Here is a 104,310-nt window from a genome sequence, read left to right on the forward strand (position 1 = left end):
ACATAATGCTTGAGAATGTTCCAAACTAGGGAGGCTAGGAAGCTTTCTAAGATGTAATGGAGGGTGAAGGGGAAGTAAGAGTAAAAACATGATTGTAAAGAAGAGAGGGATGGGGTGGGGGGCATCAAGGGAATGAGGGAATGGTTACAAGGGGTAAGGAGGAAGGCTGGAAGTAGGAATCCTCAGAAATGCACATTTTTATCCTACGAATTGGGATGATGAGGTGAGGGCAAATAAAAGGGTAAAGATAAAGTAAGCAGTATATTTGTATACTCATTCAACAAATGTGTATTAAATGCCTACTGGGTGCCAAGCACTTGTAGTTAAAAAGTAATTTAAAACTACAGTTGCTGCCTGTGTGAAGCTTACAATCAATGGGAGGGCAATCATTCAACACAAATTTGTTGAACACTTCCTATGTCCACCACACTGTTGTGGGCACTGATAATAAAACAGTTATTGAAAGGGATAAAAATCCCGGCCCTCATGGGGGTAAGACAATTTACAAAAAGGAATACATAGAGTGAATAATAAGATAGACACTAACACAGTCATCAAACAAACAAGTGTAAAACTGTAACTGGGCCAAGCAGGAATACAAGGTGGAGTGAGAGACAGCGATGGGGACAGGGATAGGGTGTGAGGAGGGTAAAGGGAGTGAGTGCAGAGGGCAAGTCTGCATGCAGAGCCACGATCTGGGCAGGAGGGTGTCATCCAGTGCGGGGAGCCAGGCTTGTGGGGCAGAGGGCCTATGGTTGGAGAACTGGGTGACCTTCCTAGCCTCTGTTTGCCTTTACCTCTTCTGACCTGAGGAAGGCTTACGTCTTCGGGAGATGTTAGTGAATTACCGTCTGTGCAGTACACTTGTGCATTACTGTATGTTCAGAACACGAGGCCGGGCACCAAATAGGCCCTCGATCAGGAATAGTAAAACCTCGGAGAGAGTAGGAGCGTTGGCGTACAGGTACCGAGGTTTACCAAGTACTGGCTCAGGTATGAGGAGGGCGGCCCATATACCCCTTTCCTGGCTCCCCAGCCCAGCTGTTCATGCTCTCCTTCCTCGTCCCCTCCCCCACTCTCATCTCCTGCCCACTCGGAACGCCGGCGGGATCGGCCGCAACGGTTCGGGAACCGCCGGTGTCCGCGTCCTCAGCGCCGCCAGCTAGGCGGGAGCCGTGTGGGACCCCAGCGCCCCACTCCCGCCCCCGCAAAGGAGCCAGGTGAGCCGCTACTGGGAGACGCCCGGGTGCCGGGAACTGAAGGCAGTGAGCGGCGAGGCCGAGGCAGGTCCCCAGGCAGGGGCTGCGTCCGTCACCAGCAAGTACCCAGGTGTGCCGCAGGGCCAGGCACGTCGCGGGCGCTCAGTCAATATCTGTGGAATGAATGAATGAATGCCGGTCGTCCCTGGGAGCTTGTCTCTCAAGTATTGTCTCTACTTTCAAAGGCCGCGTGGATGGCAATGACAAGAGACCGTGTGCGCGTTTTGCAAGCTGAGTCCTTTCAAATTCGCCTGTCTATATTGTCAAAAGCCCCAGAACTGATGTGCTGCCTGCACCCCACCGCCTACCCCATCCATTTCCTCCCAAGGCCTGACTGCCCAGCCGTTCCTCCTCCTTTCAGTCCTCCCTGCTTTTGTTCATTTTATTCCCTGCGACTGAATCCCCACCCCCACCTCCTTGCCCCTTTCTTTTCCTGTCAAATGCCATTTATGTGTCAGGGGCCCCTTCTGAAGCAGGTGCCTTCTCCAGCACCCCCACCCCAATAATGAGCATCTCTCCAACACACCCTGTTACTCTCTCCACATCGCATGGAAGGTGATTGTCCAATGTTTATGTGTCCAGTGGTCTCCGCTTAAGGACTGTCATCTTATTAGTCATCCCCAGCCACTAGCCAGAGTGACTGAAGGATCTAAAGGCCAGGCTCTTTGCTCATACCTTTTCTGTACTCCCAATACATTCTCCATAAAAACCTAGGTAGTAACGGGCTTAGGGTTGTTTCTGATGGAATTACAAATGATTATTTTGAAATTTTCGAAGTGAATTTCACCTTTCCATGATTATAGAAAACATAAGAAGGCCGAGCGCAGTGGCTCACGCCTGTAATCCCAGCACTTTGGGAGGCTGAGGCAGGCGGATCACCTGAGTTCAGGAGTTCAAGACCAGCCTGGCCAACATAGTAAAACCCCGTCTCTACTAAAAATACAAAAAAAATTAGCTGGGCATGGTGGTGGGCGCCTGTAATCCCAGCTACTTCTGGAGGATGAGGCAGGAGAAGCCCTTGAACCCGAGAGGCAGAGGTTGCAGTTAGCTGAGTTTGCGCCATTGCACTCCAGCCTGGGCGACAAGAGCTAAACTCTGTCTCAGAGAAAAAGAAAAAGTAAAAGAGAGAGAGAGAAAAAGAAAACATAAGAAAGTTAACAATATCGAGGCACGGGGTGGGGAAGATATTCCTGCAACTAAACTAGTTTTCAGGATTTCATATCATTTGGGTCAATAGCCAAAAAATTGGATTGTATTTAAACTTTTTATTCTTGACTTTTTTTTTTTTTTTTTTTTTAGACAGAGTCTTACTCTGTTACCCAGGCTGGAATGCAGTGGTGCGATTTCAGTTCACTGCAACCTCTGCTTCCCGGGTTCAAGTGATTCTCCTGTCTTAGCTTCCCAAGTAGCCAGGACTACCAGCACGCCACTGCGCCCAGCTAATTTTTGTATTTTTAGTAGAGAGGGGATTTTGCCATGTTAGCCAGGCTGGTCTCGAACTCCTGACCTCAGGTGATTCAACCACCTCAGCCTTCCTAAGTTCTGGGATTACAGGCATGAACCAATGAGCCATGCCCGGCCTATTTTTTACTTTTAAAACACTCTGAACACAGATAATGTAAATTAATAAATGGATGGATGGATGGATGGATGGATGAATGGATAGATGGATGGATGGATCGATAAGGGTAATATGGAAGGTGAAAGAGCTAGACCAAAAGTGCTTGTATTTTAACAATGCCCCCAAACTTAGCACTGAAAGGCTGACTAAAGATAATCCACTATGTTTATAGTGGTATTCATACTTTAATTCTTATCAGAATCACCTGGATAGCTTTTCTTTTTTTCTACCTAGCAAGACCTACTGAATCAGAATCTCAGGGAGCCCAGCAGTCTGGACAGCTTCTTAAAATAGATTGATGGGCCCCCAGAGTTTCTGATTCAGTAGGTCTTGCTAAGCGGAGCCTACTCAACAGTAGGAGTTTCTGGTCGTTGCATCTTGTTGGGAAGGGTCTTGCTAGTACATGAAAATGAGTCACTAGGGTTTCTATGAAATCAGGAAAGACATAATGGAGCTGGAGAAATTCCAAAGAAGATTACTAAAAATAATAATAATAACAAGGAAACCATGTGTTTTCCCTTGCTGCTGTTAGCCAGACATTTGATGGAGTTCCTTAAAGACAACTTTCCACCTGCCCCTCCTAGCCGTCCTCACTGTGGCCATAGGAGTTTATGACTTGATAACCTCTCCTAGACTATTATAATATTAATGCTCTCCAACTGGCCATTTTGCCTCACTCTCTCCTATCTCCAGCACTGTCCAGTAAAATTTTTTGTGATGATGGAAGGTAACATGCACCGTCCAGTAAGGTAACCACTAGCCATATGTGGCTGTTGAGCACTTGAAATCTAGCTAGTGTCACTGAGGAACTGAATTTTTAATTTTATTTTAAGTTTAAATAGCCACATATAGCCAGTGGCTACCACACTGGACAACTCAGCTCTAGAACATCGTACTGGCACATTTCATCTTCCCAGAGTGCATCTCTGTGTGTATTACTACTCCTGCTCAAAGATTTTAAATAAGCTGGGCATGGTGGCTCAAACCTGTAATCCCGGCACTTTGGGAGGACAACGCATGTGGATCACCTGAGGTGGGGAGGTCAAGACCAGCTTGGCCAACATGGCGAAATCCCCGTCTCTACCAAAAATATAAAAGTTAGCTGGGAGTGGTGGCAGGCACCTGTAATTCCAGCTACTCAGGAGGCTGAGTAAGGAGAATCACTTGAACCTGGGAGGCGGAGGTTGCAGTGAGTCAAGATTGGGCTGCTGCACTCCAGCCTGGGTGACAACGCCAGATTCCATCTCCAAAAATAAAAATAAAAAATATACATATACATATACATATACATATACATATACATATACATATACATATGTAAAGTAACTCACCATATTTTAAAGCCAGAAAATTCCACATAAAAATCTGGCATTATGGCTTCCCCTGGAAAAGATCAGATATAAGCCATTCTGGGCCCCACATTGACCAATGGCAAGAATGGCTGGAGCTAAGCAGCTTCTGCTGCCTTTGCCAGCCCCACTGTTCCCACTACTCCTTGATGGTCATAGTTTGCCTATTTTACACCAATCCTGCTTTAATGTCAAAAGTAAAAGGTAAAGGGATAATGATGTCCATTAACGAAGGGATTATAGGCACCTGCCACCACGCCTGGCTAGTGTTTTTAATAGAGACAGGGTTTCACTATCTTGGCCAGGCTGGTCTTGAACTCTTAACCTTGTGATCCACCCGCCTTCGCCTCCCAAAGTGCTGGGATTACAGGCGTGAGCTACCAACCTGGCTGAGTTTATGGTTTTTTTTATTGTTCAAAGTACTGAATATTAAGAATGGTTATACTTTCTGGGTTTTTTTGTTTTTTTTTTTGAGAGGGAGTTTTGCTCTTGTTGCCCAGGCCGGAGTGCATGGCGTGATCTCAGCTCACTGCAGCTTTTGGGTTCAAGCCATTCTCTTGCCTCAGCCTCCCGAGTAGCTGGGATTACAGGCATGCACCACCACGCCTGGCTAATTTTGTATTTTTAGTAGAGACAGGGTTTCTCCATGTTGGTCAGGCTGGTCTCGTACTCCCGACCTCAGGTGATCTGCCTGCCTCAGCCTCCCAAAGTGCTAGGATTACAGGCATGAGCCACAGCGCCTGGCCAAGAATGGTTATACTTTCTCACAGAGATGGATCCCTATCCATCCTCATTTACTCTACCTTTCCAATCTTTTAGAAGAGTAGGATAATATAGGACTTTTTTTTCTTTTCAAGACAGGGTCTTGCTCTGACACCCAGGCTAGAGTACAGTGGTACTACTATCCTGGTTCACTGCAACCTCTACCTCCTGGGCTCAGATGATCCTCCCACCCTCATCAGCCTCCTGAGCAGCTAGGACTACAGGCCCATGCCATCAAGCCCAGCTAATTTTGTTTCTGTTTTTAGTAGAGTCAGGGTTTCACCATGTTGTCCAGTCTAGTCTCAAACTTCTGTAGCTTTTTCTTCTAGACCATGAGGCCACTAACTATATACTTGGCAGCCATTCAAGAAATATTTGTTAAGGGCCTGCAAAGTGAAAGGCATTATTTTGGGTCCTGGGGCTGCCGCTGTGAACAGTCATAATCCTGCCTCCTGGCTTTACATTTTATGGGGGAACCAGACAATGGGCAAACAGACAAATAATGAATCTAGTGCTGGCAAGTGCTGTGAAGAAAAGTAAAAGGTGAAGGGTTAATGATGGCTGCTATTTTAGATAAAGGAGGAGTTAGAACAATTGTATTGAGCATTTAACCCTTCATATATGCTGGATAGCGAGCATTTTCAATGAAAATTGTTGATTGATACTGTCTACCTCTTGATCATTTTCCTGCAACATATCAACACAGTTGAATATAAAGAAAACTAGGCCTCCCAGCAGGACACCTGAGTTCTAGTCCTAGCTCTAATAAGTATCAGACAGCAAACGCTGTTTGAACTTCTGGGTTTTGTTGTCTCCATCTCAAAACTGAGAAGAATACACATAAAATTGTGCAACATTGAGAAAGAGTTTGGTACAACTGAAACATGCTAGGCAAGTGTAAAGCATTTTTACATAGAAATTTTATTTCCTCAAAACTGTGCTGAGGATCTGGATTACTTAAAATGCTTTTTTATTTGATCTCTTTCCACTCATCCAGGAATGGCACGACTAGAGAGGAGTGCCATCTCTGGCTTCAGCTCTGAGTCCAGGCAAAACCCGTTCGAATATGATGTTAAGCGCGAAGTGTACAATGAGGAGACCTTTCAACAGGAATACAAAAGGAAGGCCTCCTCTTCTGGGAACATGGACATCAACATCACCACCTTCAGACACCACGTCCAGTGCCGGTGAGTGTGTCCGATCGTTCAGCTGCCACTGAGCCGGGCAGGACTGAAACCTAACCTGACTCCTTTGGTGTCCACTTCTGTCTTTCTTGTCTGAGTTCTTGTAATCAGAATCCTGCAGTTTATCGTGTAATTTTTCTTTAGTCATTTTTGTGGTTTGTCTTGTAGCACCTTTTTGACTGTAAACTTCTTGGGCATAAAGACTGTGGGTGTCCCTACAGTATCTAAGGAGGATGTTTCATAATTCCATTGTTCAATCGACCACCACTACCAGACTCCTGACAAAAAGTAAGATAGCCGACTGGGAGCAGTGGCTCACGCCTATAATCTCAACACTTTGGGAGACTGAGGTGGGAGGATCACTTGAGGCCAGGAGTTTGAGACCAACCTGGGCAACACGGTAAAACTCTGTCTCTACTAAAAATACAAAAATTAGCTGGGCGCGGTGGCACATGCCTGTAATTCCAGCTGCTTGAGAGGCTGAGGCATGAGAATTGCTTGAACCTGGGACACGGAGGTTACAGTGAGCTGAGATTGCGCCACTGCACTCCAGCCTGGGCAACAGAGGAAGATTCCATCTCAAAAAATATTAATAATAATGGCTGAGCGCAGTGGCTCATGCCTGTAATCCCAGCACTTTGAGAGGGTGAGGTGGGTGGATCACCTGAGGTTGGGAGTTCAAGACCAGCCTGACCAACTCGGAGAAACCCCGTCTCTACTAAAAATACAAAATTATCCAGGCATGGTGGCACATGCCTGTAATCCCAGCTACTCGGGAGGCTGAGGCAGGAGAATTGCTTGAACCCAGGAGGTGGAGGTTGCAGTGAGCCGAGATTGCACCACTGCACTCCAGCCTGGGCAACAAGAGCAAAACTCCGTGTCAAATAATAAAAACAATAATAATAATAATAAGATAGCCATGGTGAACTGATTAATGGTAGGGGAATGAGATTCTTCTAGTCTCATATCCAATAGTGCCCTCATGGTGGTACTCATGATCATCAAGGCAGAATCTACCACCACCACCTCTGATACACCCTGTGACTAGCTAGGTCCTACAGTTCAGGGGCTCTTAACCTGAACCTTCTACCACTCTGATAAAGTTAGTCAACCTCTTTCAGAATAATTTTTTAATGCTTTTTATTGTGGTGAAATATGAATAACATAAAATTGGCTATTTTGACCATTTTAAAATGTACAATTTAGAGGCATGATTGACATTCGCAATGTTGCGCAACTGTCACCACTATTTCCAAAACTTTTTCATCACCTCAAACAGAAATTCTGTGAAGCAATAATTCCCTGTTTCCCCTACTCTCAGCCCAACTAACCTCTCTTCTGCTTTCTGTCTCTGTGAATTTGCCTATTCTAGCTATTTCATTTAAGTGGAATCGTACTATATGTTTGTCTTTTTGTGTCTGACTTATTTCACTTAGTATAATGTTTTCAAGTTTCATTCATATTGTAGCATGTATTAGAACTTTGTTTCATTTTATGGCTGAATAATACTCCGTTGTATTTATATACCACATTTTGTTCATTTCATTAATGGACATTTGAGTTGTTTCTACCTTTAGGCTACTGTAAATAATGCTGCCATGAACATTGGCACAGGAGATCTGTTTAGGGACATAACTAGGACTAGAATTGTTGAATCACATCATACATCTGTGATAAATTTAACTTTTTAAGGAGCTGCCAAACTGTTTTCCACAGTAGCCGCACCACTTTACATTTTCACTGGCAATATACAATTTCTTCATGTCCTCTCCAACATTTGTTATTTTCCATTTTTTAAATTATAGCCAACGTATTAGGTATGAAATGGTATCTCATTGTGGTTTTTTGTTTTTGCTTTTATCTTGCGTTTTCCTGATGACTAAAGACAATGGGCATCTTTTGGTGTGTTTATCAGTTAACTGTATATCTTCTTTGGAGAAATGTCTATTCATTTCCTTTTTCCTTTGTAAAATTAGGTTGTTTGTCTTTTTGTTGTTGAGTTATAGGAGTTCTTCATATATTCCGGATATTAAACTTTTATCAGATATATGTTTGTAAATCTAATAAATTTGTAAATATTGTCTCCCATTCTGTAGGTCATCTTTTCACTCTGTTGATAGTGTCCTTTGATGTAGAAAAGTTTTTTGTTTTGTTTTGTTTGCAAAGAAATTTCACTCTTGTTGCCCAGGCTAGCATGCAATGGCACGATCTCTGCTCACTGCAACCTCTGCCTCCAGTTCAAGCAATTCTCCTGACTCAGCCTCCTGAGTAGCAGGGACTACAGGCATGTGGCACCACACCTGGCTAACTTTTGCATTTTTAATAGAGATGGGTTTTTGTCATGTTGGCCAGGCTGTTCTCAAACTCCTGTCCTCAGATGATTCACCCGTCTAGGTCTTCCAAAGTGGTGGGATTACAGGTGTAAGCCACCGTGCCTGGCTGATGTAGAAAAGTTTTCAATTTTGATGAAATCCAATTCATCTGTATTTTCTTTTGTTGCCTGGACTTTTGGTGCCATATTGTCAAATTCAAGAGCATGTATATTTTCTTTTCTTTTTTTCTTTTTTTTTTTGAGGCAGAGTCTCAATCTGTCACCCAGTTTGCAGTACAGTGGTGCAATCTCTGATCACTGCAACCTCCACCTCCCAAGTTCAAACGATTCTCCTGCTTCATCTCCTGAGTAGCTGGGACTACAAGTGTGTACCACCATGCCCAGCTAATTTTTGTATTTTTAATAGAGATGGAGTTTCACCCTTTTGGCCAGGCTGGTTTCAAACTCCCGACATCAAGTGATCCACCCCACTTGGCCTCCCAAAGTGCTGGGATTACAGGCATGAACCACCACTCTCAGCTGAGATCATGCATATTTTCATCTATGGTTGCTTCTATGAATTTTACAGGCTGGGTGCAGTGGCTCACACCTGTAATCCTAGCATTTTGGGAGGCCAAGGTGGGTGGATCACCTGAGGTCAGGAGTTCAAGACCAGCCTGGCCTTCATGGTGAAACCTCATCTTAAAAAAAAAAAGAAAAAAAGAATTTTACAGTTTTAGCTTTTAAATTTAGGTCTTTGATCCTTTTTGAATTAATGTTTGTATATAGCGTAAGGTAAAGGTACAGCTTTATTCTTTTACATGTAGGTATTTATTTTCCCAGCATAATTTGTTGAAGAGATTGTCTTCTCCTAATCAATGACCTTGGCCAAATAATTTTTTAATGCATAAAATAAGCAGGATTATAAGGAAAACCAGTTACATTGAAATACAGTTATCTAAATATAAAAAATACCAAAATTGTGTTATTTAGTAATGTGGGTCTAATAACTACCATAATTTCAAAGTAGTGATGAATGTAATTAATATTTCAAGATCTCTGTAGCAATTGTAATGTAATATAGAAATGTTTGTGATTTTGGCCGGGCGCGGTGGCTCACGCCTGTAATCCCAGCACTTTGGGAGGCTGAGGCGGGTGGATCACGATGTCAAGAGATTGAGACCATCCTGGTCAACATAGTGAAACCCCGTCTCTACTAAAAATTACAAAAAATTAGCTGGGCATGGTGGCACATGCCTGTAATCCCAGCTACTCAGGAGGCTGAGGCAGGAGAATTGCCTGAACCCAGGAGGTGGAGGTTGCGGTGAGCCGAGATTGCGCCATTGCACTCCAGCCTGGGTAACAAGAGCGAAACTCCATCTCAAAAAAAAAAAAAAAAAAAAAGAAATGTTTGTGATTTCTACTGGTGAAAAAGTCAAGTTCTGCTGATACTACTGTGATTTGTTGCCAACATTCATAATTGAAGGAAATGCTAAAGAGGTTAGTGAAATAAAAATATAAGTTATCCTACATAATTTTACACATATCCCCAAATACTATCTAAAGACCGCTTGGGGATCCACAAACTTCAGGTTAAGAGTCCTTCATGACCTACATCATTATAGTAATCATAATTATTCAAGTTGTCCTCACTCATACTCTGAATTTATGAGTTCCTGTTATCCCCTGGTTTATCACCCACAATTGGCACATGTTGGTATGTTGACATGTTGGTGACAAGTGTGGAAGGTCCCTACACAGTCCTGCTCCAGACTGTCTCCTCCTTGAGGCATTCTCCTTTGCCCATATCCTGACTTTTGCAAGTCGTGGTCTTGGATATCCCTCCCTAGTCCTCTCACTTCCTCTGCTCCAGGATGGGTCAGATACATGTGCCAAAGAGGGCATTTGGGGACAACATTGGCTTTGTCTCTACAATATAATAGTCTTTTATTTTTTCTTTTGAGATGGAATCTGCTCTGTCACCCAGGCTGTAGTGCAATGGCACGATCTCAGCTCACTGCAACCTCTACCTCCCAGGTTCAAGCGATTCTCCTGCCTCAGCCTCCCAAGTAGCTGGGATTACAGGTGTGCACCACCACACCTGGCTAATTTTTTATATTTTTAGTAGAGACAAGGTTTCACCATGTTGGTCAGGCTGGTCTTGAACTCAGGTGTGAGCCACCGAGCCCGGCCGATAGTCTTTTTTCCTGACTTTACCCTCATTATAAATAAGTATTCCCAATGAAACTTCACCCTATCTTCTTTCTACCTTCCTTCCTTACTTAGCCTTGCCATCCAGACACTTAAATCTGACTCATTCTGCCTCCCATGAGCTTTATAGCAACTGCTACTCCCTGCTTCTAAAACACACAGTTCTCTCCACTCCTGAATTTTAACCAGAAATGTAGCACAGCACAGGGGTTAAGAGCACAATTCTGAAGCCAGACTGCCTGGTTTTGAATCCTAGTTCTGCTTCTCAGCTATGTGACCTTAGGTAAGCTATTCAACCCAACCCTGCTGTGCCTCAGTTTCCCCACCTGTAAGACCAACATGATAATAGCACCTGCCTCATAAAGCATGAGGATTGAAAGAGTATTTGTAAAGCACCTAGGAAATAGCACTAGATAAGTGAGTTTTTTTAATGTTAAATAAAATAATCTTTTAACCTCATCACTTCCTTTCTGCAGAAAACTTATCTCTTTCCCCATTTTCTTCCTCTTTTGCAACTGCAAATCTCCACTCTTATCAAAATCTCCCCTGTGCTTTCATTTTGATTCTTCCATTTCTCACTTTTAAGATGTCTTAACTAAAATCCAGATTCATGTCTAAATCCAGATTCAATTGCTAATACTGTTCCCTCATCAGTTTCAACTTCTGTTCCTCTAATTCCCTCCTTAGTTCCTGTCATTCTTAAAGCCTCATCTCTCCATGTCTATTGTATTTTTCACCTTGGGGAAGAGCTTTGATGACTCTGCCTTGGATGGCTGGTCTTACCCTGAGTGACTGACACACAGAAAAGAAGGGAGACTGAACCAGGTAACGGAACAAACTGTTCCAGTACCATGCTCTCCTCTCCTCCACAGAGGCTCATAATTAGAAAGAGCACACTTTGTACACCTGCCTCACACCCAAGGACTCTCCTAAGAACAGCAATGTGATGTTTCTTCCAAACCAATGTCTTGCTCATGGCTGTCGAGCAGCATTTCACAGCTGTCAATAGAAACTTTGGAGGTAGGAGAGTGGCTAGAACACTGATCTAGAAATCAAAGACTTGGTTTCTAGCCCCATGTCTGCTCACACTTATTCCTGTGACCTTGGTAAAGTCATGTTTATTTGGCATTAATTACCTTAGCAATAGTAATGCTCATAGTTGTGAGAGTAAAACAGGTTTTCTCAATCTCAGCATCATTGACATTTTGGATCAGAAAATTCTTTCTTGTGGAGAAATGTCCTATGCATTCTATAATGTTTAGCCTCTACCCTGTCAATTGCAAGAATAAAAAATGTCTCTTGATTGGGCACGGTGGCTCATGCCTGTAATTCTAGCACTTTGGGAGGCCGAGGCGAGAAGATCACCTGAGGTCAGGAGTTCAAGACCAGCCTGGCCAACATGGTGAAACCCATTCTCTACTAAAAATACAAAAATTAGCTGGGCATGATGGTGCATGCTGCAATCCTAGCTACTTGAGAGGCTGAAGCAGGAGGATCACTTGAACCTGGGAGTCAGAGGCTACAGTGAGCCAAGATCATGCCACTCACTGCACTCCAGCCTGAGTGACAGAGCAAGACTCCATCTCAAAAAAAAAAAAAAAAAAAACTCTCTGGACATTGCCAAATGTACACAGGGAAACAAAACTGCACCTAGCAGGGATCTACTGGGCTAAAGGACAATAAAGCCTTATTTTATAAAATTGTTTCTTTACATAACTAAGTCCTTAAGCACAGGACATCATATTCTCTATTTTCTGCTAATTTCTACATGTCATAGGTCAAAGTAAGACAGAGTAAATGTTTGGTAAAAATTGTGCAGGCTGGGTGTGGTGGCTCATGCCTGTAATTCCAGCACTTTGGGAGGCTGAGGTGGGCGGATCACCTGAGACCAGAAGTTTGAGACCAGCCTGGTTAACATGGTAAAACCCCATCTCTACTGAAAATACAAAAATTAGCCAGGCATGGTGGCGCATGCCTGTAATCCCAGCTACTTGGGAGGCTGAGGCAGGAGAATAGCTTGAACTCAGGAGAGAGAGGTTGCAGCAAGCTGAGATCACGCCACTGCACTCCAGCCTGCATGACAGAGCAAGACTTAGTCTTAAAAAAAAAAAAAAATTAGTGCAGTGCTCTACTCTCCTCCACAGAGGGTCATAATTAGAAAAAAACACTCTTTGTGCACCTGCCTTGTACTTGGGGACTCTCCTAATTGGGAATGATATGAACGTGTTAACTGCCCTTCCATCTATCAATGTCCCATCTCAAAACACTGTCCTTGTCAAGAGAAAACAACAGCAGTCCATTTTTCTATTGAAAATTTGGTAGATTTAATTCTTCCCAAATATCCTATAAAAACACAGAACTGATTATATGCTGGATGTATATGGCTTGGTTCTTGACATATACATAGCACTTGATTCTGAAGCTAAGGTGATTTAGTCCCCCAGGGAATATCTTGATGTCTGGAGACATTTTTAGCTGTCACAGCTGAAGGAGGGAGTTCTACGGATTTCGAATGGTTAGAGACAAGGGATGCTGCTAAACATCCTGTAATTCACAGGACAGCCCACCAACAAAGAATTATCTGGTCCAACATGTCAAACTGTCAGTAGTGCTGATAAGATTCTGCTATTTTTTGGCTATGTGGGCCAAATGCATTTTCTTGGCTATGCAGGCATTTTCTTTGGAGAAACTAACCAAGTCTCTTCTCTCTCACAGCTGCTCATGGCACAGGTTCCTACGATGCATGCTTACAATCTTTCCCTTCCTAGAATGGATGTGTATGTATCGATTCAAGGATTGGCTTCTTGGAGACTTACTTGCTGGTGTAAGTGTTGGCCTTGTGCAAGTTCCCCAAGGTAAGGAAGATCTAAAGCCTGTTCATCCAAAGGCAATAAATCAGACCTTGTCCATATGCCCAGGGTAAAAAATCACTTGTGCTAGATGAATAGAAAAAAAATTGAATTTTATTCACAGCATTACCATTTCTTCCCTTATCTGCCAGATTTCTAACCTCTCCAGAATGGTTCCAAAAGACTTGGTTTAGATTAAACCCCTGAATGCTTTTCAGAGTACTTGCAACACCCACTCTTGGTTATTTTTTCCCTTAACTAGCTATTTCATACTTAAAACTATAATACATCTCACTTGGCATTGGTTTTACCTAGAAAGGTGAAGGATGGGCCAGGCACAGTGGCTCATGTCTGTAATCCTAGCACTTTGGGAGGCCAAGGCAGGCAGATTGCTTGAGCTCAGGAGTTCCAGACCAGCCTGGCTAACATGGTGAAACCTTGTCTCTACAAAAAGTACAAAAATTAGTGGGGCATGGTTGCACGTGCCTGTGGTCCTAGTTACACTGGAGGCTGAGGGTGGGAGGATCACCTGAGTCCAGGAGGTTAAGGCTGTAGTAAGCAGTGATCATACCACTGTACTCCAGCTTGGGCAACAAAGCAAGACACTGTCTCAAAAAAAAAAAAAAAAAAAGTGAATAATAGGAAACATAGCATGCCAGTATCTCTCCAGCAAGTGACAAGCAATCCAGTGCCCACTCTATGGTCTTCCAAGTAGCAGTTCAGATGTAAGACAACAAGATCACACAGATAGGAGTGGGAGCTTATCTGGGTTTTACAAACCTAATTTCTCAAATAGGAATTAACAACTCTTGTAACAGTTCCATAAACATTGCTTCCAGAGTCCCACAAGGGACATGTCCAGTTACAAGAGTCCTATTCTCAGAGAATCCCAAAGGTAGGGCTTCCAACTGGATATTTATCTTTCATTCACAGTCTTCTTGGTCCAGATGGAGTATACTATTTGGGCTCATTTTTACCATAAGCAATTCTGCCTGGTAACACAGCTGACATGCTACCATTATAAGGTTTCCAGGGAAACAGAGCTAGAAAGTTAACCCAAGGTCAAATTCATCCTCAAAAAATAGAATGGATTTTATAAATCCTTTACTCACAATAGTTTATAGTTCCCCACATAGTCTTTAAACACCTCCATTTCTCCATTTTTCTGAGGCCCAGCAGGCAGGGGTGAAGCTTGTGATTGGGCAGGTTATAGATATCACAAAACAGGTCAACAAGATGGACAAGTTGTAGCTGAAATCCAACTCTAGCACAGCACTGTTAATTGGGGAAGACAGATAACTTTTTAAATATTTACTTGCTTATAAATTTCAAATAGTAAAATTGCTTTTTTCCCTTTTGGTGTATAGTCAGATTAATTTTAACACATATGGCTGGGACCAGGGGCTCACACCTGTAATCTCAGCACTTTGGGAGGCCTGGGCAGATAGATTGCTTGAGGTCAGGAGTTTAAGACCAGGCTGGGCAACATAGTGAAACCCCATCTCTACTAAAAATACAAAAATTAGCTGGGCATGGTGGTGTGTGCCTGTAATCCCAGCTACTTGGGAGGTGGAGGCAGGAGAATCACTTGAACCCAGGAGATGGAGGTTGCAGCGAGCCAAGATCACACCACTGCACTCCAACCTGGGTGACAGAGTGAGCCTCTGTCTCAAAAAAAAAAAAAAAAAATGAACACATATATAGATTTGTGTAACCACCACCACAATCTGGATGCAGAGCAGTTTCATCACTTCCAGAACTCTCTTGTGCCATACCTTTTGTCACATCCTCCTCCCTGATCTATAACCCCTAGCAACCACTGATCAACCACTTCAGCACCATAATTCTGTCTTTTTGAGCATATCATATAAATGGAATCGTATCATATAATCATATCACATAAATGGAATCATACAGTATGTAAATTTCAAAGGCTGGCTTCTTTCATTATGCATTATGCCTTTGAGATTCACACAAATTGTTGTGTGTATCAATAGTTCATTTTTTTTTTTTTTTTTTGAGATGGAGTTTTGCTCTTGTCACCCAGGCTGGAGTGCAATGGCGCGATCTCGGCTCACCGCAACCTCCGCCTCCTGGGTTCAAGCAATTCTCCTTCCTCAGCCTCCTGAGTAGCTGGGATTACAGGCATGTGCCACCATGCCCAGCTAATTTTTTATTTTTAGTAGAGACGGGGTTTCACTATGTTGACCAGGATGGTCTCGATCTCCTGACCTCGTGATCCACCCGCCTCGGCCTCCCAAAGTGCTGGGATTACAGGCGTGAGCCACCGCACCCGGCTCAATAGTTCATTTTTATTGCTGAGTAATATTCTATGATAGGGATATATCACAGCTTGTTTATCCATTCACTTGTTGATAGAGATTTTGTTTCCAGTTTTGGTCTGTCACAAATGAAGTTGCTATGAACATTCATATACAAGTTTTGTGTGAACATAGGTTTCATTTTATTAAGGTGGAGCTGGATTGCTGGTCATATGTAAGTGTATGTTTAACTTTATAAGAAACAACCAAACTGTTTTCCAGAGTGGTTTTTGCTACCATTTTACACTCCCACCAGGAAAGTGTAAGAATTTCATTTCCTCCACATCCTCATCAGCACTTAATATTGTCAATATTTTTTAAATTAAACTATTTTGAGATAATTATAGATTCACATGCATTTGTAAGAAACAACAGATAGAACCCATGTACCCTTTACCCAGTTCCCCAATGGTAATATCTTGCAAAACTATAATTCAATCTCACAACCAGGATATCAACATTGTTTCAAGTAAGATAAAGAACACTTCTACCACCACGAAAGATCCCTCAAGTTGTCTTCTTTTTTTTTTTTTTTTTTTTTAAGAGACGGGGTTTCGCCATGTTGGACAGGCTGGTTTCGAACTCCTGACCCCTCAAGTGATCCACCCGCCTCGACCTCCCAAAGTGCTGGGAATACAGGCGTGAGCGACTGCGCCCAGCCAAGTTGTCTTTTTATGGCCACCACTACCTGCCTCCTGTCCTTGTCTCCTCTTACTCCCTACCAATCATTAATATGTTCTTCACTTCTATAATTTTGACATTTCAAGGAAGTTATCTAAAAGGAATCATATAGCATTTAACCCTTTGTTATAGTTTTTTTTTTTTCACTCATCATAATTCTGTGGGGATTCATCCAGATTGTTGTATATATCAGTTGTTTATGCCAGGCACGGTGGCTCGCGCCTGTAATTCCAGCACTTTGAGAGGCTGAGGCAGGTGGATGACCTCAGGTCAGGAATTCAAGACCAACCTGGACAACATGGCAAAACCCTGTCTCTGCTAAAAATACGAAAATTAGCCAGGCATGGTGGCTAGTCACTGAAATTCCAGCTATTCTGGAGGCTGAGGCAGGAGAATCGCTTGAGCCCAGGAGGTGGAGGTTGCAGTGAGCCAAGATCACGCCACTGCACTCCAGCTTGGGTGGCAGAGTGAGATTCTGTCTCAAAAAAAAAATTGTTTATAACTTTTTATTTTTGAGTAATAGTCCACGATATATGTATCACAGTTCATTTAAACATTTACCCACTGAAAGATATCTGGGTTGCTTCCAGGTTTTGGTATTACACATATACATGATATGAACATTCATGTGCAGGTGTTTTTTGTTGTTGTTGTTTGTTTTGTTTTGTTTTTTGAGAGGGAGTCTCACTCTGTCACCCAGGCTGGAGTACAGTGGCACAAAGCCTCCTAAGTAGCTGGGATTACAGACACACACCAACATGCTTAGCTAATTTTTGTATCTTAGTAGAGACAGGTTTTCACCATGTTGGCCAGGCTGGTCGTGAACTCCTGACCTCAAGTGATCCACCTGCCTCAGTCTCCCAAAGTGCTGGGATTACAGGCGTGAGCCACAGCGCCCGACCTCATACACAGGTTTTTAAAATGAATGTTAAGTCTTCATTTATCTGGGATAAATGCTTAGGAATGTAGTTGCTGGAGTGTATAGGAGTTGCCTGTTGCCTTTTCCCACTAACCTGTTTTCCAGAGTGGCTTATCATATCACATTCCCACTAGCAATCTATGAGTGATCCAGTTGCTCTGTATCCTCACCAACATTTGCTGTTGTCACTATTTTTTATTTTAGCTATTCTGATAGTCATGCAGTGATACCCCACTGTGGTTTTAGTTTGCATTCTCTTAATGGCTAGTGATACTTAGCAGCTTTTCATATGCTAATTTCCATCTGTGTATTTTCATAAAATGGTTCTTCACTTCTTTTGCCCATGTTCTAGTTAAATTCTGTTTTTACTATTGAGTTCTGAGAATTCTTCGTATATTCTGGATACTAGTCCTTTTGTTTTTTGTGTTTTGCAAACATTTTCTCTTAGTCTGGAGCCTGCCTTTTCATACTCTTAACACAGTCTTTCAGAGCAAAATGTTTTGATTTTCATAGTCTCATTTTTATTATCTTTTGTTTTAGCCCTTCTAAGAAGTACGTAGTGGTATCTCATCATTGTTTTAATTCCATTTCCCTAATGGTTAATGAGGTTGATCATCTTTTCATGTGCCTAACTTGCTATCCTCATATCTTTTTTGAAGGGTCTGTTCAAGTATTTTGCCTATTTTTCCATTGAGGTTTTAATTTTTTCTTGTTGTTAATTTTTGAGCTTTTGTTTTGTTTTGTTTTTAGAGACAGGATCTTGCTCTGTCACCCAGGCTGGAGTGTAGTGGTGTGAACATAGCTCAATGCAGTCTGGAACTCCTGGCCTCAAGTATCCTCCTGCCTTGGCCTCCTAACATGCTGGGATTACAGGCATGAGCCACCATGCCTGGCCTCAACACCATTTTAAAGAATATCCTCCAGTAAACTGTTTTTGCTCCTTTGTCAGAGATCAAATAGGCATCTTTTGTGTGAGTCTCCTTCTAAATTCTCTTCACTATGTTACATTGACCTATATGTCTACCCATTTACCAATACCAGGTCTTGACAGTGAGTTTTAAGGTTGGGTGATGTGCTTCCTTCAGCAATTTTTTTTTTTTTCGAAATTGTTGTAGCAATTCTTCCATATTCATTTTATAATCAGCTTATTTAAATTTGCCAAAAAAAGATTTTGTTGAGATTTTGATAGCTATTCCATTAAATCTATAGATCATTTCAGGAAGAATTGGCATCTTTATGATGGTGCTTTCAATCCACAATTATGGTGTCTCTCCATTTATTTAGGTCCCTTGATTTCTTTCATCAGCCTTTTGTAGTTTTCAGCATACAGATCCTACATATTTTGTTAGATTTATGCGAAAGTATTTCATTTTGGGGGTTTCCATGATGGTTCAGTCCGCAATTATTCATTGTTTGCATATAAAATATAATTGATATTTGTGTGTTTTTCTTGTATGCTAAAACTCATTTATTAGTTCTAAGAATTTTTTGTAGATTTCCTGGAATTAACTACATTGACAATCATGTCATCTGCTAATAGGGACAGTTATATTTATGTCTTTTTCATGTGAATGGTCTTTATAACTTTTTATTGCTTCTTGTACCAGCTAAGACTTCCAATAATATGTTAAATAAGGGTGGTGAGCATAAACATTCTTGCCTTGTTCCTGAATTTAGAGGGAAAACATTTAGTCTTGCACCACTATGTTAGCTGTACAATTTTTGTTGATGCATTTTATTGGGAAGTTTTCATCTACTCTTTCATCAAACTCAAAATAAGTTTGCTTAGAAATTTATCATAAATGAATGTTGTATTTTGTCAAATGATTTTTCTGCATCTATTGATATGACCATGCAGTTTTTCTCTTAGATGGTTAATATGGCAGGTTACATTAATTGATTTTTTTGAATATTCAACCAGCCTTACATTCTCAGAATAAGAGAGTATTCACACTAAGTTACTATATGTGCTAGTTGCATTCCTATAAAAAGAAATTTTCATGTGGCAGCTACAACCAAAATGGCCCATTTGTATTAATATAGTCACTTTATTTCTATGAATAAAATTTCTAGCATATTCCTATCATGCTACAATGAGACAGCTGAACTGTGGAAATTGATGCTTTAACTATGAGCCCTCTATCAGTTTCTACTTATATTTAAATAAAGACCAAATTTGGAGGATACACACTGCTAAATTAACAAGCCATCTGTATCAAAATAAGAATGGCGTTAGAGTATACAAGTACATCTAGCATCTACCACAATACCTAGCACATAGTAGATACTCAAAAGATATTTGTTGAATAAAAATGATTACATAGCTGGGCGTGGTAGCTCACACTTGTAATCCCAGCACTTTGGGAGGCTGAGGAAGGTGAATCACTTGAGGTCAGGAGTTTGACACCAGGCTTGACAATATGGGGAAATCTGGTCTCTACTAAAAATATAAAACTCAGCCAGGCGTAGTGGTATGCACCTGTAATCCCAGCTACTCAGGAGGGTGAGGCAGGAGAATCACTTAAACCTGGGAGGCAGAGGCTGCAGTGAACTGAGATCACACCACTGCATTCCAGCCTAGGTGACAGAGCAAGGCTCCATCTCAAAAAAAAAAAAAAAAAAAAAGATTACATAGCTATATGAATGAATGAATCCAACCAGCTCTTAATACTTGGTTAAGGAATTATATATTAGTTTAATTGATGTGAATAATAAAATAATTTATAGTGTGAATAATTCAAAAGTTGTACTTACATTTGAATACTAATGACAATAATTTTATTGAAATGGCACAAAAATACAATGAAAACCTTATTAAAAAGGTTCTGGATCATGGCTGGGCACGGTGGCTCACGCTTGTAATTCCAGCACTTTGGGAGGCTGAGGCAGGTGGGTCACAAGGTCAAGAGATTGAGATCATCCTGGCCAACATGGTGAAACCCCGTATCTACTAAAAATACACAAATTAGCTGGGCATAGTGGCGCAAGCCTGTAGTCCCAGCTACTCAGGAGGCTGAGGCAGGAGAATCACTTGAACCCCAGAGGCAGAGGTTGCAGTAAGGCAAGATCGTGCCACTGCACTCAGCCTGGATGACAGAGCTAGACTCTGTGTCAGAAAAAAAAGGTGCTGGATCTTCTTTACGGTAGAATTCCAATTTATAAATGTAGAATTAAAGAAGAAAGTACAAAATCACCTTTAGGAAAACACTATGGTACTAATTGTACATAAGATCCACCCAGTGGATGCTAAAACTATGAAACAGGATTTGCATATTTTCAGAATATCTGCCTCAAGATATTTATTAACTACCCCACTACTTTACAATAGAAAACATAGGAGAAAACAGCTTAACTGAGTGATCAGTGTGAGCATCACCAGTAGTAAAATATATGGATATCATGAATCCTGTGATACAATGCATCAAGAAAGATACAACATCATTTCTGTAGTATTCTTGCCGCAAGTGTATAACCTTAGTATAATCATGAGAAAATATAAGACAAAGCAAATTTGAGGAGCATTTGACAAAATAACTGATCTATTAATACTCTTCTAAAGTGTGAAAGTCATGAAAGACAGGTAAAAATTGAGGAACTGTGAGAAATAAAAACTAAATAAAATGTGAGACTCTGGATAGAATCTGAGAACAAAACAAAAGACATTAGTGAAAAACCCGATGAGATTCAAATAAAGTTTTTAATTTCGAATGATAATTTTCTGGTTCTGATCAATATACGATGATTATATAAAATGTTAACATTAGGAGAAGCTGTGGAAGGATATACAGAAACTGCATTAATTTTCTAACTTTTCTGTAATTCTAAAATTAGTTTAAAATTTAAAAAAATTTTAAGATGTTGGGGCTGGGCGCAGTGGCTCACGCCTGTAATCCTAACACTTTGGGAGGCTGAGGCGGTCGGATCATGAGATCAGGAGTTCAAGACTAGCCTGACCAACATGGTGAATCCCTGTCTCTACTAAAAATACAAAACTTAGCCAGCCGTGGTGGTGTGCGCCTGTAATCCCAGCTACTCAGGAGGCTGAGGCAGGAGAATCGCTGTGATTATACCACTGCACTTCAGCCTGGGCAACAGAGCAAGATGCTGTCTCAAAAAAAAAAAAAAAAAGCAGCAGAAATAAAATTGTGTACAGTGTAACTATTAATATAAATTTCAAAATGAGGACAAATTAAACTATATTGTATAGGAATATGTACACAACTAGTAAAGAAAAGCAAAGAAATTATTACCATAAATGGCAAAATAATGAATCCTTCTGTGGGGAGAGGTGGAGTTATAATCAAAGACCTGGGTGGTGGTTATGTGAGTGTTTGTTTTATAAACATAAGTAAGCTTGACATCTATTAATCCATTTTAATGCATTTTCTACGAGTATGTTGTATTTCACAATAAAAATGGAGATTACTAATTACCAAAACTATTACTAAACTAATTAGAGCAATTAAGACAGTATGATATTGCAGAGATAGACAATTAGGCCAATGAAACAGAAAAAAAGAGACACATATATGAATCACATATTGTGTATCAGATATGTCACTACAGAGACAGGCTTCTTTTCTTTTCTTTGTTTTCTTTTTTTTTTTTTTTTTTTAAGACAGAGTCTTGCTCTGTCGCCAGGCTGGAGTGCAGTGGCGCAATCCTGGCTCACTGCAGCCTCCACCTCCTGGGTTCAAGCAATTCTTCCTTCTCAACCTCTCGAGTAGCTGGGACCACAGGCACATGCCACCATGCCCGGCTAATTTTTGTATTTTTAGTAGAGATGGGGTTTCACCATGTTGGCCAGGATGGTCTCCATTTCTTGACCTCGTGGCCTGCCCACCTTGGCCTCCCAAAGTGCTGGGATTACAGGTGTGAGCCACTGCGCCAGGCTCTTTTCTTTCTTTTTTTTTTTTGTATCTTTAGTAGAGACGGGGTTTCACTATGTTGGCCAGGCTGGTCTCGAACCCTGACCTTATGATCTACCCGCCTTGGCCTCCCAAAGTGCCAGGATTACAGATGTGAGCCACTGCCCGCCCCCTCCCCCGGCCCCAGAGACAGGCTTTTAATTACAAATGATGTAAAACAATAGGGTCTTTATATGTAAAAAACATTTCAGACCTCTACCTCACACCATACACAAAAATCTATTCCTGGTTGATTGAAGACCTAAATGTAAAAGTTAAAGCAAAAAAGACATTTTGGAATAACATAAGTGAATATCTTTATGATTTCAGGTAGAAAAAGATTTCTTAAACAAGACACAAAAAGCAAAAGGAAAAGTCCAAGGGAAAAGACTGATAAATTTGAATTAAGTACAATTTAAGAACTTCTATCTATTCAGAGACACTATAAAGTTTGAAAAGCAGCTGGGTGTGGTGGTTCATGACTGTAATCCCAGCACTTTGGGAGGCCAAGGTGGGTGGATTACTTGAGGTCAGAGGTTTGAGACCAGCCTGGCCAACACTGCGAAACACCATCTCTACTAAAAGTACAAAAATTAGCCAGTCATGTTGGTGTGGACCTATAGTCCCAGCTACTCAGGAGGCTAAGGCAGGAGAATCACTTGAACCAGAAGGTGGAGGTTGCAAGGAGCCAAGATCACACCACTATACTCCAGCCTGGGAGGCAGAGCAAGATGCCATCTCAAAAAAAAAAAAAAACAAAGATTGAAAAGCAAATCACAGAATGGGAGATATTTGCAACACAATACACAAAAAAGGATTTATTTATAATATGCATACTCTTATAAATCCATAAAAAATAACTAGACAATGGTGCTCAACATTATTAGTAATAAGTAAAGTGGAAAATGAAATTTAAATGAGTTACCACCATACACACTAATATTAAAAATCTGGCAGTATCATGTGCTAGCATAGATGTGGATAATGGGAACTGTCATACGTTGTTGGTAGGAGCATAAATTCCACAATCATGTGGAAAACAGTTTGGCATTATTCAGTAAATGCCCCAGAAGTTGTAATTCAAGCTATATATTCTCAAGAAACTTGTAAATCTGTGTACCAGATTTACAAGAATATTCATAGTGGCTGGGTGAGGTGGTCACACCTGTAATCCCAGCACTTTGGGAGGCCAAGGCAGGTGGATCTCGAGGTCAAGAGATCAAGACCATCCTGGCCAACATTATAAAGCCCTGTCTCTACTAAAAATACAAAAATATTAGCTGGGCATGATGGTGTGTGCCTCTAGTCTCAGCTACTTGGGAGGCTGAGGCAGGAAGATCGCTTGAACCCGGGAGGCAGAGGTTTCAGCGAGCTGAGATTGCACCATTGCACTCCAGCCTGGCGACAGAACAAGACTCCGTCTCAAAAAAACAAAACAAAAACAAAACAAACAAACAAAAAATACTCATAGCAATATTGTTCATAATAGCCCCAAACTGGTAACAAAGACAGGATACCATGAACCCTGGAGACAAAGAGAATGGGGAGGTAGAAACCTTGGTTTCTGATGGCTTTTGAATTCTGGTTCCAGTCTTTGTTGAGGTCTAACTGCCCTTTGTACCCTTTTAAATAAATTTCCTATTTTGCTTAAGCTAATTTGAGTAGGTTTTCTCTTTCTTCCAATCGGTAGAGCCTTGCCTAGAGAAAAAAAAATGTGGTGAAAAAATTGTACAGATTACAAGAGACTTAAGAGACATATTAACCAACATGAGGACCATATTTGGGTCCTGATTTAAACACACAGATTGTAAAACAAAGCACAACATGTAACAGCAAATAATTTTTTAAAGACCACTCCAAAACCCACCATACCTCTGGTTCAAGGTCTCTTGTGAGATGGCAGTTTATCTCAGAGCTCTGCTGAGGCTGGAGGATCTGCTTCCAGGCTCACTCATGTAGCTGTTGGCAGGCCTGAGTTCCTCCTCATTTTGGCTTCTCCATATTCATAACATGGCAGCTGGCAGGACTGACTATATATGTTGGGCCCAATACAAAATAAAAACACAGGGCCCTTAGTTCAAAAATTATTCAGAATTTCAAGACAGTGACAGCAAAGCATTAAACCAAGTGCAGAGTCCTTCTAAGCCCAGGACTCTGTCTTGACTATATAGATTACAAACCTTTGAAGCCACCTCTGGCAGGTAGTGACCTGAATGAGAGAAAAACCAAGATGGAAACCAAAGTCTTTTTGCAACCAAATCTCAGAAGTGTCATCCAGTCACTTTGTTATAGTCTACTCCTTAGAAACAAGTTAGTATACAACAAAGCCACAGCTCATATGAAGAAAAAAAGAAAGAAAGAAAGAAAGAAAGAAAGAAAGAAAGAAAGAAAGAAAGAAAGAAAGAAAGAAGTTAGTAAGTCGGTTCCACACTTAAGGGGGAGGAAGTTGTACAAGGGCAAGAATACCAATTGGCCATTGTGGATCATCTTAGAGACCCTCTACAACAACAATCGTTTGTGAGATAATCAGGGAAATTTGAACACTGAGTGGATAATGATGCTATTGCAGTTAAATTAGAAGAGTATTATCATTTAGAGACACATACCAAAATATCTACAGATTAAATAATCAAATGCCTTGGATTTGCTTCAAAGTAATATAGGGTGGGAGAGGAGTGGAGACATGGATTGGTTATGGGTTGACCATTGTTGAAGTGGATGATGGGTATTTATGGAATTCATTATAGCCTACTTTTGTATATGCTTGAAATGTCTTATAAAAAGGAGCCTTGCTTATCTAAGACAATAAATCGGCTCACTAAATTCATAACTGAATTTAGATGAGTATATTGGTATGATGTAAATTAAGGACAGACCCTTAGGGAAGGAAGTATGGGCTTGAAACATCAAAAGGGTGACACTATGCCTGTGAGTCCATTCACTTCAAAATTTCCAAAGTCACATGGTGCTTCCTAGAAAAGAAAGTAAGTAGTAAAGAAGGAGCTGAAGGAAGAGGTTGGAGTGATTGGGCTATAGAACAAAATGAACACAAACCAAATTCAAGTCAGTGAAGTGTGATGCTTGCCTTGCTCTCCAGTTTTATCTTCAGCCCTGGAGAATTCCCAGGGCCTTCATGTGCTCGACTAGGAATAAGGATGGTGCTGCTTTTGATCTGTTGGAATTAGCGGTCTTATTGCTCTGGTATTTGCTTCACATGTTTAACATTAAGACCCTGCAGTGAAAGATGTTTGAGCCTATGATATTGAATTGAAATGTAAAAGCATGTGGCAAAATAGGAAGATAAGCTAGGAATCAAAGAAGACAATAAAAAGTACTAATGAAAGACTCTATGTTTAGAAATACAATTACCACACTCAGTCAGCTATACACATGGATCGTTTTTATTTTAAATGTTCTTTACAGTTTTTATTTAAGGTGACTTTTAAAGCCAAGCTACTTTTTCTTAAATTATCTTGCTTTTCAGGCCTGACACTTAGTTTGCTGGCAAGGCAACTGATTCCTCCTCTCAACATCGCTTATGCAGCTTTCTGTTCTTCGGTAATTTATGTAATTTTGGGATCATGTCATCAAATGTCCATTGGTGAGTTCAACACTGAAATATACATGCGGTAAATGAAGTTTCTATCCTGATCATATACTTATTGCTAAGGAACCCAATGTAATGCTATCTTTAAGACAGAAAGAAAGGAAGCAGAAGATAGACATTCTATCCATACAGTTAGTGTTCAGATTATAGAAATAAATATTTCTAGTGTATCATTATTATTGTCACCACCAGAAAACAGGCCAGCAAAATGTTTCCCAAAGAAATTAAAGGGGGGCCAGGCACAGTGGCTCACACCTGTAATCCCAGCACTTTGGGAGGCCGAGGTGGGCAGATCAAGAGGTCAGGAGTTCGAGACCAGTCTGGCCAACATGGCAAAACTCCATCTCTACTAAAAATACAAAAATTAGCCGGATGTGGTGGCACACACTTGTAGTCCCAGCTACCTGGGAGGCCGAGGCAGGAGAATTGCTCGAACCCAGGAGGTAGAGGTTGTAGTGAGCCAAGATCACTCCACTGCACTCCAGCCTGGGCAGTAGAGCAAGACTCAGTCTAAAAAAAAAAACAAAGAAAAATAAATTAAAGGGCAGAGGTACCTTCCCTGAGAAATCACCACACATTGGAATCTGACTTCCCTCAACCCAGAAGATCCAGAAATGTTTGTGTCAATACTCCTAGAGTAGATGCTTCTTTCATCTGACTCATAATAACCAAACTCCATGGGCTGATTTGTTATACAGCATGCCAGCTTATCAATTTACAGTGAGAAAATGTTGTCACAGCAATGAAAACACTGACATCCACAGGATGAGTATTTCCCTTCTCTGAGTCAAAAGTCCATCTACTAATTTATAATTAGAAATAACTGGCCAGGCACAGTGGCTCATGCCTGTAATCCCAGCACTTTGGGAGACCAGTGCAGGTGGATCATGAGGTCAAGAGATCAAGACCATCCTGGCCAACATGGTGAATCCCTGTCTCTACTAAAAATATTATAAAAAATTAGCTGGGCATAGTAGTGCACACCTGTAATCCCATCTACTTGGGAAGCTGAGGCAGGAGAATCACTTGAACCTGGGAGGCAGAAGTTGCAGTGAGCTGAGATTGCACCACTGTACTCCAGCCTAGTGACAGAGTAAGACTCTGTCTCAAATTAAAAAAAAAAAAAAAAAAAAAGAGAGAAATAACTATTACAGAGGCCAGACTAGTTAAAGGTCATATAATCACCACATTTACCTCACCTAGGTGAGGCTGCATAGAAATCAAATCACAAAATTCCCCATAAGTTTAGAAGGTCATTGCCAACATTTACTCAGTGATGTGCCTTTTCCTGAATTTCCCCACTGAACAAATGACCAATCCACCAACATTTACTATTCTGATTGACACATTCTTCATACATGTTTATATGTTCGGTCTAATTAACATCCTGTCCTTCTAGATGTGAAGTGCTACTTTTCCTTTTTTTTTTTGTTTTGAGATGGAATCTTGCTCTGTCACCCAGGCTGAGCCACTGCGCCTGGCCAACCTATTCTTTTATAATTATTATTATTATCTCTAAGTGAGAAAGTGCTTGTGGAACAACCTATTCTTAAAAAAAGGAAAAGTATGCTGGGCACGGTGGTTCACGCCTGTAATCCCAGCACTTTGGGAGGACGAGGTGGGTGGATCATCTGAGGTCAGGAGTTCGAGATCAGCCTGGCCAACATGGTGAGACCCCCGTCTCTACTAAAAATACAAAACCTTAGCCAGGCGTGGTGGCAGGCACCAGTAGTCCCAGTTATTTAGGAGGCTGAGGCAGGAGAATCTCTTGAACCTGGGAGGCCGAGGTTGCAGTGAGACAAGATTGCGCCACTGCATTCCAGCCTGGGTGACAGAGCAAAACTCCGTCTCAAAAAAAAAAGAATAGCTCATGGCTGGGCACAGTGGCTCATGCCTGTAATCCCAGCACTTTGGGAAGCCGAGGCAGGTGGATCATCTGAGGTAAGGAGTTTGAGACCAGTCCAGCCAACATGGTGAAACCCTGTTGCTACTAAAAGCATAAAAAATTAGCCAGGCATAGTGGCGGGCACCTGTAATCCCAGCTACTCAGGAGGCTGAGGCAGGAGAATTGCTTGAACCCAGGAGACAGAGGTTGCAGTGAGCTGAGATCACGTCATTGCACTGCAGCTTGGGCAACAAGAGTGAAACTCCATCTCAAATAGTAAATGAACAAATAAATAAAAGCTCATGTCTTTACTCAAATTTGTTATGTGTTGATTTTACATTTGAACAACAAGAGAACAATTTTATTCCTACATTTCCAAGTTTCTGAGGAATCTCACAATCATTTCCAAGTATTTACAAGGGTTGTTAGAGATTTATTTCTGTTAGGTAAATTTTAAGTTAAGATTTGCCTTTGCTCCCATATGTGGTGTGTCAATATGCAGACTAAACAAAATAACGTTTGAAATAGGTTTAATTTAACTCAGTATCAGTATTATTTTTCTCCTATTGTTATTGATTGGTTTATTTATTTATTCATTTTTTTTATCTTTTGAGAGGCAATAGCACAATCTCGGCTCACCGAAACCCCTGCCTCCTGAGTTCAAGAAATTCTCCTGCCTCAGCCTCCCAAGTAGCTGGGATTACAGGCATGTGCCACGACACCCAGCTAATTTTGTATTTTTAGTAGAGACGGGGTTTCACCATGTTGGTCAGGCTGGTCTTGAACTCCTGACCTCAGGTGCTGCACCCGCCTTGACCTCCCAAAGTGCTAGGATTACAGGCGTGAGCCACCACGTCCTGCTTGATTGGTTTGTTTTCTAGTATTTTCTCTACCATCTCATTTTTAACCTTCTCTAAGAGCAGACACAGCAGCTGAGCCTGACACCCATTTCAGTCAACTTCTCTATTCCACTTAACATGCCCACAATATGAGGAGACTAAATACCTAGACCACCATCATCTAAATTCCATGAGTTGGTCACGATATGTGGAGCCACAGTTCTCTTTCCTGATCTTTCTTATTTCTCAAGAGCCACCTTCAAATGAGAACAGTTATTCAAAGGAAGGACAATATGGAATTCAACACACCTTGCTTTTGTCAGTATCGTTTACCCGGACTAGAAACTTCACATTCTGCCTAACATCTTCTTCCACAGGTTCCTTCTTCCTGGTGAGTGCTCTGCTGACCAATGTTCTGAAAGTGAGCCCATTCAACAATGGTCACCTTGTCACAGGATCGTTCATCAAGGATGATGTTTCTACCCACTCCTACCTTGTGGGCTATAATAAATCCTTGAGTGTGGTGGCAACCACAACTTTTCTGACTGGGATTATCCAGGTAGGATCTGAGTCTTCAAATCCCTGAAAAGAAACTGAATAATGGGCTATAAACAGACCCCTTCCTTGTATTGCTCCTGCGATCCATTGTGATATACCTGGACCTTCAGTGATCTGTTTTTTGAAAAATCAGAGGCTGTATGAATAGGCTGTCTCCTTAGTGACAAAGCTTCTCCCTCCTCCAAAATCATCTACCACTGATTTAGGATAAGATATTGAACATTCTCTTCAGTCCTTTCTCCTCTAAGACAAAGAGTCTAAGGGGTGATGGTCCAGAGCAGCGGTCCCCAACCATTTTCAACCAGGGACCAGTTTCCTGGAAGACAGTTTTTCCATGAATAACGAGTCAGGGCCAGGGAGGGTGGTGGTTTGGGGATGAAACTGTTCCACCTCAGATCCACAGGCATTTGATTATCATAAGGAGCATGCAGCCTAGATCCCTTGTGTGTGCAGTTCACAATAGGGTTTTCGCTGCTCACCTCCTGCTGTGCCGCCTGGTTTCTAACAGGCCATGAACCCGTATCAGTACTAGCTCGTGGCCCCAGAGGGTTGGGGACTCTCAGTCTGGAGTTCCACTCCTGACCTTATCTTTTTAAAAATTGCTTTGTATTCTTTTTTTTTTTTTTTTTTTGAGACAGAGTTTCGCTCTTGTTACCCAGGCTGGAGTGCAATGGCACGATCTCGGCTCACTGCAACCTCCGCCTCCTGGGTTCAGGCAATTCTCCTGCCTCAGCCTCCTGAGTAGCTGGGATTACAGGCATGCACCACCATGCCCAGCTAATTTTTTGTATTTTTAGTAGAGACGAGGTTTCACCATGTTGACCAGGATGGTCTCGATCTCTTGACCTCGTGATCCACCCACCTCGGCCTTCCAAAGTGCTGGGATTACAGGCTTGAGCCACCGCGCCCGGCTCTTTTTTTTTTTTTTTTTTTTTGGCTGAGTTTCGCTCTTGTTGCCCAGGCTGGAGTGCAATGGCACGATCTTGGCTCACTGCAAACTCTGCCTCCCAGGTTCAAGCAATTCTGCATCATAGCTGAGATTACAGGTGCCCACCACCATGCCCAACAAATTTTTGTATTTTTAATAGAAACGAGGTTTCACCATGTTGGCCAGGCTGCTCTTGAACTCCTGACCTCAGGTGATCCACCCACCTTGGCCTCTCAAAATGCCAGGATTACAGGCGTGAGCCATGATGCCTAGCCAAAAATTGGTTTATATTCTATCAACAAGAATACCCTAATTTAGCTGGGCATGGTAGCATGTGCCTGTAGTCCTAGTTTTTCAGGAAGCTAAGGTGGGAGTATCACTTGAGCCCAGAAGGTATAGGCTACAGTAAGCTGTGATCATGCCACTGCACTCCAGCCTGGGTGACAGAGCAAGACTCTGTCTCAGAAATAATAATAATAATAATAATAATAATGGTCTCATAGGCTCGCACACTATCTTTGGGTTAGTAAGCTATAGAGTCAGATCTGGAATCCCTTTTTTTTTTTTTTTTTTTGAGATGGACTTTTGCTCTTGTTACCCAGGCTGGAGTGCAATGGAGTGATCTCAGCTCACCGCAACCTCTGCCTTCTGGGTTCAGGCAATTCTCCTGCCTCAGCCTCCTGAGTAGCTGGGATTACAGGCACGCGCCACTATGCCCAGCTAATTTTTTGTATTTTTAGTAGAGACGGGGTTTCACCATGTTGACCAGGATGGTCTCGATCTCTTGACCTCGTGATCCACCCGCCTCGGCCTCCCAAAGTGCTGGGATTACAGGCTTGAGCCACCGCGCCCGGCCCCCGGAATCCTTTTTATGTACTGACAAGGACCACAGCTAAAGGAATGACTCACTGAAATATCAAAAACTTATTTTGGCACTGTCTTTAATTTTCTCTGAGAGTCTATCACCAAAAGTTCACCCACTGAACTAAAGTCATATCTTCCAGGTTTATTTCTCTCTTTTTTTGAAACAAAGTTTTGCTCCGTCACCCAGGCTAGAGTTCAGTGGCGTGATCTCAGCTCACTGCAACCTCTGCCTCCCGGGTTCAAGTGATTCTCCTGCCTCAGCCTCTGGAGTAGCTGGGATTACAGGCACCTGCCACCATGCGCGGCTAATTGTTTGTATTTTTAGTAGAGACAGGGTTTCACCATCTTGGCCAGGCTAGTCTCGAACTCCTGACCTTGTTATCCACCTGCCTCGGCCTCCCAAAGTGTTGGGATTACAGACGTGAGCCACCGTGTCCAGCCTATTTCCTTCTCTCACTCTCTTTTTTTTTCCCCTCAACTAACTCGCTCTCTAGTTGATTTTCACTGATCTCCCCGGGACTGTCTTTCATTAGGTAAAGATTTATAGGGTACCTATAAAGGCAGGCTATCAAAGGGGGCAGACTCCAGCCCTGACACTATGAGCTGTGTGAACTTTGGTAAATTATTTTACCTTGGTGAGCCTCAGTTTCCTCATGTATAAAGCAGGAATAATATTTGTTTTGCAGGGTTCGTAGGAGGATTAATCGAAAAAATGCATGCAAAGTATTTAGCCTACAGCCTGTCACATCGTAAGCATGAATAGATTATAATTAGTGGCCAGAGAGAAATGAATTTGATACTTTAACTGAGACCAAATATTTTTAAAAAAGAATATATAGTTTCCTGTGGTTAAAAAGTTCAATCTTGTGGGATAAGACAAAATACAAGCAACCTTTTAATTATTAAGGGGCCTCGTACATACTTTCTCTCCTCCTTCAAGCCTCAGCTTTTTTCATCTAAAAAAGGAAGAGGGCTGAGCATGGTGGCTCACATCTGTAATCCCAGCACTTTGGGAGGCTGAGGCAGGAGGATCACTTGGGGCCAGGAGTTTGAGACCAGCCTGGGCAACATAGGGAAACCCCATTTCTATATAACAAAATAAAAAATTAGCTGGGTGTGGTGGCACATGACTGTAGCACACTACTATAGTCCTTATTTTAAGAAAACAAGGGAATAGAGAGGTTTAAAAAAATGCCCAAGGTTACATAGCTAGTAAGATAACAAACTGGGATTCAATTTAGAGTTGTCTGATTATAGAATCTGTGCCCTAGAAAATCTTAAGTGCAAAGTAATATTCATATAAGAGTTTAGTGCCAAAAGAACATGAAGTAAATAAATAACCTGTAGTTGAGTTGAAGTTATCTGGGAGGGAAACATCTCTTTATTGAGCCCTCCCTTTCATTCATTCAACATTTAATACTGGTTTCCTATAAGAATGGCAGATAAAGCCAAGCGGAGTGGCTCACGCCTGTAATCCCATCATTTTGGAAGGCTGAGGCCGGTGGATCACGAGGTCAGGAAGATCGAGACCCTCCTAGCTAACACAGTGAAACCCCGTCTCTACTAAAAATACCAAAAAAAAAAAAAAGAAAAAAAAATTAGCTAGGCATGGTGGCACACACCTGTAGTCCCAGCTACTCAGGAGGCTGAGGCAAGAGAATCGCTTGAACCTGGGAGGCAGAGGTTGCAGTGAGCTGAGATCACGCCACTATACTCCAGCCTGGGCAACAGAGGGAGACTCTGTCTCAAAACCAAAACCAAATCCACAACAAAAACAAAAAAGAATGACAGGTAGGTTTCATCACACAGGCCAACCCTGCCTGATTGACAGTGGCTGCCTAGAATATTATGTTAACACGAAATGTGATGCCACATCACAGTGGGCAAGGAAGAGTTCTATGGTGATTGCAGATATTTGCCATTTACAAAGTGGAAGGCAGGGATAGTGTGAAGATGAGGAATATATATTTGCAAATATGAGTGATATATATTTGTCACTATTTTCAGATCTGAACTAGGTATTTTACATGTGTGATGACATTTAATCTATTCAAAACACTTTACATTGAGTATTATTCACATTTTATAGATGAGGAAACTAAGGTTCAGAAAGTTAACTTGCCCACATTCACACAATCAGTGAGTGGCCAGGCCAGGACTGAAGCCACATTCTCCAATCCCAGGAACCATGCTTTTTTCATCACACTCCTTAAGGAAGAGGAATTTTACTGGGCTCTTGAAAGAGATGATGCAGGGCAGGCACAGTGGCTCACGCCTGTAATCCCAGCTCTTTGAGATGCCAAAGTGGGTAGATCACCTGAGGTCAGGAGTTCAAGACCAGACTGGCCAACATGGTGAAACCCTGTCTCTACTTAAAAATACAAAAATTAGCCAGGCACGGTGGTGGGCACCTAAAATCCCAGCTACTCGGGAAGCTAAGGTGGGAGAATCACCTGAACCAGGGAGGCGGAGTTGGCAGTGAGCCCAGATTGTACCACTGCACTCCAGCCTGTGTGACAGAGCTAGACTCCATCTCAAAACGGAAACAAAAACAAAAACAAACACACAAACAAAACAGATAATGCACATGGATTGGCAGAGATGGGAAAAAAGGGGCTCATGCATACACACGGAAGTAGGAATCAGCCAATGACGCAAAAAATAGAAAGCAGATTGGCCTGACTAGAGTGAAAGAACACAATGGGCAGCAATGACAGGAGATAAGGGAGGCATAGTGCCTGGCTGATTGAAAGCTCTGAAACAAAAACCTTTTAAAGCAAAAGGATTTATTGTTCCAAATCTGTTTGTTTTCTGAGAGCTTTTAGTGCGGTGGAGAGTGAAGTGACCATCGCAGGCTTTAAGACTTCTGTTTTGCTCCTTTCCACCCTGCTTACTGAAAAGTTTTCATTGGGCTGTGCCAGTTTTCTTAACTTACCCTCTTTTTGTTTTTTATTTTTCTTGTTGTAGAGACAAGCTGTCGCCATGTTGCCCAGGGTCCTCTCAAGTTCCTGAGCTCAAGCAACCCTCACACTTGAGCCTCCCAAAGTGCTGAGATTTACAGGCATGAGCCACCACACCCAGCCTAACTGTGTTTTTTGTTGTTGTTGTTGTTGTTTTTCTAAAGATGGGATTTCTTCATGTTAGTCCAGCTGGTCTCGAACCCCTGACCTCAGGTGATCCGCCCACTTCGGCCTCCCAAAGTGCTAAGATTACAGGAGTGAGCCACCACACCTAGTACTGTGGTTTTTGTTTTAAAAGATGACCATCTCAAACAGTAAAAAAAAAGTGTATAAATTATCAAATGTTGTTTGTCCCCAACCTCTACCCCATTCCCCAAAGGTAATTTCTGTTCATCATTTGAGGTCTATCCTTTTAGGTCCTGTGTGTATAAAATTTTATTATATACTATATAACATATATCTTATATGTGCATATTGACATGCAAAGTACCTTTTTAATTTTCTTCAAGATATGCATAATCAAAAACAATAATTTAATTTAATAATTCTCAGTAAAGGTAAAAGTCAAAGGCTAAGAAGTTTGAGCTTGATCCCACTGTTTTGGAATTCTCTTCTCCTTTGTGAAAAGCTGCATTCCTCAGGGGAATGTTAACATCTCCTGAAAAGGGCTATCAAAGCTTTTTTTTTTTTTTTTTTTTTTTTTTTTTCTGATACGGAGTTTCGCTCTTGTTACCCAGGCTGGAGTGCAGTGGCGCAATCTCAGCTCACCGCAACCTCCGCCTCCTGGGTTCAAGCAATTCTCCTGTCTCAGCCTCCTGAGTAGCTAGGATTACAGGCACGCACCACCATGCCCAGCTAATTTTTTGTATTTTTAGTAGAGACGGGGTTTCACCATGTTGACCAGGATGGTCTCGATCTCTTGACCTCGTGATCCACCCGCCTTGGCCTCCCAAAGTGCTGGAATTACAGGCATGAGCCACCACGCCCAGCTGCTATTAAAGCTTCTAATGAAAGAGCCTTTAAAAAGGCAAAGGCCGGCCAGGCACAGTGCATTCATGCCTGCAATCCCAGGGTTTTGGGAGGCCAAAACAGGAGGATCACTTGAGGTCACGAATTTGAGACCAGCCTAGGTAACACAGCAAGACCACTGTCTCTGTGAAAAAAAAAAAAAAAAAAAACTGGGGAGGCCAAGGCAGGCGGATCATTTGAGGTCAGGAGTTCAAGGCCAGCCTGTACAACATGATCAGACCCCATCTCTACTAAGAATACAAAAATTAGCTGGGCATAGTGGTGCGCAGCTATAATCCCAGCTACCAGGAGGCTGAGGCAAGACAATTGCTTGAATCTGTGAGATGGAGGCTACAGTGAGCTGAGATCGCACCACTGCACTCTAGGCTGGGCGACAGAGTAAACCCCATCTCAAAAAAAAAAAAAAAAAAAAAAATTAGGCTGGGTGCAGTGGCTCACGCCTGTAATCCTAGCACTTTGGGAGTCCGAGGCGGGTGGATTGCTTGAGGTCAGGAGTTCGAGACCAACCTGGCCAACATGATAAAACCCCGTCTCTATTTAAAAAAAAAAAAAAAAATTAGCCCAGTGTGTGTGCCTGTAGTCCCAGCTACTTGGGAAGCTGAGGCAGAGCATCCTTTGTGCCTAGGAGTTTGAGGTTATAGTGAGCTCTGATTGTACTGCACTGCAGCCTGGGCAACAGAACAAGACCCTGTCTCATAAATAAATAAATTGGCAAAGCCTTGTTCTCATCAACTTGTCCCTGTTTTCCCCAGGTTAACCTAGAGGGCAGTAGATTCTAGGACAAGGCCGGGCACGGTGGCTCACGCCTATAATCCCAGCACTTTGAGAGGCCGAGGGGGTGGATCACAAGGTCAAGAGATCGAGACCATACTGGTCAACATGGTGAAACCCCGTCTCTACTAAAAATACAAAAAAATTAGCAGGGCGTGGTGCACATGCCTGTAGTCCCAGCTACTTGGGAGACTGAGGCAGGAGAATTGCTTGAACCCAGGAGGCGGAGGTTGCGGTGAGCCGAGATCGTGCCATTGCACTCCAGCCTGGGTAATAAGAGCGAAACTCCGTCTCAAAAAAAAAAAAAAAAAAAAAAATATTCTAGAGCAAGAACTTAAGTGCTCACAAAGAAGTGGACTAGCACTTGTCGGGAGCCTCTGATCAACACAGAAGAACCCACATTATCAACTGTCGTTTGTTAGGGAAAGAGTTACCAAAGGAGCCTATCTTAACTTTTCTGCTGGAAACCCTTATATTCCTGGAGAGCAACATTGGTGCTACTGCTGGATTGAAGACATTCTGCCCCACTCTGGTTTTCTCTTCTCTGCAGCTAATAATGGGCTCATTGGGTTTGGGCTTCATCGCCACTTACCTTCCGGAGTCTGCAATCAGTGCTTACCTGGCTGCTGTGGCACTGCATATCATGGTGTCCCAGCTGACTTGCATCTCCGGGATTGTGATTACTTTCCATGCCGGTCCCATCTCCTTCTTCTACGTGAGTAATTTCAACTCTTACCCAGAGTTACAAATGCCTCTCTTACCTCCAAAGAGAGGTGGACCTCAGTAGAGAGACTCCTGCCCATTCCAAAAGGAGACACAGCCAATAGGCAGCTCAGTCAAGAGGATACTAGAAGTATTTTCCTTCATTGGAGTATTAGGGTCTTGATTAATTGCAGATGCCAGTTAGACCATGCTTTCAGTTGACAAACCATCCCAGCCTTTTTTGTTTTATTTTGTTTTGTTTTTGAGATGGAGTTTCGCTCCTGTTGCCCAGGCTGGAGTGCACAATCTCGGGTCACCACAACCTCTGCCTCCCAGGTTCAAGTGATTCTCCTGCCTCAGCCTCCTGAGTAGCTGGGATTACAGGGATGTGCCATCACACCTGGCTAATTTTGTATTTTTAGTAGAGACAGGGTTTTTCCATGTTTGTCAGGCTGGTCTCAAACTCCCGACCTAAGGTGATCCACCCACCTCGGCCTCCCAAAGTGCTGAGATTACAGGTGTGAGCCACTGTGCCCGGCCATTCCAGCCTTTTAAACTATCATTATATACATTAAAATTTGGCCTTTAAGATATTGTATCTAGCCGGGCGCGGTGGCTCACGCCTGTAATCCCAGCACTTTGGGAGGCCGAGGCAAGTGGATCACGAGGTCAAGAGATCAAGACCATCCTGGTCAACATAGTGAAACCCCGTTTCTACTAAAAATACAAAAAATTAGCTGGGCGTGGTGACGCGTACCTGTAATCCCAGCTACTCAGGAGGCTGAGGCAGGAGAATTGCCTGAACCCAGGAGGCAGAGATTGCGGTGAGCCGAGATCGCGCCATTGCACTCCAGCCTGGGCAACAAGAGCGAAACTCCGTCTCGAGGGGGGGAAAAAAAAAAGATATTGCATCTATTACAATTCTTCTCATTACCTACCTTATAACAAACGTATCCTAAAACATCTAAAGGATATACAATACCAAGTAGTAGTTTCTTAATGTAAGAATAGGATAGGAGCTAAGCTACAGTATATTATTTGAGAAAACGAGTAACTATTGGCTTATAAATGGAAAGTCTAGGTCCTGTCCATTATACTAAAACATACAGTGTATTCTCTCCTTATCCTTATTAAACATTAATGTCCCTCTTTTAACAAAAATGCCCACCCCCATCATGCTTGCCCTCACTGTTTTAGTAATATCCATCAAGACCTTTGTGCCAGAAACTCTGCTTAGGAACTTCTTTCTGAGTTAATTTACAGTGCCAATTTCTAAAGCCAATTATTATATCCCTTACTAAGCCTCTGTAATTTTATTGTCTTTCAGAACATAATTAATTACTGTATAGCTCTCCCAAAAGCTAATTCCACCAGCATTCTACTGTTTCTAACCGTTGTTGTTGCTCTGCGAATCAACAAATGTATCAGAATTTCTTTCAATCAGTATCCCATCGAGTTTCCCATGGAATTCTTTCTGGTAGGTGTTTTTGATGTCCCAAATTCATAGTTTGCATAATTTTAGTATTTTTTAAAAAACATATTGAAGTGAATTGTGTAAAAGCTGAATATATTTAGTTTTCAATATATGCTTATATTTGTGAAAACATGCTTATTTTCTTTTTCTAAAATAGTTTTAAAACTATAGCCGGGCGCGGTGGCTCACGCCTGTAATCCCAGCACTTTGGGAGGCTGAGGCGGGTGGATTGCAAGGACAGGAGATCCAGACCATCCTGGCTAGCACAGTGAAACCCTGTCTCTAAAAAAATAAAAATTAATAAATAAAAATTAAAATTAAAAATAAATTTTTTTTTTTTTTTTAAGACAGAGTCTCACTCTGTTGCCAGGCACCAGGCTGGAGTGCAGTGGCACAATCTTGGCTCACTGCAACCTCCTCCTCCTGGGTTCAAGCAATTCTCCTGCCTCAGCCTCCCGAGTAGCTGGGACTACAGTACAGATGCGCGCCACCATGCCCAGCTAGTATTTGTATTTTTAGTAGAGACGGGGTTTCACCATGTTGACCAGGATGGTCTCAATCTCTTGACCGCGTGATCCGCCCGCCTCGGCCTCCCAAAGTGCTGGGATTACAGGCTTGAGCCACCGCACCCGGCCCAAAAATAAATTTTAAAAACTATAGTTGACAAATAAAAATTGAATCTATAGTTTACAATGTGATATTTTGATATAGATGTACATTGTGAAATGTTAAATCAAGCTAATTATATTTTATTTATTTATATTTTGACAGAGTCTTGCTGTGTTGCCCAGGATGGAGTTCAGTGGTGCAATCTCAGTTCACTGCAACTTCCATCTCCTGGGTTCAAGCAATTCTCCTGCCTCAGTCTTCTGAGTAACTGGGATTACAGGCATGTGCCACAATGCCAGCTAATTTTTGTATTTTTTTTAGTAGAGACAGAGTTTCACCATGTTGGCCAGGTTGGTCTCAAACTCCTGACCTCATGTGATCTGCCCAGCTTGGCCTCCCAAAGTGCTGAGATTACAGGCGTGAGCTATTGCTACTTTAGTACTTTCAGATATTCACTCCTTTCTTCTCTCAGACAAACATATGACAGGCCTAGGCTCAGTGTTGGTGAATTTCCATCTTTTTCTTTTTCTTTTTTTTCTTTTTGCAAACTACACAAAGAGAAGAATTTCCATCTTTTTCTACATAAACATTTTTTATTTATTTATTTATTTATTTATTTATTTATTTATTTTGAGACGGAGTTTCGCTCTTTTTACCCAGGCTGGAGTGCAATGGCGCGATCTCAGCTCACCGCAACCTCCGCCTCCTGGGTTCAGGCAATTCTCCTGCCTCAGCCTCCTGAGTAGCTGGGATTACAGGCACGCGCCACCATGCCCAGCTAATTTTTTGTATTTTTAGTAGAGACGGGGTTTCACCATGTTGACCAGGATGGTCTTGATCTCTTGACCTCGTGATCCACCCACCTTGGCCTCCCAAAGTGCTGGGATTACAGGTGTGAGCCACCGCGCCCGGCCCTTATTTTTATTTTAATGTAGTTGAAATCATACTGTTATTCAACCTCCATTCCTTCTCGCTATGCGGCGATAAAGAAATTGAGGCAGCTCATCCCTGGACTTGAACACAGGAGCATATCTAGATTAGAAGATGTCAGACTCAGAGGACCTTCCTAAAAAAATAAAAGTAAAATCCAGAATTGAGGCACAAGCAATCTCATGTTTAAATGACAGCAGACAAAAGGCCAAAGAACCAAGGAGGAAATGAACAATCTTTTCCTGTGACTAGCACCAGATGCAATCACAAAGGAAACACACAACGTTCACTGAGAAACAACGGGAAGATTTGAACAACTTGTTCAATAAGAACCCATACTCAACCCCCAGTCTTCAGAAAGAAATGGCCTCAAAAATGGACATGTATCCAACAGTATAGGTTTGGCTTAAGAACCACAGAGCAAAGCTCAAGAAAGCAAAATGCAAGCGTATTCAGCAAACACAAGAAGTTCAACAGCAGCAACTAGCTGAGGGTAGAGTCAAGACCAGTCCTTCCCAGGGAAATAGGGATACACCAGCCAAATCTCCTAATGATGCCTATCCTGTAGCTCTAGTTAATACAGATCACTGGGCACTCAGGTTGTGACTCAGCTTATATCCCAGTGTTAAGGTCCCTACAGATGACTTTGTTGTCCACAGAATAGTTCATTTTGGCTGCTGCCAAGATCCTAGAATATACTGCTGCTTCTTCTATTCCATTTTTGGAATCCTGAGTTTATTCTCCATGCTTCCGTTCTAATTCTTTTGACTGTTCACCTCTACAAAGTAGGGAGAGGTACTAGACACAAAAGGTCACATATTGTAATGTGTGTAATGATTTCCTACAAGATAACACTTTTCAGCAATAAGGAACAAACTGGAGATACACAGACATACACGTTGTATGTACAACATGGATGGATTTCAAAAACGTTGTGTGGCACAAAAGAAAAAAGACACAAAAGGCTACATACTGTGTTAAATGTTTTTTCTAATCCATATCATTAGTAAGTAGTAGAGCTAGGGTTCACTAATAATAATGTTTATTGTTTCTTTTTTATTTTTATGTTTTTTGTGACAGAGTCTCACTCTGTCACCCAGACTGGAGTACAGTGGCGCGATCTCAGCTCACTGCAACTTCCGCCTTACAGTTTTAAGCAATTCTCCTACCTCAGCCTCCTAAGTAGCTGGGACTACAGGCACTTGCCACCATGCCCAGCTGATTTTTGTATTTTTAGTAGAGACAGGGTTTCACCATGTTGACCAGGCTGGTCTGGAACTCCTGACCTCAAGTGATCCACCTGCCTCAGTGTCACAAAGTGCCAGGATTACAGGCATGAGCCACTGTGCCCAGCCTCTTGTTTCTTCCCTAAAATCTGCTGATAAAATTTATATTTTACAGTTATAATTAACATTTTACAGTGATAAAGATATTTTCATCAATAAAGCTCAGGTTTTCTCAGTCGGCATTTCTCATTTTAAGTTAATATCTGAATTCTTGGGTGTCAATGAGAATTATTTCCTTTTTAAGTGGTGGTCTGTGACAAACATGCTTAAAGTTAACCAAGTAATCATGTGCCCCCTGCACTTCCCAGTCTCTCTTGCAATTAGGAGGACCCTGTGACTTCTGAGCCAAAGTACAGGTCAATAGGTGCAAGTCCCCTCTTCTTTCTTCCCCTGCTGTGATGATGACAGGGGCAGTATGTTAAGAAAATGGAAGGCCGGGCGCGGTGGCTCACGCCTATAATCCCAGCACTTTGGGAGGCTGAGGCAGGTGGATCACGAGGTCAAGAGATCGAGACCATCCTGGTCAACATGGTGAAACCCCATCTCTACTAAAAATACAAAAATCAGCCGGGCATGGTGGCGCATGCCTGTAGTCCCAGCTACTCGGGAGGCTGAGGCAGAAGAATCGCTTGAACCCAGGAGGCGGAGGTTGCGGTGAGCTGAGATCGTGCCACTGCACTCCAGCCTGGGTAACGAGAGCGAAGCTCCGTCTCAAAAAAAGAAAAATGTGGTATACATGTACGATGGAATACTATTCAGCCTTTAAAAAGAAGGAAATCCTTCTCCTTAAAGTTTGGGTATTTGGTTTGAAAATAAGATAAAATAAAAAATAAAAAGAAGAAAATCTTGTTATTTGGGACAACGTGGATGAACCCAGAGGACATGTTAAGTGAAGGAAGCCAGGCACAGAAAGACAAATACTGCATGATCGCACTTACATGTGGAATCTAAAAAAGTTGAACTCATTGACTCAAAGAGTAGAATGGTGGTTATTAAGGGCTATAGTTAAGGGAGAGTGGTTTGGGGAGATGTTGGCCAAAGGATACAAAATTTCAGTTTGATAAGAGGAATAATTTCAAGAGAACTGTTGTACAACATAGTAACTATAGTTAGTTAGTAACAATGTATCATATTCTTGAAAATTGCCAAGAGAGTAGATTTTAAGTGTCCTCACCACACCAAAAAAGATAGGTAGGCTGAGCACAGTAGCTCACACCTGTAATCTCAGTACTTTGGGAGCTTGAGGTGGATCACCTGAGGTCAGGAGTTCAAGACCAGCCTGGCCAACATGGTGAAACCCCACCCCTACTAAAAATACAAAATTAGCTGATCATGGTGGTACATGCCTGTAATCCCAGCTACTCGGGAGACTGAGGCAGGAGAATCACCTGAAGCCAGAAGGCAGAGGTTGCAGTAAGCTGGGATCACACCATTGTACTCCAACCTGGGCAACAACAGCGAAACTCCATTTAAAAAAAATAAAAATGAAAAGATACGTATGTGAAGCTCAATCCAGTCATTCCACAATGTATATATGTATTTCAGAACAACATGTTGTATATGACAAATATATATGATTTTTATTCATTAATTCTTAAAAATAAAACCTGGATACAAACAGTGCTCTAGAGTTCAGGGAACAATGTGCATATGGAGTTTGTAGGGGTGCAGCTGGAGGCAGCCTCTCCTTTTCATAGAACCCAGCCTAGCTCTGGCACCTTAGGAGGCTGCAGCTTTGGAGTAGCCAGTAGACAGTACCCATGAACAGTCTCGCTCTGTCACCAGGCTGGAGTGCAGTGGTGTGATCTCGGCTCACTGAAACCTCTGCCTCCTAGGTTCAAGCGATTCTCCAGCCTCAGCCTCCCAAGTAGCTGGGATTACAGGCGCATGCCATCATGCCCAGCTAATTTTGTATTTTTAGTAGAGACAAGTTTTCACCATGTTGGCCAGGATGGTCTGATCTCCTGACCTTGTGATCCAACCGCCTCTGCCTCCCAAAGTGCTAGGATTACGGGAATGAGCCACCACACCTGGCCGAGCCCTCTCTTAAGAGACATCGGCACCAAGGATCATAGTGATGTTCCTTCAAGCAGTCTGTAAACCCAGATGTATCTGACACAGGCCTCAATCAATTCAGAAAGTTTATTTTGCTAAGGTTAAGGATGCGCCCATGACACAGCCTCTGGAGGGAGGTCCTGACGACATGTGCCCAAGGTGGCCATGGTATGGCTTGCTTTTGTACATTAGGGAGACACAATAGATCAAGCAATACGTGTAAGATTAACATTGGTTTGATCTGGTAGAGTGGGACAACCTGAAGGGGCAGGGGCTTCCAGATCATAGGCAGATTTAAAATTTTTCTGATTGGTAATTGATTGAAAGAGTTATTATCAATAGAAAGGAATGACTGGGTTATGGTAAGAGGTGTGGAGACCAAAGCTGTGTCATGCGCCTCCAAGTAGCAGGCTTCAAAGAGAATGGGTTGTAAATGTTTCTTATCAGGCTTAAGGTCTGTTTTCACATGCTGGTTGGTTTTTCCTGAATTCCAAAAGGAAGGAGAGATATAATGAGACGTTTCTGATCCCTGCTTTAATCATGGTCTGAACTAGGTTTTTTCAGGTTAACTTTGGAATTTCCTTGGCTGGGAGGAGGGGTCCATTCAGATGATTGGGGGCCTTAGAATTTTGTTTTTGAATACATTCATTTCATCTTAGTAGTACCAAAAAAAATTTTTTTTTTGTTTTTGGTTTATACAGCCTTGAAAGCAATCAACATGAACCAGAGTTATAAGGGAAGGAGAGACGTGAGAGTGCAAAGCATGTTGTGGGTTGACTATGGCTGACAGATTGGTTTGTGAGCCACAGTCAGAATCGTCCTTTGGGGACCAGGCGTGGTGGCTCACACCTGTAATCCAAACACTTTGAGAGGCCGAGGCAAGTGGATTGCTTCAGGTCAGGAGTTTGAGACTAGCCTGGCCAACATGGTAAAACCCCATCTCTACTAAAAATACAAAAAAATGAGCTGGGCATAGTGGTGCATGCCTGTAGTCCTAGCTACTCAGAAGGCTGAGTGAGGCAGGAGATTCACTTGAACCCAGGAGGCAGAGGTTGTAAAGCAGGAAAGCGGCCACAAAACAAACCTCTGGAACACTGAACTGGGATGGAAGGGGTGATTTATTTGGCCAGGGGGCAAGACAGCATAGTTGCCTAACAGCCAAGCCCAGCTCACAAAGTCCCTGCCCTTTTAAAGGCTTATACTCTAGAAATTACACGTGAAAGGGTCTTGGGCCGTGGAGCAGGGTGGGATACAGTGACTTCCGTGGGGGTTTGATTGTGTTTAATTAAAAACAATGCCTTCCAGAAAGATTCCTCCATACAATGCCTGCGGATCTATAGGAGGGTGATTAAAGGTGGCGTCTGGTCTGCCAGCCTTTACTTCTCCAATTGAAATGCAATGTGGAAGTCAAGGGGAAGGTGGTCTTAAATGCTTGAGGGTGATTAAGGGTCTCCTTCCTCACTCCCCCACTTTGAGAATCTCACCTATAACATCAGTGAAAGTTCTCAACTCTCATTCTTATTTTCATGATCCTCTGAAGAAACTTACTGATAATGATGCATATACTATATTTGTAATGTAGTTTTCTGGTTAACTACAGCAATGATGAATCCTCTAATCATCTGAAGGAATAGGGGGAGCAAACAAGGGAGTGGGAAGTAAACAAGGGTGTAACAAGCAGACACCTATTATTATTACAACACTTATGATGAGAGTCTTGAATCCTCCTGAGGATGAGAACCAACCTCCAAACAAGGATTCAGGGTTAAATCCGTGCCATACCTGCAGAGGAACGTGTGCCAGTTTGGTCATGTCTTTTACAGTATCCTCAACTGCTTGATGCTGGTCGTCTATGTGTAGACAGCAGTCAGTTAGTTTGAATTTTTCACAGACTCCTCCTTCAGCTGCTAACAGATAATGTAAGGCCAACTAGTTCTGATAAATTGCATTTCTCATTTGACTTGTCGGGCTGAAATGGACAGAGCTTTGCCCATTTCAGTAATGAGTATTTCCAAGGCAGCCAGCAACTGGATGATCCGATTGAGCATATACATAGGAGTCCGGTGTCCCCATGAGCCATCCTCCGCCCATGTGGCTGGCCCATAATACTTAATAATTCTTTCCAGTGGCCACTCATTTTCCTCCCATTCACCTATCTTTTTCTTCTTCTTCTTTTTTTTTTTTTAAGACGAGGTTTCACCATGTTGGTCAGGCTGGTCTTGAACTCCTGACCTCAGGTGGTCCTCCCGCCTTGGCCTCCCAAGTGCTTGGATTAGAGGCGTGAGCCACCATGCCCGGCACATTCACCTATCTTTTTTTTTTTTTTGAGACGGAGTTTTGCTTTTGTTACCCAGGCTGGCTGGAGTGAAATGGCGCAATCTCAGCTCACTGCAATCTCCGCCTCCTGGGTTCAAGCAATTCTCCTGCCTCAGCCTCTCGAGTAGCTGGGACAACAGGCGCACGCCACCATGCCCAGCTAATTTTTTTTGTATTTTTAGTAGAGACGGAGTTTCACCATGTTGACCAGGATGGTCTCGATCTCTTGACCTCGTGATCTACCCGCCTCGGTCTCCCAAAATGCTAGGATTATAGGCGTGAGCCAACGCACCCGGCCTGCATTCACCTATTTTTACACTTCTTTTCGCCCAGGCAGAGTAGACTGGATGTGCTAACAGCCCACCTGTCTCGGCAGACAATAGGAAAAAGGAAGGCTTAATGATTCCTATGATACGGCTACCTGTCCCTCTTTCAGGTAGCTGTACATATTCTCTATGTCCACATATCCAGTACAACCCAGCTTGGGGCCATCCAGTCTCTCCAATATCTGGGATGAGTCCAAGCATCGTGTAATTTTGGAAATTTTAGGAGGGGGTTTTCTCTGTATGGTTTGAGCTCCGGCAGGTTACAGTGTCCACTGTTCCTTTACACAGTCGCTGCCCTAGGCAGCTAAGCTTTCCAACTGGAACAGTGAAGTCTGTTCCTTCTCTGGACAAACTATTGTCCAATAATCAAAACCTTTAGAACCCAGAAACTGTTGGTCTGAATTCTTTGAACTGAGCAGGTCAGGAACATGGTCAGAAGGTACTAACTCATGGGCTTCCCATGGCCACCTATCACCCATAGTAGCTCCTCCACATACATAGCAAGAAGTGACATTAAGCTAATGGACCACATTTTCAGCAAGTTGGAGGAACAAGTTCTTTGTCTTTTCCAGAAGTTCCAGCACTGGCTCATGTAATATATCATAGAAGGGCTGGTATACTGGCTGGGCTGAGAGTTTTTGGATTTTTCCCTGAATCTGGATATTGACTCTGGGATCAAGCCCTTTCCCATCAATTCCTAGCAGTACAGTACACTCTCCCCTTTTTCCCATTTGGGGTCTTGGGGGTTTGTGATTATTAATTCTACTGGGTTACAATGTCTTGAGCCTCAGGGCACATTACTCCTTGGAATAGTGTCCCCCACTTTTACAAGGCAAATGGGATTATTTGTGTAAGGTCTGTTCTCGCCAAGTTTAAGGTGAAGAAACTGAGGCCAGCACAAGATCTGATGCGAAGGAATTTATTCAGGCTCCTGGACGAGGTTCCACGGTCCGACAGGCGTCGCGTGGACTCCTCTCAGACGTGGGGTTTTATAGGGAGTGAAACAGCTCGATTGGTTGTGGGAGAGCAGGACTGCTATTGGGTAAGTTACAAGCCTTTACCTAGGACTTGGCTTGTTGTTGGTTGGAATTACTCAGCTGCTATTGGTTGTTAGGAGTTGGCTGTTATTGGTTGTTAAGACTCGGCTGCTATTGGTTATTAAGACTTGGCTGCTATTGGTTGTTAAGACGGTAGGGTTACCACACCTTGTTTGCATACTGGGCTCTTTTAAGGGAGGGTCAGGCTGTGTGAGCATGGGAGAAGGGAAAAAGCCTGAGCATGTCTGAGCTTGCCTGAGCTCGTCTGGGCTTGTTTGGGGGGAAGGGCAGAGGGGGGAGTGGGGGGAGTGGGGGGAGGGGGGAGGAGGTCTGCGTCCCTGCTCCTGGCGAGGCAACCGGCCTTACAATTTGCATTATTTTTCCAAGTGGCCCAGACGACGCATGACCAAAAATGCATTTACTGCACCAGTAGGTTTTCTGGCAGATGTACTTATGCTCTTTTGCATAACTTTGTTCCCATCCGAGGGAACCACAGCCCCCGCAACTGGAATGACAGGCATTGATGGCTGCACAGGCATCAAACCTTAGGTGGACTTGTTTTGGGCTTCCCTTCTCTGTTTTTGCTATTAACTTAGTAGGGCTGTTCCATCGCCCTGTTAGGAGTTTAATTTCAAAAGTCGTATGCGTAGGGGGTTCTGATGGATTGTAGCAGACATCAGGCTGTCCATCCCCAGGATTACACACCTTATGCTGAGTACCATTATCTAAACAGGTTCCCTTCTGGGTCCCTGTACATTCATAATTACTGTAGAACAAAAGAATGGCAGTAACTTTCCATCCTACCTCAGTAACCTGGTGCACACACTGAGAGCATTCTCCAAAATCAGTTAGTGTTCCTACTGTAAAAGTCCAAATCTTAAGAAGAATAAGTCCCACGATGAATTTCCTTATGCTTTGGCCATGCACAGACCAGCCAGCTTCTGGGATGTGGCTGGAGCAGGACTTGTTGTCCTTTTCTTTTCTTTTCTGAGACGGAGTTTCGCTCTTGTTACCCAGGCTGGAGTGCAATGGCGCAATCTTGGCTCACCACAACCTCCGCCTCCTGGGTTCAAGCAATTCTCCTGTCTCAGCCTCCCGAGTAGCTGGGACTACAGGCACGCGCCACCACGCCCAGCTAATTTTTGTATTTTTAGTAGAGACAGGGGTTCACTTTGTTGACCAGGATGGTCTCGATCTCTTGACCTCGTGATCCACCCGCCTCGGCCTCCCAAAGTGCTGGGATTATAGGCGTGAGCCTCCGCGCCCGGCCTGTTGTCCTTTTCAAGGTGATTCTATAGTCGTTGTCTGGGTCTGGTCTAGCTTCCCAAGTTTCAGCAGCTGTCAGCTTGGCGCGGCTGTGGTGGAACCAGGCTGTGACTCCCTCACCTTTAAGGCTGCGGGGGTGGTCAGGATCGCGGTCTGGGGTCCTTTCCATCGTGGCTTCAGAGGGACTGCATTTCAGTCCTTTATCCACATGTGATTACCTGGTGAGAAAGGGGGAACTGGGGAGAATAAGCTTACAGGGCATCTTTCACTTACCCAGGTTGAAATATCCTGAGTGGTTTTTCCTACAGCTTGCAGCTGTTGTCCTAGCTCAGTACTTCCCCACTCCTGAGGAGTTCCCGGGAGTGCTCGCGTATGGGAGGGGGACTATGATATAATAAGACTTTATGGGGGGCTATCAGGAGTACATCTAACGTTGAATAACACCAAGGGAAGTGCCTGCACCCACTGTAATTCTGTTTCCTGACACATCTTCCCTAAGCTGTCTATCCGCTCCATCTTCAGCTTGGAGAAAGTCCTTTTCTGCCTGAATTTAACAGTCCTTTTTCTTTGTACAGCTCTCCATGTACTTGAAGAGTTAGAAAGGCATACCAGAGACCGGGTGTGGTGGCTCATGCCTGTCATCCAAGCCCTTTGGAGGCCAAGGCGGGTGGATCACCTGAGGTCGGGAGTTCAAGACCAGCCTGACCAACATGGTGAAACTCCGTCTTTATTTTAAAAAAATGTTAAAAAAGTTAAAAAAAAAAAAAAAAAAAAAAGGCATACCAGAAATTAGTATAAAAGTTCACAGTCTTATCTTCACTCAGTTCCAGGGCCCAGGTCAGAGCAGCAAGTTCAGCCTTCTGAGCCAAAGTACCCTGAGGCAGTGGCACAATCCCAATTACAGTGTTCAGAGTTACTACTGAATAGCCTGCACACCCTTCTCCTTGTGGATTAACAAAACTGCCTCAGGCCGGGCGTGGTGGCTCACACCTGTAATCCAAGCACTTTGGAGGTCAAGTGGGTGGATCACCTGAGGTCAGGAGTTCAAGACCAGCCTGACCAACATGGTGAAACCAGGTCTTAAAAAAAAAAAAAAAAAAAGGCAAAACTGCCTCTATCCACACACAACTCCCAGTCTACTACCGTCCACGGTTGATCCCGAAGATTGGGCCTGCTGGAATAAACTGAGTCCAATACTTCAACACAGATGTGTTTAACTGGGCCTTCTGACACCGGGGGCAAAGTGGCGGAGTTTAAGGTGTTGCAGACCTCAATGGTGATGCGGGGATTTTCACATAGCAGACTAAAGTATTTAGTTAACCTCGCATTTGTTAACCAGTATTGTCCTTTGGTATTTGTTAGAGTCTATACCAAGTGGGGTGCTTTGATATTTAACTTTTGCTGCAGGGCTAGCTTGTGCTAGAAGAGCAGTTGCTGCCAGGGCCCTTAAACATGGGGCCCTCCTTTAGAAACTCCATTCAGCTGCTTGGAGAGAGAAGCTACAGGCCTGGGCCAAGGTCCCACTATTTGTGTTAGAACTCCAACTGCCATTTTTTCCCCCTCTTTCTGACACATACAGCGTGAGAGGCTTTGTTAAATTGGATAACCCCAAAGCTGGGGATGACAAAAGTCTCGCTTTCCATTCCTGTTAAGCCTGCCGCTGCTGGGATCCTCATTCAAAGTGTTCCTTGTCTTCCTCCCCTCCCCCGCTTTGTCACTTTGTATAGTGGTTTGACTAGTACTTCGAAGTCTGGAATCCATAATTTACAGAAACCCACAACTCCCAAGAACTCTCTCACCTGTCTTCTAGTCTCAGGTTCTGGCAGGTTGCAAATGACTTGTTTCCTTTCTGCTCCTAGGCTGCTCTCTCCCTTCTGGATGGTGAACCCAGATATCACTCTTGCTGTTGACAAATCTGGACTTTCTTTTTTTTTTTTTTTTCAGACAGAGTTTCGCTCTTGTTACCCAGGCTGGAATGCAATGGCGCGATCTCGGCTCACTGCAACCTCTACCTCCTGGGTTCAAGCAATTCTCCTGCCTCAGCCTCCCGAGTAGCTGGGACTACAGGCTGCATCACCATGCCCAGCTAATTTTTTTATTTTTAGAAGAGACAAGGTTTCACCACATTGACCAGGATGGTCTCCATCTCCTGACCTGGTGATCCACCCTCCTCGGCCTCCCAAAGTGCTGGGATTATAGGCGTGAGCCACTGTGCCCGGCCCTGGGCTCTCTTTTTAGACACTTTATACCCACAGTCCTCCAGGTGCCAAAGTAAGGCATCTGTTCCTTTAGCGCACCCGCCTGCCATGGGGTGTCCCAATAAAAAGTCACCAGCATATTGGAACAGCATGCAGCCTAAATCCTTAGCAAGAAACTTCTGAAGGTCATGGGCTAGTGCCTTCCCGAAGATGGTGGGAGAGTTCTTGAACCCCTGGGGAAGCCGGGTTCAGGTGTACTGGGTGGTCACACCTGTTTCTGGATTCTCCTATTGAGAATACAGAAATGCAAACAGTTCCTGACCCTCTGAGGCCAGTCCAATGCTAAAGAAAGCATTCTTTAAGTCCCAGCAAGTGAACCAACTATCCTCTGCTGACAATCCCAACAGCATGTACAGGTTGGGTGCAAGTGGGTGCAAAGTCACTGTAGTCTGATTAACCAAACGCAAGTCCTGCGCTGGCCTGTAGTCATCGGTCCCTGGTTTAGTTAGGAAGAGTATCCACCCCTTCTCCCAAGGGACTGTGAGAGCCATGATAATTCCTGCCTGAGGCAGTTTTAGCTGAAGGGACCCCTTATCGGTGACAATGATAGCAGTAGCTCTTAGTTTGTCTAGCAAGTCTCTCCCCAAGAGGGGTAGCGGGCAGTCCGACACATACAAGAACTGATGTATAACCTCATTGCCTCCCACCAAGCAGGTTTGAGGCAGACAGAAAGACTGTTTCTCTTACACCCCAGTAGCTCCAACAATATTGGTTGTTTTCTTTGATAGGGGGTTACAGGACTGTTATCAGGACCATGGGCTCTTTGGGGGCAAATGAGCCCAGCCCCCTTCAGTCTAGTAGCCCCTCCATTAGATTGAACAGAGCTCCTTCACTTTCACCTGAAGCCTTGTGCTTAAGATCACCCTGTTTTCCTGCTAACTGGGGGCATTTGTCCTTCCAGTGTCTCACTTCCTTACAGTAAGCACACTGGTCACACTGCAGGTGTGGGTGACTAGACTGGGTAGCTTTCCAGGAGCCCCCCTTTCCCTACCCTTTTGGGGGCTCTCCTGTAACAGCGGCAGCTATGAAGTCAGTGTTTTGTCCAGCCTGACGCTTGTTTTCTCTAAGACTCTCTCTATGGCTTACCATGTCTCTGTTCATAAACACCTGGTTAGCTATTTCCAATAACTGTCATGTATTCATGCCTGCAAATCCTGCCTGTTTCTGCAATTTTCTCCTAATGCCTTCTGCACATTGACTGACTATGCCGTATTTAGCATACGTTGGTTTTCAGGGCTCTCAGGAGCAAAAGGAGTATATATGCAATAAGCTTCACACAGCCTCTCATAGAACTGTGCTGAGCTTTCCTCTTTCCCTTGAATGATCTCAGAGACTTTATTGATGTTTGTAGCCTTTTGGGCTCCCTTTTTCAGTTCTTCCAGTAAGGCCTCTGTACCGGATTAACCTTTGCATGCCCTCTGGGGTGTTTGGATCCCACTGTGGGTCAGTACCTTGTAACTGGACCCTGGCATACTCTTGGGGGTTCTGGTAATCTGCAGGAACATGCTCCTCCAGCCATTTAGAAATGGCTTGGAGTACTCTCTGCCTTTCGTCTGTGTTGAAAAGATACATAAGCAGCTGATTGCAATCAGCCCAAGTGGGGCTATGAGTCTGAATAATAGTTTGCAGTAGGTCAATGAGAGCTTGTGGCTTCTCGGTATAAGACAGGTTGTTATTTTTCCAGTTGATAAGGTCAGCTGAGGTGAACGGCAGTTATGTGAAAACATGCCTTTCCACCATGTGGCTGTCCTCATCCACTCCTGTATACCTCTCCTCTCTTAAAGGCATCTGCACCCCTGCCTTAGGTCGTAGATGGGCTGCTAGAGGCAGGGTTGGAGTTCCTCTTGGGAAGCAGGCAGCTATGGGAGGAGTCCCTCTGCCTTCTTCCTTGTCTACTCTGGGTGGTTTAGGGGTGTGCAATTCTGGTGGGGGTGCTGAGGATTCAGGCCCAGGGGCAAGGAGTCCTTGAGGAGGAGGGGGTATTATCAGCAAAACCTCCTCTGCTGTCACATTTGCCAGACCCTTGGGAGTCTGTGTCTCTGCCACTGAATCTGCCAGGACCTTGGGAGTCTGTGTCTCTCAGTGGGTGGGGCGGGGTGTTTTCCTAGCTGCCTGTCCCTTTGACAATAGTACGGTTGCTGCCTGTCCTCTCAATCACTGTGGGGGGGTTTAGAATGAGCTACAGCCATGTATCCATATACGGGAATTGATCAGGGTGTCCTGGCTCACCGTATGTAACCTCATGCCATAATTTGGAGACAAGGAACCTGTCTAGGCTCCCATCTGAGGGCCAGTGCACCCCAGATGCTGGCCAGTCTATTTCACATAAGGTCCTCGGCTTCCCTGGTGTCATAGTTACTCCATAATCCCCACTAAATCCCTTCTTGAAATTTTTCAGCATAGTCCCTAGAGGGCTACGCTTGCTATAAGTATGACCTATGTTTTGCACCAAAAAAACAGTCCTGACAGACAGTTAAGAGAGTTTACTCCACCCTCAGTTCCTGCCCAGCATGGCACAACACACCCTCAATCACTTTCGCTTCAGGCTGTTAGGATCATCTCCCACTCAGGGAGTATTTCAGGAGCCTCTTGGCGTCGGAGCATTCATTAATCCCTTCACAATGCCTAGATTGTGAAGGTGCCTCCTTCTAGCTGTTTGCAGATCGCCCCTAATCCTGGCCAGCCTCACAATTCACTCAGAACGTGGGGTCCCCTCTCATGAACCTGCAGCCCCCACATTTCACAGCTGATGAGTCCAGTTGGACCCCTCCAATCACTCACATAATCACACTCCTCCCCTGCCCAAATCGAAACCAAAAAAACAAGACTTCCAAGGTTAATTACAGAGAGAGCGAGCCAAGTACAAGAGTGCCAAATCCGGCACACGTGGGTGATCAGGCCATGCTTCCACCTAGAGGAGGTGGGCAAGTTTCCCAGGATCGATCCTACCATGTTTCTGTTGTCCCGACACTCCAAGTACCCGTTCCTTCTCGGCGTTCAGTCACCGACCGGGTGGATTCACACTGCAGGGGCTTTCCTACTCTGCTCTGGCGAGACTTTCCACTGGGCCAATACCTGCCCAGGAGCACTCACCCAAGCAGGCAGGAGCCCCGTGCAAGGATGCTCTGAAGGGCTAGGCAAAACCACCTGAAAGGCTGTGCTGGTTGTCCACCAACCAAAACTCATGTCAACCTCTTGAACACCAAACTGGGAAGGAAGGGGTGATTTATTTGGCCAGAAGCTTGGCTGTTAGGCAACTATGCCGCCTTGCTCCTGGCCGAATAAATCATCCCTTTCTTCCCAGTTTGGTGTTTTAGAGGTTTTTTCGCGGCCACTTTCCTGCTTTATTTGCAGTGAGCCGAGATCCTGCCTGGTCAACAGAGTGAGGCTCCATCTCAAAAAAAAAAAATCCTGCTGGGTATGGTGGCTCAAGCCTGTAATCCTAGCACTTTGGAAGGCAGAGATGGGTGGATCATGAGGTTGAGAGATTGAGACCATCCTGGCAAACATGGTGAAACCCCATCTCTACTAAAAATACAAAATTAGCTGGGCGTGGTGGTGCGCACCTGTAGTCCCAGCTACTCAGGAGGCTGAGGCAGGAGAATCGCTTGAACCCCGGAGGTGGAGGTTGCAGTGAGCTGGGTGCAGTGGCTCACGCCGGTAATCCCAGCACTTTGGGAGGCTGAGGCAGGTGGATCACAAGGTCAGGAATTCAAGACCAGCCTGGCCAACATAGTGAAACCCTGCCTCCACTAAAAATACAAAATAATTAGCTGGGCATGGTGGCAGGCACCTGTAATCTTAGCTACTTGGGAGGCTGAGGCAGGAGAATCGCTTGCACCTGGGAGGCAGAGGTAGCAGTGAGCCTAGACCACACCATTGCATTCCAGCCTGGGTGACAGAGTGAGACTCCATCTCAAAAATAAAAATAAAAATCCTAGGCTGGGTGTGGTAGACTCATGCCTGTAATCCCAGCGCTTTGGGAGGCCAAGGTGGGTGGATCACTTGAGGTCAGGAGTTCGAAACCAGCCTGGCCAACGTGGTGAAACCCCATCCAATTAAAAAATAAAAAAGAAAACCCTTTGGAGAATGCTATAAATAATTACAATGCTCTATGGGGTGAGGTAGGGGTGGAAACAGAGGTCCAGCAATAAAATAGGTGAAGGCTTAGAAAAATTCCAATTTAGACCTTAACCTTTTTTGTGACCTAATTTGTACTCATAGACTATTGAAGCCTGCAATACACTACCTATACACATGTCAAGTCAAGTGATGGGGTCACAGTTTCTGCCATATAGCAGGGATTGGAGATGCAGATTATGTTAAAACACGCGCTCTGAATAAAGAGAAAACGCAGACAGGCTTTGTGTGAGCAACATGGCTGTTTATTCACCTGGGTGCAGAAAAGGTTGTCAGCGAAGGGCAGTGGGAGAGGAGTTGGTTTTATAGGTTTGAGGTGGGCAGTGGAAAGTTACACTTTAGGGTGGTTTTTTGCAAGCTGGGAGGGGGTCGTTGGTTTGCAAGCTGGGAGGGAGTTGTAGGGTGTGGAGTCAGGAGGTTGGCCAAGGTCAGTTACAAAGTCCAGTGGCCTCGTCAGTTGAGGCCGGAATAAGAAACAATAGAGAATGTGTCTCAAAGTTAAGTAGGCACTGCAGAGGTTGATCATTTCTTCCTCTTTTCATGGTCTTCCAGTTACTTTAGATTTACCTGGAACTCATCTGGAGTGTCCCTGCAGGTCACAGAGGTTAACATGGCATCCATGGCACTATCAGTCAACCTAAAAGACTTTACAGGTTAGAACTAGAAAAAGACCAAGCCGGGCACGGTGGCTCACGCCTGTAATCCCAGCCCTTTGGGAGGCCGAGGCGGGTGGATCACTTGAGGTCAGGAGTTCGAAACCAGCCTGTCCAACATGGTGAAACCCCGTCTTAAAAAAAATAATAAATAAATAAAAATAAAAATAAAAATAATGAATTAAAAAAAAAAGAATCAGAAAAAGACCTCCCTGTTCCCCCTAGCGGTTAGGAAAATGGGAGAGGGAAGATGGGGGCACCCATGGCCTAGGGTCTAAAATGCCTCTCACAGCACCCACCAAGAAACTACCAATATTAGATGTGCTGAGGAAACTGCACACATCTATCAATCTGTCCTTAAGAGAGCAGACTCTGCTGGGCAAGGTGGCACATGACTGTAATCCCAGCACTTTGAGAGGCCAAGGCAGGTGGATCACCTGAGGTCAAGAATTCAAGACCAGCCTGGCCAACATGGTGAAACTCTGTCTCTACTAAACGTACAAAAATTAAGGGCCGGGTGCCATGGCTCACGCCTGTAATCCTAGCACTTTGGTAGGCCAAGGCGGGTGGATCACAAGGTCAGGAGATTGAGACCATCCTGGGCAACATGGTGAAACTCCGTTGCTACTAAAAACACAAAAATTAGCTGGGTGTGGTGGCACCTGCCTGTAATCCCAGCTACTCGGGAGGCTGAGATACAGTGAGAATTGCTTGAACGCAGGAGGCGGAGGTTGCAGTGAGCTGAGATCACGCCACTGCACTCCAGCCTGGGTTATAGAGCCAGACATCTCAAAAAACAAACAAGCAAACAGAAAAACAAAAACAAAAATTAGCCAGGCATGGTGATGCATGCCTGTAATCCCGGCTACTCAGGAGGCTGAGGCACGAGAATCGCTTGAACCCAAGAGGTGGAGTTTGCACTCCAGCCCAGGCAATAAGACTGAAAATCCATCTCAAAAAAAAAAAGAGCAGACTCAAATATTTAGGAAAAATTTCGAGCCAACAACTGAGATCCAGGTAGAATATACTGACAATTCAAGGGTCCCTTGGCTATAAGAAATTATATATACTATATGTTCATAATTTTTTTTTCCTGAGACAGATCTTGCTCTGTCACCCAGGCTGAAGTGCAATGGCATGATCTCGAGTTCACCGCAACCTCCACCTCCCAGGTTCAAGCAATTCTCCTGTCTCAGCCTCCTGAGTAGCTGGGATTACAGGCATGCACCACCACACCTGGCTAATTTTTGTATTTTTAGTAGAGACGGGGTTTCACCATGTTGGTCAGGCTGGCCTCAAATTCCTGATCTCAGGTGATGTGCCCACCTAGGCCTTCCAAAGTGCTGGGATTACAGGTGTGAGCCACCGTACCTGGCCATATGTTCATAATTTATGTGTATTTAAGCTGTATAGCAAACACAAAAAAATGTCAGCAATGGTTGTCTTTGGATGCGCTATTTCTGTTTTTCAGTGTTTCATGTTTTCTTCATTTTTCTCTGTGAGCAAATATTACCTTTATACTGGAAATAAGAGTTCCTTGCCATGTAAAAACCAAGACTCTTCTTCTCTGACCCAAACTGTGATCCAGATTCTTCCTTCCATTCTAATCTATAGGCTTCCTAGGGGTCTTCATCTGATAACAGTATCACAGGTTAGCCAACTGCTATCCTTTTCAGCGTCTGCTGAATTCCTGCAGTAGATGCTGGGGAAAGATGTATTTGTCAGTAGGAAGAATGGGATAAAGCAACGGGATAATTGCTATTTAAAACCTGCGAATTCAGGTCTCTTGTCTCTGGTTTAATCTGCATTGATGCAGAGTCTTTATAAGCTATAACAGCTGCTAGGTTCTCTCTTTTTCCTCTAATTAAAAGTCAGGGACTAGAGGGAGAATTACCATTTTTAGAAGTAATGAAAGGATGGAAAAGCAGGTACTTGCTTTGCTACAGACTTTTTTTTTTGTGCTATTAAATGTTGCTCCATATTATTAAGGGTTAATTATGTTTCTTTCAGGCCGGGCGAGGTGGCTCACGTCTATAATCCCAGCACTTTGGGAGGCCAAGGCGGGTGGATCACGAGGTCAAGAGATCGAGACCATACTGGTCAACATGGTGAAACCCCGTCTCTACTAAAAATAGAAAAAATTAGCTGGGCGTGGTGGCGCCTGCCTGTAATCCCAGCTACTCGGGAGGCTGAGGCAGGAGAATTGCCTGAACCCAGGAGGCGGAGGTTGCGGTGAGCTGAGATCGCTCCATTGCACTCCAGCTTGGGGAACAAGAGCGAAACTCCGTCTCAAAAAAAAAAAAAAAAAAAAGCCAGGGTTTCACCATATTGGTCAGGCTGGTCTCAAACTCCAAACCTCAGGGGATCCGCCCGCCTCAGCCCGGGCGGCTGAGGCAGTGGTACAACAGGGTTTCACCATGTTGGCCAGGTTGATCCCTCAGTGCTGGGATTATAGGCGTGAGCCACCGCTCCCCGCAACATGTTATATTAATCTAGATGTTTAAAGTTGGTGGGGAGATTCCCCACTTCCTGATAAACTCTGAAATACACATCTCTTTATTTATTTATTTATTTATTTATTTATTTATTTATTTATTTATTTTAAATCAGTCTCCATAGAGACTGTCAAAAATTGCCAGTGCCAACTGTATTGCAAGTCGTCACGGAGGGGTTTTGGGAAAAGTTTTCAATTAGCAATAATTGCACCTCCGATAAACCTCATTGGCTACGATACTGCCACTGCATAAAGCTACATCTCTTTATTTAAAGAGCAGCAATGGGACAGGTATTTCCCAAGTCATTCAGCATTTAAATGGATCAATCTCACTGAAAGCCATTGAGATTCAAAGATACTAAATATTAAAACAAGAAAAAATAAATAAAGTTGGTGGGGAGTCAGAAGTTCAAGGCGTCCATTTGTTCCCATCATTGTATCACAGACCAAGTTGTTTTGCACTCTGGCTACAATGTCGAAAGGAGCTTAGAGAACCAAAAGAATCAGGGAAGAGAGCTCTGATGCCTGTGTTGCTCCGCTGAACTAGCCACGCCTCCCTCTCTGATTTGCATGCACGGGGACTGCCACATGTTTTATTTTCCGAGCTGCCAGAGGCTAGGGGCAGCTCTGCTCCTGGAAGCAATGCACTATATATAGGTATTTATATGCCCCTCCCCCCCACCTTTTTTTTTTACCCCCTACAGATTATTGGCTTCACTGTGTTTGCAAACAAGATAAGCATGGACACAGAAACCAGCAAGACGCTTATTGACATGATTCCTTATAGGTCAGTAATTCCACTTTCCAAGATTGCTTTTCTCTTTCTGATACCCTCTCTTAGCCTCTGACCACACAGCCTGATTGATATTTTCTACTAGCAGTCTCTGGCCAAAGCAAAATTCATTTGAGAACACAGAGGTTCATGAAAGGAGAAGGGCTAGGGACAACTCCTTGTGTCTTCTCTGGTCAGCCTCTGTCTCTCTTATCATAGCTGAGCCAATCCCCTTATCCAGGAAAACTGTTAAATGCACTGAATACCAGAGAAACTCATGTTCTTTTCTTTTTCTTTTTTTTGAGACGGAGTTTCGCTCTTGTTACCCAGGCTGGAGTGCAATGGCGCAATCTCGGCTCACTGCAACCTCCGCCTCCTGGGTTCAAGTAATTCTCCTGCCTCAGCCTCCCGAGTAGCTGGGATTACAGGCGTGCGCCACCATGCCCAGCTAATTTTTGCATTTTTAGTAGAGACGGGGTTTCACCTTGTTGACCAGGATGGTCTCAATCTCTTGACCTCGTGATCCACCCCCGCCTCAGCCTCCCAAAGTGCTGGAATTATAGGCGTGAGCTACCGCGCCCAGCTACTCATGTTCTTTTCATAGCACATGATAGGCCTTCCCAACCACCATACCTCTCTGATTAACTCTCAAGGGGTGGACAAGAGATGCCTCAGTTTTTCTAGCCTCTCTCCTGTGGCTCCGAGTTCAGAAGATGAATGTTTCTTCTGCCTTCACAAACTTAGACTAAATTGGTCTAAGTTTTTTTTTGAGACAGAGTCTCATTCTGTTGCCTAGGCTGGAGTGCAGTGGTACAATCTTGGCTCACTGCACTATTGAACTCTCAGGCTCAAGCGATCCTCCCACCTCAGCCCTCTGAATAGCTGGGACTACAGGCGCCCACTGCCACGCCCAGCTAATTCTTTGCAGTTTTAATAAAGACGGCGTTTTGCCATGTTGCTTGGGCTGGTCTCAAACCCCTGGACTCAAACAGTCCTCCTGCCTCGGCCTCCTAAAGTGCTGGGATTACAGGCATGAGCCACGGTGCCCGGCCAGAATTGGTACCCTTGAACAACATTATTTTTTTCTTGTGGGTAGAAAGTGATCTTCAAATAGCCTAGCATATGCAGTTCTTAAGGACTCACAATCAATTTACATTATAATTCTTACCAGTGACTATGAAGCACCGCTCTTGCTTCTGTTAGGAAAATTTTTTTTTAAACCTTAATCAGTGGTTCCCAAGTTTTCTCAGAAATCTAATTTAATAAAAAAAAAAACCTTAATCAGATGAATCGCATTAGCTAAGAAAGGCAATATACTGCAGTTTCTTGACTCACAGGCAGGCTTTTGAAGAGCATTGCCCATTTCCTCACATTGTATAATAAGGAATCCTGTAAAGAGTGAAGGATACTTGCTAAATTCCAGGATCACAAAATGTAGGCTTTTCTTTTTCTTTTTTTCTTTTTGAGTCTTGCTATATTACCCAGGCTGGAGTGCAGTGGCGCAATCTCAGCTCACTGCAACCTCCACCTTCTGGGTTCAAGTGATTCTCCCACTGAGTCTCTCGAGTATCTGGACTTGCAGGTGCCTGCCACCATGCCCAGCTAATTTTTGTATTTTTTGTAGAGACAGGGTTTCACCATGTTGGCCAGGTTGATCTCGAACTCCTGGCCTCAGGTGATCCTCCTGCCTCCGCCTCCCAAAGTGCTGGGATTACAGGCGTGAATCACCACACCCTGGCAAATGTAGGCTATTTTGACATAACTAGATTAAACTAGTTTCATATCCTACCTAGTTCTCAATGAAATCTGATGATAACTGAATCAACTTGAAATTCAAGTCAATTAAAAAATGTGAGCAGACACCACCTAGGTACTAGGGAGTACAAAAATAAGCAAGTCAGGGTCTCTGTCCTCAAAAAAAGCATAGTAAGAACAGCAGTGGGATTGCTGTTCTTTACACTTTACATATTTGTATTATTTCATTTGCTCCCCACAGTAATGCTTCGAGGTAGATATTGTCTTCTTTTATACGCTAAGTAAACTAAGGCTTGCCGTCTTTCTTTTTATTTTAAAGACGGGGTTTCACCATGTTGGTCAGGCTGGTCTTGAACTCCCGACCTCAGGTGATCCGCCTGCCTTGGCCTCCAAAGTGCTTGGATTACAGGCATGAGCCACCACGCCCAGCCGGCTTACAGTCTCTAAATGACTTAGCACATTGCTTCTCAGTGGTAGAGCTGCCATTTGAACCCATTTCTCCTTAATTCCAAAGTCTACAATTAAAACCACTCTGTTATTCTTACACAATATGCTTCTGTTATTAATGACTTCAAAACCACACAGCCAGGCTGGGCACAGTGCCTCATGCCTGTAATCCTAGCACTTTGAGAGGCTGAGGCAGGTGGATCACTTGATGTCAGGAGTTCAAGACTAGCCTGGCCAACATGGTGAAACCCCGTCTCTACTAAAAATACAGAAACTAGCTGGGCATGGTGGTGTGTGCCTGTAATCTCAGCTACTTGGGAGGCTGAGACATGAGACTCACTTGAACCTGGGAGTTAGAGGTTGCAGTGAACCGAGATCACGCCTCTGCACTCCAGCCTGGGCAATAGAGGGAGACTATCTCAAAAAAGAAAAAACCTACACAGCCAAGTTCTGCTTATCTTTTATCATAAGATTCAAAGGTACAGATGGACAAGTGAGCATTTCAAAACTCTAATTTTAAGCATTGCTTTAAGCTTTCTCTTTCATTACGTATTTATCCAGGGTTGCTAGAGACTAGTAAGATTGAACAATTTAAGTTAGTTCCTGCTGTGTCTATGTCCCCATTTAACATCATTTGCTAACAAGAACTGAATGTTACAGAGAACAAAAAGGAAAAACAGTAGTTTATGTTGTTATCCTGCTAAATATTCAAGCTTTACTAATGTAGACTGGGGTGTTTATTGTGTACCTCTTTGGGACAACCACATTCTTACCTAGCTTCTTATAAAGACAAAAAGGTGGAATTTGATAATAACTTAAATACCTACCTGTAAGTATTCAGTTATGCTTCTACTTAGTTCATTACCTGGAAAATGCAAAGATGCTTATAAGTTATAAATTAAAAATAAGGAATTAAAATAAACATAGTTAGGCCACACGTGGTGGTTCATGCCTCTAATCCCAGCACTGTGGGAGGCTGAGGCAGGCAGATTGCTTGAGCTCAGGATCTTGAGACCAACCTGGGAAACATGGTGAGACTCCATCTCTATAAAAAAAAAAAAAAAAAAAAAAAAAATTAACTGGGCGTAGTGGCATGCACCTGAAATCCTAGCTACTTGGGAGGCTGAGGTGGGAGGATTTATTGAGGAAAGTTGAGGTTCTAGTGGGCTATGATCACATCACTGCACTCCAGCCTGGGTGACAGAGCAAGACCCGGTCTCAATACCAAAAAAAAAGAAGACATAGTTGGCTGGTGAAGAAAATGATATTTAGCTCTTTGAGATGTTAAAAGTAAATTCTTTTTACTCAAAGATAAATAAAGTTTAAAATGCATGAACTAATAAGAAATTTTAATTAGATAAGGGATTACTTGCTTTGTGGAAATATATATCACAAAATTTCTTGTAAAATAATTTTCCCAAAGGTATTTACATGATTCATTTCATTGAATTTGGATTTTTTTTTTTTTTTTTAAGACGGGGTTTCACCATGTTGGTCAGGCTGGTCTTGAACTCCCGACCTCAGGTGATCCGCCCACCTTGACCTCCAAAGTGCTTGGATTACAGGCATGAGCCACCAAGCCCAGCCTGAATTTGGATTTTTGTATAATTCATCAGAAGTAAATCAACTGTTGAGGCATACATATTTGTCTTTAACAAAGTGATTAAAGATAAAAGAACGATAAACATTTCAAATAGCAAATCTTATCTAAAACACTTAGAAGAGTTTTTTTTTCTGACTTAGAAAGTAATCTAGAGAAATGGAAAAGGAAGCATATTTGTGCTTCCAGATTCAACTTAAAGAATTACGCCAGTATGGATCTGTGGAAAAACACCACTCCCCACAAATCATCAAGATTTTTTCTTCTTTAGTCTGTTAATATTGTGCTTGATTTCTAACTGTTTTTGTTTTTGTGTTTGAGATGGAGTCTCGCCCTGTTGCCCAGGCTAGAGTGCAATTCTGCAATCTCGGCTCACTGCAACCTCTGCCTCCCAGGTTCAAGCAATTCTCCTGCCTCAGCCTCCCGAGTAGCTGGGATTACAGATGCATGCTACCATGACCAGCTAATTTTTTGTACTTTTAGTAGAGATGGGGTTTCACCATGTTGGCCAGGCTGGCCTCAAACTCCTGACCTCATGATCCACTAGCCTTGGCCTCCCAAAGTTCTGGGATTACAGGCATGAGCCATCATGCCCAGCTGATTTCTAACTGCTAAACTAATGCTTCATTCTGGGATAAACCCTACTTGGTCATAGTGTATTATCCTTTTATATATTAACTTGCTAAAATGATAAGAATTTTTGCATTTATGTTTATGAAGGATATTGGCCAGAGTTGTTTTTTGTTTGTTTTTTTCCTTGTACTATCTGTGTCTAGTTTTGGTATCAGAGTATGTTGTTTTTTTTTTTTTTTTTTGAGCCTGAGTCTTACTCTATCACCCATGCTAGAGTGCAGTGGCACAATCTCGGCTTGCTGCAACCTCTGCCTCTTGGGTTCAGGCGATTCTCATGCCTCAGTCTCCTGAGTATCTGGGATTACAGGCGTGCACCACCACACCTGGCTAATTTTTTTGTATTTTTAGTAGAGACAGGGTTTCATCATGTTGGCCAGGCTGGTCTCGAACCCCTAACCTCGAGTGATCCACCTGCCTTGGCCTCCCAAACTGCTGGGATTACAGGCGTGAGCCACTGCACCTGGCCGTATGTTGACATTATAGAAAGATTTAGAAAGTATTGCCTCATCTTCAATTTCTGGAAGAGTTTCTATAAAACAGGCATCATTTCTTCCTTAAATATCTGCCTATTGTTCACCCACTGGTATGGTCTCAAATGTCTCAAGACACCATTTTTCATGAATCCTTAAGGTTTTGCCTGTTCTGATGATTGCCATTGCTACCTGGCAAAAACATTGAACTACAAGGCACAACAGCATGTTCCCTTAATGGCTTTCATAACTTGGCTTGGTTTGCTGGCAGTTTTGGAAGGCTGCTGCCTCAATTTCTCCGCTCGTCCCTATTGTCATTTAAAAAACAAAAAAAGAATCAGGACTGCCCAGTAATAATAGGATGGCGGAGGTACCAAGGGTTCCTCCTTCCAGAAATAATTCCACTATTCTATTCCAGCTTCCTGTTTCCTACAACACCAGATTTCAGCTTTCTTCCCAACATAATTTTACAAGCAATCTCCTTGTCTTTGGTGAGCTCCTTTCTGCTCATATTTCTGGGCAAGAAGATTGCCAGTCTTCACAACTACAGTGTCAATTCCAACCAGGTAAGAGGACTATTACTTTCTCTGATCCTTAAGTCTTTGTTCTTTAATCCAAGCCTCCTGCCAACATGAAGTCTGGAGTGTTTTTTAACCCAAGAGCAACTTGGACCATGGTTTGGACAGTAATCACAAAGGATTTTTGAGGGATGCTTAACTTCAAGGCCACTTGAATTAACCTCAATGTTATTGCCCTAGAACCGATATGACGCAGAGAGGCCAGAAAATTATGGTATCATGTTGTGAAGCTAGGAGAGTTTCACTTTTCTTAATTTTAGCTTTCTTTCTACCAAGTCCTCCAACCACATACTGAGGTGTGATAAGAAATGCTGCGCAACATCCTGTAAAAAGCCAGGGCTGCTAATATCATACAGTTGGCCTCCCAGAAATAGTTTTTGTCTTTTGTTTTTATTTTTTAGGGAAAATCTTCAACTACTCTGAATTTGGCCCTTTCCCTAGAACTCAAGAGGGAAATACGGAAGCAATAAGTGTTCCCATTTGGCGTTTAGGGTAGTACAAAAAGCATGGAGAAGAGCACGGTGCTTCTCCCTGTCGTCCTAAGCCCTGGTGATCACGTGAAAGAGAATAAAAATGCCAGAGTCTCATTTTCTCACCTTATAAAAGCACTTTCCTTGTAATGACTAGCTAAAATGATGATTCTATTTAATCAAGAAGATCAGATATGCCATCCTTTTGTTGTTTCTGATAATATTTCAATCTGTTATTTCTTTTTTCTTTTTTTTTTAACGGAGTCTCGCTCTGTTACCCAGGTTGGAGTGCAGTGATGCAATCTTGGCTCACTGCAACCTCTGCCTCCTGGGTTCAAGTGTTTCTCCTGCCTCAGCTTCCTGAGTAGCTGGGACTACTGGCATGCGCCACTATGCCCGGCTAATTTTTGTATTTTTTAGTAGAGACAGGGTTTCACCATATTGGACAGGCTGGTCTCAAACTCCTGACCTCATGTTCTGCCCACCTCAGCCTCTCAAAGTGCTGAGATTATAGGCATGAGCCACCGCACCTGGCATCAATCTATTCTTTCAAGTGATCAAAACAACCTTATCTTCATATACAAAAAATGAACGATATACCTTCAGCTCAAAATAAAATCAGCATTCTTCAACAAAGAGGGGGGCCTAAGGCATCTGCCATTTCTTCACAGGATTTAATAGCCATCGGCCTTTGCAATGTCGTCAGCTCATTTTTCAGATCTTGTGTGTTTACTGGTGCTGTTGCCAGGACTATTATCCAGGATAAATCTGGAGGAAGACAACAGGTGTGTTGAAATACAATTTGATCTCTAATACATAAACATATTTATATCAATTCATATGTATATTCGTAATAGGGAATTAAATGGGTTTAATCTTATTGCTGTTTTAATGTTATGCTTAATGGGAAAGACCTCTGGGAAGAATTTGGATTTCATGCTCGCCTTAATTTTTGCTCAGATTTTGCCTTAAAAGTTTCTTGTCGGGCCGGGCGTGGTGGCTCACGCCTGTAATCCAAGCACTCTGGAGGCCAAGGCGTGCGGATCACTTGAGGTCGGGAGTTCAAGACCAGCCTGACCAACATGGTGAAACCCTGTCTTTAAAAAAAAAAAAAAGAAAAAAGAAAAGTTTCTTGTCAATGTGAAATTTGAAAGTCATTTTCTATAGAAATATTATATGTGAGAGTTTTCCATATATTAGGTCACAAAACCCCACTTTCCACATAACATATCTAAAGGATAAGAATATTTCAAATAAACTGGCCAGGTGTGGTGGCTCATGCCTGTAATCCCAGCACTTTGAGAGGCTGAAGTGGGTGGATCACTTGAGGACAGGAGTTCAATATCAGCCTGGCTAACATGGTGAAACCCCGTCTCTACTAGAAACAAACAAACAAACAAAAAATAGCTGGGCATTGTGGCGCACGCCTGTAATTCCAGCTACCAGGAGGCTGAGGCAGGAGAATCACTTGAACCCAGGAGGCAGAGATTGCAGTGAGCTGAGATGGTGCCACTATGCTCCACTTGGGTGGCAGAATGAGATTCCACCTCAATAAAACAAAATAAAAAACGAAAACAAAAAAAGAATATTTCAGGTAAACTTACCATCATCTGCTAATGTTTTTCCCCACTATGGGAAGATGCATTCTCACACCTGCTCTGGGAAAGCAATAATACAACTCTACCCACCCTGGCAGCAAACTAAAAATTTTTGTGGTTTTGTCAAAGGGCAGGGCAAGGGGCTTTCAGGACATGGAGTCAGGTCTTTGTCTAGGACAGCCTAGAGAATGTATAAGTGTTCTACTTGTGTGTAAGAGAAAATTATCTAGGTCAGATTTTCTGCAGGTATTCTGAGTCCGTAAACCTAATGTTTAGGTGTATGCTAAGCATAACTGAGAATGGTGAACGAAAAGACTGTGGAGGCAAAGTGTCTAACTGCAGGCGTGAGATTTTATAAGTCTAATTGTTCATGAGTTTTGTTTTTTTGTTGTTGTTTTTGTTTTGAGACACGGTCTCGCTCTGTCACCCAGGCTGGAGTGCAGTGGCATGATCTCAACTCACTGCAACCTCCGCCTCCCAGACTCAAGTGATTTCCTGTCTCATCCTCCTGAGTTGCTGGAATTACAGGCATGCACCATGACACCCAGCTAATTTTTGTATTTTTAGCAGAGATGGGGTTTTACCATGTTGGCCAGGCTGGTCTCGAACTCCTGACCTCAAGTGATCCACCTGCCTTGGTCTCCCAAAGTGCTGGGATTACAGGCATGAACCACCACGCCTGGCCCAATGTTCCTGAGTTTTGAACTGACTAGATAAAAGTTACAACATGCTAACCCATCTCAACTATGTAGTGTGACGAAATGTCAGAGAGCTATCAGAATTGAAACTGGGGTTGCCCAGGGAATGAGTCAGCGTTCAGATGCCAGAGAAACAGTGGCAGAGGTCAAAGACAAGCCTCTGCTGAAGAAACACAGCAAAAGATGTAGCCATGGTCAGAAACTAATGTGTCAGCAGAATGAATAGTAAACTTTTACATGGAAAGACAAAGTGTCATAGTCCATGGGGCAAATATGTGGTGAAGCATAAGGTAAAAGCTAATACAAGTCAGAAAGATTAGGCAGGGGTGAGAGCTGGGTATACAGCAGGGGTGTCCAATCTTTTGGCTTCCCTGGCCACATTGGAAGAAGAAGAATTGTCTTGAGCCACACATAAAATGCATCAACACTAACAACAGCTGATGAGAAAAAAAAATTGCAAAAATATTTTATAATGTTTTAAGAAAGTTTATGAATTTTCACTGGGCTACATCTAAAGATGTCCTGGGCCACATGTGGCCTGCAGGCTGCAGGTTGGACGAGCTTGGTCTAGAGTAAGACGACATTGGCCGGGCGCGGTGGCGCGTGCCTGTAGTCCCACCTACTCGGGAGGCTGAGGTTGGAGGATCGCTTGAGCCTAGGAGTTCTGAGCTATAGTGCTCTGTGCCAGTCCGGTGTCTGCACTAAGTTCAGCATCAATATGGTGACCTCCTGGGAGCGGGGACCACTACGTTGCCTAAGGAGGGGTGAACCGGCCCAGGTCAGAAAAGGAGCAGGTCAAAACTCCCATGCTGGGGATCGCACCTGTGAATAGCCACTGCCCTCCAGCCTGGGCAACATAGCGAGACCCTGTTTCTTAAAAAAAAAAAAAAAGAAAGAAAGACTACATTGTACCATTTTATGTGGACTGAGTTTTGTTTGTCACAGAGCTTCTTCCAGACACATTGGCCTTTTTCACTACTGCTTAACAGACAGAAGAAATTTGGGCTATGTTAGAAAGAAGAATGTTTCGTACAAGCATGCAAAAACTTTGGAGTCAAAATGAGAGAGTTTTATAAGAGGAAATGGAAATGGCGATTCCAGAGATGAGTTCCACTAACTTTTTATGACATACTTTGTTTATACAGTATATAAGCATAATGTAAATTTGGGAGACAAGATGTGCACAGCTACAAAAAAAACCAAATCACAGCGCAAGGAAAACTGAGTGCAGAATGAGGACAATTTTTTTTCAAGCGGCATAAATATTGCAAGAAGGAGAATGATGGAAGTGGGATTTCATGGAGTACTGAAAGGGGTTTAGGATACGTGTACACAGAAGGAGGAAGAACGGCTTCAGTTCAGCCTCAGAACTGTCTTAAAGGCTGGATTCCACTTGTGCGGCAATGCAGACTAGAGGAAGAATGGTTTTGCCAACTGCACTCATTGATTCTGGGAATAAAAGGGCCAGGTTTGGGGAGGGTTTTGGTGGATGATTGAATTTCCAAACCCTGAGCAAGCCCATTTTTAGCAAAATTAGGCTAAAATTAGCCTGTTGGACAGAAGGTCTGTCTGAAAGGTAGCCTATGGCACTCATTTTGTTTTCCGCTGCCACCTTGTTCACATGTGCAGCACAGTTCCTGCTTGTGACACCTCTCGATGCAGTGCAGCATCCCTCCGCAGGGAGACATGTCCCTAGAAATGCTGCTAAGCCCTCCCTGAAACCTTGACATGCCCATTGCAAATTGCTGGCTCAAGCAGAGAATGCTTCTGGCCCCTGGCCCTAAACACGGCAGCTGCCCAGACAATACTCTTGAGTTTCTAATCTGGACCAGAAAAGGCCTCTGAGACTCATTCGTTTTCTTCATTCCGCGGCAGTGGAGTTTTCTCTCCACCTCTTATCTCTGGAGGCCTTAAGATTTTGAAAAAATTTTTTTGATAGACAGGGTATCGCTAAATTGCCCAAACTTTGGGTCTCAAGTCATCTTCTCACCTCGGCCCCACAAAGTGCTAGGATTACAGGCATGAGCCACTGTGCTCTGCCCCCTGGGGACTTTTGATTCACTCTGCCTGAGAATGCCCCATTTCTTCAAAGTTCCTTAGGACTGCAGAAAAGAGAAGTAGGGGGCTGGCTCTGAACCTCTCAAAAGTAACCTGCCATCAAGGGTCACTTTACTTTTATTTTGTATCTGGCATAAATGCAAACTGTGTATATGTGTCTAGATGTCACTTAATTTCTTGCTGTCTAGAATTCACTTCCCTCCAGAGGCTGCAGCAAAACCTACCTGTCCTTCTGGCCACAGTCCCAGCCTGAGGCACTGGCAGGCCTGACCTGTGGCAAAGGGGATGTGAGGAGCCCTAGTAGGCCTGTGGCCAGTTGGGCTGTCCCCTGCTCCATCTTTCTGCTCATCCCATTCTTACCACTGTGCTTCCCTGTTCTCCAAGATTAGGTTTCTTTCATTGCTCCCTGCTTTCCAAAGACCTGCCTTGCCCAGGCTCCCAGAACAGCTTTAAAAAGGAGTTATTGTAAAAGAAATGAATGTGTTGCACTCTTTTTAGAGGAAGCCAATGGGGCAGTGGAGAAAGGCTGGATTTTGGAGTCAGATGGTCAGGGGAGGTTGACCCTGACTCCACGCTTCCTAGATGTATGTGACCTTGGGCAAATTAGTTTTGCTCTCTGAGGCTCTAGTCTTCATCTGGAAAGTGGGGATAAAACAAACTTGCCCATTCTGAGAATTAAATTAGATGCTGATACATGCCTGTCACTTAAGAGTTCAAAAATCATCACTTCTACCTCAAGTCCCAAGTGCCTGAGCAGGTGTTCATCATCTGCTCTTCTACCTCATGGAACCCCCATACATGGACCAGTTGATGCCTGAGGGTCTGCATGTTGATTATGGCTGTGGCTATGGGAACTTACATGGCTTTGACTCTCTGGAGAGAAGGCAGAGTGAGTCTTTGTTCAAGAAAGCCTGGAAAAGTGATGGAAAATCTGGTCAAAGGATGTATGAGATGTAAAACAGGCAGACAGTACTTGCTGTCTTTAAACTCTGTTCAGTCACTGAACCCTCGCTGAGCTTCTGAGAGCCATCGAGCATCTTCCTGAGGTTCATTCAGTGCCACTGAGGATGGTCCTCTAATTCCAAAGCCCATTCCTATGAATGTGCAGCCAAGGGGGACACAATTATTGGCAAGCCTCCAACCCTCTCTGGGCAGCTAATTTTATGGGATTTGGTGTCTAGTTTGTACTCATTTTGACCTAGGTTATTTTTTGTTTTTGTTTTTTTTGAGATGAAGTTTTGCTCTTGTTGCCCAGGCTGGAGTGCAGTGGTGCCATCTTGGCTCACTGCAACCTCTGCCTCCCAGGTACAAGCGAGTCTCCTGCCTCAGCCTCCCAAGTAGCTGGGATTACAGGCGCCAACCACCACGCCCAGCTAATTTTTTTGTATTTTTAGTAGAGATGGGTTTCACCATGTTGGCCAGGCTGGCCTCAAACTTCTAAACTCAGGTAATCCACCTCCCTCAGCCTCCCAAAGTGCTGGGATTACAGGCGTGAGCTACCATGCCCCGCCTAACCTAGGTTTTATACAACTTATTTTGATGTCTACCTGCCTTTGTTTCCTCAAAAATGATCAGAAGAATTTTGGAGAAAAAAAGTGGCAGAAAAGAAAATAGTGATATATATTTCCTGTACTAATGAAAATAGTTTTCTTCTATAGCATCAGCAAAGACCCACTGAAGCTAGAGCCAGAAATTAGATCCTGCAACAGGCTGACATGTCGAATGGCTGGAGAGTCTCTGGGGTTACCTATCTCAGTTCCACAGCGTCTAAAATGTTTGCCATCAGAGCTTTCTGAGTTTCAGTTATGGTGATCCATTTTCCTGAGTCCTTCCTACGCTACTCTCATGTGATTTAGCCTTTCCACATCAGGCCACTCACTTTAGCTGTGAGTCAGCTGGGCTGGGGAAAGAAAGAAGCAGGACATTGATTGCATTGATATTATTTTCAGCAATTCATTTATATGGCAAATAGCAACGAGTAGTGAGAGGGAACCCAGTGGGAAGGTATGTTCCCCCACCCCTCGACGGAAAAAATACAGAGAAAAGGCTGGGCACGGTGGCTCACGCCTGTAATCCCAGCAGTTTGGGAGGCTGAGGCGGGTGGATCACGAGGTCAAGAGATTGAGACCATCCTGGTCAACATGGTGAAACCCGTCTCTACTAAAAACACAAAAAATTAGCTGGGCATGGTGGCACGTGCCTGTAATCCCAGCTACTCAGGAGGCTGAGGCAGGAGAATTGCCTGAACCCAGGAGGCGGAGGTTGCGGTGAGCCGAGATCGCTTCATGGCACCCCAGCCTGGGTAACAAGAGCGAAACTCGGTCTCAAAAAAAAAACAGAGAAAAATTAGAGAATCATTGCTGAGTGGTCCTTTGGTAGATTAGAATTGAGGCACTCCCTCACTACTTGCTTTTCTGTGCCATTGTTTTGATTTGTGATTATAGTTTTGCCCCATCTCCTATTCCCATCACAGTGGAGAATGCCACTGCTTTCTGTTATTTTTATTACTAGGTGCTTACAAAATGGAAATTTACCAATAGAGGATATAATGAGTTCAGGACTATCCAAAGAGCTTTGGGCTTATCAAGGAAACTATGCTTCTTAGTTTTCCACTTTTATTTGCCAAGTGAGAATCACCGCTTACCAAGAGACACTGAGCCCAAAGTAGTCAGCCCAACTGGGGTAGGATCCAGAGCTGCTATATACAGCCTCGACTCATGTTTGTAGCTTTTTCTTTCTTTTTGATGGCACTGAAGCAGAAAGAAACCAAAGCAGGAAAATGGGAAGTGACTGTCTTTGTGTTTTTTAAGATGAAGCACCACTGAAGCTGCTAGATGGGCAGTTACCCAAGCAGCAAACAGGAGAGTGAGGGGTGGGAAATGTATTTATATGGGAAGTAGGATGGTTGGGATTTTAGGACTTTTCTAAATTGTGCAAGGAGAGGTTAAACTTAGGAGGAGATGCAAGTCAGATTTTAGGAGAACTCAGATCATAGCACAGAGCAGTGGCAGTAAAGATTCAAACACCCAGGACAACGTGGAACGTTCAGGGAGCATCTTTCCATTCATTCAGGAAGTATTTACTGAGTACCTATACGTGTTTAACACTTTGTTAAGACTTGAAAATGTCAGTTCAACAAAAATACACTTGCGGTGAACTCAACTCCTTTTGAGAAAAACTGACATGCTTCTTGCCAAGCAGAAGGCCTCCGTTGCAGACAGGGACCAATACGTTCCTGACGGTTTCTCTCCAACCGGCTCTGTCTCCTCAGTTTGCATCTCTGGTAGGCGCAGGTGTGATGCTGCTCCTGATGGTGAAGATGGGACACTTTTTCTACGCACTGCCAAATGTAAGTAGAACTGATCAAATAACAAAGTCAACAACAACCGGGTCTCTGGATTGCTCCTTGGTTGTGTGTTGAGGTGGGGGCATCTCTGAGGAGAAATGCATTCAGATTATTCCCAATGGTTGCTCCAGCCTATCTCTAGTCCCTTTCATTCAAAATAATAGTATCAGCATTACAGGGTTGGGGGTTAAATGATGTGATATATATACATACACACACATATATATGTATATTTATATATAAGATCTATATTGTGTGTAGATGGATAGATAGGTAGATGGATGGAATAGTGTTGGGCTTATAGTAAACACTCAAGAAACATTAGTTATAGGGCTAGGCATGTTGGCTTGTGCCTGTGATTCCAGCACTTTGGGAGGCCAAGACGGGCAGATTATCTGCCTGATGTTAGGAGTTCAAGACCAGCTTAGCCAACATAGAGAAATCTCATCTCTACTAAAAATACAAAAAGTAGCTGGGCATGGTGGTGTGCACCTGTAGTCCCAGCTACTCAGGAGGCTGAGGCAGGATAATTGCTTGAACCCAGGAGGCAGAGGTTGCAGTGAGCTGAGATCGCGCCATTGCACTCCAGCCTGGGTGACAAGAGCGAAACACCGTCTCAAAAAAAAAAAAAAGTCAGCTGGGTGTGGTGGCAGGTGCCTGTAATCCCAGCCACTTGGGAGGCTGAGGCAGGAGAATCATTTGAACCTGGGAGACTGCAGTGAGCTGAGATCATGCCATTGCATTCCAGCCTGGGTGACAGAGTGAGACTCTGTCTCAAAAAAAAAAAAAAAAAAAATGGGCTGGGCGCAGTGGCTCATGCCTATAATCCCAGCACTTTGGGAGAACCAGGTGGGCAAATCACTAGGTCAGGAGTTTGAGACCATCCTGACCAACATGATGAGCCCCCCGTCTCTAAAAAATACAGGAATAAAAAAATAAATTAGTTATCTTTAAATCTTCTTTTTATTACTTAAGCTATAAAATAAGCTTTGTAAGTAAGGATTCAGTGAAAAATGATCAAAATAGATTTCAGATGCCACACCAACACGGGCTTGGAAACTCACTGTGCATTCATGCCATCTGTTTTCCTACACTGCTTCCAGAAGGCCTTGTTCTGCATTTGTGTGAACTCAATCTTCCCATTGCTGCCACACTGCCTCTTGGTTAGTTCACAACACTGGAAGGCAGGTCTGAAAGTTGAGTCTTAATTCAGCATTCAGCTAGGATGCCTCTATATACAAATGTGTCATCTCTTCCCTTTGTGTGAAACTGAGCACCTTGTATTTAGAGATGCCAGGTGTGTTAATTAGTAGCTATAATCCTTCTGTTCTTAAGTTACAGTAGATCCATACTCAGTGACCATCATTTCTTTTTAAGTTTTCTTCATGTTCCCATTAGCCATTTTTATTTTTATAGCCATTTTTATTTTTTACTTTTAATTTTTATTTATTCTTTTTGAGACAGAGTTTTGCTCTTGTTGCCCAGGCTGGAGTGCAATGGCGCAATCTTGGCTCACCACAACCTATGCCTTCCAGGTTCAAGCGTTTCTCCTGCTTTAGCCTCCCAAGTAGCTGGGATTGCAGGCATGCACCACCACACCTGGCTAATTTTTTTTTTTTTTTTTTTGAGATGGAGTATCACTCTGTCACCCAGGTTGGAATACAGTGGCACAATCTCAGTTCACTGCAACCTCCGCCTCCTGGGTTCAAGCAAGTCTCCTGCCTCAGCCTCCTGAGTGGTTGGGACTACAGGCTTGAGCCACCATTCTTGGCTAATCTTTTGTAGTTTTAGTAGAGACAGAGTTTCACCACGCTGGCCAGGCTGGTCTCAAACTCCTGACCTCATGATCCGCCCAGGTGGGTCTCCCAAAGTGCTGGGATTATAGGTGTGAGCCACCGCACCTGGCCAATTTTTTGTGTTTTTAGTAGAGACCAGGTTTCTCCATGTTGGTCAGACTGGTCTTGAATTCCTGCCTCAGGTGATCCACCCGCCTCAGCCTCCCAAAGTGCTGGGATTATAGGTGTGAGCCACTGTGCCTGGCCAGCCATTTTTATACAGTACTTAGGGAGGTGGGAGAAGGTTTCTTTGCTGAGGTAGCAGCTTGGTTACACACCGAGGTGGCTGTCCCTGAAGCTGGGGTGGTTGTAAATGTGATCTCCATCCTGAATGCTTCCTTTCCACCTGGTGAATATCAGGTTTCAGTAGAGTAGGACCACCACAAGGCTGCTGCTGCCTTCTGCCCGTATGATTCAAGGACCTTGGAGCTGAGGCATGAAATTGATGCAAGGAGGGTGGTACTGGTAAGCTCAAATTGACACACAAGTGTCTGACTCCCAGTAGACATCATCTCCAGAATTCAGTTTCTACAGCACCTTTGGTGTTATCACTCTTGGAATCTATTTTAGGAGGGCCACTCACTAATTTACTTTGGGCATGGATATTTTTTTCCACCCAAATTTCATCTTGATGGACATGGATATTTTTTCTTTACAACGGAATGAAGCAGAATTATAAAATTCCAAACAACAAAAATGATCAGAATTCACTGAAGCATAGTGATACGAGTTGGGACTCCTTTATTATAAACATGTTGGGGACAGAACAGCCCTTGCTTTTGGCTAGCCATGTACATCACATTAATTTTACAGCATCTAGTTAGCATGTTTCTGAGTGAGCAGTTGTGATTATAATAAGATCAATGGAGTAGTTGAATTACTATAATAGTAAGGTTCTATGAGTACTAAGCTATAAATGACTTCTTTCTCAAAAAACTGTGAGTAGTTGCAAAACCCTTATTAGAGTCATTAGTGGTGCATTCAGGCTAGGATCTCCACTAGTTACCAGAGGACCAACACGAATTTTGAAAAACATGATATAAAATAATATATCCATATTATTCCAATTTTGTGTGGAGGAAAAATATAGAACATACCAATGGTTATATCTGGAATAACAGAAATTATGTATGAGTTTAATTCATTTTCACAACGTGAGCATGTTTCACCTTAATATTCAGAAGTATAGTCTGGGCATGATGGCTTACACCTGTAATCCCAGCACTTGGAGGCCAAGGCGGGCAGATCACGAGGTCAGGAGATAGAAATTAGCCTGGCTAACATGGTGAAACCCCATCTCTACTAAAAGTACAAAAAATTAGCCAGGCATGGTGGCACACACCTGTAGTCCTAGCTACTCAGGAGGCTGAGGCAGGAGAATCATTTGAATCTGGGAGGCAGAGGTTGCAGTGAGCCGAGATTGCGCCACTGCACTCCAGCCTGGGCGACAGAGCGAGACTCCATCTGAAAAATATATAAATAAATGATATTCAGAAGGATAAAAATGTTGTTGTATATTGTTTTATGAAAAGATTTGTTTCCTCTCCATACTTCCTGCCTCAAATCAAAAATCTTTCAAAAACACTATGAGGTTCAGTTTCTTTTCCTTCCCATCATATTTCTTTAAATTGAAGAATGTTTGGAGGTTCTTGACTTGAAAGAAGATAGCATGGTGAGAAAGAAGTAATTTCTGCCAACTTCATCTTTGCTCTTCCCTCTTCTATGGACCTGTTGTATCCAATGGGTCTGGGTACCCTCAGAAAGCCAGAGTAAGTGTGGACTCAGCCATTCCTGGTGGTAGGATCAGTTCTAATTCCCAGGCAGAGAATATAGAGAAGAGGATAGCTAGAAAAAGGGTAAGAAACATTAAACCAATACAAGAATTTCGTGACCACAAGAAAATTTTTTTTTTTTTTTTTTTTAGATGAAGTCTCACTCTGTCACCCAGGGTGGAGTGCAGTGGCGCGATCTCAGCTCACTGCAACCTCTGCCTCCTGGGTTCAAGTTGTTCTCCTGCCTCAGCCTCCTGAGTAGCTGGGATTACAGGCACCTGCCACCATGCCTGGCTAATTTTTGCATTTTTAGTAGAGACAGGGTTTTGCCATGTCGGCCAGGCTTGTCTCAAACTCCTGACCTCAGGTTATCTGCCCACCTCGGCCTCCCAAAAGGAAACTGGGATTACAGGTGTTAGCAAAAATGTTACTTAAAAGTAGATTAAATTCTACTTTGAAGCCCTGACAATTTTTATATCCTTATTCATATAAATCTTCATTTCCTCATGTTTAGGAAACTTTCTCTCCATTAGAAAAGCAAACGTTCATTTTTCAAAACTTTGGAAAATGCAAAGTAGATAAAAATAGATAAAAATGTCATTCATGATCACAAATCAAAAACTAACATTTTGGCATCTATCCAACCAATATTATTTTTCATAAATGTATATCACTTTGCATAGTTGTAACCTAACTGTACAATTCTATATTCTTATTTTTATTTTTTCACTCCACTCCCCTATATTCTTGTTTTTATTTAATATACAGCATACTTTATTCTATAACATTTGACATTATTGGAAAATTACGTTGTCTACTTTTTTTTATAAATAACAATGAGTAATTTTGTACATTTACTATTTTCTAGATTTAGGATAATTTTTTTTTTTCGAGACAGAGTCTCTCCTCTGTTGCCCAGGCTGGAGTGCAGTGGTATGATCTCGGCTCACTGCAACCTTTTCCTCCCATGTTCAAGCGATTCTCATGCCTCAGCCTTCTGAGCAGCTGAGATTACAGGCATATACCACCGCCCAGCTCATTTTTGTATTTTTAGTAGAGACAGGTTTTTGCCACATTGGCTAGGCTGGTCTTGAACTCCTGGCTTCAAGAGATCTGCCTGCCTCAGCTTCCCAAAGTGCTGGGATTACAGACATGAGCCACTGTGTCTGGCCAGGATTTAGGATAAATTTCCAAAAGCAAAACAAAATAGTTGTGTGAAAGCGTATCAGCATTTCTGGATATATTGTCAAGTGATTTTCCAAAAGGGTAGCATCCTATTATACTCAACAACCATGTATATGGGGTATTATCAATGTTTTTATTTTCTTTTTTTGAGACAGGGTCTCATTCTTCCACTGGGCTGGAGCGTAGTGGCACGATCACTGCTCACTGCAGCCTCCACCTCCCAGGCTTAAGTGATTCTCCCACCTCAGCTTCCCGAGTAGCTGGGACTATAGTCACATCTACACCACACCTGGCTAATTTTATTTTATTTTTTTGTAGAGCTGGCATCTCACTATGTCACCCAGGTTGGTCTCGAACTCCTGGGCTCAAGCCATCCTTCTACCTCAGCCTCTCAAAGTGCTGGGATTACAGGCGTGAGCCACCACACTGGCTATCAGTATTTAACATTTGCTCATTTAATTTGATAAACAAAATGGTATTTCATGAGTGAAATAATTACAGTATATTATGATTCAACATGAAGAAAACCTCAATTGGAATTGTTTTTAGAGTTTCTGTGAGTGTAAGTTCTCTTAATCATCCCATCTGAGAATGGTTTCTAGATAATGTTGGTAACATGTCCAGGAAACCAGACAAGGCAAGGCCAAGTAGCCAAAGGCACCAGCTCCCATGGGTCTTGTTCCACACACCAAAAGTAACACTGAAACAGAAAGGGATCGATGACTGTAACCTTTTTCTTTTTTTGAGACGGACTTTCACTCTTGTTGCCCAGACTGGAGGGCAATGGTGCGATCTCAGCTAACCGCAACCTCCGCCTCCTGGGTTCAAGTGATTCTCCTGCTTCTGCCTCCTGAGTAGCTGGGATTACATACACCCACCACCACGCCCAGCTAATTTTGTATTTTTAGTAGAGACGGGGGTTTCTCCGTGTTAGTCAGGCTGGTCTCGAACTCCCGACCTCAGGTGCTCTGCCCACCTCAATCTCCCAAAGTGCTAGGATTACAGGCATGAGCCACCATGCCCAATGACTATAACCTTTAGCTATGCTGGGCAAGATGTTAGAGCCTGGGCTCCGGTGAGTGGTCGACTTGCGAGTTGGTAAAAAGAATTTACTGACAATAGTATAGGTTTGAAAAAGGAAAGTTTACTAGAAGGGAAGAACACTGCAAAAGGGTGCAGTGGGGCACTTCAGCAAGAGGACTGAATGCGCTATCCTGGGTTTTCCTTAGGAGCATTCATGGACCTTAAGGCAGAAGCTTAGGGTTGTAAAATGAGTTTCAGCACAACATTCCAGAGATGTTTAGAAATGTTAGTTACTTACAAAAGTTGAAAGAGGCCTGGAATCACATACCAATTTTAGTTAGTAGGGAAGTTTGATTACTTCTAAATTCCTAGATTAGGAGATGGCCTGTTGGATGGTTACCAGGTGGTCTTTGCTCCCTTCTAAATTGCTCAGATAAGAAGTTTTTGCCCCCCAGGGCTTGTTCAATGGTTAGCAGGTGATTTTCGCTTTTCGCTTTCCTCGAGTTACTCTTCCTCTCACTGTCTATGTGAGTGATGAACTACCTGAATCTGAAAGGGGCTATTGTAAGCTTTCCTAGCTGAATCAGTCAGGCCTTGACCTTGCCCTGACCTTGCCTTGTGTTTTTGGCAAATTATGGAGAATAGCAAAGAAAACTGTACACAGGCTGGGCACGGTGGCTCACACCTGTAATCCCAGCACTTCGGAGGCTGAGGCAGGCAGATCACTTGAGGTCAGGAGTTTGAGACCAGCCTGACCAACAAAGTGAAACCCTGTCTCTACTGAAAATACAAAAATCAGCTGGGGGTGGTGGTGCATGCCGTAATCCCAGCTACTTGGGAGGCTGTGGCAGGAGAATTGCTTGAACCTGGGAGACAGAGGTTGCAGTGAGTTGAGATTGTGCTACTGCACTCCAGCCTGGGCGGTAAGAGTGAGACTTCATCTCAAAAAAAAAAAAAAAAGGGCCGGGCGCGGTGGCTCAAGCCTGTAATCCCAGCACTTTGGGAGGCCGAGGCAGGTGGATCACGAGGTCAAGAGATCGAGACCATCCTGGTCAACAAGGTGAAACCCTGTCTCTACTAAAAAATACAAAAATTAGCTGGGCATGGTGGCGCGTGCCTGTAATCCCAGCTACTCGGGAGGCTGAGGCAGAAGAATTGCCTGAACCCAGGAGGCGGAGGTTGCGGTGAGCCGAGATCGCGCCATTGCACTCCAGCCTGGGTAACAAGAGCGAAACTCCGTCTCAAAAAAAAAAAAAAAAAAATGTAGAGACAAAATTAGCTGTGAGTGGTGACATGCACCTGTAGTCCCAGCTACTTGAGAGGCTGAGTGAGGAGGATGTCTTGAGCCCAGGAGTTCGAGGCTGCAGTGAGCTATGATTGCACGCCACTGTACTCCAGCTTAAGCAAGAGCGAGACTCTGTCTCTAAAAGGAAGAGAAAAGAAAAACATAGAGAAAATGTATTTGTTTGGACAATGAGTTGAAACATAGACATGGTCTTCATATAAAATATCAATGCAAAATATCTCAAAGTGGCAAGGCTAACTTTTTGTGTTTCCTTTGTGGAGATTTGTGAGTTTTACACGCCAAAGGGAAAATGAACCAGGATTTATCTTTTCCCCACAGGCTGTGCTGGCTGGTATTATTCTGAGCAATGTCCTTCCCTACCTTGAAACCATTTCTAAACTACCCAGTCTGTGGAGGGAGGACCAGTATGACTGTGTAAGTATAGATGCCCGGGCTGAGGAAGGCGAGGGCAGAAGAGAGGTTGGAGAGAGGGAGAAAGAACAAACAAAGGAGATCTGCCATGGACTTAAAGAGCACAAACAACTCTTTGATGCCTAGTTTTGCTTAAAAAGGAGAGTTTTGCTTTAAAAAGGAGAATTTTGCTTAAAAAGAGAGTCGGCCTGGCGCGGTGGCTCACGTCTGTAATCCCAGCACTTTGGGAGGCTGAGGCAGGTGGATCACGAGGTCAAGAGATCGAGACCATCCTGGTCAACATGGTGAAACCCTGTCTCTACTAAAAATTACAAAAAATTAGCTGGGCATGGTGGTACGTGCCTGTAATCCCAGCTACTCAGGAGGCTGAGGCGGAAGAATTGCCTGAACTCAGGAGGCGGAGGTTGCGGTGAGCCGAGATCGCGCCATTGCACTCCAGCCTGGGTAACAAGAGCGAAACTCCGTCTCAAAAAAAAAAAAAAAAGGAGAGTCAAGGTTGTTGGCACATGAAAACAAGACCTCCTTCCAACTATGCAAAATTAAATGAAAGGGATTAAGTGGCTACAGTTACCTGCAAGTGTAGCAAAAAGGGTTTGTCATTCATTGCAAATTTGAATTACTTTTAATCCAGTTAATGTAAATGCATTTCAGGATAGGATTCTCCAATCCCAATAAGGGAAGGAGGTGTCTTGCTAGGCAGAATAACTGCTGAAGCTCCCTCTTCTCTCTGAAGCACAAAACCAGAGGTCAGAAAGGGGAATCAGCAAGAAATAAAAGGTAGAGGATAGAATGTGATGAGAGGAGACCCAGGAGAGACAGAAAATATGAAAGGGGGTGACTTTTGGAGCCAGATCCCTGAGGAGCTAAGAGGGGGTGTGGTCCAGCACACAGAGTTTCTATTCCAGGAGGAGACATAACACTTCCAACTGAATGGAAGAGAATAAGGAAACGTTGAGTACAGATACTGACAAGTGGCAGGTGGTGAGGAAAGTAGATATTTAAGAGAATTTCAGCCGATTTTTCTTCTGTGAAGATGAAATAATGGAGAAGGTGGTGGGGTAGGGGCTTGAAAAAGTTGGTACAGATTTGCAATAACTCTTATAGGTCTTAAAATAGCAACTACCACTTGGTGAGTATTCTAGTTGGGTTTGCAAATGGTATTCCTAATCTCAACAAAGCCTATAAGGTAGACTTTATTACTATTTTGCACATGAGGAAACTGAAGTTTTGAGAGACATTTGAAGACAGAGGTGACCAGGGATGCATACAAGAATTGCTAGGCATCCTTCAGGGCCCTATTGTTTGTGATGGCACCAGTCCATATGGCTATGAATATTTCTCTAAATCCCAGGTGTATAAGGGAGAGGGTGAAGGTGAGTTGAGAGACAGGACTGATCATTTTCTTGGTTATACTCATTTTCATGATGCTCCTTTTCCCCTCATTCCCTTTTCCATAAGGCTCTTTGGATGATGACATTCTTATCTTCAGTTTTCCTGGGACTGGATATTGGACTAATTATCTCAGTCGTTTTTGCTTTCTTCATCACCACTGTTCGTTCACACAGGTACTTTGTCTCAGGTAATAGGAGGTTAACCAAGGCAAGGTAAGGCAACTCTGACCTAAAGGCAAGTGCATTTCCTTTCAGAATGAAGATTCTTCTCCTGGGTCAAATCCCTAACACCAACATTTATAGAAGCATCAATGATTATCGGGAGGTAAGAATCCAAATTGGTCCCATTTCTCTGCCTAAGGGATAGGGTGGGCCCCACCTCGTGCTTAGTTTTTCTCCAAAATCCCTTGCCATTGTTTCTTTCCTGCACTGCAGATACACATTTACAAAGGAGGGGGAATTGATGTACTCTGGTAGAGATGGGTTCTTTGTTTGTTTGCTTATTTGGAGACAGTCTTGCTCTGTCATCCAAGCTGGAGTGCAGTGCAGTGGCTTGATCTTGGCTCACTGAAACCTCCACCTCCTAGGTTCAAGCAATTCTCCTGCCTCAGCCTCCCCAGTAGCTGAGATTACAGGTGTGTCCCACCATACCCAGCTATTTTTTTGTATTTTAGTAGAGATTGGGGTTTCACCATGTTGCCCAGGCTAATCTCGAACTCCTGTGCTCAGGCAATCCGCCTGCCTCAGCATCCCAGAGTGCTAGGATTACAGGCGTGAGCCGCCACACCTGGGCGAGATGGGTTCTTAAGTAGCTAAATTCTTATAGTATTGCAGCCAGTTAAAGATCATTTGTAAATGTACTTTAAGGAGAGTTCGGCCAAGAAAAAGAGAAGAGAAAGGAAATGGAGGGGGAAAGAAGACAGCCAGAAAAGCAGAGGGTGAAAAAGGAAGGAAATAATTTTCTAGTTCTTGTCTCTAATAAGGAAGAACACAGGCCAGGTGCTTTGGCTCACACCTGTAATTCCAGCACTTTGGGAGGCCAAGATGAGCAGATCACCTGAGGCCAGGTGTTTGAGACCAGTGTGGCCAATGCGGTAAAACTCCATCTCTACTAAAAACACAAAAATTAGCAGGGCGTGATGGCAGGTGCCTGTAATCCCAGCTAGTCAGGAGGCTGAGGCAGGAGAATAGCTTGGACCTGAGAGGCGGAGGTTGCAGTGAGCCAAGATCATGCCATTGCATTCCAGCCTGGGTGACACAGTGAGACTGTCTAAAAATAAAAATAAAAAAGAAAGAAGAAGAATACAGATTCTCTAGGAGTTTCTAAGGATGTATTATTCTTACTCCATAAAAGAACTGAGAAATTTCCCTCAACTTCACATTTTGTCTTACAGATCATCACCATTCCTGGGGTGAAAATCTTCCAGTGCTGCAGCTCGATTACATTTGTAAATGTTTACTACCTAAAGCATAAGCTGTTAAAAGAGGTAACTGCCAATCCCAGCACTTTGGGATTGGCTGGTGGGTGGATCACCTGAGGTTGGGAGTTTGAGACCAGCCTGACCAACATGGAGAAACCCTGTGTCTACTAAAAATACAAAATTAGCCAGGCATGGTGGTGCATGCCTATAATCCCAGCTATTCGGGAAGCTGAGGCAGGAGAATTGCTTGAACCCAGGAGGCGGAGGCTGCAGTGAGCCAAGATTGCGCCATTGCACTCCAGCCTGGGCAACAAGAGTGAAACTCCGTCTCAAAAAAAAGAGGTAACTGCCCTCCTGCCCACCTTTCTCTACCCGCCCACTTTCCCCACTGGCATCCATCTCCCACTCTTTCACCTTCTTTTCCACCATTCTCCCTCTGGATGAGACCTCTCGTGTCTTTCAGGTTGATATGATAAGGGTGCCTCTTAAAGAAGAAGAAATTTTTACCTTGTTTAATTCAAGTGACACCAACCTAGAGGAACAAAAGATTTGCAGGTATTTCTGCAACTGCGATGCTCTGGAGCCACTGCCCAGGGTGAGAAATGCCTTTTCTTTCCTATATTTTTCTCCATACTTTATAAAGGAGTACACTAGTCATTTCTTTAAAAAAAAATCAAAACCTCTAAGAGATTTTGACTTTTAGATGGACCCTGGAGAATTCAGAAATTAAGACACAAGTTGCCTCTCATCTTGGAGGCTTGATTGAAGGGAAAAAAAGGCACAAAATTCTCCCTTGAGGTTCAGGATTTTACATGAAGGTAGGTAGGAACTGTTCTGACTTCTACTGGATAAGCAGTGACCAGAGTACATGTGGCCTGTTGAGACTGTAATTCTGTAATTGTACCTATTTCCCTGGCTTTTAGCTGCCTAGCTTTAGATTTCTGAAAATAAGTGACTTAAAGATTGTTTTCTGATTCCAACTAGGGCAGGGTCAAGGTCACTGGGCTTCTCAAGGATCTGCCAAGGTCTCCTGATGTCTCCCTGTGGCCAAGAAAATGATGATGGGAGATGGGGGAAAGGAGCGGGGAGGACGACAGGCTACTATTTCAGATGGGAATTTTACAGCATCTGAAGGTTATTTTCGCTGATGAGAATTACAAAGTGCCCATTATTTCCAACCCGGACTTGGTCTAAGTAGTCCCTTCCCCCAGAGCAGGACTGCTCGTTTCTAGCTTTTGGGTCTTTCAGTGATCACCTCGTCTATAGTGCACGCTCTGGAGGGGCAGCTGTCTCTATACACAGAGATTTACACCCTCCCCTGCAACACATAGGCACAAATGCCTCCACACGCCATGCAGGTGCTTGCAAAACCCTGAGCATCCACTCTTGTTCCCACACACTCTAATGGAGCATAGGTTCTACTGAGCTCCTGCAAAATACCAACTTCCCAGCCAAGAGGTCAGAATTAACATTACACCTAATTTTTGTTTCATAGACACACTGTGCTGAGTATTGTAGAGAGAGCATTTACAGGACATAAACAAATACTTTAGAATAGAATAGGATCATCCAGTATTTATTCAGTTCCTACTATGTGCCTAAAAGTATGATAGTATGAAAAAGGAGGTTTTCTTCACTATGGTTAAAAAAAAAAAAAGCCTAAAATATGCCATGTTGGCCAGGTGCAGTGGCTTACACCTTAGGGGAGGCCAAGGCAGACGGATCACGAGGTCAAGAGATCAAGACCATCCTGGCCAACATGGTAAAACCCCATCTCTACTAAGAACACAGAAATTAGCCAGGTGTGGTGGTGCATGCCTGTAGTCCCAGCTACTTGGGAGGCTAAGGCAGAATTGCTTCAACCCAGGAGGCGGATGTTGCAATGAGCCAAGATTGCGCCTTTGCACTCCAGCCTGGCAACAGAGTGAGACTCAGTCTCAAAAAAAAAAAAAAAAAAAAAAAATCATCTTTTTTTTTCTTTTTCTTTTTTTTTTTTTTTGAGACGGAGTTTCGCTCTTGTTACCCAGGCTGGAGTGCAATGGCGCGAACTCGGCTCACCACAACCTCTGCCTCCTGGGTTCAGGCAATTCTCCTGCCTCAGCCTCCTGAGTAGCTGGGATTACAGGCACATGCCACCATGCCCAGCTAATTTTTTTTTTGTATTTTTAGTAGAGACGGGGTTTCACCATGTTGACCAGGATGGTCTCGATCTCTTGACATCGTGATCCACCCGCCTCGGCCTCCCCAAGTGCTGGGATTACAGGCGTGAGCCACCGCGCCCGGCTCTTTTTTTTTTTTAAGAGACGGGGTTTCACCATGTTGGCCAGGCTGGACTCGAACTCTTGACCTCAGATGATCCGCCCACTTCCGCCTCCCGAAGTGCTGAGATTACAGGCGTGAGCCACCAGGCCTAGCCAAAATATGCCATCTTAACCATTTTCAAATGTACAGTTCAGTAGCATTAAGTATATTCACATTGGTGCACAATCATCACTCCACCATCCAACTCTGGAATATTTTCAACTTATAAAACTGAAACTCGATACCCATTAAATGACAATTCCAGCTGGTCACAGTGGCTCACGCCTGTAATCCCAGCACTTTGGGAGGCAGATCATTGAGGTCAGGAGTTCAAGACTGGCCTGGCCAACATGGTGAAGCCCCATCTCTATTAAAAATACAAAAATTGGCCGAGTGCAGTGGCTCATGCCTATAATCCCAGCACTTTGGGAGGCTGAGGCGGGCGGATCACCTGAAGTCAGGAGTTCGAGACCAGCCTGACCAACATGGTGAAACCCCATCTTTAAAAAACAGCAACAACACCACCACCAAAAATTAGCCTGTGGTGGCACATGCCTATAATCTCAGCTACTCGAGAGGCTGAGGCAGGAGAATCTCTTGAACTGGGGAGGTGAAAGTTGCAGTGAACCAAGATTGCACCACTGAGCTCCAGCCTGGCCAACAGAGCAAGACTCTGTCTCAAAAAACAAAAACGAAAACAAAAAACATTCCCCATTCTTTTCTCTCATCCCCTGGTAACCTCCATTCTATTTTCTATAAATTTGACTATTCAAGATACTTCATATAAGTGGAATCAAACTTGCCTTTTTGTGACTGACTTACTTCCCTTAGCATAATGTTCTCAAGTTATCCAGGTAGTTCTTTAAAAAGATTTTTTTCATAGAAATTTTGAACACATACAAAAGTACAGAGAAGTATAATGAATACTCATGTCCCACATCAGCTTGAAGATTTATCAGCTCATAGCCAATCTTGTTTCATCTATATACCTCCACCTATCTGTAGCCCCTCAGAATCACAGGATTATTTTGAAACAAATCATGGAGTTTTAAATCAAATTAGGAAGACAAGTCTCTATTAATGTGTCATATAAAGCTATTGCTCTATCTTATCAATCCTAAGATATTTTTCACATCTCTGACATTTAGATACATCATGTAATCTATGACATGTCATAGTTTAATTTTTACTGCATGCTTTTTTCCTTTCAGAATGGTAGTGTATCTTAAAATTGACAAACTAGGTTAGTGAATCATGCAATATAGTATTCAGCTGTGTTTTAAACAGTATGTTTAGATTCTAACAGCTCTTAAGACTTCAGATAAGGGGAGATTGGCATGAGCTCAAAAGTCAGAAAAACTTTATGGTAGCAACAGACTGTGCTAGGAAATTTATGAGAGAATTTTGGATTGATGTTGGGTAGGAAGAAAGAGGATTCCCAGTCCATAGACAGGCTTGGACACTTTCTACACCAAGGTAGAAATAAATGTGGGGCTCTTAGGATAAGAGGCTTAGCCTGGGAAGTAAGGTCAGGCAGATAAGATATGAGGGGATTGTAAAAAGATAAGAATGTAGAGTAGATAAAGGAGAGAAAAGGCAGCTCTCAGATGGCCAGACCCAATGGCTCATGCCTCGTATCCCAGTTTGGGAGGCTGAGGCGAGCAGATCACTGGAGGTCAGGAGTTCAAGATTAGCCTGGCCAACATGGTGAAACCCGGTCTCTACTAAAAATACAAAAATTAGCTGGGTGTAGTGGTTCATGCCTGTAATCGTAGCTACTTGGGAGGCTGAGGCAGGAGAATCACTTGAACCTAGGAGGCAGAGGTTGCTGTGAGCCAAGATTGTGCCACTGCACTCCAGCTTGGGTGACAGAGAAAGACTCTGTCTCAAAAAAAAAAAAAAGGTGGTTCTCAGAGAATTCCCTCTGCCTAGAGGAGCTCACATCTCCCTGCCACTGGGCTAACCCTGGCCTGTACCCCAAATGCCTGGCCCCAGTGACCTTCAAGCCTTGGGAACAGCTCTCTCCTTTGAATTGAAAACTGCAATATTATCATCTAGGCACGCCACTTTTCTTTTCTTTTCTTTTCTTTTCTGCTGTACAATACATACTACCTTATATAGTTTTTATCTTTAAATTTTAAATTTTTTTTCTTTTTGCCCCCTACCCCGCTTTAAAATTTATTTCACAAGCAACATTGTTAGAATAACAATTTTTTAAAAAATGGAAATGTCACTCAGAATTAGACCACTCTAGCAAAAGTATTTTTCTCATTATTCCATGTGGCTTATAGTTCTCATCCATATATATTCTTACTTATCGTTTTTTTTTTTTGTTTTTTTTTTTTTTTTTGAGATGGAGTTTTGCTTGTTACCCAGGCTGGAGTGCAATGGGGTGATCTTTGGCACATGGAAAACTCTTCTCAGGTTCAAGCGATTCTCCTACCTCAGCCTCCCAAATAGCTGCGATTATAGGCATGCGCCACCACACCCAGCTAATTTTGTTTTTTGTTTGCTTGTTTGTTTGTTTTTGAGACGGAGTCTTGCTCTGTCACCAGGCTGGAGTGCAGTGGCACAATCTTGGCTCACTGCAACCTCTGCCTCATGGGTTCAAGCAATTCTCCTGCCTCAGCCTCCCAAGTAGCTAGGATTACAGGCATGCACCACCACATCTGGCTAATTTTGTTTTAGTAGAGATGGGATTTCACCAGGTTGATCAGGCGGGTCTCAAACTCCTGACCTCAGGTGATCCACCCACCTTGGCCTCCCAAAGTTCTGGGATTATGGACATGAGCCACCATGCCTGGCTTTACTTAATACTTTAATGAGCACGTGCACACTGCTGGGTAGAGTCTGGTTCCTGTGAATGCAGAGTCCACATTTGCATCCTGCACATCATTGTGTTCCTGGTCCTTGGGACTGTCCTTAAGCTATAGCAGGCAATCTGGGTCTTAGAAGATTGACAGCAGTGAAAAGTAAAGACAGCCTTGCTGATGTAATTTTTCTTTTTTCCTTTTTTCTTTTTTCTTTCTTTCTTTTTTTTTTTTTTTTGAGATAAGATCTTGCTCTGTTGCTCAATCTGGAGTGTGGTGGTGTGGTCATAGCTCACTACAGCCTTGACCTCCCAGGTTCAAGGGGTCCTCTCACCTCAGCCTCCTGAGTTGCTGGGACAACAGGCACGTGCCAGCTTTTTCTTTTTTTGAAACAGGGTCTTATTCTGTCACCGAGACTGGTATGTGCATTGGTGCAATCATAGCTTACTGCAACCTTCACCTCCCAACCTCAAGCAATCCTCCCACCTCAGCCTCCCCAGTAGCTTAGACTACAGGCTCGCCAACACATCCAACATTTTTGTGTGTGTGTATTTTTTGCCATGTTGCCCAGGTTGGTCTCGAACTGCTGAGCTCAAGTGATCCACCTGCCTGAGCCTTCCAAAGTGCTAGAATTACAGGCACAAGCCACTGCACCCAGCCTTCAAGTGCTTTTTGTCTTCTTAAGGAAGTCTGAAAGGAGACTGTTGCACTGATAAAGGAAGGAGGTGCCGAGACAAGGGACTGATGGGAAAAAAAAATACTTCATGCAAGGTATTAGTAGGCACTGGAGACTAACTAGGACCTAAGGATGAGGAAAAGGAATAAAACAAAGATGTTTTAAGTCTGGCTTACTGGGACAGTGATGAACATCAGAAGTTGGGAGGGGGATGCCGTGGGTGGTGAAGATGAGGAAAGATGACTGCGGCGGCTTCAGTTGTGAGCTTGAAGTGACAGATATCCAAGTAAAAAATGCAGAGTACCTAGTCGGGGGAGAAGTTTCATGAGAGAGGGACGTGAGCTGGCAGAGAGAAGAAATAGCATCGTTGCAAGCCCTACCAGGCCTTGTTGGAGTCTTACCGCAGCCCTCCCCTAATTCTGTCATCCCAGATTGTTTACACAGAGCGATTTGAAAACAAACTGGATCCCGACTCATCCTCCACTAACCTGATCCACTGCTCCGGTTTTGAGAGTGTGAACACAAGGCAAACTTCATCCGAAGCCCAAGTGGCATACACGGTATCGTCCGTGTCTCAGAAAAATCAAGGGCAACAGTTGGAGGAGGTGGAGAATGTTTCTCTTCCTAATAACCCATCAAGAAACAGCTCACCAGGGCTGCCTGATGTGGCGGAAAGCCGGGGGAGGAGTAGATCACTCATCCCTTCTTCAGATGCACCTCTACTGCCCAGTGTCCACACCATCATCCTGGATTTCTCCATGGTACACTATGTGGATGCACGGGGGTTAGTCGTATTAAGACAGGCAAGTACTGGGGATACCTCGGCAGAAGCTCTGATCCACCTCCTACCATCCCCAACCCCACCCTGATCCTGATTGAATCCTGTTAGCCACTGATCAGCTGCTATGTGACTGCTAGGCCACCAGAACCTTGGACATTGAAGGCAGTATAAGGTCAATCAAAATAAAAAGAGAATGAACCAATTCTTTTTTGTTTTTTTTTTTGAGACGGAGTCTTGCTCTGTCGCCCAGGCTGGAGTGCAGTGTCGCAATCTCAACTCACTGCAACCTCCACCTCCCAGGTTCAAGAGATTCTCCAGCCTCAGCCTCCCGAGTAGCTACAACTACAGGCGTGTGTCACCACACCTTGCTAATTTTTGCATTTTTGGTAGAGATGGGGTTTCACCATGTTGGCCGGGCTGGTCTCAAACCCTTGACTTCAAGTGATCCACCCACCTTGGCCTCCCAAAGTTCTGGGATTACAGGCGTGAGCCACCACACCCATTGTAAAATGAACCAATTCTGATGTATTGAACTGAGGTTGGTTCGGTAAGCATACCACATTATGATTTCTCAAGAAATAAAAAAGAGGACTCTCTGAATTCCACTGAAACAGCAATCTGAGCTATGCCCAGCAACTCCCAGAACATCCTGGGATTCAGCTGTAAATGTCTTCAACGAATAGGTCTGAATGCTTCAGAAAAAAAGCAGCTCACCAGGAATTCTCCACAGTCCAGCTGCTCTGAGCCAGCACGGTAAAAGGCACTAGGCTGTCTTGTACTCCAGTTTGAAGAAGTTGGGATGAAATGACATCTCAAGCTTGCAGCTGCCTGTCCAGTGCCTGCAGGGTCTTCCCTACTTCCTTCCTCACTGACACATGTTCAGGTGAAAAGGACAGGGATGATTTCCCCTTCAGAAGCTGTGTCCATGGGACCTGACTTCTTTTCTACTCTTGGGTTTCTCTGACAGTTCTTTTTCTCCCTCCTATATGATACAGACAGTTTAGGTGCACAACTAACCATATTGATTTGTTTAATGACTCATAAGTACAATATTCCTTTTTAGCCAGCTTATCTCAGTTTACAGCACTCTGTCTCCCTCTTGGTGATGGCTCAGGTTTGAACATCCTGAACACTCACTGTGTTTGCGTGCTTGAGATTTGCTCCTTTGCATGGTTTTCCTTCTTTTAGCCTCAGATCCTGTTCTGTCATATTTTCTTATTCCTAAGGGAATATGACTGCCTCTTAAGTGAGTCCAACTTCTCTTTGGTCTGGGGCAAGAGGAAGCTTTTCACAGCAGAAAGAACTCTGGTTTGTGGTCTGGGATGTATGCTCTGTCTTGGCTTTATGCTCACTGTCCATATGACCCATGGCAAGTTACTAAACTGCACTGGGTCTCGGTTTTCTTATCTACAAAATGAGAGGTTTGGAAGAGATTAAGAGCTTTCTGATCCATGAGATCCATTTATTTTTCAACCCTGTTTTCTGAGTCAATAAAACCTGTTTATTGACTCAGAAAAGTATAAGAGATTATACTTCGATAATCTCTTGTTATTTGGGCTTTTCCATCTTAGATTGTTCTACTGGGTTATATTCTCCTCTCTTGGTCTTGGGCTATAGTTGTTACTTTAGATTTTATTCAACCCATGTTGCTGAGTGTCTACTACATGCCAGACAGAGTTGGACACATGTATTACATAATCACCATGTAATTTTCACAACTACCTTGAGAGACAGGCCATACTTTCCCTTAAGAGTCTGAGGCTCACAGCTAATAAGTGGCCTGTCCAGCATTGGAACTTTAAGCATCTGACTTTAGATCACACTTTCTCTCTGTTCCATGGTACAGTTGTGCCATTGTCTCCCTTGCTCCTCTTCCTTTTGTAGAGGCACCATATCTTTATTTTATTTTATTTTATTTTTATTTTTTAAAGGTGGGGTTTCACCATGATGGCCAGGCTAGTTTTGAACTCCTGACCTCAGGTGATCCACCCACCTCAGCCTCCCAAAGTGCTACGATTACAGGCGTGAGCCACCGCGCCCGGCTAGGCACCATATCTTCTGGTCTTTGGCAGCACCCACCCACACCTGGCCCATGCTGATGACTTTCTGTTCCATCCCCAACATGGAGACGATGTCAGACACCTTTAACTTTCAGCCTTCAGAGATTCATGGTATACTTTTGCACTCTAAAAATACAGGTTTCAGCCGGGTGCGGTGGCTCATGCCTGTAATCCCAGCACTTTGGGAGGCCCAGGTGGGCGGATCATGAGGTCAACAGTTCAAGACCAGCCTGACCAAAAATGGTGAAACCCCATCTCTACTAAAAATAGAAAAATTAGCTCGGCGTGGTGGCATGTGCTTGTAATTCCACCTACTCAGGAGGCTGAGGCAGGAGAATTGCTTGAACCCGGGAGGCAGAGGTTGCAGTGAGCTGAGAAGGTGCCACTGCACTCCAGCCTGGGCAACAGAGTGAGACTCTGTCTCAAAAATAATAATAATTAAATAAAAATACAGGTTTCTTCACTCCCATTGTAATTGTTGTATATTCTGCCTTATTGAAAGAAATTGTTCTGTTTTATTTACTTTTTAATTGAAAACTGGAACCTAACAAAAATCCATCAGTCCCTTCTTTATTTTTTTAAGAGACGAAGTCTCACTCTGTCACCCAGGCTGGAGTGCGGTGGTGCAATCTCCACTCACTGCAACCTCTGCCTTCCAGGTTCTAGCAATTCTGCCTCAGCCTCCCGAATAGCTGAGACTATAGGTGCACGCTGCCACACTGAATTAATTTGTTGTATTTTAGTAGAGATGGGGTTTCACCGTGTTGCCCAGGCTGGTTTTGAACTCCTGAATTCTCCTGCCTCAGCCTCCTGAGTAGCTGGGATTACAGGCGCACGCCACCACACCCAGCTAATTTTTGTATTTTTAGTGGAGACAAGGTTTCACCATGTTGGTCAGGCTGGTCTCGAACTCCTGACTTCATGATTCACCCACCTCAGCCTCCCAAAGTGCTGGGATTATAGGACTGAGCCACCACGCCTGGCTGCAGTCCATTCTTATTGGAAACAACCACTCAGATTAAGCTTTTTCCTAATTCATGGAACTTTCCTTTTCCAGCACTTGTCATTTAGAATCTGTCTGTTGTGGCCCTTTGCCAAATGACTTGATTTGTCATATGATCAAGAATGACTGTTTCCTCTTGGTACTGAAAGAAGCAGAGTCTGGTTTTTATTGTTTTTTTTTTTTTTCTGGACACTTTAACTTAGTGCACAGGATTGGTGTCTACTTGATTTTAGAGCATTAAGGTCGATACTGATTTGCTTTGAAGTGAACTTTGAGATTTATTGCCCCACAGTGTATATATTGGCTGAAGTAAACTTGAGGACAATAGCTGATGCTTACTGATCTGATAGTTAAACATCTGATGTTTTACTAAAATCGAATGCAACTTTGCAGCACAGCTCTGAATATGGCCCTCAGGGTTTCTGAAATTCCATTCCCTACTGCATCACTTGAGCATCTCTGAGCCACATCTTGCTTCCTCTGCTCAGTAAACTTCAGGGGGAAGCTGTTCACATGCAAACATTAGGCCATCATGCCAAAATATAGTTGCTTGAAATGACTCTCCTGATTGTTTGCATCACACTTGTACCTGTCTCTATGCTAGGGCTTTCCTCCTGCAGATGTCCTTTCTTGACATATACTCTTTACCCCCTAGTGACTATGGGCAGCCCTCCCTCCTGCTCCCCACCCTCGCATGAGACAGTCTGATTCTCCTTTGCATTCCCAGCACTTTAGACGTTTTCTGGCATAGAAAAGTCCACTCATCAAATGTTTGTAGAGCTGAATTGGGATGCAAGGTACATATACCCCCAGGCAAGTGAAGGACTAAAGGGATTTTAAAACTCAGCTAATTAGAAGGCCTTTCCTAGCAAGTATGAAGCCTTCTGATACTGATTTTCTCTCCCCCCACAGATATGCAATGCCTTTCATAATGCCAACATTTTGATACTCATCGCAGGGTGTCACTGTGAGTATCCTTCACCCCATGAGAGGGCTGTTTTGCACCCTGGGTCCTCTGCTCCCCAGGTATCTGACATTGTGTGTGTTCTGGGTTTGGTTTGTAGCTTCCATAGTCAGGGCATTTGAGAGGAATGATTTCTTTGACGCCGGCATCACCAAGGCCCAGCTGTTCCTTAGCGTTCACGATGCCATGCTGTTTGCCTTGTCAAGGAAGGTTCTAGACGCCTCCGAGTTAAGCATCAATGAATCTGAGACAGAGATCCAGGAAACCTACTCAGAAACAGAGAAGGTCAGACAAACAGACAAAGCATGGGGTTGGGGAAAGGGATTGAGGTTGGTGGGGGATAGGTGAGGGACGGGTGGGGGCCAGGAGTCAGGATACCTGATCAGATAGATGAATAATGTCCAGGAAAGGTATTTAGTATGGCTGTGTGTTGAAATGCTCCCTTACCACCTGGTAAAAAGCAGTGGATCTGAGCAACCAAGTGTCCCCAACTGTCATGGCATCGGGGTCCCATTCAAGATATTTCCCTAACTGAAGAGAGGGTTTGCCTGACCCAGAATAGACCTCAAGAATCCTTCCACAGCATTCTGGGCTAGTGTCTCTTACCAGTTGCTAAATATTTTAAATGTCTCCCCTAGCTATACCTTCAGAATTCCTCCCCATCCCACCCACTCTTGGGATGAATAAAACTAATGAACTAGCAGAGATTTAGATCTCTAATCTTGCCTAATACCTCAGTTTTATTACCTTTACATTATAATATGAGATTTAATGGACCTGACCAAATGCAAAGGAGAATGATAAATAAGTGAATTTTCAGTATTTTATTAATACTGAGACCTCGGCCCACTTCGGCATTTTCAAATCAGTACCTGTGTAAAGGTTTCTAAAAAAAGGAAATTAAAAACAGATGGGCACTAAAATATTATCTAATGATTAGAAATCATTTTTAAACAAAACCCCTGATTCTTTGACTTACTACATTTCAGTAATATGTGAACATTTTATGACAAGAAAAGTATTACCAGAGTAAAAAAATGTTTTTTAAAATTCCAGGAAGTGGTGTTCCTGTGCAGTGGTGTTTATGACTAATGATCGCAACCAGTTAAAGATTGCTTTATTCGTTTTCCACTCCCACTGCTTCACCTGACTACCTTTGAAAAAAGAAAAAAGAAAACAAAATTTGGCCGGGTATGATGGCTCACGCCTATAATCCCAGCAGCACTTTGGGAGGCTAAGATGGGCAGATCACCTGAGGTCAGGAGTTTGAGACAAGCTTGGCCAACATGGTGAAACCCCATCTCTAATTAAAAAAAAAAAAAAATTCAATAAGCAAAAGATACATATTTTACAAGATCCAGCCTTGTCAAACACAGCCTTTTTCTTTTCTTTTCTTTTTTAATGTAATGTATTACTAATGATAACCCTTACTTTGTTGAAAATTATCACAGGTTATATGTCTCTGCTTATTCAGAACAACTTTTTCCCTGATAGCTAGGTTTGAACGTATTTTTTCTATTCTGCTCCACAGTCCATTCCCAATCATAAAATCATAGAATCTCACAACCACTGCATTGAAAGGACCCTCAGGGCTCACCCAACGTGAAGCAAGAATTCTCTTGACAGCATCTCTGACCAGAGGTGGTCCTTATGCTTAACTTCCATTGGTTCTCAAACTTCAATATACATCAGAATCACCTTAATATACTGTGAAAACCCAGACTGCTGGGCCCCTTTGTGTCCCAATACCCTGAATTTCTGATTCAGTGGGTCTGGGGTAAGACCAGCAAATCTGCATAGCTAGTAAGTTATCAGGTAATACTAATGCTTTGGTACAGGAACCACGCTTTAAGAACTATTGCCATAGATATTCAACATACATCTTCCACTATCAAAGTCTAGTGTACCTGGTAATTTTTGTGTGTGTGTCAGACATTTTATTTGGAAAATGTTTATAAAAATAATTTAAGGCCTGAGATATTTTTCTTCCAGAAGGAATTTGATGGTTTTGGCAGATACCTGAAGACAGTAGCAATCCAGGATCTCCTTCATCAGATTTCAAGACTTGAGGTTTTCTAGGCCATTCACGTGACCCAAAGCTCAGCTGCAGTCTATGTGACAGTTCACCATATAGCCCCTTCCTTGGCAGGCCTTGGAATCCAATGTTTGCAAGTCTAAGCCCTTAAAGCCATCAAAAGTGCTGATCAACATATATGTGCCACTTCTGATCATCAAATACCCTCAGAACAAAAGTGGCCCCAAATGTCAGGTTCACCTGGCTAGATTTCCACCTTTTCCCAAATCTTGGCCTGGTAGTTCTTCATGATCTTGTTAGCATTATGATTCCTTCAAGTAAAAGTTTTAAAAATACATTAAAAAAAAATTTATCTGGTAGTTAAAACTAGTAAATTTAAAAACTAACTAGTAGTTAATAAAAAACAACTAGTTGGCTGGGCGTGGTGGCTCATGCCTGTAATCCAAGCACTTTGGAGGCCAAGGCAGGTGGATTACGTGAGGTCGGGAGTTCAAGACCAGCCTGACCAACATTGTGAAACCTCGTCTTTAATAATAATAATAATAATGATAATGATAATAATAAAGGGGCCGGGCGCGGTGGCTCACACCTATAATCCCAGCACTTTGGGAGGCCGAGGTGGGTGGATCACGAGGTCAAGAGATCAAGACCATCCTGGTCAACAAGGTGAAACCCCGTCTCTACTAAAAAAATACAAAAATTAGCTGGGCATGGTGGTGCATGCCTGTAGTCCCAACTACTCGGGAGGCTGAGGCAGGAGAATTGCCTGAACCCAGGAGGCGGAGGATGCGGTGAGCCGAGATCGCACCATTGCCCTCCAGCCTGGGTAACAAGAGTGAAACTCCGTCTCAAAAAAAATAAAATAAAATAAAATAAAAAATTAAAAAATAAAAAACAACTAGTTGGCCGGGCGCGGTGGCTCACGCCTGTAATCCCAGCACTTTGGGAGGCCAAGTTGGGTGGATCACGAGGTCAAGAGATCGAGACCATCCTGGTCAACATGGTGAAACCCCGTATCTACTAAAAATACAAAAGAATTAGCTGGGCATGATGGCACGTGCCTGTAATCCCAGCTACTCAGGAGGTTGAGGCAGGAGAATTGCCTGAACCCAGGAGGCGGAGGTTGTGGTGAGCCGAGATCGCGCCATTGCACTCCAGCCTGGGTAACAAGAGCAAAACTTTGTCTCAAAAAAACAACAACAACAACTAGTTAACTAATAGCTACTAATAAAGTAATTGGTTTGAATTTTGCAGGCTGCTTTTACTATAAATGGAAGTTTCTCTATTTTTTATTTATAATTATGATACTCAACATACTTGTTTTTAAATATTATTTAGTCACATTAATATTTCTTCTTTTTTGGGAGGGGGGCACAGAGTTTCATTCCTGTTGCCCAGGCTAGAGTGCAATGGCATGATCTGGGCTCACTGCAACCTCTGCCTCCTGGTTTCAAGCGATTCTCCTGCCTCAACCTCCCAAGCAGCTGGGATTACAAGCATGTGCCACCATACCTGGCTATTTTTGTATTTTTAGTAGAGACAGGGTTTCTCCATGTTGGTCAGGCTGGTCTCAAACTCCCGACCTCAGGTGATCCGCCTGCCTCAGCCTCCCAAGGTGCTGGGATTTCTTATTATTTATATTTACTTTTTATTTAGAAAGTCATTCCCACTTAGAAAGTAAATAAGACCTATTTTCTTCTAGATTTTTATGTTTTTATTTTTTATATGTTATACTTTTTTTTCAGCTTCCTCAGGTTGAATATATATTATACTCTTTAATGTAAATACAGTGTATTTCAGCGTACAGGCATTAAAGGGTAATCTTTATTTTTAATCTTTATAGCTATTTTGGGCTATATACCATCTATCTTAGTTCATTAGTGCTACTGTAACAAAATACCTGAGACTGGGTAATTTATGAATAGATATTTATTTCTCACAGTTCTAAATGTGAGACGTCCAAGATCAAGGTCCTGGCAGTTTCAGTGCCTTGTTCCATCTTCTCTCGGCAGCATCCTCACATGGCAGATGGTGGAAGGACAAAAGGGCCTATGCAAGCTCCCTCCAGCCCTTTTTTTTTTATAAGGCACTAATCCATTCACAAGGGCAGAGCCCTTATGACTTAATCACTTCCCAAAAAGCCTCACCTCTTAATACCATTACGGTGTGGATTAAGTTTCAACATGGGTTTTTGAAGCCATGCATGCAAACCATCGCACCATCTAACCATCTATTGAATAAGCTTTCTTTCCCCTACTGATGTGATAAGTTATTTTCATAAAATATTATATTCTTATGAAAACTAGAGTCTATTTCTAGCTTAGTTGTAGATTTCATTGTTCCGTATAGCTTCAGTATTACAGTGGTTTTTTTGTGTGTTTGTTTTTGTTCTTTGAGACAGCATCTCACTCTGTCGCCCAGGCTGGAGTGCAGTGGCACAATCTTGGCTCACTGCAACTTCCATCTCCCAGATTCAAGCAATTCTCTTGCCTCTGCCTCCTGAGTAGCTGGGATTACAGGTGTGAGCCACCACATCTGGCTAATTTTTGTATTTTTAGTAGAGAGAGGGTTTCACCATGTTGCTCAGGCTAGTCTCAAACTCCTGACATCGGGTGATCCACCCACCTTGGCCTCTAAAAGTGCCAGGATTACAGGTGTGAGTCACTGCACCCAGTCACACTGTTTCTACTACTATTGCTATATAATATACCTTTTTTTTCTTTTTCTTTATTTTTTATTTTTTATTTTAACTTTTTGTCAATCACCAAAGGCACTAGACTGAATTTTTTTTTTTTTTTTTTTTTTTTTTTTTTGAGACTGAGTCTCCCTCTGTCATCCAGGTTGGAGTGCAGTGGTGCAATCTTGGCTCACCTCCGCCTCCTGGGTTCAAGTGATTCTCCTGCCTCAGCCTCCCAAGTAGCTGGGACTACAGGCCACCATGCCCAGCTAATTTTTTGTTTTTAGTAGAGACGGAGTTTCACTGTGTTAACCAGGATGGCCTCAATCTCCTGACCTCGTGATCCACCTGCCTCAGCCTCCCAAAGTGCTGGGATTACAGGCATGAACTACCATGCCTGTCCACTGTATAATACACTTCAACATTTGGTTAAGAAGTCCTATGGCATCAGTGTTCTATTTCACAATTTGCTAAGTCATTCTCACCAATTTCTTCTTCCAAGCCAACTTTTGAATCTTTTGTCAGGTCCCCACCCCTGAAAAACAAATCCTATTGAAATAATCAAAATACATAATCACTTGAGAATTTATATCTTTATAGTATTCATTCTTCTCATCCAGAAACATGAACTGTCTCTACATTTATTGTCTTCTTAAATGTTTCATTCATAGTAAGGTTTTGTGACTTTCTTCACATAGAGAAATCCTAGATACTTTATATGTTTTACTTTTTTGTTTTTTTGAGACAGGGTGTTACTCTGTCACCCAGGCTGAAGTGCAGTGTCATGATCACAGTGCACCATAGCCTTGACCCCTTAGGCTCAAGCAATCCTCCAGCCTCAGCCTCCCGAGTAGCTAAAACTACAAACGCACACAACTACATCCAGCTAATATTTGTATTTTTGCAGAGATAGGGTTTTACCATGTTGCCCAGGCTGGTCTTGTATTCCTGGGCTCAAGCAATCCACCCACCTCTACCTCCCAAAGTTCTGGGATTACAGGCATGAGCCACTACACCTGGCCATTTTCATTATATTTTCTAACTGGCAATTGCTAGCATATAGGAAACTCATTGGGTTTTATTAAATTATTTGGCTAGTTTTGTGAACCATTTTACTATTCCAAAGAGTTTCACTGTTTTTTCGTTTGTTTGTTTTTTGTTTTTTTACGGAGTCTTCATTGTTGCCAGGTAGGAATGCAGTGCTGCAATCTCGGCTCACTGCAACCTACGCCTCCTGGGTTCAAGTGATTCTTCTGGCCTCAGCCTCCTGAGTATCTGGGACTACAGGCACTCACCAGCACTCCTGGCTAATTTTTGTATTTTTTTTTTTTTTTTTTTTTTTTAGTAGAGACGGGGTTTCACCATGTTGGCCAGGATGGTCTCCATCTCTTGACCTCATGATCTGCCCACCTCAGCCTCCCAAAGTGCCGGGATTACAGGCATGAACCACTGTGCCTGGCTAAGGTTCCACCGTTAATTCTTCTGGGTTTTCTAAATAGGAAAGTATTTTCTAAAAGTAATACTAATTTTTCATGCTCCAATTGTTAGAATTCTTTTTTTCTTTTTTCTTTCTTTTTTTTTTTTTGAGACGAAGTTTCGCTCTTGTTACCCAGGCTGGAGTGCAAGGGCACGATCTCGACTCACCGCAACCTCCACCTCCTGGATTCAGGCAATTCTTCTGCCTCAGCCTCCTGAGTAGCTGGGATTACAGGCATGCGCCACCATGCCCAGCTAATATTTTGTATTTTTAGTAGAGACGGGGTTTTACCATGTTGACCAGGATGGTCTCGATCTCTTGACCTCGTGATCCACCCGCCTCCGCCTCCCAAAGTGCTGGGATTACAGGCGTGAGCCACCGCATCCAGCCAATTGTTAGAATTCTTATTTCAATATCAGATATTATTGCATTAACTAGACCTCTCAGAACAATTTAAGTAATAATGATGAATCTTGTCTTACTCCTGAATTTAATGAGAAGGGTTCTTATGTGTCTCTATTAAGACTAGTTGTGGCCGGGTGTGGTGGCTCATTCCTGTAATCCTAGCACTTTGGGAGGCTGAAGCAGGCAGGTCCCTTGAGATGAGGAGTTTGAGACCAGCCTGGCCAACATGGCCAAACCCCATCTCTACTACAAATACAAAAATTAGCTGGGCATGTTGGTGTGTGCCTATAATCCCAGCTACTCAGGAGGCCGAGGCATGAGAATCACTTGAATCTGGGAAGCAGAGGTTGCAGTTAGCCGAAATCATATCCCTGCACTCCAGCCTGGGTGACAGAGTGAAACCCTATCTCAAAAAAAAAAATTAAAAATAAAACACTAGTGGTGACAACTAGTTTAAGATGGACATATCAGCCAGGCATAGTGACTCATGCCCGCACTTTGGGAGACTGAGGCAGAAGAATCACTTGAGGTCAGGAATTTCAGAGCAACCTGGGCAACAAAGTAAGACTCTATCTTAAAATAAATAAATAAAAATCAGCCAGGTATGATGGTGTGTACCTGTAATCCTAGCTTCTTGGGAGCCTGAAGTAGGAGGATTTCTTGAGCCCAGAAGTTTGAGGTCACAGTGATCTTTGATTATGCCACTGCACTCTGGCCTGGATGACAGAGTAAGACCCTGTCAAAAAAATAAAAAAAAAGAAGGACATTATCTACTGTTTTTTTTTTTCTTTTTTTTTTAGAGATGGGGTTTCACCTTGTTGGTCAGGCTGGTTTTGAACTCCTGACTTCAGGTAATCCACCTGCCTCAGCCTCCCAAAGTGCTGGGATTACAGGCGTGAGCCACTGTGCCCAGCCCCCTTTTTTTTTTAATCTACTATGTTTTTAAAAAGCATTTTCCTAATGTACTAACATTCTTATATTAAGACCTGGTATTAAATATGTCAATTGTTTTCTGGTATTTAAGAAATAAATTCTTAATATAAGAATGTTAGTACATTAGGGAAGTGTGGTGCCTCATGCCTGTAATCCCAGCACTTTGGGAGGTGGAGGTGGGTGGATTGCTTGAGCCCATTCTTAATATAAGAATGTTAGTACATTAGGGAAGACTAGAAGAGGAGCAAGTTCTATTTCATGTGTATTGAATTCAAAATGCCTGGGTCAGGCGTGGTCTCATGCCTGTAATCCCAGCACTTTGGGAGGCTGAGGTGGATGGATCACTTGAGGCCAGGAGTTTGAGACTAGCCTGGCCAACATGGTAAATCCCCTTCTCAACTAAAAGGACAAAAACTAGTTGGGCATAGAGGCACAGACCTGTAGTCCCAGCTACTTGGGAGGCTGAGGCAGGAGAATTACTTGAACCTGGGAGGTGGGGACTGCGGTGAGCCAAGATCATGCTACTGTACTCCAGCCTGGGCAACAGAGCAATACTCTGTCTCAAACAAACAAACAAAAAATCAAGATGCCTATTGAACATTCAAGTGGAGATGTCATGAATGGAAGTGAATATATGACCTGCAGATCAGGGTAAGGGTTATAACCAAAGAATCATCAGCATATAGATGGTAATGAAAATTATGGGCCTAAAATAAAAGTCCCTAGGGAGAGAGCATAGATAGAGAAGAGAAAGGTCCCAGAATCAAGCCCTGGGGCATACCAACATCTAGAAGTCCGGTAGAAGTAGAGGAGACAGCAAAGAGACCAAGAAGCAACCAGGGAGGAAGGAGGAGGAAAAGCAGAAGAGTATCATATGGTGGTTGAGAAGAAAATGTTTCAGAAGAGTGACGTGATTAATTTTGGGGAATGCTGCTACAAGGCTGATTCAAGGCTGATCTAAGGCCTTGTGGGCACCTGCTGTGTGACAAGCTCATTGCCTGGTACTGGGATATCAAGAACCAGGCCCTGTCCTACTACAAGGAGCTTAGAGGCTAGGAAGGGGTAGATTTGTAACTAAATAAAGCAATACATTACTGGTACTACGATGGAAATGTGAAGGTGTAGTTGGAACACAAAAGAAGCTATGGTCCTACCTGGTCATCTTGGCTCTGAATCTGGGGTGATGACTAAGTGGATGTGGACAAGATAGAGGAGGACAAGTCGGGCAAAGGGAGTGGCAGGTACAAAGCTGAGCAGTAGTCGGGCAACTCTGGGTAACTTTATAGTGAGAGCAAAGGGTGGGGACCACAGCTGGAATAAAGCTAAAGAAGAATGGCAGGAGGCCAGGTCACACACAGCCTTACATGCCCTGTCAAGGATTGCACTGGGGGTTGGCAAGACAAGTAAGATCAAGAAGACAAGATGTTTCAGAATGTCATTAAGTCCATGGTTGGTCGTGAAATCCAGTCTAGCTAGAAAAGCCAGAGAAATTCTAAGTTGGAAATTGATTGAGTCTGAAGAATAGTGAGTAACTGAGAAACCAGAGGGTACAAGGAAGATGAAAAGCAGATTTATGGATAATGTCATTGGTATTTTAAAGAAAATTTAAAAAATATATTTTAAGAAAAAATAAAGGGTGGGTGCAGTGGCTCATGCCTATAATTCCAGCACTTTGGGAGACTGAGGCAGGCAGATCACTTGAGCTCAGGAGTTCAAGACCAGCCTGGCCAACATAGTGAAACTCTGTTTCTACTAAAAATACAAAAATTAGCCAGGCCTGGTGGCACACGCCTGTAGTCCCAGCTACTTGGGAAGCTGAGGCAAGAGAATCACTTGAATTCAGGAGGTAGAGGTTTCAGTGAGCTAAACCTCTGCCACTGTACTCCAGCCTGGGCAACAGAGCAAGACTCTGTCTCAAAAATAATAATAAAAAGAAAATAAAAAGAAAAGTTGGCCGGGTGCGGTGGCTCACGCCTGTAATCCCAGCACATTGGGAGGCCGAGGCGGGTGGATCACGAGGTCAAGAGATCGAGACCATCCTGGTCAACATGGTGAAACCCCGTCTCTGCTAAAAATACAAAAAATTAGCTGGGCATGGTGGCGCGTGCCTGTAATCCCAGCTACTCGGGAGGCTGAGGCAGGAGAATTGCCTGAACCCAGGAGGCGGAGGTTGCGGTGAGCCGAGATCGCGCCACTGCACTCCAGCCTGAGTAACAAGAGCGAAACTCCGTCTCAAAAAAAAAAAAAGAAAAGTTGATTTAGGCAAGAAATATTTTCTACTCTGCAAGGAACCCATGGTTCTATTACCTTAAGTCCTATTGTATTCTGAAATTTATTGACTACTCAAAAGTTAAATTTCTTTTTCTTTTTTTTTTTTTTTTTTTGAGACGGAGTTTCCCTCTTGTTACCCAGGCTGGAGTGCAATGGTGCGATCTCGGCTCACCGCAGCCTCCGCCTCCTGGGTTCAAGCAATTCTCCTGCCTCAGCCTCCCGCGTAGCTGGGATTATAGGTACGCGCCACCATGCCCAGCTAATTTTTTGTATTTTTAGCAGAGACGGGGTTTCACCATGTTGACCAGGATGGTCTCCATCTCTTGACCTCATGATCCACCCTCCTCGGCCTCCCAAAGTGCTGAGATTACAGGCGTGAGCCACTGCGCCCGGCCAAATTTCTTTTTTTTTGAGACAAAGTCTCACTCTGTTGCTCAGGCTGGAGTGCAGTGGCACAAACACAGGTCACTGTAGTCTCAGCCTCTTGGACTCAAGCAATCCTCCTGCCTCAGCCTCCTGAGTAGCTAGGACTACAGGCATGTGCCACCATGGCCAGCTAATATTTTTAATTATTATTATTATTTTTTTTGTAGAGATGGAAATTTCACTATGTTGCCCAGGCTGGCCTTGAACTCCTGGACTAAAGTGACTCTCCTGCCCCAGCCTCCCAAAGTGCTGGAATTACAGGTATGAGCCACTGCGTTCAGAAGAAAGTTAAATTTAATTAGAAATTTAACCCACCTAATTGTATTTCAGAATGACAACTCAACATATAAAATGAGCCGCAGTTTCCTAGGAAGCCAAAAAAATGTAAGTCCAGATTTCACCAAGATCCAACAGCCAATACAAGAGGAGTCGGAGTTGGATTTGGAGCTGGAGTCAGATCAAGAGGCTGGGCTGGGTCTGGACCTAGACCTGGATAGGGAGCTGGAGCCAGAGTCGGAGCTGGAGCCTGAAATCGAACTCGAGCCCCAGCCTGAGACCGAGACCGAGCCGGAGATGGAGCCCAACCCCAAACCTAGGCCAAGAGCTCGAACTTCTCCTCAGCGGCATTACTGGCCTGTGTATCATCCATCTGTGGCTTCCACCCAGTCTCAGACTCAGCCTCGGTCATGGTCAGTGGGGAGGAGAGGCCATCCTATGGATTCATACTCATCAAACGGCAGCAGCAATGAGGACGTCTAGGAGGAACTGGAAATAAGGGGTCGGATAATCCTGGCAAATCCTCCCACCCAAAGAGGGGTCAATTGGTCCAGAGACCTAGACTGGATACAAACTTTGGTACTTTGACTCCTACCACCTGCTGGCCTTCTTCCTTGCTCTGCACTGGGATCCACTCCCAAATCATATTACTAAATGCCAACAATTATCTCTGAATGCCCTATCTGGGCTCCCCTCATTTCACCTTCAGCATATATTCTAGTCATGAGTTTCCTTCTTCACATACCCCACATCTCCGGGCTTTGTGCCAGACCATCTCTAATTTAATCCTCTCATTCCTGTTCCCCTTTCTCCAAAGAGATGAAGCTCAAATAAAATATATAACTCTAGTAACATTTGGATCCTTCCTGCACCTTCTCCCTTCTCTGTATTCTGTATCTCAAAGGAAATGTCAAACGAGAGGGATCCCGGAAGGGAGTGGACATGGTGGAGAAGAGATGAACAAGAAAAAGAAAAATTAAGTAGCATTTGTATTTTACACACAAAGTATCTTCCCTGTACTAATGGGGAAATTGGGAAAATAGGCAGGTTAAACCAGGCCAAAAGTAAGCCAGCTTGTGAGACTT

General features: G+C 43.5%; 1 protein-coding gene and 1 non-coding gene across 2 annotated transcripts; one reads left to right on the forward strand and one right to left on the reverse strand.

The window, feature by feature from the left end:
• The first annotated feature begins 5,924 nt into the window (after nucleotides 1–5,924).
• SLC26A8 (solute carrier family 26 member 8) lies at nucleotides 5,925–104,069 on the forward strand. Its single transcript, XM_064361121.1, has 19 exons — nucleotides 5,925–6,178; nucleotides 13,413–13,552; nucleotides 25,859–25,975; nucleotides 29,083–29,264; nucleotides 36,366–36,530; nucleotides 37,845–37,994; nucleotides 58,066–58,148; nucleotides 63,457–63,604; nucleotides 64,758–64,871; nucleotides 71,712–71,789; nucleotides 79,226–79,321; nucleotides 80,777–80,883; nucleotides 80,965–81,034; nucleotides 82,104–82,196; nucleotides 82,594–82,725; nucleotides 88,349–88,720; nucleotides 92,674–92,728; nucleotides 92,826–93,010; nucleotides 103,280–104,069. Exons 1-19 carry the CDS (start codon nucleotides 5,991–5,993, stop codon nucleotides 103,706–103,708), a joined length of 2,904 nt encoding a protein of 967 aa, XP_064217191.1. The 5' UTR covers nucleotides 5,925–5,990; the 3' UTR covers nucleotides 103,709–104,069.
• Nucleotides 57,478–57,618, reverse strand: LOC135268441 (U4 spliceosomal RNA). Its single transcript, XR_010336769.1, has one exon. It is a non-coding gene; the product is annotated as a U4 spliceosomal RNA (small nuclear RNA).
• Nucleotides 104,070–104,310: the final 241 nt, after the last annotated feature.

This window comes from Aotus nancymaae, unplaced genomic scaffold, assembly GCF_030222135.1.
Source record: "Aotus nancymaae isolate 86718 unplaced genomic scaffold, 86718_ANA_hifiasm-v0.15.2.pri h1tg000040l, whole genome shotgun sequence".
Lineage (NCBI taxonomy): Eukaryota > Metazoa > Chordata > Mammalia > Primates > Aotidae > Aotus > Aotus nancymaae.

Excerpts from the sequence above, each read along its gene's own strand:
- SLC26A8 (XM_064361121.1), top strand. The coding sequence starts at position 5,991 with ATGGCACGACTAGAGAGGAGTGCCATCTCTGGCTTCAGCTCTGAGTCC. Across the intron at positions 29,265-36,365 it reads TTCTGACTGGGATTATCCAG|CTAATAATGGGCTCATTGGG; the intron begins GTAGGATCTGAG and ends TCTTCTCTGCAG. Across the intron at positions 88,721-92,673 it reads GGTTAGTCGTATTAAGACAG|ATATGCAATGCCTTTCATAA; the intron begins GCAAGTACTGGG and ends CTCCCCCCACAG.